The 144,179-nt window shown below is 32.9% G+C and overlaps 6 protein-coding genes, 2 long non-coding RNA genes, 1 other non-coding gene and 2 pseudogenes across 12 annotated transcripts; 5 read left to right on the top strand and 6 right to left on the bottom strand.

Moving 5' to 3' along the window:
- Positions 1 to 9,580: 9,580 nt before the first annotated feature.
- On the bottom strand, positions 9,581 to 11,948 carry LOC107896274 (mitochondrial succinate-fumarate transporter 1). The gene is made up of 2 exons (XM_016821394.2): positions 11,098 to 11,948; positions 9,581 to 10,362 (listed from the first exon to the last, which is right to left on the bottom strand). Exons 1-2 carry the CDS (start codon positions 11,509 to 11,511, stop codon positions 9,826 to 9,828), a joined length of 951 nt encoding a protein of 316 aa, XP_016676883.1. The 5' UTR covers positions 11,512 to 11,948; the 3' UTR covers positions 9,581 to 9,825.
- Positions 11,949 to 24,891: 12,943 nt separating this feature from the next.
- Positions 24,892 to 28,900, bottom strand: LOC107896273 (fasciclin-like arabinogalactan protein 17). Of its 2 annotated transcripts, XM_016821393.2 has the most exons (3): positions 27,459 to 28,900; positions 25,685 to 25,815; positions 24,892 to 25,222 (listed from the first exon to the last, which is right to left on the bottom strand). In XM_016821393.2, exons 1-2 carry the CDS (start codon positions 28,762 to 28,764, stop codon positions 25,739 to 25,741), a joined length of 1,383 nt encoding a protein of 460 aa, XP_016676882.1. In that variant the 5' UTR covers positions 28,765 to 28,900; the 3' UTR covers positions 24,892 to 25,222; positions 25,685 to 25,738. The 2 variants fall into 2 exon arrangements, with proteins under 2 accessions (XP_016676882.1, NP_001313767.1); NM_001326838.1 differs by lacking the exon at positions 24,892 to 25,222 and having other exon boundaries at positions 25,739 to 25,815; positions 27,459 to 28,764.
- A 12,608-nt stretch (positions 28,901 to 41,508) lies between these two features.
- On the top strand, positions 41,509 to 43,884 carry LOC107896272 (MATH domain and coiled-coil domain-containing protein At3g58270). The gene is made up of 5 exons (XM_016821392.2): positions 41,509 to 41,647; positions 41,722 to 41,851; positions 41,946 to 42,103; positions 42,702 to 43,009; positions 43,093 to 43,884. Exons 1-5 carry the CDS (start codon positions 41,641 to 41,643, stop codon positions 43,762 to 43,764), a joined length of 1,275 nt encoding a protein of 424 aa, XP_016676881.1. The 5' UTR covers positions 41,509 to 41,640; the 3' UTR covers positions 43,765 to 43,884.
- Positions 43,885 to 45,748: 1,864 nt separating this feature from the next.
- LOC107896271 (probable transcription factor At1g61730) lies at positions 45,749 to 47,319 on the bottom strand. Its single transcript, XM_016821390.2, has one exon. It carries the CDS (start codon positions 47,033 to 47,035, stop codon positions 45,932 to 45,934), a length of 1,104 nt encoding a protein of 367 aa, XP_016676879.1. The 5' UTR covers positions 47,036 to 47,319; the 3' UTR covers positions 45,749 to 45,931.
- A 12,934-nt stretch (positions 47,320 to 60,253) lies between these two features.
- Positions 60,254 to 60,325, bottom strand: TRNAE-UUC (transfer RNA glutamic acid (anticodon UUC)). The gene has a single exon. It is a non-coding gene; the product is annotated as a tRNA-Glu (tRNA).
- Positions 60,326 to 60,512: 187 nt separating this feature from the next.
- On the top strand, positions 60,513 to 61,562 carry LOC107895918 (probable transcription factor At1g61730; annotated as a pseudogene).
- A 5,042-nt stretch (positions 61,563 to 66,604) lies between these two features.
- LOC107896270 (uncharacterized) lies at positions 66,605 to 69,420 on the top strand. 2 transcript variants are annotated; one of them, XR_001683666.2, is made up of 5 exons: positions 66,605 to 67,048; positions 67,507 to 67,629; positions 67,927 to 67,998; positions 68,096 to 68,618; positions 69,145 to 69,420. It is a non-coding gene; the product is annotated as an uncharacterized lncRNA (long non-coding RNA). The 2 variants fall into 2 exon arrangements; XR_001683665.2 differs by lacking the exon at positions 66,605 to 67,048 and adding an exon at positions 67,121 to 67,178.
- A 286-nt stretch (positions 69,421 to 69,706) lies between these two features.
- LOC107896269 (syntaxin-61) lies at positions 69,707 to 72,206 on the top strand. The gene is made up of 8 exons (XM_041078028.1): positions 69,707 to 70,280; positions 70,372 to 70,436; positions 70,560 to 70,673; positions 70,832 to 70,945; positions 71,120 to 71,301; positions 71,397 to 71,487; positions 71,632 to 71,697; positions 71,880 to 72,206. Exons 2-8 carry the CDS (start codon positions 70,383 to 70,385, stop codon positions 71,988 to 71,990), a joined length of 732 nt encoding a protein of 243 aa, XP_040933962.1. The 5' UTR covers positions 69,707 to 70,280; positions 70,372 to 70,382; the 3' UTR covers positions 71,991 to 72,206.
- Positions 72,207 to 106,055: 33,849 nt separating this feature from the next.
- LOC121208881 (uncharacterized) lies at positions 106,056 to 106,154 on the bottom strand (annotated as a pseudogene).
- A 23,833-nt stretch (positions 106,155 to 129,987) lies between these two features.
- On the bottom strand, positions 129,988 to 134,054 carry LOC121207665 (uncharacterized). Its single transcript, XR_005902788.1, has 2 exons — positions 130,847 to 134,054; positions 129,988 to 130,501 (listed from the first exon to the last, which is right to left on the bottom strand). It is a non-coding gene; the product is annotated as an uncharacterized lncRNA (long non-coding RNA).
- A 6,849-nt stretch (positions 134,055 to 140,903) lies between these two features.
- Positions 140,904 to 142,833, top strand: LOC107896267 (MATH domain and coiled-coil domain-containing protein At3g58270-like). Of its 2 annotated transcripts, XM_041078027.1 has the most exons (5): positions 140,904 to 141,008; positions 141,101 to 141,285; positions 141,374 to 141,531; positions 141,839 to 141,984; positions 142,069 to 142,833. In XM_041078027.1, exons 2-5 carry the CDS (start codon positions 141,125 to 141,127, stop codon positions 142,678 to 142,680), a joined length of 1,077 nt encoding a protein of 358 aa, XP_040933961.1. In that variant the 5' UTR covers positions 140,904 to 141,008; positions 141,101 to 141,124; the 3' UTR covers positions 142,681 to 142,833. The 2 variants fall into 2 exon arrangements, with proteins under 2 accessions (XP_040933961.1, XP_016676877.1); XM_016821388.2 differs by lacking the exon at positions 140,904 to 141,008 and having other exon boundaries at positions 141,037 to 141,285.
- Positions 142,834 to 144,179: the final 1,346 nt, after the last annotated feature.

Genomic DNA, 144,179 nt, shown 5'->3' with positions numbered 1-144,179 from the left:
ATTGGAAAAAAAAGTGGTGCATGTTTTAAGTGTGGATCTATGGAACATTGCATGAGTACTTGTTCCTAGAGAATTAGTGCCACCCCGACACAAACTCAGGGTTCTGCACCAGTGCTACCAATAGGAGCAGGTCAGGGTAAGGCAGTTGTTACTGGGGCTACTTTTGGTAACACTAGCCATGGACAGCGCGCTCAGGGACAGGGTTCTACTCGAGCAGAAGTTAGGTAGCCGGTGCTGGCCTATACAACAAGGCAACGTGAGGATAAAGATTCGGCTGATGTGATTGCAGGTACATTTGAGATTTTGTTGTTACATTTCTATGCAATAATTGATCATGTTTCTACTCATTCCTACATTTCTAGTCTTGTGTCAGGTAAATTGGTTATAGAGGTAGAAAAAATTGAGTATGCTATTACTGTTATCAGTCCGCTGGGATAGAGTTTAGTTATTGATAAAGTGTATAGGAGATACTCGTTAGTGATTCAATATGTGGAATTTTCGGTTGACCTTGTGGAGCTGCCATTTGGTGAGCTTGATTTGATATTGGGTATGAATTGGTTGACTGAGAACTGGGTGATACTTAATTGCGACTTGAAGAGGGTAATGCTGAGGACACTCAAGGGAAATGAGATCGTGATGGTAGGAGAATAGTCAGACTACCTCTATAATGTGATTTCAACAATGGTAGCCGAGAAAATGATTTGGAAAGGATGTGAGACATTTTTAGCCTATGTGATGGATAAGAAGGCAGATGACCCTAGTGTTTGTAATATTCGTACAATAAAGAATTTTCTTGATGTTGAGTTCGGGGTAAAGGTTTTCCCTAGAATCACAACTATGTCCATTGCATCTTATCGTATGACACATAAGGAGTTAAAAGAGTTGAAAGTCCAATTGAAAGAGCTTTTAGATCGAGGCTTCATATGACCTAATGTGTCACCTTGGGGAGCTTAGGTTTTCTTTGTGAAAAAAAAAGATGGGACATGTAACACCCCTAACCCGTATCCGTCGCCGGAACAGGGTTACAAAATGTTACTGAAGTTTATAATTACACATAATTTCAAAAATTTTCTTATGTTTATAACAAAACTGTCCACTCAGTTGCTCTTAATTTCACAAATTCACCTATCCAAAACCTAATTAACCACACAACTAACTTCATAAATATTTATTAAAAATATTTACGAATCCGGTTTACTGGAACGGAGTCCCGAAAATGTATTTTTTTCAATTAACTACAAAATAAATAAAATTTTCTTATCAAAATTTTCACGCAACCTTTCTATCATAATATAGACCATGCCATAATTTTAAAATAAAATTTTCTTTTTAGCTTGGATTTGTGGTCACGAAACCACTGTTCCAATTTCACTGAAAATAGGCTATTACAACTCTCCCCCCATTTTAAGGATTTTCGTCCTCAAAAATCTTACCAGTAAAGAGGTTTGGCTATTGTTTCCTCATTGTCTCCTCCGGTTCCCATGTCGCTTCCTCAATCCCGTACTTTTGCCACAACACTTTCACTAATTTTTTTTTCTAAGCTCTTTTGTTTCCCGTGCCAATATCTTGACCGGTTCTTCATTGTAAGTCATATCCGGTTGAATCTCCACTTCTGTCGAAGAAATAACATGTGAAGGATCTGACCGATATCGTTGCAGCATAGACACATGAAAAAAATTATGGATTCTATCAAGTTCGAGTGGTAATGCCAATTGATAAGCGACCGGTCTAATTCTTTCTATGATCTCGTATGACCCGATAAATCTTGGACTCAATTTACCCTTTCGACCAAATCGGAGAACTTTTTTCTAAGGAGACACTTTCAGAAATACCTTGACACCGACCTGAAATTCAATCTCTTTTCGTTTAAGATCAGCATATGATTTTTGACTATCGGAAGCTACTTTTAAACTATCCCGAATAACCTTTACTTTTTCTTCTGTTTCCCGGATCAAATTAACCCCATGTATCTTCTTTTCACTGAGCTCTGTCCAATATAATAGTGTTATACATTTTCTACCATACAAATCTTCATACGGAGCCATTTTAATACTGGACTGATAACTGTTATTGTAAGCAAATTCAATCAAAGGTAGATACCTCTCCCAATTACCTTCAAACTCTAATATACAACATCGGAGTATATCTTCCAATACTTGAATTATACGCTCAGATTGGCCATCTGTCTAAGGATGAAATGCAGTGCTGAAATACAACTGAGTACCTAAGGCTTCTTACAATTTTTCCCAGAAATGAGACGTAAATCGGGGATCTCTATCCGATATAATGGAGACCGGCACTCCACGTAGCCTGACAATCTTAGATATGTACAGTTCTGCCAGTTTATCTAAAGAGTAATCCATACGTACAGGAATAAAGTGCACTGGCTTTGTCAATCGATCACCCAAATAGCATCTTTTTTCCTCGAAGACAACGGTAACCTCGATACAAAATCCATAGTGATTCTTTCCCATTTCTATTCCAATATAGTAATTGGCTAAAGTAACCCCGAAGGTACCTGATGTTCAGCTTTAACTTGCTGACATATTAAACACCTTGATACAAACTCAGAGATATCACGTTTCATTCCCGACCATCAGTATATCTTTTTCAGATCATTATACATTTTATTACTCCCCGGATGTATAGACATAGTACCGCTGTGAGCCTCGTGTAGAATCTTCTGTATGAGCTCTGAATTCTGAAGTTCAGAAATTCAGAATCAGTACGTGACTCACACTATGTCCATTTAACCTGTAACTTCTCATCATTCTTCTGAGCTTCACATATTTGTTGTAGAAATGTCGAGTTAGCTCTTAATTTAGCTAGGATTGAACCATTATCAGTCAATGACAACTGGGTATTCATAGCTCGTAAAGCAAACAGAGATTTTCGGCTCAAAGCATCAGCTACAACATTAGCTTTACTTCGATGGTAATCAATAGTCAAATCATAGTCCTTTATCAGTTCAAGCCACCTGCGCTGTCTCAAATTCAAATCTTTCTGCGTCATCAAATATTTCAAGCTTTTATGATCAGTATAAATATAACATTTCTCACCGTACAAGTAATGTCGCCATATCTTCAGTGCAAATACAATAGTAGCTAATTCAAGATCATGTACTGGGTAATTTCTTTCATGTGGTTTAAGTTGTCTTGAAGCATAGGCTATTACTTTACCTTCTTGTATCAAGACACAACCTAAACCATTTAATGATGCATCACTGTAAATAACAAATTCCTTACCTGGTTCAGGCTACACTAATACAGGTGCTTTCGTTAGTAGATCTTTCAATCGGTTGAAACTCTGCTGACATTCATCAGTCCACTCGAACTTTACATCTTTTTGCAATAATCGAGTCATCGGAGAAGTATCATAGAGAATCCCTGTACAAATCTCCGATAATAACCAGCTAAAAGAAACTTTTAACTTCAAATACATTCTTCAGCGAACTCCAATTGACAATAGCTGAGATTTTACTTAGATCTACCCTGATGCCTTCGGCGGATACAATATGTCCAAGAAAATCCACTTCTCGAAGCCAAAATTCACATTTTCTGAATTTATCATATAACTGCTTCTCTCACAGAATTTGCAACACAATTCTCAAATATTCTGCGTGTTCTTCTTCATCCCGAGAATAAACCAAAATATCATCAATGAATACTACCACAAATCTGTCTAAGTACGGTCTGAATATTTGGTTCATCAAATCCATGAATACTGCGGGTGCATTAGTTAACCCAAATGGCATAACCAGAAACTCATAATGCCCGTACCTGGTTCTGAAGGCTGTTTTTATCACATCTGACTCCTTTACACGTAACTGATAATAACCTGATCGGAGATCAATCTTTGAAAACACTGTAGCACCTTTCAGCTGATCAAACAAGTCATCAATCCAAGGCAACGGGTACTTATTCTTTACTGTGACTTTGTTGAGCTGCCTGTAATCGATACACAGTCTCAAAGATCTATCTTTTTTTTTTACAAATAAAACTGGAGCACCCTAAGGTGATTGGCTAGGTCGAGTAAAACCTCTGTCTGTCAATTCTTGCAACTGTGCTTTTAACTTTTTCAACTTAGTTGGAGCCATCCGGTAAGGTACAATAGATATTGGAGTTGTTCCAGGAACCAAATCTATAGAAAATTCTACTTCTCTTTCCGGTGGTAAACCAGGTAACTCTTCTGGGAATACATCAAGAAATTCACAGACAATAGGCACTGACTAAATCTTCGAGTTAGATACTTTTGTATCAAGTATATATGCCAGATAAGCACCATATCCCTTTCTAATATATTTTTGTACCTTTAATGCTGAAATCATATTTGACAACCTGTCTGAATTATCAGATTGAATATAGAGCAATTCACTATTTTGACATTTTAACACAATATATTTCTGTTTGCAATTCACTACTGCATCATGTTGGGTTAACCAATCCATACCCAAGATTGCATCAAATTCATCAAAAGGTAATAACATTAAATCAGCCAGAAAGCAATAACCATTTACCATCAGTGGAAAATTTTTGCAAATTTTATCCACCATCACATTTTGACCTAAGGCATTCAAGACTTTTACCCCAATTTCAGTGAATTCCACAGGTAAGTTTTTATCAAATACTAATTTCATGCATATATATGAGTGTGTAGAACCAGGATCAATCAATGTAATAATATTAGTGTCAAGTAAAGAAAATATACCGATAATAACATTTGGTGCGGATGCCTCCTCTCTAGCACGTATAGCATATTTCCAGGCAGGAGCTCGTGCCTCTGATTTTGCTGTTGAATCTTTTGTAGCGCTACGGCTACCGCTAACATTTCTGGATTGTCTGGGTGGTTTTCCCCTCGAGACTGGATTATTCAGCTTTGGAGTCTGATCAATATCTTTTTCAACTCTTTCTGGACAATCTTTGATAAAATGATTAAATGAACGGCATCTATAACATGCTCCACCTTTAAAACGACATTCTCCAAAATGAAATTTATTGCAATGTTTACATTTTGGTTTCGAATTACCAACACTGCCAACACTAGTTATTGAAGGAGATGAAAATCTCAGGTTGGAGCGTTGAGAGCCCTGCTCTCTATCAGAATATCCCTCAGAAGTAGTGAAATGATCCTGATATTTCTTGGATTTCTTTAATACAGATGACTGTGCCTTACCAATAAATCTCTTCCCAGAAACCCGAGCTTCTTTTTTAGCTTGTTTCTTTTCTTTATTTAATTCTTCTGCTTTCTTGGCCCGGTCAGCTAATACAGCAAATTCTCTCAATTCAAGAATTCCAATCAACAGTTTAATATATTCGTTCAACCCCTCTTCAAAGCATTTGCACATCTCAGCCTCGGTTTGAGCTCATTCTTTTGCATATTGACTTAATCGAACAAATTCTCGTTCATACTCTGATACAGTCTTATTCCCCTGTTTAAGCTCCAAAAATTCTTTTCTTTTCTGGTCCAGAAATCTTTGGCTGACATATTTTTTCCTGAATTCTATTTGGAAAAACTCCCAAGTAATATTTTCTTTTGGAACAACTGATGTTATAGTTTTCCACCAATGATAGGTTGTATCTTTCAATAAAGAAACTGCACATTTCAGGCACTCGGCTGGTGTATAAGATAATTCATCAAATATTCGGATAGTATTCTTCAGCCAAAACTTAGCTTTTTCCGCATTATCATCTGTAGTAGCTCTGAATTCTTCAGCCCCATATTTCTTAATTTTATCAACCGAAGCTTTACCAATTCTGACAGACTCAGTACCCTGTGGCATATCAGGAACATGTCGAAAAATAGGTGGGGGAGGTTGCTGAATAGCAGGATTTAGATTTGTTCTTATGTACTGTGGAAACCATTCATTCATCATTTCAAAGAAATCTACTTTAGCTTCATCACCTCGACCTTCAAACTCAGGTCTTCTACTACTAGATTCAGCTCGATATTCGGAAGCTTAAGATGTACTCTCAGCTTCCTCAGGTTCAATTCTTTTTCGGTTGGAAGACATTTACTATAAGAAAAACACATTTTAAATAGTCAGGAGATATCACACTATCAAATATAAATAATGGCATTTATAGCTAATCCCATATTTGCTACGTTAGTCCGAGAACCGGCTAAACCGTAGCTCTGATACCAATAAATGTAACACCCTTAACCCGTATCCGTCGCCAGAACAGGGTTACAAGATGTTACCGAAGTTTATAATTACATATAATTTCAAAAATTTTCCTATGTTCATAACAAAACTGTCCACTCAATTGCTCCTAATTTAACAAATTCACCTATCCAAAACCTAATTAACCACACAACTTACTTCGTAAATATTTATTAAAAATATTTATGAATCTGATTTACTGGAACGGAGTCTCAAAAATGCATTTTTTTCAATTAACTACAAAATCAATAAAATTTTCTTATCAAAATTTTCGTGCAACCTTTCTATCATAATATAGACCATGCCATAATTTTAAAATAAAATTTTCTTTTTAGCTCGGATTTGTGGTCACGAAACCACTATTCCGATTTCACTGAAAATAGGTTGTTACAGGACATTGAGATTTTATATTGATTACCAGCAGTTGAACAAGTTGACTATTAAAAACAAGTACCCTTTACCAATGATTGACGACTTGTTCGACCAATTTAGGGGAGCTATAATGTTTTCTCAGATTGACTTGAGATCGGGTTATTATTAGATGAAAGTGAAGGAGGCAGATGTCTCTAAAATGACTTGTAGGACTCAGTATGGCCACTACGAGTTCCTATTAATGTCATTTGGTTTGACGAATGCCCCTGTTGTATTCATGGATTTGATGAATCGAGTATTCCAACTATACTTAGATTAGTTTGTGGTGGTGTTCATAGATGACATTCTCGTGTACTCTAAAATCGAAGACGATCACGGTGCTCACTTGAGAATTGTTGTGATATGGTTGGCATGCCATAGGACATTCAGAAGTGTCTTAGAAGTGAAGTTTTGAGCACGATATGCTAGATTGGTTCACCAACCATTTTGCGGTTCATCGCTTGAGTATTAACTCGCCTTTTTTGTGGAACTTTGGTTCATTACTTGGTGCGTTCAGGGTGAAGACCTACGACTCAACATTTTGGTGTGTTCAGGTTAGGGTTCGGGTATTGGATGTGTCTTATTTTAGACTTGGGCAAAAATCTGAAAGATCATCTTTTGGTGTGTGCAATGATATAAGAGTGGTGTTACTTTGTTGTGTATTAAAAAGCATGTTTTAAATTTTTAGCTATGTAACTAAGCACGATGTGATGTCGAATTGAGTAGAATATGTCTAATTTAGGTTGTGCATAAGTAATGAGTATGTTACCGACTAATGTGATTGTGTGTGCATAGTGTGCACCTTGAGGCCACACTAAGCTTAGTAAGCTTATTGTTTGAGTTTTATTTATTTTTAGAAGATAATTGATATCAGAGAGGGGGCATCAACATTGGAGGATTACCGAAAGTCTTGCAAGTCAAAATTGTAATAAAATTGGATTTTTGGAACTTTCTTTCTTTTATGGTGGATGGGACCACTCATTTGAGTATTATGTTGATAACATTTTTGGTTTGATATTTTCATATATTTGGTTTGTATTGAATGATCGAGATTGTATGAAATTGGTTTCAAAAACTAGTTTGAATGATTCATAATGTGAATTGATTAAATATTTGAGTGTAAGTGTATCGTTTCTAGTCTATGTCACTTCGGTGACTAATGTGATCTCGAGACTTGGTTGAAACTCCTGAGCAGGGTTTAAGGTGTCACAATAACTTATTTCAAGTTTTTAATGAAAATAAAATTGACTTAATATTTTCAACATTTGAGTGATAAATAGCTATCTACCTACTTATATTATTTACAACTCTTTTTTGTTGAAAATTTTATATTAAGTAGACAATTAAAATAATTATCAAATATAAAATATTAAAAGTTGAAAATTTTCAATTTCAATAAAATAAAAAATTTCAATGATTTATTTACCACATCTTAGCTAAATATAAAGAACTATAAGCTTAATTAAACTCTTAATAAAATATTTTTATAAATAAATAAAATAAAATAATTATTAATAAAATATTCCTAAAATATAAAAATTTTGTACGCCAATTTTTCATCTAATGTCAAATCTCTCTAGTAATTTCGCATTTAAGCTTGTATCCTAATATTTTGGTCATGTGTTGCACTTAAATAAACAAATAATCATCAGAATTAGTAGCATCATATTCAAATTTAATTATAATAAATTATAATTACATATCAATTAACCAGATCATCGTCATTAAAATTCTAATATATCATTTGGTACTTACGTTTGACAATTTTTGTTAATGTGGTATCTCTGTTATTTTCTGGTCCAATTTGATATTTATATTTGAAAAAAGTTAAATATTTTAGTATCCCAAACGTAAAGATATTAACTTTTTTGTGTTTAATCTGGGTTTTATGGTTGATTTGATAAAAGTTAATTGTTAATATTATTATGTTTGAATTTTTTATAATTTTTTAATAGAATAAATTTAGTGTTAATTATAAATTTGTTTAAGTTTACGTTTAATTTGTCAAATACAATCCAATGCATGTGTTTTGATTTGGGTTTTAGGGGTTAATTTGATGAAAGTTAATTGATAATAGTATTAGCTAATTATGAATTTTCATTAAATCAACTCTTAAACCCGAATTAAACTCTAAAAAGCTAACATTGTTATCTTTAGGTATCAAAATGTATTACCAAATACATGTACCGCATTGGACACAAAAATAACACAAATGTCACATTAAAAGAACTTTTAAACTTAGATACCAAATTATACATTAAACCATCATTAAAATAAAAAGTCTATTACCCAAACTTTTTCTCTTTTTCTTCCTACCATGCAAATAAAAAAGAATATAAAAAAAATTGTATCACTTTATTTCATTCCATGCAACCAAACAACTGAATTATTTATTATAGTTTTATTCTATTACAACTCTATTTTATTACAGTCAACCAAACGTAATGTAAAAGTACAAAGAAAACTTCCAATTTTAACCTGTTTTTAGGAAAATGATTTTAATTGTACTATATAGATTATTATATAATATTTTTTTTAATTCCTTGAAGTTCTGTGAAGTATTAATCTCTTAATATTTGATTTTATATACTTCCTATTTCCATATTCTTATAATCAATTTTTTAAATAAAATATTTAAAAATGTATACAATTATTTAAAAAAACACACACACACATCCATGTGCATCTATGTAAAGCACAAATGTGACACCTTTATCAGTTTACACGTATCCGAGATATACATACATAAAAATTTCTTACTTGACAAAGCCCCTACTCAATAGAAATAAAAAGTCAAAACTGAGCATTTTATCTTTCTATTATTGGTGATTCAACAGTACCACATGCTCATTGAAGGCCAGAATGCTACTTGACACTGTCTTATTCAGACAAAACCATAAACACATAATGTAACAGAGGTGACTTTATGTTAGATCTGTCTCAACTAACAATCTTTACCGTGTTGATTGAAACATAGCATGCATGAAACTCAGCTGAGACTCAAATTGGTTAATGAAGTGACACCAGCAATGTATTATTATTGAGATATAGAGAAACAAATACCTGCATTGCTATTCATAAACTTTTTTTTTTTTTGGATTCAACTACCATTTCCTAATTTATAGCTGAAGTTAAAATGTGGCTCTTTCTTACCAGGTGTTAAGTCCGACCACTGAAAAAATTGGTGTCCAAGATTTTCAAGATTTGCGTTTGCTATGGTAATCAAAACCAGAACAAGCAAAAAAAGTGCAAGCTTATAGAGCTGCACTATGAAAGTATCTCCTCTCATAAAGACCAATTATTTGGTCAGCAACAGCCCACATTATGGCCTGGCCAGGTGGTATCCTCATGAGCCGAGGCAGCAGTCCTTTCCACAAAGCACGAAGTCCTTCCTCGGCATATATTGTTCGGATAGCATGGACCATGCCCTTATACTTCACCTCACCTCCATCTCGACTTTGAGCCATCAACCTAGTTTTGACGACATCGAAGGGACCAGTACATACTGGACCAGCTGTTCCCGCAAGGAAACCTGATATCATAGACTGCCATGGTTGGAGGACTTTCCCGTCGCCTTCATGTTTCTTCCATAATACTACATCAAAAGCATTTTTGGCTGTAAACATTGCAGCTTGGTTTGTCCCATTACGCATAACGGTTGGGGCAGCTCCTGCCCACAGCCCAAAAAGGCCTTCTTCTCGGATGATTGTATGAGCACAATGTATGGGACCTTTGTACTTTAGAAGCTCTCGACTTAGTCCTCTCTGTTGCTGCAGTCTAATTTTCACCACCTGCACGATAAAAGACCAAACCAAACCTTTTCAGTACATTAGGATTAAAAGGCCATCATAATCCTAACCTCAGCATAATAATATGAACCACTGCAAATCACATTCTAAAACCATGAGTAAGCAATCACCAATCCCGGGTGTTTAATCAAAAGCACTACAAGCAATTAATGAAGTCTCATGAAGCATCGTTCCACGTTACATTCTCCAAAGATATATGAATCATTCTCACTTTGAAATGGAACAAAACTTACATTCAGTGTGGGAAATGTATTCCTCAGTTTCAAATTTATACATGTGTCCTGATTTAGCCAAATTAATAGTTATCATCTTCTTTACTTGCTTGTGACAGAACAATAGCATCAATATCCAATTCTAATTCGGATATTGAAACGAGATCAATCCAACTGTTTCTTTCATTTTGTATAGCCTTATTAAAAGTAAACAGCAAGCTTAATGGCCTCACAATCCGATTTACCTTCGGATGAACCAACAAAGTGTACAAGGAACGTTCCTAGATTCATCAGAGAGACCATTAAACTCCAATAGATAGCACAAGGAACGTTTCTAATCTTAAGCTTAGACACACAATTGAGACACCCCTTAGCAATATTATGGTAAAAAAAAAAACACAGAAAACACCCAGTTTCAAATTCAACATAATGTAAGATCTACTAGCACATCATCAATTATTGGTCAATATTAACTGGGATTGTATTGAGAAGGAGGGTAGATAACCTCAAAGGGAGTAACGATAACAAGCGCCTCAAGAACCCCAGCACCGAACCCAGATAAAAACCTCGCTTTGTTACTCAAGGTGCCAGTATCCGAGTCTTTGAACGCGCTCTGCAACATGGCGTTGGATCCCATCCGGAGCGCGTACTTAAGCGTGAGGTGAGTAGCGAAGGGCGTTAATCCTTTCCAAAGAGCCCGCACCCCTTCGGTGCTAGACACGGTGGCGCCGCAGTGAACGATCCCTTTGTAATTCCCCATCCTGTCCAATTGCAACCTGGTTTTGATGACATCGATGGGTTGCAAACAACAGGCTTCTACGATACCGCCGAAGGAGCCTGAAATGGCTTTCATGTAAGGCGGTATCGTCGTCTTCTTGGATTCCGCTTGGGGATTTTTGTTTGCTTGGAAATCTTTCATGGCGACGGGAATCGAAGTCTTTTGAGTGGCGCAAATGATGTAATAAAAGCTAGTGTTGTTTGAGTACAGGAAAGGCAAAGGACAAGGTCAATACCAGACATGACAGCACATTTGGTGACTTGGTATGAAGTTGTGAACGGCCCAAAAGTGACAATAAAAATTAAAAAAAAAAACCCTGGAAAGCTTTTCGATGTGCAGGATGAATTAAGAAGAAATAATTATAGGGTTAATATTTGATAAACCCTATAATAATAATAATAAACATTTAAAATATTTGTATATGGAAAGTTTTGTGTGCATAAGAGTCCTGGAATTGCCTGGATTTTCTTTCTGACGAGGTCAGGAGAATTTGTTTGTTTTCCCAATGTGTCACGAGAAATTTTTTACTCATTGCGCCACCACACCTTTCGTTGTGGACCATTACCTCCTAAACATGTGGTATACTTTTCATCTAACTCGTGAAAGTTTAAGTATTGAGTATATTAATCCCATCGCCATTTATTTAAAGGATTATCAAGTCAATTAATACAAGATTGAGTTTGGATAGGTGATTGAATTTGATACGATGTATTTAGTTTATTTTTATCTCAAGTTATAGTATTGTTATAGTATTTAATCTCATCGTCATCACTATTTTACACTAACCATAATTAAATATACTGTTAATCCAAACCCATCCTTAGAGATAGCTAACACCATCTATAAATATGAATCTTAGCTTTAGGAGATCTACCTTTTCCTTGTTGTGTGAATCATCATCTCTTTTTGTCTACTTTTATTGGTCATCAACATTAACTATTGTTTTTAAGAATTAGTATTTTAAGTTCTATTTATATGTTTCAACATCTACCTTGATTGTTGGATTAGTTTCAGGAAAAGATGAGATGGTGGAGCTCTTTTGGTCATCAATAAACGGCTTGGAAGATGAGTTATGGTACGCATGTATTTGAATGTGATGGAATTGTTTGGTTACTCCTTCAAAGGTTCTTAAATAGTGTGAATATGACTTGTTTCTTGAGTGCTTATAGAGGATGCAAAAGACAAGTGTAGAGTAAGGAATCAAGATTTGGTCAAGTGGTGAGGTCACCTTAGATTACTTCTTGCCTGACATCTTGGGCGAGGTTTTTATTGTCTTCTACTAGTCATGGGGTTTGACTAAGCGATATCCTTCAAGCAATGAGGATAGATACAAAAATTGTCCCCCTAGATTGAAGGGTAAGTTATCAAGTGACCTACCCTAAGACTAGAAGTTGTGAGTGATGTGATTAACCAATGACTCACTAAGACTTAAGGTAACTTAGAATAGTTGAACTCAAGAAACAAGTCACCATGAACTTGAGAAAAATTGAGCCATTAATGACTCGAAGGATTTTTATTATTCCGAAAAAGATTTCTTTAAGCAAGAAAAATGGGTGGATCAAACAAAGTGGAATGGTTAAGGATTGCCACCATAGATAGGGGAGGAGAAACGAAATGTGAGAAAGGAAGAGGAAAGCACAAAAAAAAGAGGGAGCAAGGGAAATGAAAGGGCTATCAATCATCCCCGATCATCAATCTCAAGCGATCATAAAATGATAGGAAAGAAAGAAATGAATAAAAGGAATGGAAGAAAAAGAAAAAGAGGGAGCAAGGGAGGATAACGGAAGAAAAGAGAACAATGATAGGGTGGTTATCAGCTGCCAAAGGTCACCGAAAATGGAGTTTTGATGATAATTAGAATTTGAAATATTTCTCTAATGTTTTCTCTTTAAATATTTTATTGACAACTATCAAAGAATGTTTCGAACTTAATTCCAACACCTTCGTAGCTTCTTTACTTTTGTATATAACCATTTGACAAAGCACAAGCCAATCCACCAAAAACACCATCAATAAGATGAAATTGTTATGATTGATCACTGCACAAGCATTTCGTTTAGACTATTCTAAAAAGATAAATTTTGAAATTGCAATGTGATACATGAACTTTATTTTGTTCTTATATGAAACTTTTTTTGTTGAAACAAAGGTTAGACATCTTTATTAAAGAAATACCGTAACGTTGTACAAATGAGAATAAAAAATTAAAAAAATAGTCAAATAAAATACAAACCCTAGGACTTAAAAAGAAAACATCAAAAGAAAAGTATAGATGCCAACCACACTTATGCTTTTTTCATCTAAAAACCAGAATACCAAGAAACTGAAAAGCTCTCAAATTCACTATTGTCTATATCTGTTGTTAGTCACAAACGGTGGTAGAAGTATATAGCAGTAAACAATCTGATGGTAAGCACCTTGACCGTTGAGACCCATTCCAATTATTCGTCTCTCGCCACCATTACCCTTAAACCTGACCTGTAACACCCTAAACCCGGTCTAGACATCCAGACCAAGTACGAATAGTCACATCACCAATACTAAAATTAATACTATAATAACGCAATCGAAATGAACCATTCATCACATAATATCCTCTACAACAAATAATTAAACACATAATCTTCACAAATATCATAACATCATAGAATACCAAAATCCTTAATAGTAATGCTTAAAAGAAAAATAAAAGCTTGATCGAGCTCTCGCGGCACTGACTTGATCAAGACTAGGAACCACCTGAAATCCAATCAATAACAAAATGAGTTGTGAACTCAGTGCGAAAAAGGAAATTTATTCAATTAATACTCGCTTATAAAACAATTCCAAATTTAGAGATTCGATTTGATGTAACAGTAATTTCGGTTCAGATTCAGAGTAGACAAGTTATATATATATATGCAATTTCAGTTCATATATGGTACATACCAGATTCAGATGCAACATTTCTATTTCCGTCCACTACACACTATTTTTGGCCATCCCAGTACACCTTTATGGACATTGAATGCCCAACCAACCCTGCACACCTTTAGAGTGTTCATTGACACTTTCACAGTGACGCAGCTTAGCTGTTAGATTAATATGCGACAAGCGCCAGAATCAGAGTAATACTCATTGTGGCGTAGCTACGATTTCAGAACAGACTTCTTCCCCCTTCACAATATCCCAATACATGCCAATGCAGAACAAAAATGCCCGTAACATGTATTCAGTCATTCCAACCCATTACACAATTAAACAAGATAGTTTAATATTAGAGTAAATATTATAGTGCACATATAATTATGTTGCTCACAGATCAGTCTCAGAGTATCAGACAGTTCTCATATAATCAAATTCAATTATTCATACATTAAGGAAGCCAATGTCAAGATTAAGTAACATTCACGACCTTGAAATCAGCTTTCGGGCCTAATAACCTGCCACACGGCCAGGTCACACTCTCGTGTGCCTTGTCCGTGTGGTTCTGAAGCATAAACAGTGAGTTACAAGGCCTGGACACATGCCCGTGTCTCTACCCGTGTGAATCACAGAGCCTGGACACATGCCTTGTGACTCACACGGCTGGACACATGCTCGTGTCCTTGCCTGTGTGACTCATACGGCCTGGGTACACGCTCGTGTCCCTGACCATGTGGTTTTATACCACAAACAATGAGTTACACGGCCCAAACACACGCCCGTGTCTGTTGCCCGTGTGAACCCTGCACCACTATGGCCACACACGGCCTAAACACACACCCGTATGACCCCAAATAAGTCAATAGTGAGTTACACAACCAAATCACACGACCTTCCACGCGACCGTGTGGCTCAAACAGCCTGGATCCACTCCCGTGTTCTTGGCCATGTGGCGTCAATAGCCACTATTTTCAGCGATCGAAACTTGTAAAAACTAAGATTTTTGGTACGTACCTAGTTTCGTTTGACAGAAAAACAATGCAGAGACTACCCGAAACCTAATTAACCATTTAATAATCAATTACACTATCGTTTTCAATCATTTTTCTAAAATCACCTACCGTCAAGATCATGTTGAAAGCTTCGATGCAACCCGAACTCAAATTGCTTACTTACCTTGCACGAAACATAAAGAATCAGACTAACATGGCGGAATAACGTTTCTTGCAATATCCTCACCTAAAAAGTAACCAATTGAGTGTTTAACAGAACGTCAATCAAACGAGCAAAACCTCGTTTCGACCAAAAAGTGTTAACACAATGGAAATCACGAAACAAAAGAAAATAACAACAAAACTTACACAATATCAACCTCACAGGCAATGAAGACTTTCCAATGCACGCAGAAATCAATTACAGTAAGAAGAAAAAATAAAAGAAAGAAAGAACATGAATATAATGAACTAAAAATTTAGAAAAAATAAAAGAAGGATAGAATTTCTTAGAATGTTTTAAATTAACCACCATCCCACCTTCCAGCATTTGCAAAGAAAAATATTTCTTAACGTATACAATAGGACTTGAACTCAAAGCTAGACAGAATACAGACAGATGCTTAACCAGTGAACCAAGAGGCTCATTCTTGACACCAATTTACCCAGAATTGCACTTAACCACCTAACACATGGATAAATGTTGTTTTAAAAAATAACAAAACTTTTAATGATGCCACTCAAACCCGAGACCTTAAACACAGAAGCAGAGCACAAAACTAGAGATACATAAATTAATTATTGTAGATTCTCACAATTAAACTCTTAAATTTTTGGGGCGTTACATGACCTATCCACCACACCACATTCGTTGACACTTTCCGTCTTTCGTCTTCTATAAGATGATAACGACCAGGGTTCCCTTCGCTGACTAGCATCTTGTCAAAGGAAAGATCTATGCGTATCCAACCGTTGTTTGAACTGCCCTTCGTGCAAACTGACATTTTCACATTGATACATACAAAGCTCTCTTGATACCACATGTCTCTCGTGACAAATGAATAATGAAATACCCCAACTCCGGTAAGATCCACCACCATTTGTTCACCCCTAATCTACCCTAGTTCTGCTCCAAGACAATCGTGTCCACTCCTCGATCCAGTGGCAAATCTTCGGCGATTGGAAGTCCACCCGACCTAACACGACGCTTAACAACAAGGCTTCTACTATAACCCATTCCCCTGTCGTCTGGCGTTGCCTCTCACTTGCCTGTCCTTCGCCAGAATTGATATGTCACTCTCTTCCTTACTCTCTATGGAAAGCACCGTCAAAACCGCCACCATAACCACTCAATAAATCGCCAAACCGCAAGTTTACCCTATTTCTCTCAGATGCTTGAAAAACCAAAAAAACTAAATAGAAACCCAAACTACTGTACTATAAAAGCAGACAAAATCGTCATAAGAAAACTTTAATGGAAAAACGTTTCTTCCATGGAAAAAAAAGTTCATGAAAGCCTAAAAACATAAACGGAATGAACATATTCTTCATTTGAAAACGCATAAAGGAACTATAAGCAAAAGGCAGTTAACGACACCGACACAGATGCTTATGCTCGCCTCTACAATGGTTAACTCCCTTACTTGCCTATAAGGGTGTTTCTTTTTTCAAAATCAGTATATGAAAATTGAGTGAAAAGAAAACATATATATATTTTAAATTTTCAAATTTTTTATATGAAACTTTACTGTTAAATAAATATAATTATTTGTATATACAATATATAAACCTAAAATGACTGCTAAGGTGATTACGATGAGAATGTTTGTCAACTTCTAGTAATAGTGATTAATCTTTTCGCCACAAAAACTTATTTAAATATACTCAATTCCTATAAATGGAGATTGAACTCTTAACCGCATGATTAAAAAAAAAATGAGCTACTACTATATCACACCCGTAATTAATATAACAATTTTAGTAAATTCAATTAGAAGTTGTATTTTAAAATACCAAATGGACTATTTTTTTTCATAAACCCTCGGAAGGTCTGAAAACAGATCATCACTAAACGGTTCAATCAATTTTATTAATTGAAATCAGGATATCAATTAGTCATTATTTAAAAGTAGAAGAGAAAAACTTTAGGGCAAAAACACTAGAAAAGTTTATTATTTAAATCTAAAAAAATGAATCACGTGATTGATGGTGTATTAGTTAAGACACAGTGTTAAATTATTTTATCAAAAGATGTATTAAAATTACGTGGATTGAGTTTTGACTTGATTAGTATGAGTATTATTGTCAATGTAGAAAAACGTGGGTTCAAGTATGTTGAAGCACATTATCCTCTTATTTATGGGTTGGAGAGGGGTTATAGATAGTTTTAGGCATTGTGTCAAAAAAGAAGAAGATATGATCAGAACTTATAATAAGATTATTCAAAAAAAATTACTACAATTGTAAATATTTTTTATTGCTATAATAACAAACTTAGGCCTCAAAGTTACACATTATATTTATGTAGTCTTGATTTTGACAAATTTAACTCATAACATTTACACGTTCTATCAATTTTATCCCGATTTAATAAATTTAATCCGTAACATTTATTTGTCAACATTTACATAGAATATATAAACATTAAGAGTTATATTTATTATTATACAAATCAAATTTATATACAACTGACGAAAAGCATTAATATCATGATTTATTATTCATAGTTGTTATCACCTTTAAAATTGATAAAGATTAAATTGCTTCAATTTTTTTCAAAAAAAACTAATTTATTCAATTTCGACAACAAATACTTTTATGGAAAATAAGTAAATTTAATTTGAGAAACATATTTAAGATAATACTGTATTTAAGGCTAACAGCTTTAAGCATGTATCAAGAACTATAGAACAAGTTTTTTGACGAAGACTGGACTTGAAGGGAAAGAATATGCCAACACCCTTTTTGAGCAAAGGTGTTTATGGTTATATTTTTCGATCCGAGTTATCTTGGGTTCAGCTTATTTTACTGTTTAGAAATAATAAAAATATAAAAATATTTTTATATTTAATAATTAAATTTTAATAAAATATTTTTATTATTTTTTAAATAATAAGACAAGTTATTTAGATAGATTTAAATAAATTAAACTCGGTCTTAAAATGTTTTTTAGAATGAATATTAGATCTAATGTATCCATGTTACCATTAGTAAACTAACATGCAAAATAACATAATAGAATAAAATATTTTTTAATTACATGTACTGCTTTTAAAAAATTTATAAATTATGAAAATATTTTTGCTCCCTCAAATTTTGTTATTAGTTATTTAGTTTCTATTCTACGCATGAGATGTATATTTATTCTTTATATTTTGATTTAATCAATTTTAATTCTTGATTTTTTTTAATTTTAATTTCTTAGTCATCACCTAAATCGTAACAATTGAATTTGGTAGCTTAAATCTTGTTGTTAATCTCATACTATACGTAAGTTATGCATTTTAGTCTCAGTTTCCCTATTCAATCATTTTTAGTCCATTTTGAATTTGAAAGTTTAATCTCAACTAGGGGTGAGCATTCGATTAATTCAAATTGAATCGAGTAAAAAAAATTTTAAGTTAATCGAGTTGAATTTTTTTTTCAAATTGAGTCAAGTGAAATGAAATTCAATTCAAGTCAAGTTGAATAGAGTGAAATTGTTCGATTTAAATTAAAAAATCAAACATGTCAAATTAAATTCTTGTTACATTATAACTAATTCCATGTTAGAACACATAAATTTGAAACCATATATATTTGAAAACTTTTTCAAAGCAAAATAAGAAATTAAAAAAAAGGTACTTTAGTATTATAAAATTAAATTATTGATTAATTTATTTAAGTCCCAAATTTTTTATTTCAGAAAATTTTTAAAAGTTTTACTTTCTTATATATTCTTTAAATTTTTTTAAATTTTTTATAATTTTTTGAAAATATAAATTTCTGGAATTTTTATAAATATTTTAAAATTTTAAAATTATTTTAAATTTTTGAAAATTATTTTTTAACATTTTTATTGAGAAAGAGCAATTTGCTCATTTTCAAAATTAACAAGGATCAAAGAGACTATTCAAATTATTCAAGTTATTTGAATTGTAAATTTCAACTCGACTCAAACTCAAATTACTTATTCGAGTTGACTCGAAAAAATTGAGCAACTCAAATAACTTGAAATTCAAACTTTTTTCGATTTTTTAGAATCGAATCAAGTTTTGCACACTCCTAATCTCAACTCAAAACAATAGTTGTTAAATCCATTAACGAAAAATAGTATAATTTTTTGTAAATATAATATAGAGATAATAAGCCAGCATGATATTACATATATAATAATATAGTTATCATATAAAATTTTGAAAATGATATAATTAAATAACTACCCTTTCAATTATAACTTCATTCAATTTTTAGAATTTTAAATTAAAAATAACTAAATTAAAATATAAAAACTAAAAATTTAATTTATGCAGGTATACAAATCAAGGATGAGTAAAATTTGATTCAACTAAAAAAATTAAAAAAATTTGAATTTCAAATTATTTGAATCAAATTAATCGAATTGACTCAATTTTTTTTGAATTTTAAATTCAAATCGAGTTAATTTCGAATAACTCCAATTTTTCAAATAAACAAAATATTAAATACTTTTACATTCCTTCCCCCACCCTCTCAAATCCTTTTACTTTCCCAAAAAAAAAATTATTTCCCCCCTAAAACTTTTTTCCTTTTATTTTCTTCCAAAATTTTTACTTTCCTCTAAACTCATTTTTTTTTCTTTTTATTTCCTCCCTACAATTTTCACTTCCTCCAAGCCCTCAAAAAAAAATTTCCTTTTACTTTCTCTCAAAACTTTTACTTCTCTCAAACTCCAAAAACTTTTTTTCCGTATTTATATCTACTATTTATATTATTAAATTAAATTTTATAATTTGTACTATTTATATTATTAGATTATTTAATCATATTGATTTTTTATCAATTTCTGTTAAACTTGAATTATTGATAATGCCATAAAATATTTGTATTAAAATTTTTTGCTGGTATTAATTTCACATTTTATCTTTAAAATAACTTTTATTAAAAAATCACATTTTTTACATTTAATACATTTTTTTAATTTCAAAATACATTGTGATAAGAATCAAAAGATAATTGAAGCAACTAAGCACGCAAAGAAGTTAACATGTATATAAAAGATTAATAAATAAATTATGAGGGGATGAAAGTTAATAACAAATTTGATTACGGTAGATGGCAGTACTATAAGGACCCAAAGTCATTTTCTTAATTTAACTCGAATAAATATATTTGATTCGATTTTATTCAAATTCTATCTTACTCGATTCGATTCGAGAAAATTTCAAATCGAATTAAGATGATAAAATATAATTCGTTAACTCAAAAAACTCGAAATTTTTTATTTGATTCGATTCAATCGAACGCTTGCCTTTAATATAAATTGATAACATAATTTGTTTTTGATAAATAATATTTCATAATCCACAAGTGTGATTTTGATATATAGTAACAAAAAGAACAATAATAATAATAATGAATTGCAGCAATTACGATTTCATGTGAAGACGAAAGGAATATATTTTTATTATTATTGGCACACCACACACACATTTTATATATATAATAATTTAATTTTAATGCCTTTCTGTTTTTCATATGTTAATGAGTGGGATTGGCCACATGGTCGGCTCTTCACTCTCATCTACATCTCACAAAATTGCACGCATAAATTTTACAATAAATTTAATAATTTTAACTACTTCATACTATAGCCGATTGAATCTTAACTCGATTAATATAAACATTGCTGTCAATATAAAAAAACATGAGTTTAAGTACGCTAGCGCATTATACTCCTATTTAAAGAGTAGAAAAAGACTATAAATAATTCTAAGCATTATATAAAAAAATTATTCCATACTATAACTCATATATTTTACTAAATTGAAATGTTAATTTCTCAATTTTAATTTGTAAAAGATTAATAATGTAAACAAAATTGAATTATGACAACTATTATTTCATAAAATAATGAAAAAAAAATTGAATGAATATATATGTTGGGACATAGAATAGAATAGGTTAGAGTGGTTGAAGATGATTGACATAGTGATTGTGTTAAAAACCATATAAGATTGTACATAGATTATGAGGTAAGAGGCACGAGTTATATTGCGAGCTTTCTACGCGTGCATTTGAATGTGATGAAATGGTTAAATGTCTTCTTTTAAGGGTTTTCAAAAAACGATCAAATGACGAAGTCATTTTAAAGAGATATTGTCAAGTTACTTATTTGAAGAACAGGATTTGTGAGTAGAATGTCTGGAAACAAATAAATGATTGGTGGATACAATTTATTTTACTAATTGAAATCAGAATACTTTATTAAGATTCATCAATTAAAGTCATTATTTAAATATAAATGATTAAAAAAATTTAAAAAAAGTAATAAAAAAATTATTTTATATTAAAAAATTAATTAATTACCAACATAGCATATATGTGGATGTCATGTTAGTAAAGTTAACAAATATTAATTTTTTCATCTATTTTTGGGTGATCTGACAAATAATGTAACTAAAAACAAGTATAAATTGACAATTTTTGTATATTATTTTAGTTTCTACCGTTTTTTCACTTAACCTTTAATTTTTTTACTCTAATCAATAATTTTAAAAATATAATTTTTGGGTGACTAAAATGAAATTATAAATGTGATGTGACATGTATAGTTTACTTCCATTAAAGATTTAATGCTTGAGTAACTAAAATGAAAATACTCTAAAATTTGGGTGACTAAATTGCAACAATTTCATTTTAAGTGATCAAAATAAAAGCGCCTTAACTAAATAATTTATCCATAAATTAAATTTGAGAAAAAGATGTCATTGAATAAGTTTTTTTTTTTTTAATGAAGACTCAATTTGAAGGGAAAGAATATGCCAACACCCCTTCTTTTAGAGCAAAGGTGTTTATAGTTATATTTTTCAGTAGGGCTTATTTGCCTATTTTACTATTTAAAAAATAATAAAATATAAATATAAATAAATTTATTATTTAAATAGTAAAGCAAATTATTTTTTAATTTTTTTTAAAATTAGACTTAATCTAATCTAATCCGACTTATAAACATCTCAATGTTAGAGTAATAATTAAAAAGCTTTTCCATTCTCACACCATAATTTAGGGTCATTCCCTCCCTCAAACTATAATTTTACCAAAATAAATATTATGTAATGCCATTAGTAGATTAACATGCAAAATGAACATGTTAGAATAAAATATTTTAAAATAATTACTTCAAAAATTTTATAAACTATGAGCATATTTTTTATAGGTCAAATTTTGTTATTAATTTCTTTACTAATGTGTAAGATGCATATTTAGTTATTGTATTATGATTTGATTAATTTTAGTCATTGTATGTTTCTTGATTTTAACTTTTAATTATGACCTAAATGGGAACAATTAAATACGTTAGGTTAAATTTTGCTATTAGTTTCATACATACGTAAGTTATGGATTTTAGTTTTAGTTCTTTTATTTGATCATTTTTAGTCTTTATATTTTTTTTTACTTTAAAATTTCAATCCTAACTCAAACATTAGTCGTTAAATCTATTAACTAAAATAACGCAGCTTTTGTGAGTATGATATAGAAATAGCAAGCTAACTTCTCATTACCTATGTGATAATATATATATTTTAGGGTTATGTGATAATATGTTTGTGATATAAAATTTTGAAAATAATAGAATTTAATAGCTACCATTTCTACTAGGACTGAAATTTTAATTTTAAAATACAAGATTATAAACCACAAGGTTGATTCCGATGTATCTGAATGAAAAGAAGAAGAAGCAATAATAATAAAAGGAATTATATAATTTTTGACCTTTGAATTTGGCAATTAGATCTACTTTGGTATATTTACTTTTTTGTCCACTTTGGTATATGAATTTGGCAACTTGATCTATTTTAGTCCCTGAACTTGGATTCTGTTAAGATTTAATGATGTGGCTAGTGTTATTGGAACAAGACCAACCAGTGAATCAGTTGATTGGATTGATTAGACCAAAAATCAATCGGTATAACAATTTGAACAAAGGGGTTGAATTGATTGAATTAAAAATTGCTTGAAATTGATAAAAATAAATAATTATATATAACTAGAAAAAATTGGTAGTTAAAACATGTTCAATCAATTTTATAAGCTCTTAATGATCAAAGCGAACCCTTTCATTCTGACATTTTGAATTCTTTGGAATGAATCAAATCTCCTCAAGTAGGATTCGAACCTACAACTAGCCAATTAACAGTCGACTGCTCTACCGCTGAGCTACTGAGGAACGATGGGAGATTAGATCTCAAAGAGTTCAATTCCCGTTCTCAACACATGACCAATATGAACTAGAAGTTTCCTTCGTAACCCCGGAAACTTCTTCGTAGTGGCTCCGTTCCATGTCTCATTTCATAGGGAACCTCGAAGTGGCTCTATTTCATTATATTCCATCTAGATCCCAATTCCATTTTTACATTGTCATTGACATGACATAAGAGATATTGGTTCTAGTCTATCTTTTTCTATTTCTATATATGTATATGGAAAGTTCAAAAATTATCATATAATAATCCAGAAATAGAAAAGAAAAAAAAAAGGGAGGTTAACGATGATTTTAAAATCTTTTATACCAAGGAATCTAATATCCTTATGCATGACGATAATCAATTCTGTCATTATGATCGGACTCTATTATGGGTTTCTGACCACACTATCCATAGGGCCCTCTTATATCTTCCTTCTACGAGCTCAAGTAATGGAAGAAGGAGAAGAAAGAACCGAGAAAAGAGTATCAGTAACAATTGGGTTTATTGTTAATCTAGTGGTAGACTCAATTAAAGTGATTAAATCAGAAAGCAATAGTCTAATAAGTTTAACCACAGGTCCCTTTATTAAAACAATAAATGTGACACTTTAATTTGTATCACATTATCACCTAAAAACTTATCTAATTTTTTAAAATTTCAAGTAATAATACAATAAAGTATCACGTCATTAAACTTTTATATTTTTGAAGAATGATAAAAAAAAAACACCCAAATAAACCTAACTATTCATAAAGGCAAAAAAAATTATATTATCCTAAAAAAGAAATGAATATTGCAGCAAAAGAAAAGAAAAGTAGAATTTCAGTTTTTGTTGAATGGTGAAGAGAAGAGGAATATATTTATTTTATTATTCCCACACCAAACACACGTAATTTTATTTTTCATCTTATTAAGTGGGATTGCCGACATGGTCGGCTCTTCACTGTCATCTTATACATTTAAAACTCCTTCACTAATAATATTATTTATTTATTTATTTTATTCATATTTATATTTAATTAGTTTTATCTAAAAATAATATATATTTAATGATTTTTTTTTATTTGTGAACATTTTCCCTTAATATTTGTGAACATTTTGTTTATCCTTCACAACAAATACATTTAATTTAAAAACTAACAGATATGTACACATATAATTTCAAATAAACAAACACAAATAATTTTAAAATTTGTAGCGAACACGAACGAACAAGCTTAAAATAAACAAACGAACATAAACAGGAATCAGTTCGTTCAAGCTCGATTCATTTACAACCCTAGCAATCACCTCCCTTCCTCCACCACCACTATCACCAGATTATTACACACATAATTTGACAGAATAGAAAAGAAAAGAAAGAAAAAATCTTGTAGACTTGAGGATCAGCAATCAACCAGGGTGACCTTTTTGCTGCCTTATGAACGATAGAATATAGAACAAAAAAGGGGAAAGAAGAAAAAAAGAAAACTAAAATCCTAATGCAGAGAGCAAAACATCATTCCAGGACTTTATACTATGCTGGTTCACCTGCATTGGATCAGTAATTGAATAAATTAGTAAAAGCATTCACTGTGGCAGTCCTTTTCTTTTTCTTTTTTTTTTTGGAAAATGAGATACTTGACTTGGACAAAAAGTTAAATAAAAGAGAAAAAAAGAAGAAGGAAAAATAATAAATTTTTTGAGGCCAAAAAGGAAAAAGAGAGAAAAAAATCTGCAGGGGCCATAAAAGATGGACCAATTCTGTTGTTGACCTTTAATTTAGAATCATATACTAAAGGCAGAAATGTATTAAATAATGTGACAATTATGCATGTTTCACAAGGGTGTGTAGGCAGCTGGACTGAGCTGTAAGAGTTTTGTCTTTTATTTACTGCAGACTAGAGTAAAAATGGAGCAAATTCTGATGCAGAATGACATGGTGAGTGGATGAAAATGACATGGTGAATGGATGAACACATAGAGCTAAACATGAGGATTCATTTCTTTTACCTTTTTTTGTTGTTTGAAGATTTGTTTATGATATGGGGGAAGTAATTGTTGTGTTCATAGTCGGCAAGAGGTGAAACGTGAATCTTGTCCAATAGCCACAAGCATTCGGCATGCAGCCTCAAGCAACTTCCCTGCCATACATTTTAGGCAAATTAAGTATTAGGCCCCCCAATCCTATTTAAATAAGGAAGATCAACTGAAAGCTACTTATTAACTTGGTGAAAACAACTTCCCATCTTAAGAAATTCTTAAATTAAAACAAATGTGATATTATAAGTATACGAGTTCGGTACTATCGATCATATCTATGTCGGACATATATCTGTATTTGACACTCACCCGAAGTCCAAGTAATAGAATGATAATTTTATAGGAAGGAAACAAATATGTGAGTAGACACATGGTGTGATGGAATTTATTTTCTACAAGGGAAAACAATGGGCAGTCAAGATTCCTCTAAAGTCCAAACAAAAAATTATTGTTGTTAAGCTGGAACTTTCATATTCTTTTATTTTGATAAACCCAACTAATTCCAAAACAACAACAACTTCATACATACATATATTCTGCTACCCACCATTAATCTTCATATAAAATTTTAGCATGTTTTATTTGCCATGACTTGGCTCATCACAACTCTTAATACAACTAGAATCTACCGATGTCGAATACATAATCGTATCCAACACTCGCCCTTGAAGCTGGTAAAATAAATTGCAACTACTCCGAAAACAAAGGATATATATATATTGCATGACACTCAAACCAGCTATGGTAGATGAAACTTTAATTCAAAACAAAGTTCATGCAAACAAAGGTCAGGGAGAAAGGTGGTAAACAGTCAATGTCATTCAGGAAACTATAAATTTCCCTCACAACAACCAGGTTGATGTAAAGCTACAAATCAATATCAAGTCACATTCACATGAAATTGTAATAAAAATAAGAGAATATATATATTATTTCCCACAGAAAGCTGCAGTTCATCTTTCTAAGACAGAATGAACCCACCAAACTTATTATCAAATTCTTGATTAAGTTAAAGAAATGAGTTTCATTGTTTTTCGATGCCTATGCTATTTGTCACAAGTTCAAATCTTGGAGACGGCACTGTTAGAAGGGGCAGCCATGAACCCCAAACATGGATTGCAAAACAGACATGAAGAATACCAAAGAAAAGAAATGAATTTCATTATCAATCTCTTACCAAAAGCTAAAATGTCCTAAACTTTAGGTCCAAGGCACCACCTCAACTTTAGGTGTTTGATAATAAACTATAAGCTTTCCTTTTCTTAGTTCCAGAGTTGATAAATATTTATATTTTTAACCTATATTACATTAATTAATCATATAAAAACATATTTTTTAATTTATAAATAAAAAATTTAATTTTATGTTAGTTAGCTTTATAACATCATTTCAGTTAGAACTACTAAAAACTTGTTAAAATTTATATCTTGAATTAAATCTTTTAATTGAATAATATTTTTCATAAAAAAAGTAGTTTAGCAAATATTAAATAATATAAGTAGACCAAATTGTATACAGGAAATTCTGAGGAAGACAACAAAAGCAAACAAAGGAATAGACAATTCTACCCTCCAAAATGATTCTAACGCACCGACACTTTCCATTTACCCACCAAAAATTCCCCGGCAACAGCGTCGCCGCCGCCACTATTCCTAAACGCCCAAATCAAGGACTTATATGAAAAGAAATCTAATTTTATAAACAATGAATCAACGATCGATGTAAAGTAATAATGAAAATTTACCTCTTCTGGGTTTCACAGTGGCAACTTTGATGGTTTTCTTTTCTTCCTTAGCTTTCTCTTCCAGCGGGAAAAGGACGCCGTCAATACCCTGAACGGAGATCCTTCCGTCGGTATAAATGTCGGGATCGAACAAATACGCAGATCCATCGCTGTGCCCAAATCTAACAGACCCATCAGCTTCTTGAGCCAACACTTTATGCGGCAACCTCAATGTATCGTACGACACTTTCCCAAATCTCCTCACCGCATTGTACATACTTTCCTCCGTCTGGTACTCTGGGATTATATGGTAATATATGATTTGCTCCGGCGCGCCTGGTTCGCTCAACTGGTCCGTCGTTAGCTTCGCCATTGCCTCGTCGTTGGGTGCTAAAACGGTTAAAACATAACCTTCGGAAACCAGACGTCCCATTTCGGTGGCTAACGATGTTAAGTTCACTAAAATGTCCGCCATTTCATTGTACCCTCCGTATTGTATCAGAGTTTGGATGAAATCTTTGACTTGCCTCATTCCGTTGAAATGATGGTGAGGTCCGCCGGGTCCGGGAGCTGGTGCCGGAGCTAGCGATGGGCCTGGAGCCATTGCGTCGTAGATTGGGAGGACGGGTGGAGCTCCGGGCTTGACCGGGGGTGCTGGTTTTTTCAAGCGGTGGGTTCTGGGGTCAACTTCCGGAGCTCCTTCTGGTTTGACGGCGGAGATTGAGCGGAGGCTTCTACGATTGTTGAAATCTTGTTGCACCGATCGAGGGATCAATAGTTGTTCGATGCCGTGGATGACACCATCGGGACGGTCAACAGCGTTGGAGGAAATTACTTTGGCCGAACCAATGAACTTTTCACCTGAGGAATCGTCGCCGGAGAGTTCAACTCGTTCATTTGATAAAGTAAAATGATGGGTTAACGCCGAAGTCGATTTGGGCCATGAATGACGATCGATCCTAGCAGGCACAATGTGGTAAAGCAAGAGAGTTTGGAGGGACTTGAGATTACCAGGTTCAAGCAAAAACCGCTTGAACTCAGGGTCGAGATCCCGCTCAAGAGCTTCATTTTTAGGAGCGAAAATGGTGATATTGTGTTTTCCGACAGTTTCCTCAAGGGTCTGCAACAACAAAGCTTTCTCCACCAACTCGGCAAGCTCAGTGTAATGCGAGTCTAACAAAGCCACCAGGACTGAGTTGGAATTGATCTGACCCGAGCGGACCGTGGCTGATGAGTTCTCTTGCAATGCCAATGAGAATCTAGAACATGAGATTTGAAGAAGAAGAAGAAGAAGAAGAAGAAGAGAGTTGAAGAACATGAAAGCCATTACTGAAGAATAAAAATCTAATATCTAATTGACAAAATGGGGGATATTATAAACCAGGAAGAGAGAAGAATTCTTTTTTCTCTCTCTGGAGAAAGTCTTTGAGTTACCGATTTAAAGAATTGTTGTAATTATATGTTTGCTAAATTAGCCTTATATGCCCTTCTTATTTTATTTGGCTTTTTAGGTTTTTTTTGGTTTTTTTTTTTAATTTAAAAAATATGTCGTTTTTTAATAGATTGTGTGAAAATACGTCAACAATTGATAAAAAAGTTGGACACGCATTTCACCAACAGTCATTTTTTTAACATCGACAATGGCAAAATTTTTTAAGGACTTCAACAATAATTTTATTTTTCTTATAAATAGGAGGTCATTTTTCATTCTTTTCACTCAAATGAAATTTTCTCAATTCTTTCTAAATTCTCAACTCTCTCAATTTTTTAAATTTTGTTCTAAATTTTTCGATATACTTGTTTAAAAATATTGTAGATTTATTTAATTATTTCATATATTATTCATTTCGATTAAGTTTTCACGAATGGCAACCTCTCTGATTCGATATGGAACCATTACATCCAAAATCTATCCCGTAAAAGTCGGGATTTGAGATTATTTTAGTTTGTACAGTCACTGGTGGAAGTCTACATAAAGGTCTCAATCAACAGCAGTTATGCAATCATGGATCGGAGTATAACACGAGAGCTAGTTGACGGTCGTTACACAATCACAAGCTCAAACTTTTCGAATACTCGAAAATGTTGCATTATAAATACATACAAAAGTTTGAGGGCATAATAATAAAGAAAATTTGTGGGGGCTTCTCGCTATAATTGGCGTGATTTTTTTCTTCATTTCCACACAACCGTTAACTTTAACCTTCCTTCTTATCCGGAGGTCGACACTATCATGGACGCGGTAGGATTCTCAAGTGGATAGCGATTGTTGCGGTGCAATAAAGGTGATACTCCTTTTGGGGTGACAACGATTACTGTTATTAAACAAACCATTAATAACTACAACCGTTGTCATGTTAACCTAATTTTAACCTCTACTATGTCGAAACATCTACTTTTTGTCTGATAGCTATCTTATGTTCACCTTGATGTTAGTCTTCGAATAAGAATGAAAGGTTAAAAGATACCAGCTACCTGGAAATAAAGAAAAAAATTAAGTTGATTACACCGGAAATCCTTCTGTTTTTCCATATGATTATGGTCTCAATCTTATGTATGGTATATATAAGGCATCTTTGCGGGTATCTAAAAAGCTTGAACTCGTGACCGTATAATGACCGTCAATTGGCCCTCGGTTATACTCAAACCGGTGACCGCATTACAACCACCGACTAAGACCTCCACTTAGTCTTTGACCCGTAACCATATCAAGCATTATCATACCCACAACCTGACTTCCATAGGATGGGTTTCTGAGGTAATAGTCCTATCCCGGCATGACATATGAAATGTATGTGTTTTGAGGCGCGTTATCACATTCCTTGCCACTCAAATCTACCTATAAACTTTCACGGTTTAAACCCTAAAAGCCTAACCCTAACAAAATAAAAAATCTCTATCCTTAGGAAAGAGAGTGTGAAAGCATCTAGTTGGGTGTGCTTTCATATACTCTATCTAAAATTGACTTATTTTCCTAATTTAAAAAAAAAATCTAAAATGCCAAATAAAATTTTTTACATATAAGGCTAATTTAGCTAATATGTTGTTGGTTTGATAATTATTTTATACTTTTAATTTTTACCGCTGTTCATATTTATTATAACTAATCTTATAATTTATTTATTGTATTTGCAAATTTTTTATCATTATAAATTTAAAGAGGGAAGGGATGACCTTTAACTCGAATCATGGTCAACACAAAAAAAAAAATTATAAGGTAAAAATAGTATATTAATAAATTTATATAAATTGTTTAATTTTATTTTTGAAAAACCCTAAAAATATTTTTCCTCTAAGTCGTTTATTTTTTTCATTAGCAGTATTAATTCTCAGGTTGGTTATTGTCCGCTTTTTTCTCTCTCACCAATCATCATTTTTTTCCTCCTCATTCACTCGTAGTGTTGTCTCTTATTTCAGTTTGCAGATTTATTTTGTAAGTATCTTTGCTCTCTTCATAAGTTATGATGGATAGATGACAGTTTCTGTCGTTGCTAAAACTTCATCGGCTACCAGGAGTTTTTCTTTGAAAATGGGTGGCTCTTTATCAGCTTCTTAACATATTTATGTTTCGAGAATATTTTAAAATAATAAATGATTTCACAAGTCGATTTGGACTCGTGTTGTCTTAAGTTATATATATATTTTTGTTTATCTTCCATTGTTTAATAACTCTTTACTTTTAGACGTTTTTGTCTACTCTTGTAACATGTTTTTAGTCTTATTTATACATATAGTCTTGTTATTACAAGTAATTTTAGAAATGATTTTATCATCATCCTCTTGAGTTTAGATGCTCGATCTCAAATATGTTAAAATTATGATAGCTAATTCAAAGATAGGCAATTATATTTTCAGAATGAATTTAATTTTAAAATAATATGGAAAATATGGAAACAGCGCAACCAATACATCTTTGATGGTATTCCATGTAATGTCATTAACACTATTTCATGCTGCGTGAGCCGGGCGAAAGCGGTCAAGAAGAGTGGGAATGATCGTGCCTCCCATGGTCAGTACAGGAGGAGGACGGTATGTTGGGAAGCGCCGGAGATAGACCAAGTGAAACTTAATACAGTCGATGCTTGGAAATCTCATAACTAATTGGCCTCGGTTGGGGGGTTGGTACGAGACAACTGCGGGCAGTGGTTATGGGGCTATACTCGAAGCTTGGGGAGGTGCTCTGTGCTGGAAGTAGAGTGATGGTCGATACTGGATGGTTTGCAGCTGTTGTGGGTAGATTGGGGTCTTCCCATGTTGGTTTGCATGAGATTGCAAATGAAGACCCGATTGACTTTAGATGGCTCGATAGGCCACCAGAGACTTCAGAACAGATTATTCAGATGTATAGATTAGGGTCTTCTTCCCATGTTGCATAATTTATTTTATTTGTTTGAAATGTGGCAACAATCTATTGGGACGCATGATTTTACTCTATCTATGCAATATCGGCAATAAATTATTTATGAACTTTTTGTATTTTTTTAATTTTGATTTTGATTTATATTTTATATAATTTTTGAATTATTTGTTGATATAACATATAAAAAAATAGTGTTATGTTAGCATAATATACACATGAATTGACATATATGTTATCATGCTAATAATGTTAAAAATTGATATTTTAGTTAATATTTCTATTAAAAAAATAATTTGACTTTTTCTTTAAAAGATTAAAGACTAAATTTAACTAAAAAAAGAATAAGGGTCAAATTGACAGATAACGTAAATATATTGAAGGCCAAATTTATCATTATGACAAAAATAAATTAAGAAAGAAAAGTTTTGCCAATATTAGAATAAAAAATTCCCATAATTAATATAGATTTATTTTGAACATGTGTCATCTAGGTACCAAAGGAGAGCCCTAATAACGTCTTGATAATTGTAATTTTATTTATTTCACTTATTAAGCTATTATCCTTAAATTTAAGTGATATCAAACATGAGAAATTATTTTATGGTCCCTTACCATCACATTATTCATGGTCTATTTCTAATTATTTGATGACATTTTAATAATTTTATTCATGTCATTGACACATAATTTTGATAATTTTTTTACCTTGAACCCTAAACCTTGAAACTTGAACTTTAAATTCCAAACCTCGAATATAAACTCAAATCTTAACACTAAACCTTAAATCTTAAACTCAAATCAAATTTAAGTTTAAGATTTGGATTTAGGATTTGAGATCTAGGATTTAAGATTTAAAGTTTATAATTCAGAATTTAGGGTTCGAGATGCAGGTTAAAAAAAATAAAATTATGTGTCAATGACATAAAAAAATTGTTAAAATTTCATTGAGTAATTAAAAATATACCATGAATAATATGGTAGAAAAAGTGTCTAAAATAATTTTTCCCAAACACAATCATGACAGCAATTATTTTATGTGGAAAGAAAGTTAATATTTGTAAACTAACTTTTATTTAAAAAATTTATAAAATCAATCTATTCTTATTAAATAATAATTTCCTTAAAAATTAAAAATTCTTTCTTTAAAGAAAACTAACCAATTTAAGAGTGAAAATTTTAGACGTAATAAACACAAAAATGAAAATGAAAAAATTGGGGGTTGATATGAGCAGCTGATGCTGTAGTTTTGCTTTCTCTATCGGCGGGTTTGGTGAATGTTTTCTATGGGTTTTGTTTACTACCGAAACTGGTTATTGTGAGTGAAGTGATTAATAAAAGTGAAAAATGTAACCACAAAAAGGGAAAAAGTGGAGGGTGGAAGGTTAAAATAGCGTCGGTTGCGGGTAAAGCTGACAGCGATAACACGTGGTACTAAGGAAGGAACCAAAAGGTTACCGGTTCCTTACGGCTTTCTTTGCTCTTTTCCCTTTATTTTCTGTTGAGAGAAGAGAGAGCTGTGTCTAGTTCAAGCCTTCCTATTTACAAATGACATTTGCATAGTTGGAGTGAAGGTTGGAGGGTCCATTTCTGGAACACATTCAATAACGTATATCATACAAATGTGGTCGATTATTTATATTCTAGTCCTTGTCTTCTTTCTATTTTTTTTTTCCATTTTAAAAACTTTTTATTAAAATCCGATTGAATTTTAGCTTGATTGGTATGAGCATTGTTTCCATTCTAAACATAGTGTCAAAAAGAATAGATTTGATTAAAACCTATAATGAGATTGATAATTTTTTTTATTTAAAAAGCAGCTAATAAAATATTTATTTTTATCTATAATATTTCTTCAATCCTTTATTTAATCGTTAATTTAGAAGAAAAACATGTTCAAACTCACGCTTTTTTTATTGCTATAATAGCAATGGTACAATAAATCAAAAACTTCACATCTTCCTTTCAAAGCATTGAGTGAAGATTATCCACTGATGGGTTAAAGGCATGTGATCGATGTGTTGGTTTTATTGTTTAATCTAAAGGTTGTGTTCATATTAATCTTATTAGGTTTGGATTCTGATCTCACCATGCATTGCTTTCTAGTAGTCCAACAAATGCTTGCCACCAACCCTAGAACATTCAGTTAAACAACTTGGGTATACTGTTCCACCACTCAAGACACCAACCAAATCGTATATGCAAAGAGTTATAGCTGAATTTTGAAGCTCTTTAGATAGGTAGGGCAAAGGGGCATAAGAACAGGGTGTGTTATGTTCTGTTGATAAACATTTTAAGTTTAGGAATTGTGTTGAGATTCCATAGGCCAGTATGATTTCTGGCCTGGTCCCAATGACCCAATCTCAACTTCGCTGCATATCATTTACTTAGCAACCAGTAGTCATATCTAAACTATATATGTCCCATCATCTTTGGTAAAGTGCCAAAATGAGAGAGTCCTCAGTACCTATATGGATTAAGCCGATGGCTTCTGCAACTTATGGGGTAAAAAATTAATTGAAAACATTCAATATAATCTATCTATTTAATTGTTAGATTTTTTTATATATAGAAAGAATAGAACTGAATTATAATAAAAAGGTAATATATTCTAAAATGGTTATTCAAGAGAGACCTAAGAAGTTTTTCTACACAATTTTTGTTAGGTTCGTTCTTGATATCTTTGGAGTTTTAGGTGAAATAATAAATTGGATCTTTTTTAAAAATACATAAAATAAAAAACATATACTAGTAATAAAATTAAAAAAATTGGGGCCACTTTTTTTTTTTCCTATCTGCTAAAGATTTTATTTTTCATGTTAAAAGTTGAAAAAAAAAAATTTGAACCCCTTCCAACTCTTGTCCCTAGATGACTGTACTTCCAAACTACCTGAGGGCCAGGCCTGATTTTTGTTAACAATTTGCCACCAAATATCTAATGGAGATAATTAAAGGATGTTTTCCAAGTAAAGCATTAGACGTTTGTATACCAAAAAAAAAAAATGAAATTAGCTGGCATAATTTCGACTTTGTCAAATTCTCTAACATAGGGAGACAAGTTACATTGCAAACAAGTTGAATAGTTTTTGGCTTTCCAATCTTCATATTCGAGCCAATATTTTATGGTTTAATTCTTGCTTTAAATTAGATTAAAATGGAACATGGAATCAACATAAACATGATTGTTTCGAAACCCCTAAAGGACATTTATACTTTGTTAATGGTCGATCGGCTCCTTCAAGAGAAGTTTTTGAAGCGTCGTCCTTCGAGCACCCGATTGGACCCCTAACAAAAGAAGATATTGTCCTCATATTGAGGTTTTGTCCTTAACTTCTGCGAGAGCTGTGTATGGTTCAAGAAGGGTGTGCCTTAGTTGATGGAAGCAGGTACTTGCAACACTTGAGAAAGATGTCAGTATAGGGCGTGTGAATAATGATGAGGTGGGCACAAGACGACCTAAACTACCAACACTAACTTGTGGCTTATATGGTCCTTACCTGCAACCATGATACCACTTGAGCTACATAGCCCAACCGATACGCGCCTTCCATGAAGTATACACGACTCTCCGTAGAGGTTGGAGATAAAACCTCAACACGAGGACAATACCTTTGGTTGTTGGAGACTCGGTCAATTGCCAGAAGGACAACACTTCAAAGACTTCTCCCGAAGGAGCCAATACTCAAATTTTTAGAGGTGAGGAGAAAAAGATTATATGTGTATGTCAAAAGAACAAAAAATTTGTTACTTGTTTTTATATAGATTTGGACACTTTTTTAATGCATGACATATTTATGTTATAATTTTTTTATATGCTATCATAGCGACTTAATTTAGAGAATAATTTATGTGTTCATGTTATGTTGTGTTTAAATTTATCTCATATTTTTTAACAATGATTCAATTTAAAGAAAAATATATTCAAATTATGTTTGTATTTTTCATGTATTTAAAATATTCTGATATTTTTATAAAATTTTACATGTTAATAATTCATTAAATGTAAATACAACACATTTTTGTATTTGTACTTTTTTCATGGTATGTCATGTTTTAATTATTTCACATTGTCTTATATAATTTTTAATTCATCTTATATTTTGCATAATTTATTATAATAATTTTAATTTAATTCTAAATTTTTTTCCCCTTAGTTTTCATGAAATTGAAGCTTCCAAAATTCAAATTCTGACTTTTCATTGAATGAGTGATAATTTTAATAGTAGATCATGAAATAAAAGTAATGCACGCCTAAGAGAGGGAAAAAAAAGTTAGTGAATGCTTTGGCTAGGGGTTAAATTATTATTTAGTTCAGAATTTGGTAATTTTTTTATACTGGGTTTGAGTTTTTTATTTAAGTCCTGAATTTGATAATTATTCTTATATTGGGGTTTGAACTTGACAACTTTTTTCATATTGTGGTTTGAATTTTTTTTAGTCCAAGTTAGGCCCTAAACTTGGCAATTATTTTCATACTGGGGTCTGAACTTTAGGGTTTTTAAGGACTAACTTGAATAAAAAAAGTTCAGGTTCTAATGTGAGAACAATTGCCAAGCTCAAGGCCAAACTTGGACCAAAAAAAATTTCAGGCCCCAATGTGGAAACAATTGTCAAGTTTAAGCCCTAACTTGGACAAATAAAGGATTTAATGTGGGAACAATTGTCAAGTTCATGACCTAATTTGGACAAAAAAAAAGTTCAGGCCTCAACGTGAAAAGAATTACCAAGTACCAGCCCCTGAATGTAATTTAACCCTTCGGCTAATTATGCCTATACCTGATCACGGACTAAGCCACTCGCCCAGGCTCGAAGGCCCGCCCGAAAGTTGGAGAGTTTGGGCAAAAATATAGACTCAAAAAAATAGGCTTAGAAAAAAAATGAGACTCATTTTCTAAACGGGTTAGACTTCGAGTTCGATTTTTTTGGCCAAAACATGGGCTGGATTTGCCTAATTTTTTTCACTATTGTTTTGCTGCTATTTTGTTGTTGTTTGTTACAATTTTGATGTTATTTTGCTGCCATTTTGCTATTATATTGTTACTATTTTATTATTTTTTGGATATTATATAACTCTTATTTTATTATTAATTTTGTTATTATTTTAAAGGCAATTTGCTTGCTAAGTTTCAACTATCTTAGTGTTATTTAAGTATAAATATTTTTTTAATGTATTTTCAAATTATTAGCAAACATTTATTCTAATATTTTTAGTGTACTTGATGTATTATACATTTTTTATTTGTTTATAAAAATAATATTAAAAAATTAATACAGTCGGATGGAGCTCGTGTTTAGTATTTTTTTTATCTAGTTCGGACTTAAACAAAATTTAAGGCCCATTTTTTAGGTCAAATTGAGTTAAAACTTAAAAAACAGGCCTAAAATTTTGTATTGGCCCTAGACTGACCCATGATCAAGTCTAATTATACCCCACTTGAGCTCCATTGTTTTTTGCAACTGTCGGATGAAGTCCCGCATGGTGATATGAGCAGTCCTAGCTAACCAAAACAGGCGACTATGTCGTTAAAGCTATGTTGTCACTTTTTTTTTTTAAATGTATCAATTTATTTAGTTGTTAAGTTTAAAAATTTAAAATAAAAAAATCCGTTTATTAGGATTATTTGATAAATCATTGAAAATTTTAAAATATTTGATAATAATAATAAATTTTTACTTCCTTCAAGGTTTCGTCTAATTTATTCAGTGCTTCCATTGCTTCTTCTTGAGAATAAACAATGTTGGAGCTCGAAAGCTAGTGAAGAATGTGTTCATATCTTCTTCAGTAGGCTCCTCAAGTTCAATGGCCTGAAATGGCGGCAAAGAAAGCAATAATATAGATACATAAATGCATTAATATCAACAACTAATTTAGCTGACTTACCACAATCTGGGAAGAAGGCTGAGTTGGTGAAAGAGTTGTGATTCCTATTGGTTCGGTTTCTTTAGTTTCCTGGTTGTGTATGACTGCCTTAACACAATCAGCTTCCTCCGTCTTAAGTTTATCTGAATCGGTTTTGAGTATCAATTCATGTGAAATCAAAGCTCTAGTCCTATCAGTGGGCATGCATCATTGACAAGATAGCCTCTTTCAGGGTCATCTAATTCAATAAGAGGTAAGAATGAACGAAAGCCCCAAGCAACATTCATATCGAACTCACGCGTACCCACTGCTAAAAGAAAGAGAGTGTATCGTCAACAACCATTCAAGTAAACAAGCTAATGACACATTCTAAGAAGAAAGAATGGCATGGAGAACATATTTGGCTTCAAACAAGCTGAGCTAATCGATGGGAGGTCAGATTTCATAGAGTTCAATCCTATTTCTGAACCTATGACCAATATGAAAAAGTTTCCTTTGTGGTAATGGCTCTATTTCATGCCTCGTTCAATTTTATGTTGACATTCTAGTATATATTTTCTATTTCTATGTACGCATAGGTAAAGCTCAAACATTCACCATTGAGCCACGGCCCCAAGTGTACATACAAAATAAATGCCAATATCACCAAAAAGAATTGAATTACACAATTGGTTCACACACTGACCTTTAACAACTAGCATTAGCTTAACCCCAACATAACTAACCATTCCACTATTCCCATAATATGGTCAAATTTGTATGAAGATAAATAAAACAAATTCAGCAAGGGGGAAAAAGCAATAACCATGTGTCCACATAAGTGTACCCCATTGTTTAGAATCAAATAACTATACCCCCATTAAATAAAGTAAAAAAGTGATAGCTGCAACAACATAACGTTTAGTAATGGAAGTTGTACGATTAAATTGGTCAATGATAGTTACTTCGAATTGACAAATGATCTACATTGTTTCCTTTGGGAAAGATAATAATTCGCCTACCATCAACCAGTTCAAACAATTAAAACATAAGCAACAAGAAAAGAATATCAAAGTTACCATTTGTTGCCATCAACCACAAAATTTTCAGAGTAGATCTTGGATGCTAGAAAAATTCTCAATCCTCCCTTGCTATCCACTGCACTCAAAATTTTAAATATTAAAAAGATTTAAAAAAAAAACAGGGTTTTGGAGTATTTAGGGGAAGGATTATAAGAAGTATTTGTGGTAGCAATAGATGCTTACTGCTCAACCTCAACGTCCATTGTTGGAAAATTCAGGGTTTCCTAGCAAGTGTTGCCAATTTGATTAAAATATGATAAACAATTAACCCAAATTTATTTATTTGAAGTCCGTCATATTATTATTTTTAATTTAACATTTAATTGTTATAAATAATAAATTATTGTAAATATCCATATAATAGGAGATAAATTATTTCTTTCTATCTAAGATAATATATATATATTTACATTATTTTTAATTTAATATTTATAAATATTTATAAATAATAAATTATTGTGGATATTCATATAATAGGAGATAAATTACTTCTTTTTATCTAAGATAAATCATTTATTTATCTTTATGTATTAATTTATCTCCTTTATTTATCTTTAATTTTGTAAAGTTTATCATTGTTTTTTTACCCCAACACATAGGTGAGTCAAGTGAATGAAAACACATAAAGTAGAATTATATTCTCTATTATGGCCTTTTATAGCATTCTTTTTTTTCTTTATATTTCTAGCTAAATTTCTTTTATTTTATAACACTGATGTTGGGATTTGTTTAAAAACGAAGATTTGAATTCCACAATAGAGAAAGGATTTTATGAAATAGGGATATTATCCATTTTCAATAGTTTAATGTCACGTTAATAATTATTGGTCTAGCAACTAAACTGATCAAACCAATTGAATCGAGAACAAAAAGTTTGACTGATTGAATTATTGGTTCGACTATTAAAATCTATATGCGACTCTCTAAGGTTATACCATATTATCACCTAAAATTATATATATATATATTAATTTTCAAGTAATGATGTGACATAATCTCAAAATTGAACCTAATAACCAAGTTTAAGGGCCAAAAAACTTATATTGTCCCAAACAATAACAAAAGATGTTCCAACACCAACGCTATAAAATACCAACACTATAAATATTTTTCAATAGAAACTTATTGGTATCAAGAATTGGCTCGGAAAACAACTTGTTAGTTGAGAGAATTTTTTTTTCTTTTTTGGGGTTCACACTTTTATAAAAGTTGAAAACTTTGATTAGTAAGTTTGATAATCAAATTGATAGAATTTGTAAACGTAAAGGGTTAAATTTATTGAATTATTTATAATTAAGATCAAATCGCTAGAATATGTAAGTATTGAGGATTAAATGTGTTATTATACCGTTACCAATTTAATGGTGGCTGATCAAAACAGGAACAAATTCAAATGTCAGTGTTTAAATTAAAAATTTTTAAAGTTTAGTGACCAAAATAGGAACACGTGCATAGTTGTGTGACCATTTGTATGGTTTACCCAAAAATCAAATGAATTTCAAGTAAAAATCCTTTTGGGTTTTGAGATCCTTTTGGGCTTGATATTAAGGCTAAGACCCAATTTAATTGTTTTTCAAAACCCAATCTTATTTTCTTTAAATTTGCTACTCAAAACCTAAATTCATTTGGAATTTTGTTTTGAAAATTTTGTTGTCAAATCTGTTTTTAAAAAAGTCCTAATTGATTTGCTTTAGAAACTCAAATAGATTTTTTAGAAGCAAATTAATTTTTAAAAAATCCAAATAAAATTTAAAATTAGCCCAAATTAAGAGTCTAAATTTGTTTTAAGCCTAATAGGTTTTGAGTCAATTTGAATTGTTTTTAATTTTCCAATGTCTTTTAAAAATGTCCTATCTAATTTTAATTTAACAAGGTCCAATTTTAAATTTATAAAAATTATAAAAAAAATCATAAAAATTTAAATTGGACTGGATCAATTGGTTGGACTGATTAGACCGAAATCGGAAGGGTATCAATCTGGAGAAAGCTATTAGATCGGTTGATCTGAAAACCAGATGGTTGATCAAATTTTTTATTATATGTTTTTATATTTAATGTTTTATTTAATTAAACTAGATGAACTAGTCGAACTATAAAATCAAGGGCTTGACAGATTCGACTAGCTGTTCAATTGTTGAAACCTTGGTCAAAATATTTCATTATGACACATGATAATAGTTGGATAATAAAATTTTGGTTTGATAAAAACTATTAAAAATAAAATAAAAATCGATTCAATCGTCTAGTTCCTAGATCAACCAATCTAATGATTTTTCTCTTATTGGTAAACTTGCGATTTTGGGCTAATTGGTCTAATTCAAGTTTTTATGATTGTTTTATAATTTTTATAAGTTTATATAATTTTAATAATTTTTTAAAGAATTCTAATATATATTTTGTTTTAAATAGGTTTCATTAATTTTTTATATTTTTATAATATTTATAAGTTTATATAAATTTTAATATCTTTTTATAATTTTTTATTTTTTTATGATTTTTAAGGGAAAATATTAGTTTAAACTAAAAGTTGTCACGAGTCACTATTTAATTGGTCTATCAATTTATTTTAACAATCAACGCAGTCAACATTGATTATTTAATTAATTTTTTGTTTGCATTTTTTTAAGGGTTTTTTTATATATAAGGAAAAAAAATCAACATTGATAATTTTGGTGATAGAATTGCAATTCATTTTTTATTTTTTAAGTAAATATAAAATTATTTACTTAACTTTCTATTAATTTTTATAAATAGTAAAAGAAAAAAAATAAACGATAGCTTAAAGGCTAAGTAGTTTAAGTCAACTAGACTTTTGACAAAAGAAAAGGACTTATCAATATTTAATCAAACTTGGAACTCTAAGGAACCCTGAATCTTCTTCCCCTCCAGGTTTCTGCACTGCAGGTAGCACCACATTCTCTCGTCATGGCAGGTATATAGCTTCTACTTATAATCCTTTCTTCTATTATTATGTATGTTTTGTAATGTTTAAGATTTTGAGTGCAGTGGATAGTAAGTTTCAATCTATGGATATTGATGTAAAAATAAAGAAGTTCACATGGAGGATTCAGAATTTCTCCAGTCTTGAAGTTAAAAAGCTCTACTCTGAAGTTTTTACTGTTGATGGCTACAAATGGTAACTTTGATCTTCTTCTACTTGTTGTTGCTTTATGTTTTTATTTCCATTTTTTTATCTCCCCATGACTCTGATTTACAAACTTATTTGGCAGGCGAATTCTTATCTTCCCCAAGGGGAACCATGTGGATCATTTGTCAATTTATTTAGATGTTGCAGATTCAGCTACTTTGCCTTACGGATGGAGTAAATATGCCCAAGTCGGATTCGGAGTCATCGATCAATTTGATCGTGAAACTTCCAGTACAAGAGGTATATTGTTATTTTTTGCAGCAATCACAATTTTGTCGTACAAACAAGGGATCTTATTTAATGGGTTTAAAGAACCTATATAAGATAGCCATAATATAGGAATAAGGGAAGGGTCACTGATATGCTGAATGCTAGATTTTAAGAGTGACTGCGTGATCCAATTGTGTAATTCGACTCTTTTTGTTATTTACTCGGTTACGTGTCATTTGTCAAAGCTTTAGGAAAACAATGGCTATTTCTTCCTCTTGTTCTGTTTTGCATTTATTTTGTATGTTCAGCTGGGGCTCTGTCTCATTGGGGAATGCTTGAGCTTTCCACGTACAAGCATACATAGAAATAGAAATGACAGACTAGAACCAAATGACAATATAAAATGTAATGAAGCATGGAAGAGCCATTACGAAGAAGTTTCGGGGTTTATACAGGAAGCTTTGAATTCATATTACCTAAAAGCTCAGCTTGTTTGAGGCGTTGGTATGGTCAAAACTGTTGAAGTCCAGATGCCAACTATGTTATCTATGACATCCTTTCTTCGTAGAGTCTGTCAGCTTCTGTACTGAACTGGTTGTTGATGATAAGGCACTGTTGTTTTTGGCAGTCACTCAGCATTGTTTCAACGCGAGGGAGGCTGATTGGGGCTTCACTACATTCTTATGTCTTACTGAATTACACAACCCTAAAAGAGGCTATCTCCTTAATGATGAATGCTTGGTTGAAGTATACGTTTGTACTGATAAGACTCTAGATTTTATTTCCCGTGAATTTATAGTCGAAACTGATTGGGATGAACTTAAGGCCAAGGAAGCTGATTGTGTTAAGGCAGTCATGGACAACCAGAAAACTCCTACAACCAAACCAGTAGAAATCACACTTCCTTCACCAACTCAGTCTTCTAGCCAGACTGTGGTACGTTAGCTAAATCAGTTAATATTAATGCATATATATATATATTTATATCTTATTATTGCTTTTCTTTTCCACCATTTCAGGCCACTGAACCTGAAGAGCCTGCTGAGGAAGATATGAACACATTCTTCACTAGCTTAGAGTCCGAGCTTTCAAGCTCTAGAATGCTTTATTCTAAAGAAGAAGCAAAGGAAGCACTGGCTAAAATAAAAGAAGCCTTGAATACAACCCCCGTTAATCTTAACGATTCAGGGAAGTTTTCTCCACTTAAGCAGGCCATCATGATCCTAGCTAGGTTTGATGGTTCCTCCACCACCCTTACAATTGAGCAAAAGAATGAGTTGTTGGACTTGGAGGAAAGATTGAAAGAACTAGCTAACCGAGCAGCGAAAGCTGTGCAGGACAAGGATCAACTTACCGCCAAGGAATCTATCAAGCAGACGATGACTTGTAATTTGGAGAGTAGCCTAATCAGATATAAGGAGGTCGAAACAGAGGTGAAACAGGTGGATCAAATACTTGCTGCCCTCCGTGAGGAAGTTGAGGAAGCACAAAAGAGAAAGGAGAAGATGTTGGCTGAACGAAAGGGGATATACAGAAGTTGCAAGGAAATGAAAATGGAGTTGGATGCATTGGGAAAAGAATTGGCAGAGTGTGAGGCTACTGCCAAGGTTGGTGAGGAAGAAGAGAAGAGTGTTGAGGCTGAATGGGGAAGAATCAAAGATTTCATCTCTTCCATTGAAGCTAAGATTTAAGTATTGGTGTTTTGAACTAGACTTTATATTATACAAATTTTATATAAATTATATGTAGTAGGTATATATGGTATTCTTGTTATTGTCATGCTTAAATTATTTATTCGGTTTTTCTTTTAACATTAATCTTATTATAGATTTTTATAATATAAGTTTTTTTTTTAATATATAATGTATGGAACTATCTATTGCTTATCCTAAACTTTAAATAGGTGAATAATGCATTTCAGCGCATTTAAAACTCACATCCTCCTACACTAACAAGAATGTCGATAATAATCAAGTTAAGATTCAATCACTACCAATTCACTACGATATATAGTAATGTATGCATAATTTAATGTTTATACTTGGGTCAATTGCACCAAATGTCCCTAATTTATTGTTTAAATTTTAAATTGGCCCCTAACTTTAAAATATTTTTAGTGAATTTCAAAATATTTATATATATCAATTAAGTCCTTTAGTTTGGCTATCAATTTAGGTATTAAATGTTTATTCAAGTTTGATGTAAAATATATTTAAAATATATAGATTAAATTGTAAATATGTATGTACTTATTGCATAAATAGTTATTTTTTAATACCGCCAAATCTAAGCCATAGTGTAACTATATGCACCACAACTTATATTTGCCAAGAATTGTAGTAAAATTTGAGAGTAGTTGGAATGGGATTAGGGTTTGTAGAATGAGGGAAAATAATGAGTTTTAGAGAATTTTGAGATAATTTTTTTTAGTTAGTCATTGTCGTTTAATTTAATCAATTTTAATTTTTATATTTTTTTAATTTTAAAACTTTAATATGAATTTAAACAACATTTATTATTTTATGAGTCATATATCCAAATAGTAACTTGACATGTCAATAGAGGTGAACATTTAATTGAATCAAATCGAATAAAAATATTTTGAGTTAACGAATTTTATTTTATTATCAGTGATGAGATTTGAATTGAGTTAAAGATAATTATGGGAAAAAGAAAAAAAGAAGCTTTTTAAAAAAAATTCAGATTCCTAGACACCTGCAGTCAGAAAAAGTAGGAACGGGATTTGGGGTGCAATGACGAATAAGGAAATGGGACATGGAAGAATAGGGAACGTAGGTTGGACATTTTTTATTAAAAAAAGAAAACGTTATAGTTGGATTAGATAGATTGGAAGTGTAAGAGAAACCTTTGAGTGGATACAGATAAATTTATTTATTTATTTATTTCTTGTTTTGTTGGAATTTAGAAAGAGGGAGAGCTGGTTTTTTCATAAATGAGGTGAGGGTGTTGTAGTTTCCATGGCGGCGATGCAGGGGCTTTATGTACCTACCTAAGCCTAAATCTAAATCTTCACTTTAATTACGTTTGCATGGTCATGATCCCACTATTACAACAATTAATTGGTACACAACTTGTAGCCATTGGTGTTTCTGCTAAGGCTGTTGTACTGGCTCATTTTGGAGCAGTAGTGATTTGGAGAGCCAACTGAAGGTTAATGATGAAAGCAAATAACTGCTGGTCGGCAAGCACACAGTAACCAATTGAAAAGCAAAAAAGCAGTACCTTGTGCCAAGAATTTCGGTTGGTGCAACAATGGCCTCAATCGATTCAATCCAGCTATGGAAGCAAGCCTTGAAGGAAGAATCACCCATTATTTTTGGATTTTTGAGGCAAACGATGAAGCAATTAGCAGCATGTGCAATGACAATTCAAAACAATTTGAATGGAAACAATGGGTGAACAATGAGATGGTAAAGCGGCATTAAATTAAGCCAAATAGCAGCAGATGTTTGAACATGTTCAGTACCTGATTTGTACAACAAGGTGTAGCAATTTTGGAACCAAAAAAAGATTGATTTACAAGTGAGGAATTTTTGGAAAATGGCAGAAAAATAGCAATACCTTGGAGGTGAAGCAATTTAAAAAGTAAATTAGGAGAGATGGCAGCAGCAGTTTAAGAAGTAAAGTAAGCACCGAATCAGGGTCAATAGAGGGTTGCAGCAGACCAACAAACAAAATATATTACCATAACATAAAACAAAAGGATTAAGCACTTCCAAATATGCTGAACAGCATAAGTTAATCTCTGTGCAAGACAAAAATACCATCCTAAAGTTACCAAAGGCATCTTACTTACCTAATAATCACAAAAGTTAAAAAATTTTATTGCTTGCCAATCTATTCGTCTTCGGACTTGTAATATTTCAGCGCCAACTTAGCTTGCTCAGTCACAAATTCAGTTCGCTCAACAAACAAGTCCAACTGCGCCATTTGCAATTTCCTCCATTTTGCCTCCAAAGCAGCCTTCTTTTCACCATCAACCATATCCAACCCGACCTTTACAACTCCTACTTCCGTGTCAGAGACACTAAATTTCATATCAAGCAAACTACTGGAACTCTTAGACACCACATTATCGACCTCTATTGGCACCGCATTGTCTGTTTTCTTATCGGATGAAGAAGGCAACTCAGCTTTCAATGCTGCCACTGCCTTGTTATTCCCCTTGGCTTTCCCGTTCGACTTGGCAGTTGAAGACTCAACTTTTCCACTAACTCCCCAAATCTTTTTCGACAACTCAAAAGCTTTTTGTTCATGGGCTTTAGAGAAAGTTGGATCCTCACCCTTCTTATTTTTACCAACATTGTTTTTGAATTTTTTCTTTAGTCTTCTAACCTTATCCATCAATTGTACTTTGCTAACATTAGTATGAATCGATTTCTTAACGAAGTCATAAAACCCATTCATATCAGCATGAGGGTCAGCCCCTGTTTTAGCAGAATAATCCAACATACCTTTCAACAAAGCAATCTCATCATCTTCACTGAACAACCGCTGGAACAGCAGCTTCTTTGCATCTTCACCAGTCCTATTCACCTCCTCCACAACAGGTGCAGTAGCCATCCCTTCTCCCCCAACCTTCTTCTTGGGTCGTTTCCCTTCTTTGGCATCCAACCCAGACTCCCCAGGCCGTTTAGATGAAGAAGCCAAGGGCTTATTCGATCCGGGTTTCGTCGCAATAGCAACCGGTAGAGCGGTGTCGGATTCAGATTCGGAATCAGAACCGGATTCATCAGATTCATCATTAGCTGTTTCAAGCTTTCTGGGTGGTGGGGTATTGTGGATCAATGGAGTAGACTTGGTTTTGGAGTCTTCCTCACCTTCTTCCTCAGTTGAAGACCCTTCTTCTTCTACTTCCTCAGAAGAAGTCACCTCTTCATCTTCTTCAGATGAAAAAGCGGGTGCTGGGACTTCAACAGGGTTTGAACGCTTTGGTGCCATTAAGAGAGAGAGAGAGAGTGGGAGGGGATGCTACTTGTTTGTTTGTTTGATGGTTTTATAGGGAAAGAAGGGGGGGGTGAAGGACTGATTTCAGAAGGTTTTCTTTTCAAATGGGCTGTAAAATTGATAGAAACGAAGAGTCAAAGTTTTAATGTGGGAAATAAACAGTTTTCCCCCCTAACCAAGCGTCGGAAATCTAATTCTAGCTCCATCAAATCATAATTTCAAATCCAAAGTAACTTTTTTAAATTAATCATTTTTTAAACCGAAAATTTTAAATTATTTTTAACTTTTACTTTTATAATTTTTTTTTGGGAAAAAATGATATCTTAAAAGTGAAAAATTCAAAAAATTACACTAGTGACTTAAAGTAAGAACATAATATGCCTTAATTAAACTTTTAACTGATTGCGGGGGGTTTTTCAAACCAATGAATTTTTGTAGAATTAGTCGTCATATACTTGGCCATATGATCAGCTACTATAGTTTGCGACATCAGAATATGACGAACAAGGACTTTCTAATTTCGACTCAATAAATGATGGATAAGGTACATTTCAGTCAAATGACTATCTGCAACTCCGCCAGCTAAAATCAATTCAACTAAGAGAGCATTATCACATTCCACTTCCAATTGTTGATAACTTTTCCTCCATGATATAAGTAGGCCTTCAAGTAAAGCTTTTGCCTCAATCTTAAAAATTGAATCCTTTCCTAACTTCATCGAAAAACCACCTAACCACTTGCTGTCGACACTTCTAAACACTCCCCCAATGCTTGCAAATGAGCTATTTCTCGATACAGCTCCATCCTTATTAAGTTTAATCCATCCTCTAGTCAAACATGCCCACTGATTGGTTGTCACCTTGAACTATCATGCAATCGTGCTCTGTTCAACCACTTATAATTTCTTGCCCAACTTATGCCTGTATCCACAATTTCCTGACCACAACTATGGCCTGTCGAAAATAAATACGTGTTCTTATTTTCCCATAATAGCCAAAAAATTATTGGGAAGAACATTTTCCATTCAATATCATGATAATTATAAATACCTATATCTTGCAAATTCCACAGCAACCAGTCTTGAAGCGAAAAGGAGAAAAATTGTACTTGATTATTTTTCGGCACAATCGACAATCACACCGCTTTAGCGAAACTACAATCACGTAAAGCATGGATACCTGATTCATCAACATGGCTACACCTCCCACAACTTCTATCATTTGTCATTTGTCTCATTACCCTTTCATTATTAGTCAAAATTCTCTCATGCCATAGAGTTCACATGAACATTCTAACTTTTTAAGGCACTTTTGCTTCCCAGATCATTTTCCAACTACGTACATTGACACCCAAATCAAACTGATGGAGTTCCTAAAAGTTTTAGATACAAAGAACATTCCTCCAGTCACCCATTTCTATACAAGACAATCTGGCCTAGCATCCAACGAAGATGGGACTATTGTGCCTATTTGCAAAATAATATTATCAAGAAGTAAATTTCTTAGATATCTCCAATCCCAATTACCATTATCATCCACCAAATCACTGACTTGAAGAGTATCATCCAATCTTGACCCTCCAGTATGTTATGTTTTCAAAATGCCCACCTAAAGGACCCAAAGGTCATTCTAAAAATTCATCAGACACCCATCCTCTATTGCCCAATAAACATTTTCAAGTACCTTTGGCCAAAATTTTATGAGCGACCTTCAAAAGAATGAACAATTATTTCTTGAGATATCAGTTGGTAAAACTCTATACAAACTATACTTGTTTTTCACAACTTGTACCCATAAGGCTTTTGTCTTCATAAACAACTGGAATCCTAATTTCAATAAAAAAAATTTATTTTGGTCCATTAAGCTACGTATACCAAGCCTACCCACAACCATAGGAGTACAACAAACATCCCAACAAATTAGTGTCGGTTTTCTCATCTCAACTGTAGATCCTCAAATGAAATTCTGAGCCAATATTTCAATTTCTCTACAGGTTAAAACCGACAACTGGGCCGTTGCCATGAAATAGTTTAAAATAGACAGGAGTACTACTTTTGCTAGCGTAACCCGACCGGCCAACAAAAGCCTCTTTGCAACCCAGTCATTCAAATTGTCACAGACCTTCTTCACAACAAACTCAAATGACTGAATACCAACTCTTCCATGTAAAATCGGCATGCCAAGGTACTTCCTTATATCATCAGTGCACACAAACTCCATTTTCCTACAAATAGCCGAAGATAATTCATCTAGAACATTAGGTGAAAAAAGATTTAGAATTTAGCTTTTTTCACCTTCTGTCCCGAGTAGTAGCAAAATTTATTTAGAATATCAGTAACAATATCAGCTTTTCCCAAATTAGCCTCGTAGTATAACAAGAAGTCGTCTGCAAAAAACAAATAAGAAAGATTCTACCCCTTCTTAGACAAGCTCAACGGAACCCATCTTTTTTTATTAACCTCTTTATTGATTAGATGCCTCATCAACTTTATACACAGAACAAATAAATAAGGCGATAGGGGATTTGCTTGTCGGATACCACGAGAAGGGTTTGAAAGCCTCAGCCATCATTTCATTCCAAAGAACTTAAAAATATGATGATGACACACAATTAAGGATAACAGAAATTAGAGTAGTCGAAAAACTAACAGTAGACAACATTTCTTTTAGGAAATCCCACCTTAATTTGTCATAAGCCTTTTCTAAATCGATTTTGAAGATCATCTCAAACTTCTTTCCTTTAAAGTTTTTCATAGAATGAACAACTTCCTGAGTGACAATAATATTGTCCGAAATATTTCCTCCCATCACAAAGCTGGCTTGATTTTGACTAACCAGTTTCATCATTAACAGTCTTAATCTATTAACAATAGCTTTCGTGATAATTTTGTAAACTGTACATAGACTAATAGGTCTAAACTGCGAAACCCTCTCAGATCCTTGAACTTTTAGAATAAGAACAAGTAATGCTTTATTCAATCTTTGATCCAAAAGATGCCCCTCTATAACCCGCTAAACCATTCTATACGCTATCGGCCCTACAATAGCCTATTGTGATTAGAAGAATTTTGTATAAAATCCATCAATTTCAGGTACTTTAAGTGGCGTCATATCAAACACTGCCTTACGAATCTCTATATTCGAGACCACTATACTAAGGTTCTTTTTATCTATTTGCAATAATACCGGGAAATGCCCTCTACACAAAAGACCACTATGGACAATGTAATCTATAAAATAAGGATTTTTGAAAAACTCTACAACATGTTTCTTAAGCTCCGTCGACTGAAAACGCCACTCATCACCATCAATTTTGAGACCCATAATTCTGTTATTATGTCCCTAGCTAATGTATGACTATGAAAAAATTTTGGTATTCTTCTCTCCCTTCACAATCCAATTAGATTTTGATTTTTGGAACCATAATAATACCTCATAATGCAAAATTTCCTCCACTTCTTATCTCGTTTCCAACTCTCTATTACAAAGGTACTGAGAGTATCTTAATTCTAAAATATGCTGCACCCATTTAAGTTTTGAAATTAACTGGCGCTTTTTTTGAAAGATATTACCGTAAACTGGCTTATTCTAGTATTGAACATTTACTTGAAACTAATTTAAATTGTCTATTATGGAAACATCATTCCTCTAATTCTGAGAAAACAACCCTTTAAAATTTGCATGTAACATCCAACTCTCCAAACAACGAGAAGAGAATATTTTGCTTCTATCTTGATGTTCATGAGTTCTTCTTGATTCTACCTTAACTCTTGAAGCATATTTTGGTTTTTGTTTGTGTTATGAGCATTTGGTCATGAATTAAAATGAAGGAAATAGTTGTTATTTTATGTTCTTTTGATGAAAAATGAAAGATAGGTGAAGTTGAGCCAAACAAATGAACATGCATGTGCCTTAGATGCTAAAGGGAAAAATCGGCTAACATGTTGTGCTTTAAAATGATGAAATGGAGATTATAATTAAGTAAAATCATAGATATGTGATGATTGATTGGTGATATACATGTTTAAATAACATGCATGCAAGTTATGTGTGAAAGAGTGAATTTGGTAATAAATCTGCTTGGGACAGCAGCAGTAACGTGACTTTGAATTATCACCATAAATTGTGGGAGATGAATTAGAAGCTGAATAAATTATGTAATTAAAGCTTGTTGAGTCTAGTTTCAAATGAAATAAATGAGAACATATTTTGAATTCTGTACAATGAGAAATTTGATTCGTAATGAAGAGTGATTAGATTAGTCAAACAGTGAAACATATGAAACTTTGAGAAAAATCTGGTATTGATTGGTCGAACCAAAAATTCTGAAAAATTTATGGATAGAAGATATATGAGTCTATTTTTAGGGAAAATTAACAGCACTTGATTTGGAGTTTCGTAGCTCCAGTTATAAATGATTTAGTGCCTGTTGCTTAGGAAGATAGCTTGCAGTGAAATTATGATTATGTGGTAAACATTGACAAAAATTTGTTATTGAGTTGCTTATTGATTTCTTATAAACTTACTATGATCTGTAGGTGTGGTTGGTCGAATATTGTAAGGGGTTAATACGTAGTTTGTATTTGAATAGTTAGATTAACGTGTTAGTAATCCAATTGTAGGCGGTTCGTGTGTGGATCTCGTCAGCATATCGTCGCAAACAGGTGTGTAACTAACACCCTCTTTCTTAGTCTGGATCGGCAAAAGTCGAAAAGTCGAAATGCCAAAAATTGGTATTTTGTAGATTTGCGAGTGTGCGAATGCTCGTGAGGTAAATCGATTAATGTTTTTAGTAAGCTGCAAAATTTGGACTGCAAAGTGCATGATTTCTGTGCCCTCGATATTTTTGGGCTTAATGGGCCAAAATTGGAATGATGGGCCAACGGGCCCAATTCGGTAAGAACCCTCGGTACGTGATTCTGTTAGTACGTGAAAAGTAGAAATATGCATGAAAAAGCCTAAAATAGATAAATTACTGAAATACCTTTAAAAGTGGAAAATTTACAGTTTTACCCCTAGTAGATAAATTACCGAAATACCCTTAGGTTTAAATTGACCTAAATGCATGTTTGACTGTTGTTATTTACTGCATGCCATGTTGTTATTATATGATGCATGGGATTGGGATATTGACGGAGGAAGTACTGAAAGTGGCTTGTCCACGTACTGGAGGCTTTGCCTCAATTTACTGTTAACTGAGCAGCAAGGCTGCAACTGTGGAGTGTTGGGCTGGGTGGGTTGAGCTATTCCCCACATGGAGTGTAGGGCTGGTACGGGTGGAGTGTAGTGGTTGGTGGGTTGAGTAGTCTCCCCAAATGGGCTTGCATATGTTATTGATGTTGCATGTATTTTGAAATGAGCCTATGGGCCATACTGTTATCTGAATAAGGGGCTAAGGCCCAGTTTATTGTAATCTGAAAAAGGCTCTGGTCCAGTACCACTGTTACCTGAATGGGCTTAGGCCCAATAGGCTTGAGCTGACTTGGACTTTGAATGGGTTTTCCTTACACACTGAGTTTCCCCAAACTCACCCCTTTTATTTTCATCCACGCAGGAAATCCCCAACCATAGTGGGCTTGGAACTGTGAGGGAATTCGAAGTGGCCACCCGTTCTGAAAGTTTGGTTTTCTTCTGGTGAACTGGACATCCTATTATTTACATTGAAGTTTTGGTTTTTTAAATGTAATAAGGCCGCTTAATTATTTTTGATGGTTTTAATATGTATTACTAAGATAGATATTACTTATTTTAACTGTTGAAATTGGATAACTTTAGGGTGCGTTTTCAAAAAAAAAAAAACAATTGATTTCAAAATAACACGACAACAAGCAAAGCTTCCGCAATGAAAGTATTTTCCAAAATTAATCACTTTTCCTAAAAATGACTTAATCAAATTGGTTTCCTAAAAATATACATGACGTTAAAGTGTGGCAATGGCGGTGTGCATGTTTAGGATTGGATCCGAAAGGTGCTTGGTACTTAAGTAGTCCGATAGACTTACCTCCTCTTTTCCGATTTCCTACCTGGATCACAGCTTCCATTCACTTTAACCTATAATGAAATTATCTTTTAAAACACTAAGTAGGTTTTTCTGGATCAACAATATAAAATGTTTCGAACGCTTCGATGTGGCATGTCAGATCCGGCCATAACGTCTGGGCCGGGTTTGGGGTGCTACACATCCGTACATCATCTAACCTTCTTTGTTGCCCTACCCACACCACTATTTAAACCCGCAGAGTTCGTTCCAATCACAAAGTCAACCGGAGAGAGAGTTTCTTCCATTAACTTTTAAAAAATGTAATATTTATGCTAAAATTTATTTTAAAAAATTGTGACAATTATATTTGTATGTGATTTTAATATATAAAATATATTTAAGCTAAAATTTTTATCTTTCACTTCTGTCGATCCATACATATTCCCGTTAGTGATGAGGTAAACATCGTAATTTGTACAGTAAATGTTTTTATTTTGGGTTAAATATAAGATTGGTACCTGAATTTTTTCACTTATCCCAGATTGGTACTTATGGTTTTTTTGTCCTTGATTAATATCCGAACTTTTTTTCGTCCACTAGTTTGGTATCTATAACTAACGCCGTTACTTTTTTGCTGATGTGGCAGTGCTAACTAATCGTGCGCTGCCACGTGTCATCCTATTTGACAATTGAAACTCTCAAATTTCTTTCTTACGTTTCTTTCCCCTGTTATTTTCCTTCTTTCTCTCTTTCTTTTCTATGTTTCTCATTTCTTCTCTTTTCTTTTTCATGATTTTTTTTCCTTTCACCAAAATTTCCTATTACGATAGAATTAGATGGGATTTTTTGAAGGATACTATTCTCGAACCACAGTTGTTAATTATTGTTATTTTAAATTTTATGTCATAATCATCTTTATAGGTTCTTTGGAATGGTATAGTGACGAATGCGTTTAGATCGACGTGCGGCATTCAACAATGAGATCCTTTATCTCCATATCTTTTTGTTCTTTATATGGAACGACTAGACCATTGTATTGATAATGCAATGGAACAAAAATCTTGGTCCCTATTAAGATTATCAATGAGTGGTCCTGATTTGTCACATCTATTTTTTGTCGATGATCTCATGTTGTTTTGTGAGGTGGATAGGAGGCAGATTACTTTGATTAATGGAATCTTGAATGATTTTTGTTACTTTTTTAGTCAAAATGTAAATAGAAGCAAATCAAAAGTTTTTTTTTCTTATAACACTTCAGATACTTTAGTAGCAACAATTTACAATGAGATAGGGTTTGTATGAGTTGATGATCTGGGAAGTTATCTTGGAATACCACTACTTTAGAAAAATATTGTAATGAATACAATCAAGTTTGTGGTTGATAAGGTAAGGAACAGAATCAATGGTTGAAAAGCAAAAAAATTGTCACTGGCAGAAAGAATAACATTAGCCAAATCTATTCTACTAGCAATTTTCAACTACTTCATGAGTACGATACGTATACCAATTTCGATTTGTAAGGAGAATGAGAGATTAGCACATAACTTTGTTTGGAGTATTAGCTCTGAAGCTAGGAGATCGGCGTTTGTTTCTTAGCAAGACTACTGCAAACCTCTTGCATTTGGAGGGCTTGGAATACGAAATTTGGTGGATCAAAACAAAGTTTTTCTATTGAAATTAGGTTTTCAATTACTTACGAAGACAGATGCACTGTAGGTTCAAGTGTTAAGAAATAAGTATAGTGTTCAAGGGCTAGTTCCAACCTTAATTGCGAGGAGTAACTATTTTTTTGTTTGGCGATCGTTGAATGCAGTTTGGCTGGAGGTAATTGACAACATTTTTTGGTCTATTGGTGATGGTCGACTCTCTAATTTTTGGAATGATGTATGACTTCGACAGATTGGTCCGCTCAGAGCTTTCTTTAGAGGGATTGGTTAGCCAGATGACATGCTTCATATTTGTGATTTCTTTTATTCTATTGGAGATTATGATTAGCCCCGATTGAGAAGTTTGATTCCTGACAACGTAGTTAACCAAATAACAACAGTGTTACCACCCACTCCTGATGCAAGCCTGGATCAGCTAGCATGGAAATGGATGTCGAAAGAGAACTTCTCTAATTCTGAGACATATAAGAATTCTATGTAGTGAGTCATAAGGCTTCCCTTATGTGGAAATTGATATGGAAAACTAAGACACCTTAAAGGGTTTGGGTATTCTTTTGGCAAAATATATTGTTAACGAATGGGGAACGATTGATGAAGCATATATCAAATGGTGGGAATTATCCCAAATGTGCTACTTTATGCGAATCTGGGATTCATGCTATGCGAGATTGCTCATTTTCAAGGGTGGTTTGGATGTTAGTTGTGTCGATTCACGCTCACATTGTTTCCTTTTCATTACAACTGAAGGATTGGTTAGTTTGGAATATTCAGGATAAGGGGCATAGTGGGAGTTAGGATTTTGAATGACAGACTATTTTCTCTATAATATATTGGTTGTTATAGAAGAATATGAATCATTTTATCTTTTCTAATGGACATAATTGCGTTCAAAATCTTGTGGATACAGGTCTCATATGGGCAAAGAGTTATGCAACTTCCAGTTCTAATCTATTCCAGCCAAATCCAATGGTCACTAACTATCATTAGGCACCACCAAATGATGGATGGATTAAAGTAAATACGGATGGGGCTGTGTCTTCTAATAATGCAAATGCATCAATTGGAGGTGTGTTGAGGGACTTGAATGCAATGTGGTGATGTGGCTATATTATGTTATTGGGTAAGGAATCGATTTTTAAAATTGGAGGTAGATCTATTTTATAAGGACTACACATAGCTTGGGATAAGGGTTTTAGACAAATAGAACATGAATGTGACAATACGTTGTTGGTTGAATCTCTTTTGGCTGGTAGTGCTACTAGTAGTAAAATGGCGGAATTACGATTATGAAATGATGCCCCAAGAATGGAAAATCCGATTATGACATGTGCCGAGATCTCAGAATGAAGCTGCGGATTGTTTGGCCAAAATAGTCATTTGTCTTGCTAGTTTACAATTATTTGTTGCTCTTCCAAATATAGTGAAAGACATTTTGTTAAAGGATCGTAATAAAGCCTTGGTATTGTAATGAAACCAGTGATTGTAATTGCAAAAGTTGTTGTTTCTTTTCTACAAAAAAAAAATTCGTACAAATAATTAATATAGGTTGTTGTTTAAAATGAATTTCACTATTGTGAAAAATGATAGGTTTATTAGTTTTTGTTCAAAGTTTCAGGCTTTTTTACTTTAATAATACAAAAATAAACAAAGAATATCAAAATGGTGTCCCACCCACATTATTTACCAAAATGGTATGTTGTGGGTGGTTGAAGGTGGTGTAGAGGCGATACCAACCTTGTATTTTAAAAATAAATCATTAGCCTATTTAAAAAAATAAATAAAACTACAAGATCAAACAAATATTCAATACTAAAAAGAATTAATTACAAAAAATATGAACAAATAACTACAAAAATAAATTTACTTTTAAATAACAATTTAGGTGTTGCTTCCTCCCCTCCTTAAAAAAATTAAAAAATAATAATAAACACTACACTAAAAAATAAAATAATTAAAAAATATTACCTTTAAAACTAAAAGAATTTGGAAACCCCAAACTAAACCCAAAACACTTCTTTATCTTTTTTTTTCCCTTTCAAACCGTCATTTTCCTTTTAAACCCTAAAACCTCTTCTTCTTTTTTCTTATTTACTACTAAGTTGATGTTGTTTCTTTCTCTTTTTTTTTTAAAAAAAACTCTATTCTTTCTTTTCTATTTCTCTACTAATCTAAGCCCTCTTCTATATTCTCTTATCTTCTTTTTTTTTTGAATCAGCACAATTTTTTTCTAACACCCTAAATAGTTTATAAACCCCTAAATCCCATTTCCTAGTGAATCCTTTAGTCAATGCCTAAGCCCGTGAAACCCTAAAATGCAACGTTGATGGGCTTAATCAATCTGGTGCCGCCTGTTAGGAATGCACCACCAAATCCCCAAAATAACATACTCGTATCCCATATTACTGACCGTATAAAGCAGTGTCACCTCTACAACACCCTCAACTGTTGGACAAAACACGTTAGCGAACAAAATAAATTAATTATAAATAAACACATATAAAATAAAATATGAACAAAAATATTTATAGTTAATTTATCAAATATGAAAATCAAATAAAACCATAATAAATAATTGAAATAAATGAGAACTGAGATTTTACGAAATGTTGAGGCCCGTGAAACACAGTTTCCTTAAGACAGATTCGGATGGTCCTACGATACTTGGAGTAGCGTTGGTCGAAAGTCTCCTAGGATACAACAGTAGCAGTGATCAAAGTAGTAACACCTTTACCACGATCAATCGAATGAACAATGTCTTTTTTCTATCACCAGAATATTTATAAAACACGAAGGATGGAAATAAGAGATTTTTTTAGAACAACAGAGTTTTGGCAAGAGAAATTCTTAGATAGTACGAAAGTGTACAAAAACCCTTCAGAATCATGGCCTTTTATAGTCATGGAGAGTGTTGGAATTTTTGAAAAAAATATCCCCAAAATTTGCCATTAAATAAAAAATTCATGTTGGGCTAAAATAAATGTCCAACCGATCTAGACATTTCGTGTCACCCACGTCGTGTGGGTGTGCCCCAACCCCGTTAAGTTTGGACTTGCACCCCCTGCACATGAGACAAGGTTATAAGCTTAGTCATTCAATTACCCTTCAAGAGAGTTCACATATATAAACACATCTCACACTTTGTATTTAACCAATATGGGACCTAAGCCTTTTATTTTTCCTCAACAATATTTCCAAGTAACTTACTTTGAGCATCAATTTCTCATTTACCACTCAACCATTTTAAGCATATGATATGCCGTTGTAAAGGTCTCATGGATTAGAATATAAAAGCATAAAATTATGATTCAACTCTCCACCTTTACATATTGAGAATATGCCTCAAAGATTCCATAAAATGCATTTTTTCCAACAATCCCCCACATGAATGAAAATTGATAGTTTTATCGAAAAATATTGACTCGATGTGGTGATAGAATCTACGATCCATAATTGCATAGGATAGGTAGGTATCCACCCTTGAACCTTCCCTTGTGATAGTATATTTACTTTACTAGCTGACCAGTAGACGTGATGTCCTTGAATTGTTCTGCCTTTTGTGTAAACGATGATATACCTCACACAACTACCTTCCTGGCAAGGTTTTAGTTCTCATGGGCATGTTCATATAGCCGTGAACATCTCCTAGTCTTGCAAAAGTTTGAGAGAACTATGCCCCAATAGCCTCCTTGAAGCGGCCCCACTTCTGTTTCACATAGGTGACTTATGTTGTTCGGCTCACCAAGACACACAATGGTTATTAAAAGCATTACTTAACCTATCCCGTTTTTAGTCACTATTTACATCATAGAAATGAACTTGGGATAAGTACCCCCACAGTGACCTTACAAGGTCTATACAATTAGGTTGTCCCTTTGAACCTAGATCTTGGGATCTTCAGTCAACTAGGTAGGGTTTTCCTACACATAGCGCTTTTTATTTTCATGGGCTTTAGTCACATTCCTTTCGATGTTTTAACAACATGATCTTGTTTTAAACTATTAGTTAGCAGATCTGCAATGTTATCTTTTCATTTTTCAAAATCAATATAGATAACTCCATTTGAGATAATTTGTTTAACGGTATTATGTTGATGTTGCATATGTCTCAACTTACCATTATATGTTACGCTAGCAAGACACCCCCCACACTTTCAAGTGGTTGTAGGATGGTTTTCTACCTTTCCATAACTCATGTGGTGTCTTGTCCTTTTTCTTGTGGGGTACCTTATTTAAAAGGTAATTTACTCATAGAAACGTTCCCCCCACATATTATGTGACAACCCAGAGCTTTTTAGCCATGCGTTCATCTTTTCTTTTAGAATCTGATTTTCTTATCGGTTACTCTATTTTAGGAAAGTATGGTGGTGTTATTGAAATGATTCAATATATCCACCATCATGATTACTTAATTTTTTATTAAGTTGGTTTTCAACTTCTTGCTTATAGAGAATAAATTCTCTTTGTTATAGCTCGTGGTAATGAAGGTAATAAACATTTTTATTCCTTCCTCTCATTTAACCAAGCTTTACAAGCATTGCTATGTATTAGATCAACTGATTTTTGACCTTTATTAATTTTCCTCAACACATGTTTCACATTTATAATTATAATTATAATTATAATTATTGCAAAATGAAGGAATGTGCCCTAAGTTAATTTATGTACATAAAGTACCATAATTAATATATCCGAGCCTACTATGCCATTAATTAAATGACCCAAAACATATCATTTTGGTAAATATTGTGGGTGGGATACCATTTTGATATTTTTTTGTTTATTTTTATATTATTAAAGTAAAAAAGCCAAAGTTTCATATCAAATGATATTAGATAGAATTAGCTTGTAATAATATATCAAACTATTTCGCTATCTTAGCCCTAACAAAAGAAAAAAATATACGAATAACAAAGGTTTACATAGAAAAGTTGTGTTCATATATTGGATTTATATACATGTTTAAAAATTACTAATTAAAAAAAAACATAACTTTGTATATTAATATTTTAAAAAAATAATGTAGAATTAAATTTATATAAAAATAATCTTTATCAATGAAATGTTCGAAGCATGATTTAAGTTTAACCTAAAATTCAAGTCTTTAGTTTACACTTAATTCCAAATTCAGACATATAAACTACACTTTAAAAAAATCTGTTTTCTGTTTGGAAAAGAATTTAAAATGTTGTTTTAAATATAGACTTCCTATATTTATAATTTAGTTCTTTAATAATATTTATTTTGAAGAATTTAATCTCTCTACCTTATAGTTTTTAAATTATATGTAACCACATTTAATTAAAAATTTAACGATATAAATTATTTAAAATAATTATAAAAATATAAAGACCAAATGGTGTTAAAAGATTAAAGTATAAAAATTAAATGTCAAATTTAAATATATTAAGATTAAAATTGAAATAGAAGTATAAAAATTAAATCTCAAATTTAAGTATATTAAAAACATTAAACTTCAAAATTAACTGATTTATAAAATGAATAAAAGCTGGTGGGTGTGTGCCACGTGTCAGTAAGAGAAAAGGAGAGCGATAAAAATTAAAAATACTTTCCATTGCCGGGAATTGAACCCGGGTCTCCTGGGTGAAAGCCAGATATCCTAACCACTGGACGACAATGGATTGGTGTTTACTTGGTACAGTAAATTTATAAATAGTATTTCTTTGACAAAATCGACAGAAATCAAGTATGAAAGCATCCATAGAAGTTAGTATTGTTGTGGAGATGTTAACCTTGAATTAGATTTCCATTAGTGAATAAAAACTCTTCGTTTCTGTCAACTTTACAGCCCATTTGACTGATGCAACCTTTTGAATACAAAAACTTTTATCCCCCACTGCCTCTTTCCCTATAAAACAAACAAACAAACAAGTAGCATCCCCCCTCTCGGCTCTCTCTCTCTCTTTCTCAATGGCACCAAAGCGTTCTACCCCTGTTGAAGTCCCACCAGCCGTTCTTTCCTCTGAAGAAGAAGATGAAGAGGTGACTTCTTCTGAGGAAGAAGATGAGGAAGACCCCAAAACCCACAAGACCCCACCACCCAGAAAGCTTGAAACCGCTAACGATGAATCTGATGAATCCAGTTCTGATTCCGGATCCGAATCCGACACCGCTGCACCGGTTGCTAACTTTCTCTAAGAAGGGTGAGAATCGAACTTTCTCTAAAGCCCATGAACAGAAAGCTTTTGAGTTGTCGAAAACGATATGGGGCAAAGAGGGGGTTAGTGGAAAACTTGAGTCTTCAACTGCCAAGTCAAATGGGAAAGCCAAGGGGAATAAGAAGGCAGTGGCTGCATTGAAAGCTGGGTTGCCTTCTTCATCTGATAAGAAAAGAGACAATGCGGTGCCAATAGAGGTCGATAAGGTGGTGTCTAAGAGTTCCAGTAGTTTGCTTGATATGAAATTTTGTCTCTGACGTGGACGTGGGAGTTGTAAAGGTCGGGTTGGATATGGTTGATGGTGAAAAGAAGGCTGCTGTGGAGGCAAAATGGAGGAAATTGCAAATGGCGCAGTTGGAGCTGTTTGCGGAGCGAACTGAATTTGTGGCTGTGCAAGCGAAGTTGGCGCTGATATATTACAAGTCCGAAGACGAATAGAGTGGCAAGCAATGATATTTTTTAACTTTTGTGCTTAGATAAGTAGCTTTAGGATAATATTTATGGTTTGCATAGAAAGTAACTTATGCTGTTAAGTATATTTTTAAGTGCTTAATCCTTTTGTTTCATGTTATGGTAAAATATTATGTTTGTTGGTCTGCCGCAACCCTCTAGTGGCCTTGATTCTGTGCTTACTTTACTTTTGTTTCATGCTAAGGTAGTATATTAAAGTTATGTGATCAAGTTTCTTTTTTTCTCTTAATTTCTCCTTCAATTAGTTTGCTTCACCTCCAAGGTATTGCTATTTTGCTGCCATTTACCAAAATTTCCTCACTTGTAAATCAAGCTGCTATTGGTTCCAAAATTCCTGCACTTTGTTGTACAAATCAGTTACTGAAAATGTCCAAAAATCTGCTGCTATTTGGCTTAATTTAATGCCGCATTACCATCTCATTGTTCCCCCATTCTACATGCTGCTAATTGCTCCAAAATCCAAAAGTAGTGGGTGATTGCTGCTTCAAGACTTGCTTCCCTAGCTGGACTAAATTGAACCGATTAAGGCCATTGTTGCACCAACCAAAATTCTTGGCACAAGCTGCTGCGTTTTTGCTTTTCAATTGGCTACTGTGTGCTTGCCGACCAGCAGTAGCCTTCAGTTGGCTCTCCAAATCTCTACTGCTACAAATAAATAATTAATTTCGTATATTGGATGCATTGGGAAAGGAATGGGCAGTATATGAGGCCACTGCCAGGGTTGGTGAGGAAGAAGAGAAGAGAGTTGAGGCTGAATGGGGAATAATCAAAGATTTCATCTCTTCCATTAACGAAAAGATTTAAAAACTGTTGAAGGAATTTTATAGGATTGGTGTTTAGAGGTAGATATGCATCTTAATTTGTCTAATTGTTTTGCTTTTGTCTAATATCGTGTTTAATTTTTTTTCTAAATTATACTTAATTCTCTTAAATTATTAACTAATCATACTTACAAGGGTACAATGTTGTCTGTTAGAACCCAAAATATCCAAGAGCTAAAAATTATTTAGTCTTTGTCAAAGTAAATAAAACAATTTTGCTCTTGTTAATAATTTAATGGAGGAATAACTAAAATATTAAATGTTGATAATGTTAATGGCTAAATTGAATAATTTTAGAGTTGAGTGATCAGAATAGAAATATGTTAATAGTTAGGTAATTACTAGTGTAATTTGTCCTATAAATTATATAAATATAAAAAGGAAAAATAATATACAATCTAATATTCTATACAATAACAGTCCGTTATAACAACATTTAGTTATAATAATCAAGATTCTAAAAAAGTTTATTTTTATATTTTATTTTAACCCACTATAAAAACATTACACGAAGCTTGATTGTTTTATTAAATTTGTTCTTTATAACAACATATGATCTAAATTTTTAAGTAAAATATAGCTACTTCGTATAAACAAGCCTATTAATTAATATTTATTAAATGAAAATTATCTTAATGAAAATATTATTTCAATTAAATTATTAGATTTCACTTGAAGAAATCTATTAATCATATTTTATTAAATGAAAATAATCTTCAATGAGTGAAATTAAAAATATCAATTCCCTAATTAAATGTTCTTCTATGAATTTGGAACATCATAAACTTAGATTATTTAAAATTAGCAACTCATGATAAATAAATTAATTTAATTTAATAACCCATATTGATTAATTAAACTTTTCAGATATAAAACAAAAGATGCATAAAAAGGATGATAAATGCACCTAGTAAGCTTATAATTATTATCTCTCAATAATAATAATTCATGCAATGATCAAACAAGACGGATTTAGGAGTTGGTAAGGGCTTCAACCCCCTTAAAATAAAAAATTTATCATTTTGGCCCTTTAATTTTAAAAAAAATTAAATTAGTAGAGGTAAAATTATACTTTAATCTCTTTTAAAAATAATAAATATTTTATATAATCCTTTAAAAATTATAAAAATATAGATAATTTAATTTCAATCCTATAAAATTTTTTCTAACTTCGCGGATGTTATAGTAATGTTGGTCAATTCATCGCGTTTAAGATAAGACGAAAAGCCAATGGCAGAGATCAAATAAAGCGAGAAGAGGGGAAAGACTGGAGAGGAAGCCCCTCTCCAATTTTCCTTATTATTATTTTTATTTTATCTCTAAACCCATGGTCATGATAACAATTTTGCTTAGGTTGTCATAAGTAAGGTTGTAGGGAGATGTGGATCTCTTGATAAGATTTGATAATATTATAATAATGTTATATAAAAAAGATCCCTTTTCAGATGAAATTTTAAAAAAATAAAAATAATAAATAACCTATATTTTAATAAAATTGTCACTATGATATCTTTATTTTTAATTTATTCGACGTAGTGCCTGAGCTTTAATTCCGTTTATCAATATAGTACTGGCCTCTAATGGAGTTAAATACTAACCTAGTCTAACACGTGGTCTAATCAAGAACTAACATGTGGTAAAAGTACCTAGCAATTAGTCCAAAACTTTTTTCTTTTAAATTTAATTTACAAACAAAGCTTATTATTATTATTATTATTATCTTTTCTCTCCCTTTTTTTTATTTCATTTTTCTTTCGTTCTATTTCTTTTAAATTTATTATTTTCCTTTTTCCTTTTCTATCTTCTAATTTTACATAAAAACTTGTTTTTCTTTTTCTTCTTCTAAATTTAATTAGATAATCCCACCAATATCATCCCAAAATATAAACAGAAACATATAATTGAATCAATGATTAGGTTTTTTTTTCCAAAAATAAAAATTGAAAAAAAATTGAAATTAAAGAAAAATATAAAGTAAAATTTTTTTATAGAGCCAGAAGAAATTTACAACGAATTTCCAAAAGAGATTTAGGGTGAATTTGGATGTATAGTGAGATGGGATGCATTTAGCTTACTTTTTATCTCATATTAAGGTATTGTTATAGTATCTAATCTCACTATCATTGCTGTTTTTACACTAGACGCAAGTAAACTACCGTCCATCTAAACCCACCTTTAATCATGGAAGAACTTGAAAAGAATCAATTAATTCTTTGGAAGAAGTCTTAGACAAAAGTGTGAATTTGTTTAGGTCGTGCACTAATATTGTTTGTCAAACTTTTCCATCTATAACAATCTAGGTATATATCATGTTAGCAATTAATTAATTTTTTAAAAATTAAAAATATTTATTTTTTATAAATGTTACACTTTTTTTACTAATTTTAAAATTTTAAAATAATTCTTATATTTGTTTAAAATTTTTTAAAAAATTAATTAGTTGATTACGTGGCATCCATTTGTGTGTCATGCTAGTAAAATTAACAAATATTAACTTTTCCATTCAATTTTGAGTGATTTAACAAACAATACAAATTGTAAGGCTAAAAGTGTTGAAAAATTGAATGGAGAGTTAATATATATATATTCATAAAATTGAAAGCGAAAACAATCTTTATGCCTTGTTAATATTAATGCATATATGTCTCTCTATTATTGCTTTTCTTTTCCACTATTTTAGGCCACTGAACTTGAAAGAGCCTATTGAGGAAGACATGAACACATTTTTTTTTGTTTTTGAAACTAAAGTGTTTAATAAAGTGGTTAATTCCTTTGTTATGAGTGTTTTTCAAAAAAATAAACAATTAATCATGAAATGTACTTCATTTATATGGATTGGATCAAATCTTCGACCTTATAATTAAGGAATCAGGTGAGTAACTACTGTACTACATCTTGTGATTAACATGAATACATTCTTCATTAGCTTAAGCTTCCAAGCTCTAAAATTGTTTATTCCAAAGAAGCAAAGGAAGACACGAAGCCTTGAAGCCTTGTATATGACCTTGTTAATCTTAAGATTCAGGGAAGTTTTCTCCGCTTATACAGGCACTCATGATCCTAGCTAGTTTTGATTGTTCCTCCAACACCCTTTCAATTGAGCAAAAAAAAGAGTTGTTGAGCACGGAGGAAAGATTGAAAGAACTAGCTGGCCCAGCAGCGAAAGCAGTGCGGGACAAGAAGTGAAGGAATCTATCAAGCGGACTATTGCTCGTAATTTGGAGTGTACCCTAATCAGATATAAAGAGATCAAATGAGAGGTGAAACAGGTAGAGCACACACATGCTGCCCCCCATGAGGAAGTTGAAGAAGCACAAAAGGAAAGGGAGAATATATTGGATGAACGAAAGGGGATATACAGAAGTTGCAACTTGCAAGGAAATGAAAATGGAGATGGAAGCATTGGGAAAGGAATGGGCAGAGTATGAGGCCAATGCCAAGGTTGGTGAGGTTGAATGGGGTAGAATCAAGGATTTCATCTTATAGAATTTATATGCAAGTATATATGGTGTTCTTGTTATCGTCATGCTTAAATTATTTATTTATGTAGTCATGTGGTATACAAAACTGGCGTTTGTTTTCATTATAATGTTGTTATAATGTATTTAAATGAAAAAAAATGCATGAAACAATACAATTGGCAATAAACAGATATAAATGGAGCAGGCAAAGTTGAATTGAATTAGACAACAGCATATAATTCTGCAAAAACAAACTATCGAGATTCAATTCTGCAGTGAAGAGTAGTTTACTATAGCATTCAGTAGAATAATTTTCATGCAATTCCCCCACTTGCATATGGTGAACATGCTAATTGCCACGTTTCAAATTTCCAAACTGAGCCTAACCAAAGTCTACCAACTGTGTGGAATGAAGAATGGAATCGCCAATTGTATTTTGACTCGATTGATAAGAGTATTATTGTCAATGTTGGAAGATATGAGTTTGAGTGTTGAAGTACATTACTTTCTTATTTATAGGTTCGCATAAAAAAAAACTCAAATTCAACCTTCTTAGCGTTTATGGGGGATTGCTTTTAATGTAAGGTATAGATATATGCATAATTTAATGGTTATATTTGGGTCAATAACACCAAACGTCCTTAATTTATTGTTTAAATTCTAAATTGACCTTTTCACTTTAAAATATTTTAATTGAATCTTCTAAGTATTTGTATGTATCAATGTCCTTCCTTAGTTTAGCTATTAATTTAGGTGTGAAATGTTAATTCAAATTTGATGTAAAATATTTAAAACACGTTGATCAAATTATAAAAATATTTGTATCTATTACATGAACAACTTAGATTAATTGTGTTAAAAAACAAACAATATTAATAAAATGAAGCGTAAACTATACAAATAATTACCTAACTATGCCTGTATTCCTGTTTTAGTCACCCTACTTTAAATTTTTTCAATTTAGATCCGTTTGGTAACATGTAAAAAGCTTTTCCGTAAAAGCTTTTCAAGCTTTTCTGATGTTTGGTTGCTTGAAAATCATTTTCCAGGATAAAATGTTCTACAAAACACGGGAAAATGAGAGCTTTTTTAGAGTGCGTTTGTTTACTAGGAAAATATTTTCTTGGTTTTACAGTGTTTGGAAGCCAGAAAATATTTTCCATTTGGAAAATGATTTCCAAGACACGGGTAAATTGACCTTCAATTTGGGGAAAATGTCTTACCCTTTTGAATTAGGTAAGACATTTTCCGGAAAAATAAGGCCTTCTTCTCCCTTCCCCCTTCCCCTCCCCTTCCCCTTCTCCTTGGGTTGCAAATCAGTGCCATTGCCAGGTACCCTACCCCCACCCTAATTCTTCAAGAGCTGCGCTATTTCGAAGAATGACGACGAGAAAGTTTGGTCAAGGACCTTTTCCAGTTCTTCCTCCATCCAGGTAAGGCTCCTTCTCCTTCTTTCGTTCTTCATTCCTTTTCCTTCTTTCGTTCTTCATATTCTCTCCTTTGTTGACTGGCTTGTTTACTAGAAATTTTGTGATTTAATTTCGTTCTTCCTCTGAAGGCCAGGTAAGGATGTTCTTTGCCTTTAATACTCTCATATTGCCTTTCTGTGGCAATTTTGTTGTTTAAATGTGTTTACTTTCTGGCACTGGTGCATTTGCTTTTATTTACTGTTTCTTATAGTTTTGAGGCTATGCATTTAAAGAACATGTGAGCACACACTTCTATACATGATTTTATGTATTGTTTCTGCTGTGGTTCATGCATTTCTAGCATCACTGGTCATGATATACTGTTATTTGCTTTATGAAAAATTTGGTATCTAATAGCAAAGTTGATGTAATAATCTCTGTTGAATGTATTTGCTCGTTAATTCTTAGATTATGTGGAACAGGTGGTTGAGGCATTTAAGATTTTGACTTCTGATGATAAAGTGAAAGCCATTTTGGTGAATATATTTGGAGGAATAATGAAATGTGATGTGATTGCAAGTGGGATCGTCAATGCTGCCAAACAGGTGACAGTTCTTTGGAGTGACTTCTCTGTTTACATTGGTGACCAAGTCTTGTGTGTCACACTAGCATTTTATCTTACTGTATGTGGGTGAATCATCATTTTAACATTGATGCAGGGAAACCAAACTGTTTGTTAGAAGTTTATGAAGCCCAAAGTAGGAGTGCCTTTTTAGAATATATATATATATATAGGTAGATAGATAGATGGATATGGATATAAAAGAATGTAGACAATTTGTTTTTTATTGCTTCCATAAGGATGTTAAAGGCATTGACTTATGTTTGATCTTGTGTTACAGGTGGCCGTAAAAGTTCCTGTGGTAGTCCGTCTTGAACGTACCAATGTTGACCAAGGAAAGCGAATTTTGAAGGTAATAAAGTGGAAATGCGATGGATGTAATTTTATAATATCTTGACAAGTCTTGATGTCTTTTTTGGTTTACTTGGCGATTGTCAATGGTCCTGTAGGAAAGTGGAATGACACTAATTACAGCAGAAGATTTGGATGCTGCTGCAAAGAAAGCAGTAAAGGCTGCCAGCAAATGAGAAATTTAAGATACGAGTCCTTTGTTCTTATTGTTTCTCATCTTTCATAGCATTGATGAGTTTTTGCTTTATTTTTCTTTTCATCAAGGCCATAGAATCTTGTTAATGATAAAGCAGCAGGGGGTTACTGTCCTGCAAAATTGATATATTTGCCACATTTGCTCCGGACAGTTGGCATATAATTCAAAGTTGATATAACATCATTCTTTGATTTGAGAAAATATAGTTTGGAAATTTTATGTTAAATATTGCAAGGGTTATGTGCGTGGGCTGATGGAAACGATCACTTTTAAGTTACAACAGTATTTTTCTTTTCATCAGGCTCAGTTCCTCTGCCAGGCAAGCAAAGGGAGGTTGAAGGAAGATGAAGCTAGAAAGTATTTTCAGCATCTTATTAATGCTGTGGATTACTTCCATAACAGGGGTGTTTACCATCGAGACCAAGGTACGGTATATATTTTGTGTTGATTAGCTTCTTGCCTATAAACGTTAAATATTTTAACAGTTTGTATCATTGGTGCATCCATCAATTAGTGTTGATTGTTCGATACTACGTGATTGCTATGAATCATTTGCACTGTATTGCTTTGGAAGATACCTTGTTTCTTGCTTGGGTATATTCATTTCGAAGACCTTGAACTTCAAATAAAGATTTTATTTTTTATCTCTGGATCGCCTTGCACGATATTTCATTTAGTTTACGGTTTTTGTGGTGACATTGTCTTTGTTATTTGCTTTGCTTATGCCCTTGAATCTGAATTTTGGACACCTAGATATTATTTTCAATGTCATTGAATAGTCATTTCAACACTCTGCTTTTTCATATCTTTACTTTTTAAGAATATATAGGTTCTTTTGATGTCTAACCTACCATAATCATAATTCCCCTTAATGCACTAAAAGGAATATGCACTACTTTGTTAGTAAGCAAGGTACAGTATGTTGTTGAACTTTGGCCTGCAATGCAACAGGAAACCAACAGCAAACCAACAGGCAGACCAGCATCCAAGCTGAACCAGAGAAGAAGGAGCATTTTGTTTATTTTGTTCATTTGTAACTTGATTTAGTTCCTTTGTAATTTATGTTTAATGTTATAGCTGGTATGTCAGCCACATTTTGTGTGCAATTCTAGCTAAGCTTTAGTAATGTATTAGTGGGAGCAGTTATACATTAGAGAACTGCCATATTTCATTGTAACATAAATGCTTCTCAAGTCAATGAAAAAGATCTGATTTTTGGAGATCAAATTCAGTTTTCTTCTTATTCTAACTACTTTGCATTCGTTTTTCTTTTTCTCCTTTAGTTTTCTGCTAAAAAACCAACAAATGTAATCCAGACTACTTATGTATATGGCATAAAAATTTATTAATATATGTAAAAATAGCTTTTCCAGAAAATATTTTCAGGAAATCTGCCAAACAACAAAAAATATTTTACACAGATTCATCCAAACACCAGAAAAGTAAATCATTTCCAGAAAAGTAAATTATTTTCCAGAAATCATTTTTCAGAAACCATTTTACTGGAAAACAAACGGAGCCTTAAAAGGAAAATGTCTTACCATCTTGAAATCGGTAAGACATTTTCCAGAAATTGACTCTTCTTCTCCCCTTTCCCCTTCCCCTTGGGTTGCAAATCAATTTGGTAAAGGAGAACCGAAGCCATTTTCAATGTTGAAGAAGCCATTTTCAATGTTGAAGAAGCCATTTTCAAAGTTGGCTTATCTTAGGCCACTGACTGAGATGATGGCTTGAAACTCGGGTAGAAATAAGACCAATCGAAAACCTTGGAAACAACAAATCACAGGGGTGTAAGCTGTTGAATAAGCTGTGGGTCTTGAGGCAGATGTGGCATCTTCTGAACCACCGGGGAAAAAGCTCATTATTTTTCAATGCAACCAGAGGGCTCTTAGGACGCTAACGCTACTAGCAGCCCTCAAGTTTAAACTAAAACACGACATGTCTATGATTATCAATCCATTGCACTCTGTTTTTGGGATTTCACATCATTTCAGAGAACTGAAAGCTCCCCCCTTTTTTTCGATCCTTCCGAACTGTGGAAAACCACTGATCTTCACCACTTGGTTTTCTTCAGATTGGCGGCAGAGGTGAGAAACCATGTTACAACTTTATGCTTCTTTTTGTTTAATCTGAATTATTGCTAAATAATTGTTCCTTGCATGTTTACGTGATATATAGTTACTTCCAAGATGTCTAAAGCTCGAGATCCATTTTACATCGTCAAAGAAGAGATTCAAGAATCTGTAAGTTAGGCTTTTATTTATTTTTTGAACCCTGTTAGAGAGAGAGAGAGAGATTGCTTGATCGTCTTTGTTTCGGATTTTCAGTTAGATAATGTTTTGGGTGTTTCTTTTTTGTTGGTACAAATTGATAAGTTGCAATCAAGTTTTCATCAATGGGAAAGAATTCTCCCCGACACTGGAGAACAAGTACATCTCACGAAAGAGCTACTTGCTAATTGTGAGATCATCGAATGGCAGGTACTCAAATTAAGTATTCCTCCTTAATTGAACTGGATCCTTGAGATGGGGGAAAAGACTATGTTGTGATGCTGTGTCTTACTTCATCTTTGTTGGGTTAATTGAACAATTTTAATCCAATTGCTACTGCTGAAAAAGATACATTTCTTGATAGGAAGGTAGATGAGTTGAACAAAACAATAGATGTGGCAGCAATAGATCCTTCTTGGTATGGCATTGATAATAGAGAACTTGAAAGCCGGAGAAGATGGACCATCACTGCTCGTACTCAGGTATATCGTCTTTATAGTTGCTACATTTTTTAATTAAGGACTGGAGATATATTAATAATATTTATTTGTTTATTGGGGCATTGCAGGCATTGTCCTGTTAATATAATTGTAACTTATTGTGATTCTTAGTCTTAATGTCATGGACCTTTTTTAAGGATTGTTTTGTTGAATTAGGTAGGAGATGTGAAGAAATCTGTAGTAGCCCGAAAAGAAAATGGTAATTCTGCAAGTGCAATGCGCCGTGAATTAATGAAACTGCTAATTTCGCATCAATCGGACAGATCATATCAGTATAGTGCAGAAGATAATGATGACTTTATCGCATCAAAATTAGATAGACAAATGCTTCTTATAGAGTGTCCTTGACTACACTGCCTTGAGTTTGTTTCACTAACATACTCCGTTATCCAATTTTAATAGTTTTCGGTTGCTTATTAATTAGTGGTTCTAGGCAGCAGGATGAGGAGTTGGATGAACTTAGTGCAAGTGTTGAGAGAATTGGAGGTGTTGGCCTTACAATACATGAAGAACTTCTTGCACAGGTGAGTGTGTAACGGTATAATCTCTATGGTACTTTCTCTTTTTAATCTTTACTTAGTCATGCATGAATTATTTAATATGTTCTGATCAATTTCAGTGTAGGATCAATATCTACGATTTCATATGCTAATACTTTGGTGTTTCAGGAGAAAATAATAGATGACTTGGGTACTGAAATGGATAGTACAACAAACCGACTGGATTTTGTTCAGGTAATTCCCTTTAATGGTAGTTTCGTAGATGCAAAACAATCCTATCTGCAATCTGAGAGTGAATTGTTTGGCCTTTTGTGCTTACATTTTAACTTGAGCTGAGTTTGCTGCCCATTAATTACATAATAGCTTGTCTTGAATGATTACTTTGTTTTGAAAATTCATGTTTTTGTCCATTGCAGAAAAAAGTGGCTATCGTTATGAAGAACGCAAGTGCTAAGGGCCAGATTATGATGATATTATTTTTGCTAGTCTTGTTCATTATTCTATTCATTCTGATCTTCCTCACTTAGTCTTCTGATTGTTATACACAAGTCTGAAATTTGGATATAACCATCGGAGTTGCGGAACATAGAGGAGTTGGTTGGTATGATATCAAAGTGTTGAATAAATGATGATCAGAACATGCTGAATGAAGAAAGCATTTTTCTTCTGTGCATGTGAAATTGTTGAACTTGATTTAGGATTATGTAAGACAGGGATATATGTATATGTATACTTCTAGTAAAAACAATTTAAATAAATGAGTATTATTATATATTTAAATAAATCATTATAATATATGTAAAAATAATTTAAAATATAAATTTATTAATATATGTAAAAATAGCTTTTCTGGAAAATATTTTCAGGTAAATCAATAGAAAATATTTTACACAGATTCATCCAAACACTAGAAAAGTAAATCATTTGCCAGCAGGTAATTTGCCAAACAACAGAAAATATTTTACACAGATTCATCCAAACACTAGAAAAGTAAATCATTTTCCAGAAATCATTTTCCAGAAAATATTTTACTGGCAAACAAACGGAGCCTTAGACACAAATGTTTGAATTTGTTCCTGTTTTGGTCACCCATCGTTAAATTAATAATGGAAAACCTTTTTCTCACTGGTACAATAATACATTTAGTTTTCAATACTTACATATTTCATCAATTTGATCCTAATTCTAAATAAGTTAATAAATTTAACCCTTCACATTTACCAATTCTATTAATTTGATTCTTAAACATCCTAACCAAAGCTTTTAGCTTTTGAAACAGAGTCATTTCACATCTATAAATTTGTAAAATCCAAAAAAAGAAAAAAAAAAACTTCCCTCAACTAATGAGCCATTTTCTGAGCCAATTCCTGATGCCAATGAGATTATCTTGAAACTTTAATCCCTTTTTTTCATTAGTTTTCTTCTAAATATTATATTTTATAATCCTTTGATTGACAAAATTTTGGCTAAAGAAAATGGGAAAACCTTTAAAAAAATACTTTAGATTTACTCTTATAGATAACCGTATGATATTTCCTTCAAGGTACACAAAAATAGTCCTCAAAGTTGGTTCTTGAAATTGGAAATTAAATTTAGAGTTAAAAAATATGGCTTTGAAAAATCCAATTGTTCAATGAATAATTATATAAGAAAAAAATCATGAACATCTAATTTTTCATAAGAAAAAAAAAGGTGAAAGAATTAATTGAATTTCCTTTTGTTACATTGATAATGATTTTTTTTTAAATTTTATAAATTGATTAAGAGATTATTATACCTTCTGTAACACCCCAATCATGTGAATAAAAAATATTATATTTGACAATACTCTTAAAAATATTATATTTGACAATACTCTTACATGTTATGCAGAAAAACACACGAGCATAATTTATTTATTTTATAGAAAAACACTTAATTTGATACTTAATTTTTAGCTGAAATTTTAGAGTTGATAAGTTGAAAACCGTGACTTTGATAAGTGAAAATGTATAATTTTGCCGACTGAGCATATTCTGAAACTCTTGTTATTAACCTTCGTAAAACTCTTTTCAAATTTGCAGTGGAAAATCCTTAGCTCGTTTAAACTTTTAAAATCAAACATTAATTTTAATTGGCAGAAGTCATGTAGAAAACTTTAACTAAATAAAAAAAAACCAAAATTAAATCTGAAAATTTATCCAGAAATCAAAAGTCCAGAAAAGTTCAATTATTAGTAAATCAAATCATCTTATGCGAGAAAACCAGTCCGAGTTTCCAAACGCCGCCCACTCCTAATTTTGCCAATTACCTGAAAAGTTGAAAAATTGGGCGAGCTTACAAGCTTAGTGTGTAACTCAACCCAAACAAACAGAACAACATCAAATACAATAACATTTGCAGAAACATATGCAATTCATATATAAAATCAGATGCAGACATAGATACAAATGCAAATACAGACACATAAACAGATCCTACCCCCATCCGCTACACACCATCTTCGTTCCACCAATTACACTAGATAGGGTAACAAGTACCCATCCAAGCCCACACACCTAAAAGTGAGCGTATGTCACTTTTTAGAATAGCACAGTCAAGTTGCCAGAAATAATGCGGTAATCCTTTAGAATCAAATAGTGTGGTCAAGCCACCAAATCAAATATGTGGTTATACCATAAATTAAGTCATCCCAGGTTGCCCGACAACAATGACCGGCTACCCTGGGTTGCCCGCCAATGATGGTTTACTAATATCAATATGTAGTTAAATTTCCAAAACATGTAACACCTCTAACCCGTATCTATCGCCGGAATAGGGTTACAAGACATTACCAGACTTATACACTAGCATTTGATCAAAATCGAGTCATAAATTTGCATTCCAAACTATAACTTTTCCAATTTCACCATAAAGCCCCTAATATGGGCCTATGGGGCCCCATACATGCTTAGGAAGTGATTTGGGACTAAACCGGGAACTTTGGAAACTTTCTCTTGAGAATAGGGGCACACGCTTGTGTGGCCTGGGACATGCTCGTGTGGCCTGCCCGTAGAGCTCCAATGGCCGTGGGGCCTGTAATATCCTGAATTAGGGCTTAATCGGAATAGTAGTTTTGTGACCACAAATCCGAGATAGAAATAATTATTTTATAATCATTTTGATGATTATGATATGATTGCATGATTGTGTGAAAATTTCATGATGAAATTCTATGGCTAAAGTGCTTAAATTGAAAGTAGGGACTAAATCGAATAAGTTGCAAAATTTGCATTCTAGAAGTTTTTAGTATGAAATTGCTTTGAAATATTAATTAGGAGGTCTTAAATAGTAATTTTACCAATTTTAAGTTCATGGAAAAAATTAGGACATGGAAGGAATTTTTGAAAGTTTAGTAAGGAGGGGCATTTTGGCCATTTGGATATTAAATGAAATAAAATGGGAAAAATAACACAAAATTGGTCATCATCCTCCTTAGTTGCTGCCGAATTCTCCCTCTCTCCATAGCTAGGGTTTCTTCAACTTTCAAGCTCCATAGTAAGTGATTCCAAGCCCCGTTTTTAATGTTCTTTACGTTTTTGGAATCCCGAAAACTCGATTAAGCTTATGCTAGCAATAATTTAACCTAGGGTTTATATTTGGAAAAATACCCATAGGTGAAATTTGTGTATTTTGATGTTTTATGATAGAATATGGGGTTTTAAATTATGTTAGACAACTTGTGCTACTCGGTTTTGAGTGAAAACGAGTAAAAGGGCTTAATCGGCAAAAATACCTAATAGTCACAAGTATATGTTAGAGTGAGAATTTGATGTTGCCATAGAAGGGAAAAGTGATCAGCATGTTATAAAACATAAGAATCAGGAATAAAGTTTAATTCCCGAGCCTAGGGGCAAAAGTGTAATTATGCAAAAGTTTAGGGTCAAAAGTGTAATTTTTCCAAAATTCGTATTAAATGCTGTTTTGATGAATGTATGTATTAAATAAGATTAATTTGGCATTATAGATCAAGAGAAAGGAGATTCAAGTCGCGATCGAGGAAAAGAAAAGATTGTGGACTAAATTGCAAAATCTTTATATTTTGGTACCAAGGTAAGTTCATGTGTAAATAATGTAGCATAATTGTTATTTTTAAGTTATTGATGTTAATTTTATAATATGCTGATTTTTAATCGTGAAATATTATGCTTTGTGGTTATTGTTGAGTAATATGCAAATTATGTTTATACTTGATAAATATGAATTGCTACCGAGTATCGGTTCCGATATTCCATGGAAGACGGCAAATGTGAGATCGAGGGAAAAAGCCCGTTTGAACCTTAGGAATAGATTAGGATACAAGTGACATGTCACTAGGATGGTTGAGCATCCGAACTCGTTGAGTTGAGTCCGAGTTCACTTATGGATGCGAATGTCCGAACTCGTTGAGTTGAGTCCGAGTTCACTTATGGATGCGAACGCCCGAGCTCGTTGAGTTGAGTCTAAGTTCGCTTATGGGCGGGTTACATGATTTCTTGATTACATATGTGGCACTTATGTGCAAATTATCCGTGTATCCAAGTTGTATTCCGATGTGTTCAACGGGTGAAATTTCTAGTGAAATGGAAGAACACTTAAGATGCAAGTGACATTTTAGGTAAGTGTTGTGAAATGGACACTTTGGACAGGTATGTTCTTAACCCTCAGGTTGAAAGTAGATACAACAACGATAAGGTGGTAAGATGATGAATGATGTTTAAAAATGTGATATATGTTTTGGTGGTACCATGCTAAAGTTGTTTGGTATATTTGTATTGTTATGTTACTTGTTATTTACATATGAACTTACTAAGCATTTATGCTTACTCCCTCCTTTTTATTTACTGTAGTTTTGAACAAGCCAGCTTGGGAATCGGGACGGGTCGAAGATTCGATGACACTATCCAAAGGACTTTCATCTGGGTAAATGGCTTGTAAAACTTAAGTATGGCATGTATAGCAATATACCTATTTTGTGTAAATAGTTTTATGATATGGCTATGATTGGTTGAGAAAATACTTGATATTGATAAGTCATGGTGATGGCTAAATTTAGATCATGTTTGATATCATGGAAGTTTAATAGGTTATCTAGTTCATAACAACTCATGAAAAGATGAAAATTGCCTTAAAACAGAATATTGCTGCAGCAATGACATGAATTTGAAAAATCACTAAAAATAGTATAAATGGAATTAAATGATGAGTAGTTATGAAATTGAAGCTTAATGAGTCTATTTTCATATGGATTGAACAAAACAGGCATATAAATTATACTTTATGAGATATTGAACCTTTGTGAAACAGGGCCAGAGTGATTTCTGGATCCCTTGTTCTGACTTTAAAAATTCATAATAAATTGTAAAACAATAATTAGAAGTCATCCTTTATATTTACAGATTCCTTATTGAGTCTAGTTTTAAGAGAAACAAACCTCATAGTCATTGAAATTCTGTATAGAGAGATATCTTATTCGTAATACATAGAAGGCAGAGCAGTCGAACCCTGAAACAGGGGAGACTTTAACTAATAAACTGTACTACTTGGCCCAACCAAAAATTCTAGAAAAAAATTAGTAAATAGATATATGAGTATATATTTAGGGAAAATTGATGGATCTTGATTTCGAGTTTCGTAACTCGAGATATGATTTTTCTTGTAACTGTGATGCGGGTAGCTAGAAAGCTATGAATGTAGAAACAAATGATTTGAAGTTCTTAATTTGATAAATTATGTTCAGTAACCCCTCAAGCTCGACTCTGGCGACGGTCTCGGGCGTGGGGGTGTTACATTTAGTGGTATCAGAGCAGGTTTAGTCGGTTCTCGGACTACGTGTTGTATGTACGAATTTTGCTATACATGCCATATGTATGAATTGTGATAGTGTGACGACTTCTAACCTTTTTAAATGATTTTTATATAGTAAATGGATCCCGATCCAGCTGTGGCAGATGAAGTAGAGAGTAATGCGCCAGTTCCGGCTGAAGGGGCAGCGCCGACTGAAAACCCACCTCCTACTGTTGGTCAGGGAGGAGGAGAAAGTGATCGAGAAGTCTTTCTCCAAATGATGAGTGCACGATACACTGAGTTCGTTCGTACGAACCCAAATGTACGACCTCCCCCACCTCCCCCAATTCCTCAACCTATGCCTCCGATGCCTGAGGGAGTGGATATGATAAAATTTCACAGAACCCCCGTTGACAGAATTCGTAAACAAGGGGCTGAAGAATTTAGAGCAAATATTGATGATGATGCAGAGAAAGCAGAGTTCTGGCTTGAAAATTCTATCCGGGTATTTGATGAATTATCTTGTACACCTGAAGAATGTTTGAAGTGTGCTACATCTTTGTTGAGAGATTCAGCCTATAATTGGTGGAAGACTTTGATTTCAGTGGTACCGAAAGAGAGGGTAACCTGGGAATTCTTTCAAGAAGAGTTTCGGAAGAAATATATTAGTGAAAGATTTATTGATCAGAAATGTAAAGAGTTTCTTGAGCTGAAGCAAGTTAATATGACAGTCTCAGAATATGAAAGAGAGTTTGTTCGATTGAGTAAGTATGCCAGGGAATATGTTCCTACAGAAGCCAAGATGTGCCGACGATTTGAAGACGGGCTCAACAAAGACATTAAGGTATTTGTTGGGATCCTTGAACTAAAAGAAATGGTGGTACTTGTCGATCGAGCTTGCAAGGCTGAAGAACTACTGAAGGAAAAGAAAAAGGTAGAATCTAAAACACGAAATTGGAAGAAAAGACCAATGAGTAATGCACCCTCAAAGCAAACCGGAAAGTCAAGAAATATGAATCCTCGTTCCCAAGTTTCAGCTGGGCAATCATATGGAAATTTTAAGAAGCGAAATGTGGGTCCTAAATCTTAAACTACTTCCGCGGCTACTGTAGGAAATACGAGATTTGTTAAACCCGAGTGCCAGCGGTGTGGTAGAAATCATTTTGGTCCGTGCAGAGCAAATGAATGTTTTCGATGTGGTTTTCCGGATCATTTTATTAGAGACTGCCCAGAGAGAGCTGAGAAAGAAAAATTTCAGAGTGTAAAAGCTAGTGGTGCAGACTCGAGGGGAAGGTATCCGAGAAAAGCTGGAAGTGAAACAAGCAGTAAGAATGTAGCCAGAGATGCAGCAGTTAGATCTGAAGGAAGAGCTCCGGCTAGAACTTATGCTATTAAAGAGCGTGAAGATGCTTCCTCACCCGATGTGATTATCGGTACATTTTCTCTTTATGATATTAATGTTATTGCTTTGATTGATCCTGGTTCTACTCATTCATATGTATGCATGAAACTGGTGTCTAGTATGAATATACATGTTGAGAACACAGAATTTATGATTAGAGTGTCGAACCCGTTAGGCAAATGCGTGATAGTTGATAAAGTAAGCAAGAAATGCCCTTTAATGATTCGGGGTCATTACTTTCCGGCTGACTTAATGTTGTTGCCGTTTGATGAATTTGATGTTATTTTGGGTATGGATTGGTTGACATTGCATGATGCTATAGTAAATTGCAAATAAAAGGTTATAGAATTAGAATGTGAAAGTGGTAAAATCCTGCGGGTTGAACCAGACAAATCAGAGGCAATATCTAGTATGATTTCTTCGATGTCGGCTCAGAGATATTTGAGAAAGGGTTATGAAGCTTATTTGGCGTATGTAATTAATACAAAAGAAGTTGAAAAGAAAGTTGAATTAGTGCCGGTTGTGTGTGAATTTGCGGATGTATTTCCAGAAGAATTGCCGGGTTTGCCTCCAGTCAAGGAAGTAGAATTTGGTATTGATTTGATACCGGGAACAGCTCCGATCTCGATTACTCCATATAGAATGGCACCAACAGAGTTGAAAGAATTAAAGTCGCAGTTGCAAGAGTTGACTGATAAAGGCTTTGTGAGACCGAGTTTTTCATCTTGGGGTGTTCCCGTATTATTTGTTGAAAAAGAAGGATGGTTCTATGAGATTATGTGTTGATTATCGGCAGTTAAACAAGGTGACAATCAAAAACAAGTATCCATTGCTGAGAATTGATGATTTGTTTGATCAGCTAAAAGGAGCGACATGGTTTTCAAAGATTGACTTGAGATCTGGGTATTATCAGCTGCGAGTAAAAGAGTCAGATGTGCCTAAAACTGCTTTTAGAACAAGGTACGAGCATTATGAATTTTTAGTTATGCCATTCGGGTTGAAAAATGCTCCTGCTGTGTTTATGGATTTAATGAATCGCATATTTTGGCCATACTTAGACAGATTTGTTGTGGTGTTTATAGATGATATTTTAATTTATTCAAAAGATGAGACAGAGCATGCTGAGCATTTGAGGATAGTTTTACAAACTTTAAGAGATAAGCAGCTGTATGCTAAGTTTAGTAAAAGTGAATTTTGGCTCCGGGAAGTTTGATTTTTGGGTCATATTGTTTCAGGTGATGGTATACGGGTTGATCCTAGTAAAATTTTAGCCATTGTTGATTGGAAACCACCGAAAAATGTAACTGAAGTTAGGAGTTTCTTGGGGCTAGCTGGGTATTATCGGCAGTTTGTAAATGGATTTTCTATAATTGCTGCTCCTATGACTAGAATACTCCGAAAGGATGTTAAATTTGAATGGACGGAAGAATGTCAACAGGGTTTCGAAGAATTGAAAAAGTTATTAACTGAAGCACCAGTGTTGATACAACCCAAATCAGGTAAAGAATTTTGGTGAATAGTGATGCTTCTCTAAATGGTTTGGGGTGTGTACTCATGCAAGAAGGAAAAGTGGTGGCTTATGCTTCGAGACAGTTAAAACCTCATGAGAGGAGTTATCCTACTCACGATTTGGAATTGGCTGCAGTGGTGTTTGCTTTGAAGATTTGGCGACATTATTTGTATGGTGAAAAGTGCCGAGTATATACCGATCACAAAAGTCTTAAATACTTGATGTCACAAAAAGATTTGAATTTGAGACAGCGAAGATGGTTAGAGTTATTGAAAGATTACGAGCTTGTTATTGATTATTATCCGGGAAAAGCGAATGTGGTTGCCGATGCTTTAAGCAGAAAGTTGTTGTTTGCTTTGAGAGTTATGAACACTCAGTTGAAAATGTCAGATGACGGTTCAATTCTAGCAGAGTTAAGAGCAAGACCGATGTTTTTACAAGAGATTTCTGAAGCTCAGAAAAATGCTCAAGATTTGCTAGCCAAGAGAAAACAGTGTGAAGCTGATACGGGATCAAATTTCAGAATCGGTTCTGATGGTTGTTTGATGTTTAAAAATCGGATTTGTGTATCGAAAAATGATGAGTTGATTCAAAAGATTTTGCATGAAGCACATAATGGTTGTTTGGCGGTTCATCCGGGCAGTACGAAGATGTATAATGACTTAAAGAAAATGTACCGGTGGAGTGGAATGAAAAGAGATATTTCCGAGTTTGTATCAAAGTGCTTAGCTTGTCAACAAGTGAAAGCTGAACACCAAGTACCTTCGGGATTACTCCAGCCTATTATGGTTCCTAAATGGAAATAGGATCGGATTACTATGGATTTTATATCAGGGTTGCCGTTAACTCCAAGGAAGAAAAATGCCATCTGGGCAATAGTTGACAGACTGACTAAATCGGCTCATTTTATTCCGGTACGTACAGATTATTCTCTTAATAAGTTGGCTGAATTGTATATCCGAGAGATTGTTAGACTTCATGGGATACCTTTGTCAATCATTTCGGATAGAGATCCAAGGTTTACCTCTTGGTTTTGGCAAAAGTTGCAAGAGGCATTAGGTACAAAGTTAAATTTCAGCACTGCCTTTCATCCACAAACTGATGGACAACCAGAGAGAGTAATTCAGATTCTTGAAGATATGCTCAGATGTTGTGTATTGGAATTTCAAGGTAGTTGGGAAAAGTATTTACCGTTGGTAGAATTTGCTTATAATAATAGTTATCTGACAAGTTTGAAGATGGCACTTTATGAAGTATTATATGGTCGTAAATGTCGGACGCCATTGTATTGGACTGAACTCAAGGAAAATCAGATTTATGGAGTTGATTTAATAAAAGAAACCGAAGAAAAGGTGAAAGTGATTTGAGATTGTTTGAAAGCTGCTTCAGATAGACAAAAATCTTATGCGGATTTGAAACGAAAGGAAATGGAGTTTCAAGTTGGTGATAAGGTATTTTTGAAAGTGTCTCCATGGAAGAAAGTCTTTAGATTTGGACGAAAGGGCAAGTTAAGTCCGCGTTTTATTGGACCGTATGAAATAATTGAAAAAGTTGGACTGGTAGCATATCGGCTAGTGTTACCACCTGAATTAGAGAAGATTCATGATGTGTTTCACATATCTATGTTACGTCGGTATCGTTCGGATCCTTTACATATAATTTCACCGACAGAAATTGAACTACGACCGAGTATGACTTATGAAGAAGAACCGATTAAGATTTTAGCTCGAGAAGTCAAACAACTAAGAAATAAAAGTGTTGCACTTGTGAAAGTGTTGTGGCAAAAGCATGGGGTAGAAGAGACTACATGGGAACCTGAAGAAACTATGAGAAACCAATACCGACACCTGTTTACCGGTAAGATTTTTGAGGTCGAAAATCCTTAAAAGGGGGGAGAGTTGTAATATCCTGAATTAGGGCTTAATCGGAATAGTGGTTTCGTGACCACAAATCTGAGATAGAAATAATTATTTTATAATTATTTTGATGATTATGATATGATTTCATGATTGTGTGAAAATTTCGTGATGAAATTCTATGCCTAAAGTGCTTAAATTGAAAGTAGGGACTAAATCGAATAAGTTGCAAAATTTGCATTCTAGAAGTTTTTAGTATGAAATTGCTTTGAAATATTATTTAGGAGGTCTTAAATAGAAATTTGACCAATTTTAAGTTCATGGACAAAATTAGGACATTGAAGGAATTTTTGAAAGTTTAGTAAGGAGGGGCATTTTGGTCATTTGGATATTAAATGAAATAAAATGGGAAAAATAACACAAAATTGGTCATCATCCTCCTTAGTTGCTGCCGAATTCTCCCTCTCTCCATAGCTAGGATTTCTTCAACTTTCAAGCTCCATAGTAAGTGATTCCAAACCCCATTTTTAATGTTCTTTACGTTTTTGGAATCCCGGAAACTCGATTAAGCTTATGCTAGCAATAATTTAACCTAGGGTTTATATTTGGAAAAATACCCATAGGTGAAATTTGTATATTTTGATGTTTTATGATAGAATATGGAGTTTTAAACTATGTTAGACAACTTGTGCTACTCGGTTTTGAGTGAAAACGAGTAAAATGGCTTAATCGGCAAAAATACCTAATAGTATCAAGTATATGTTAGAGTGAGAATTTGATGTTGCCATAGAAGGGAAAAGTGATCAGCATGTTATAAAACATAAGAATAAGGAATAAAGTTTAATTCCCGAGCCTAATGGCAAAAGTGTAATTATGCAAAAGTTTAGGGTCAAAAGTGTAAATTTTCCAAAGTTCGTATTAAATGCTGTTTTGATGAATGTATGTATTAAATAAGATTAATTTGGCATTATAGATCAAGAGAAACGAGATTCAAATCGCGATCGAGGAAAAGAAAAGATTGCGGACTAAATTGCAAAATCTTTATATTTTGGTACCAAGGTAAGTTCATGTGTAAATAATGTAGCATAATTGTTATTTTTAAGTTATTGATGTTAATTATATAATATGCTGATTTTTAATCGTGAAATATTATGCTTTGTGGTTATTGTTGAGTAATATGCAAATTATGTTTACTACTTGATAAATATGAATTGCTACTGAGTATCGGTTCCGATATTCCATGGAAGACGACAAATGTGAGATCGAGGGAAAAAGCCCGTTTGAACCTTAGGAATAGATTAGGATACAAGTGACATGTCACTAGGATGGTTGAGCATCCGAACTCGTTGAGTTGAGTCCGAGTTCGTGAGATGTAACTAGGAATCCGAACTCGTTGAGTTGAGTCCGAGTTCACTTATGGATGCGAACGCTCGAGCTCGTTGAGTTGAGTCCGAGTTCGTTTATGGGCGGGTTACATGATTTCTTGATTACATATGTGGCACTTATGTGCAAATTATCCGTGTATCCGAGTTGTATTCCGATGTGTTCAACGGGTGAAATTTCTAGTGAAATGGAAGAACACTTAAAATGCAAGTGACATTTTAGGTAAGTGTCGTGAAATGGACACTTTGGACAGGTATGTTCTTAACCCTCGGGTTGAAAATAGATACAACAACGATAAGGTGGTAAGATGATGAATGATGTTTAAAAATGTGATATATGTTTTGGTGGTACCATGCTAAAGTTGTTTGGTATATTTGTATTGTTATGTTACTTGTTATTTACATATGAACTTACTAAGCATTTATGCTTACTCCCTCCTTTTTATTTACTGTAGTTTTGAACAAGCCAGCTCGGGAATCGGGACGGGTCGAAGATTCGATGACACTATCCAAAGGACTTTCATCTGGGTAAATGGCTTGTAAAACTTAAGTATGGCATGTATAGCAATATACCTATTTTGTGTAAATAATTTTATGATATGGCCATGATTGGTTGAGAAAATGCTTGATATTGATAAGTCATGGTGATGGCTAAATTTAGATCATGTTTGATATCATGGAAGTTTAATAGGTTATCTAGTTCATAACAACTCATGAAAAGATAAAAATTGCCTTAAAACAGAATATTGCTGTAGCAATGACATGAATTTGAAAAATCACTAAAAATAGTATAAATGGAATTAAATGATGAGTAAGTTATTAAATTTAAGCTTAATGAGTCTATTTTCATATAGATTGAACAAAACAGGCATATAAATTATACTTTATGAGATATTTGAACCTTTGTGAAACAGGGCCAGAGTGATTTCTGGATCCCATGTTCTAAATTTAAAAATTCATAATAAATTGTAAAAAAAATAATTAGAAGACATCATTTATATGTAAAGATTCCTTATTGAGTCTAGTTTTAAGAGAAACAAACCTCATAGTCATTGAAATTCTTTATAGAGAGATATCTTATTCGTAATACACAGAAGCAGAGTAGTCGAACCCTGAAATAGGGGAGATTTTAACTAATAAACTGTACTAATTGGCCCAACCAAAAATTCTAGAAAATAAATTAGTAAATAGATATATGAGTCTATATTTAGGGAAAATTTATGGATCTTGATTTCAAGTTTCGTAACTCGAGATATGATTTTTCTTGTAACTGTGACGTTGGTAGCTAGAAAGCTGTGAATGTAGAAACAAATGATTTGAAGTTCTTAATTTGATAAATTATGTTCGGTAACCCCTCAAGCTCGACTCCTGCGACGGTCTCGGGCGTGGGGGTGTTACAGGGCCAGCCCGTGGGCAGATCTGTTTTGCTCACACGGTCGTGGGACTAGCCTGTGGGCGATTCTGACTTTGCCACACGGCCTGGGCACATGCCCATGTGACTTGGCCTGTGAAAACCTCATTTTTCACCATTTTAAAGCTATTTTCACATATCAAACACACTTAGTTCATGCCCAAAACATTGACTTATAAATCTTGATCAAATAACATTCATTTATCCATTTCCTATACTTAAACACAATTATACACTAATAGAATCCAACCAATCAATTATTTCAAGCCAAAACATGTATATTTCATTTTCAAACAAAAAACATCACATTCAATATACTTTGCATACTTAATCATTCATACAATTACATTACCAAATCAACTCCTATACATGCCATATAAATAAAAAAATTGTTTAACAAAATCTACCGGAGTAAATCTGGATAGTGTGATCCTAGATGTAGATCCGATCCTCCGTATGCATATAAGTCAATCTACAAAACAAATATCATACACAAGTAAGCTTATAAAAGCTTAGTAAGCTCATAGGCATAAAAACACAAATATTACGTAACACTGTACACAATCATATATCTATTAGTTAAACTAATTCATCCTAAAAATCACAATTTCATTAATAAACTCATTTGAATAATTTTCATGTTGCTATTCACGAACTTAATTCTTTTGGGCCCATTTCTCATTTACTTTCATTGTTAAATTTGGGAACAATAATGGAATTGAGTGCTTCATTGTCACATTGCCATAGTAAACTATGGACTTGCACATTGTCACATATCATACACCAAAGCCATAGCCCTGCTATGGTCTTACACAGATCACATATCATACCGATGCCATATCCCAGATATGGTCTTATACAGAATCACATTATCACATCACACTGAAGCTATAGCCCAACTATGGTCTTATACGAGAACATGCATCACATTGCACCGATACCATAGCCCAGCTATGGTCTTATATGGAAACACATATCACATCTTTTCCGTCAATTCATTATGGTCATAAATGAAAGCACTCAACACCATTGTTCGCTCTAATTTGTACTTTTAGTTACACATTATTTAGTAATGAATACAATTTGATAGTATTCATCTACAATAAAATACTTTAACAATCATAAGATTTTCATATCAAACATTGAATTTTTCCATATGAACTTACCTGGGCTAATTTGCAAAAGTCGTAGAAATTTAAGGACTATTCTTGAATTTTCTCCTTTCCACGATTCACTTCGTTTTCTTGATCTATAATTATAAAATCATTCCTTCATCAGTATCTATTTCAATTCTATTCTATTTCACAATTTATGCCCTTAAATTTTCAAAATTACACTTTACCCTAAACTTTTTAATTTTTACAATTTAGTCCCTATTCAATTTATTCATCAATTGAACTAATTCCTCTCAAATAACACTTTATTAAGACATTATATACTATTTCAAAGTCTTTGACATTCCAAGATTCAACATAAAACCCTAATTACAACAACTTCCACAATTTGATCCCAACAATCAATTTCTATAAAAATCTCTTCATAAAATCATTATATAATGAAATTAAAACCTTAATTCCATGATAAATCATCATAAAATTTCAGAACTTATTCATGGTAACTTTCAAAATTACCCATGAAATCAAAAACTAATGAATTAAACAAGTGGGCCTAGTTGTAAAAGTCTCGAAAACACAAAATTTACAAGAAATAATCAAGAATTGAGCTTACATGTAGTAAAAATATGAGAGACCAGCTTAAAAGAACCCTTCAATGGTGTTTTTGCTAGAAAGGATGAAGAAAAATGAAGAAAACTCTAGATTTTACCTAATATATCATATTTTACAATTTAATTTTTACCCTCTTTCCAATTTTGCCCCTTGTTCACACTTGATTTTTATTTTTCCTGAACACTCATGCCGTCCAGCCCAATAATAGGTGTTTAATTTCCTATTTAGATCTCCTTTAATTATTACTAGAGTTATTTAATCACATTTCACAATTTTCCACTTAATTCAGTTTAGTCCTTTTTATCCGATTGACTATCGAAACCTTTAAATTTCTTGACAAAAATTTAATATTAACTTACTAACACTCCATAAATATTTCTAAAAAAATTTATGGCTCAGTTCAGGAATTTGAGGTCTCGATACCTCCTTTTTATCTCATTTAATCTACAATTTTCTTTTAATCATAATTTCACTAATTCAAAATTATTTCTAAAACCACACTTAACTTTTACTTACTAATATCTAAACTCACATGTCGGATTTAGTGATATCAAATCACTGTTTCGATATCACTGAAATTTGGGCCGTTACAACTCTCTCCCCTTAGGAAATTTCGTCCTCGAAATTTCGTACCTGAAAACAATTCTGGATATTGTGATCTTATTAATTCCTCCGTTTCCCAGGTTGCCTCCTCCAATCCATGTCGATGCCATAACACTTTTACTAATGGTACTCGTTTATTCCGTAGCTCTTTAACTTCCCGAGCTAGAATTTTCACTAGTTCCTCTGAATAAGTCATATTTGATTGTAGCTCTATCTCAGTATGAGGAATCACATGTGAAGGGTCTGATCTATACCGTCTCAACATAGATACATGAAATACATTATGGATTTTCTCAAGTTTCGGAGGCAAGGCCAATCTATAAGCTACTGGACCAATTCTCTCAATGACCTCATACGGCCTGATAAATTGTGGACTAAGCTTCTCCTTCTACCAAACCATAGAACTTTCTTCCACGAAGAAACTTTCAAGAACACACGATCACCTACATTAAACTCTATATCTTTTCTTTTCAAATCCGTATAGGACATCTGATGATTGGAAGCAGCTTTCAAACTTTCTCGAATAATCTGAACTTTTTCTTCAGTTTTCTGAATTAAATCCACTCCCACTAATTTCGATTCACTTAATTCTGACCAATACAACGGGGTTTTACACTTCCTTCCATACAGAGCTTCAAACGGTGCCATTTTGATACTAGCTTGATAACTATTGTTATAAGCAAATTCAACTAAAGGTAAATACCTTTCCCAGCTACCACTGAACTCAAGTATACAACACCTCAACATATCTTCCAAAATCTGAATCACTTGTTCTGATTGCCCGTCAGTCTGAGGATGAAAAACTGTACTAAATCTTAATTTGGTACCTAAAGCTTCTTGTAGTTTACTCTAAAATCTCGAAGTAAACCTCGGATCTCGATCAGAAATAATTGATGTCGGCACCCCAAGTAATCTCACAATTTCTGAGACATATAGTTCTGCTAATTTTTCAAGCGAAAAATCCGTTCTAACTGGAATAAAATGCGCCGACTTAGTTAATCTGTCTACTATCACCCAAATTGAATCTTTCTTCTTCGGAGTCACAGACAATCCAGATACAAAATCCATAGTCACATGTTCCCACTTCTATTCTGGAATCATTTGTGGGTACTTGATGTTCTGCTTTTACCTGTTGACAAATCAAGCATTTCGCTACAAATTCACAAAATTTCTCGCTTCATACCTGGCCACCAATACATTTTCTTCAAATCACAGTACATCTTCGTACTGCCCAGATGAATCGAGTACATCCTACTATGAGCCTCTGATAAGATATCATTTTTCAATTCTAGATTATTCGGGGTAAAAATTCTATTACGATAGTATAACATACCACTATTATCAACAGAGTACTCTATGTTCAAGTTGTCTTGAACCATTTGTCGTTTCAGCACCAACTTCGGATCTTCATCTTGCAACTCCCAAATTCGTTGAAAGAATACTGGTTTTGCCTTTAATTTGACTAACACAGAACCATCTTCATTAATAGACAAATGAGCATTTAACGCTCGAAGAGCAAATAATGACAATTTCCGACTAAGTGCATCTACCACTACATTTGCCTTACCTGGATGATAATCAATGACAAGATCGTAATCTTTCAATAGCTCTAACCATCGCCTTTGTCTCAAGTTCAGCTCTTTCTGGAACATTAAATATTTCAAACTTTTATGGTCTGTATACACATAACATTTCTTCCCATATAAGTAGTTTCTCCAAATTTTTAGAGCAAATACTATAGCAGCTAACTCAAGATCATGAGTAGGGTAGTTCCTCTCATGTGGTTTCAACTGCCGAAAAGCATATGCTATAACTTTTCCTGACTGCATCAGTACACAACCTAAACTATTCAGAGACGCATCATTATATACTACATATGGCACACCTGATTCAGGCTGAGTCAACACTGGGGCCTTTGTCAACCTTTTATTTAACTGATCAAAACTTCATTGGCATTCTTCCGACCATGCAAATTCAACATTCTTTTATAGTAACTGGGTCATCGGTGAAGAAATTATTGAAAAATCCTTCACAAATCGACTGTAGTACCAGCTAATCCAAGAAAACTTCGCACTTCCGTAACATTATTTGGAGTTTTCCAATTAATCACCACTGACACTTTGCTCGGATCTACTCGTATACCATTAGCCGACACAATGTGACCCAAGAATCCCACTTCATGAAGCTAAAATTCACATTTGCTGACATATAACTGTTTTTCCTTCAAAATCTGTAGTACAACTCTCAAGTGCTGAGCATGCTCGGATTCTGTCTTTGAATAGATTAGTATATCGTCAATAAACACAACTAAAAATCTATCCAGGTAAGATTGAAAAATTCGATTCATTAAATCCATAAAAGTAGCAGGAGCATTTGTCAAACCAAATGGCATAACTAAGAACTCATAGTGACCATACCGAGTTCTAAAAGCTGTTTTCGGTACATCACATTCCTTTACCTTTAACTGATAATACCTAGATCTGAGATCTATCTTTGAATCATCAATATAAGGCTGAGGATATTTATTTTTAATCATTACCTTATTCAACTGTCTGTAATCTACACACATCTTCAATGAACTGTCATTCTTTTTCACAAATAAGATAGGTGTACCCCATGGCGACATACTCAGTCTGATAAACCCTTTGTCCAACAACTCTTGCAACTGTGTCTTTAATTCTTTTAATTCTGCTGGAGCAATTCTATACAGTGTCACTGATATGGGAGCTATTCCTGGAAGCACATCTATCACAAACTTAACCTCTCTATCGGGTGGTAAACCTGGTAATTCTTCAGGAAATACATCCATGAATTCATTCACAACAAATAATTGCTCTAATCTTGATTCAGAACTCCGAGTATCAAGAATATAGGCTAAATAAGCCTCATTTCCTTTACTCAACAATTTCTGAGCAGAAATAGATGAAATCATTCTAACAGTATCACCCAAATTTCCAGACTCAACCAAAATAATATCTCTTGTCTAACATTTCAAACTAATTCGTTTTTCTTGATAATTCACTACCACATCATGTTTCATTAACCAGTCCATGCCCAAGATAATATCAAATTCCCGAAAGGGTAGCAGCATCAAATCAGTGGAGAAATCATAGCCCTTAACTTTCAGTGGACAGTTATGACATATTAAATTAACTACCACATTTTGACCTAACAGATTTGTAACTTGTACATCATAATCAGTAGGCTCAACAATTAAATTCTTTTCAGATACTAACATAGTACAAATATATGAATGAGTAGACCCAGGATCTATTGAAGTATACACAGGAACATCATAAAGATAGAAAGTACCAGCAATTACATCCGGAGCTGTCGCTTCTTCTCTTGCTCGAATGGCATAAGTATGAGCAGGGGCCCTAATTTTTGATCGACTAGCAGTATCTTTCATACCCGAACGAGAAGCCTCTGTAGCATTGCTCTGACCAGAGCGTCTTCCTTTTTGAAGAGGAGTTTTCTGTTTCTCCTTCTGTTCCACTTCTTCTACTTGTAGTTGGGGACAATCACGAATAAAGTGATCAGTGGCCTACATTTATAACAAGCCCCCAATTTACTTCTACATTCACTGGGGTGACTTCTTCCACAATGTTGGCACTTAGGCCTTTGGGTATTTTGTACACTACCCACGCTAACAGCAGGTCTGTCAGATGCCTTATAATCAGATTGTCTTGGTCTACTCTTTCCCGATCTTTCCGGTGCTGAAGTGGCTCGACTAAATTCCTCTTTAGATTTTTTCATTGGTAAAGCTGAAAATGACTTAGATGCATTTCTTTTAAAATATTCTTTACTTCTTCTATCTCTTTGCACGTTTTTATTATATACTTCTTGAAGTTTCTGTGCACGATATGATAAAACAAGAAATTCTCGTATCTTAGTGCCCCCTATCATCATTCTAATCTCATCATTAAGCCCTTCTTTGAATCTAATACACATTTCTTATTCAGTGGGTACGATATCTCGAGCATATTTGCTCAGATAAACAAATTCTCTCTCATATTCAGCCACTGACTTGTTTCCCTATTGCAAGTCGAGAAATTCTCTTTTCTTCTTATCCAAATATCTTCTACCAACATATTTCTTCTTAAATTCATTTTGAAAAAATTCCCAAGTGATTTTCTCAGCCGGTACCATAGCTTCTATTGTTTCCCACCAGTTGTAAGCTTCTTCTTTCAATAATGACACAACACATATTAAGTAATTGTTTGGTGAGCACGCCATTTGCTTAAAAACCCTTATTATACTTTGCAACCAATACTTAGCTTTAACAGGATCATCATCTATTTTTCCCTGAAATTCTTCAGCCCCATATTTTCTGAGCTTTTCAAATGAAGAACGTTTACCAGATTCAGTTATCGGAGTAGGTGGAGGAGCAACCAGGGGTACTACTGATGTTGAAATAGGGGGAGGAGGTTGCTGAGTCTGATTTCTTTCTCGCACATTCTCATTATACCACTGATTCATAAATCCATAAATCATATTTTTGAGTTCTTGTTCTCGCATCAATGAAATTGGAACTTCACTACTTGTTCCATGGTCAGAGTTTTGTACTCTACTGTTAACTTCTTCTTGCTTAGTTTGTTCTGGTCTATCTGACATCTTTTCAAATTGAAGATAATCTGTAATAAAAACAAGAATTAGATCAGATCATATACATCACACTATCACAGATTTATATGGCATGTAATTCTAGACACTTTTCACATCATATATATTACAAGAATCGAATTAGCCAGAGCTCTGATACCATTAAATGTAACACCTCTAACCCGTATCCGTCGTCGAAATAGGGTTACGAGGCATTACCAGACTTATACACTAGCATTTGATCAAAACCGAGTCATAAATTTGCATTCCAAACTATAACTTTTCCAATTTCACCATAAAGTCCCTAATAGGCCCTATACATACTTAGGAAGTGATTTGAAACTAAACCAGGAACTTTAGAAACTTTTCCTTGAGAATAGGGGCATACGCCCATGTAGCCTAGGACATGCCAGTGTAGCCTGCCCATGGGGCTCCTATGGCTGTGGGGCCAGTCCATGGGCAGATCTGTTTTGCTCACACGAGACTAGCTTGTGGGCGATTCTGACTTTGCCACACAACCTGGGCACATGCCCATGTGACTTGGCCTGTGAAAACCTCATTTTTCACCATTTTTAAGCTATTTTCATATATCAAACACACCTAGTTCATACCCAAAACATTGACTTATGAATCTTGATCAAATAACATTCATTTATCCATTTCCTGTACTTAGACACAATTATACACTAATAGAATCCAACCAATCAATTATTTCAAGCCAAAACATGTATATTTCATTTTTCAAACACAAAACATCACATTCAACATACTTTGCATACTTAATCATTCATACAATTACATTACCAAATCAACTCTTATACATGCCATATAAATAAAAAAATTATTTAACAAAATCTACCGGAGTAAATCTGGATAGTGTGATCCTTGATGTAGATCCGATCCTCCGTATGTATATAAGTCAATCTACAAAACAAATATCATACACAAGTAAGCTTATAAAAGCTTAGTAAGCTCATAGGCATAAAAACACAAATCTTACCAAACACTATACACAATCATATATCTATTAGTTAAACTAATTCATCCTAAAGATCACAATTTCATTGATAAACTCATTTGAATAGTTTTCATGTTGCGATTCACGAACTTAATTCTTTTGGGCCCATTTCTCATTTACTTCCATTGTCAAATTAAGGAACAATAATGGAATTGAGTACTTCATTATCACATTGCCATAGTAAACTATGGACTTGCACATTGTCACATATCATACACCGAAGTCATAGCCCTGCCATGGTTTTACAGAGATCACATATCATACCGATGCCATATCCCAGATATGGTCTTATACAGAATCACATTATCACATCACACTAAAGCCATAGCCCAGCTATGGTCTTATACGGGAATATGTATCACATTGCACCGATGCCATAGCCCAGTTATGGTCTTACATGGAAGCACATATCACATCTTTTCCGTCAATTCATTATGGTCAGAAAATGAAAGCACTCAAAACTATTGTCCCAACTAATTTGTACTTTTAGTTACACATTATTTAGTAATTAATAAAATTTGATAGTATTCATCTACAATAAAATACTTTAACAATCATAAGATTTTCATATCAGACATTGAATTTTTCCATATGAACTTACCTGGGCTAATTTGCAAAAGTCGTAGAAATTCAATGACTATTCTTGAATTTTCTCCTTTTCACGATTCACTTCGTTTTCTTGATCTATAATTATAAAATCATTCCTTCATTAGTATCTATTTCAATTCTATTCTATTTCACAATTTATGCCCTTAAATTTTCAAAATTACACTTTACCCCAAACTTTTTAGTTTTTACAATTTAGTCCCTGCTCAATTTATTCATCAATTGAACTAATTCCTCTCAAATAACACTTTATTAAGACATTATATACTACTTCAAAGCCTTCAAAATTCCAAGATTCAACATAAAACCCTAATTACAACAACTTCCACAATTTGATCCTAAAAATCGATTTCTATAAAAATCTCTTCATAAAATCATCATATAATGAAATTAAAACCTTAATTCCATGATAAATCATCATAAAATTTTAGAACTTATTCATGGTAACTTTCAAAATTACCCATGAAATCAAAAACTAATGAATTAAACAAGTGGACCTAGTTGTAAAAGTCTCGAAAACACAAATTTTACAAGAAATAATCAAGAATTGAGCTTACATGTAGTAAAAATATGAGAGACCAGCTTAAAAGAACCCTTCAATGGTGTTTTTTCTGGAGAGGATGATGAAAAATGAAGAAAACTCTAGTATTTACCTAATATATTATATTTTACAATTTAATTTTTACCCTATTTCCAATTTTGCCCCTTGTTCACTCCTGATTTTTATTTTTCCTGCACACTCATGTCGTCCAGCCCAATAATAGGTGTTTAATTGCCTATTTAGTCCTCCTTTAATTATTAGTAGAGCTATTTAATCACATTTCACAATTTTGCACTTAATTCAATTTAGTCATTTTTACCCAATTGACTACCGAAACCTTAAAATTTCTTGACAAAGCTTTAATACTAACTTACTAACACTCCATAAATATTTCTAAAAATATTTATGGCTCAGTTCATGAATTTGAGGTCTCGATACCTCGTTTTTATCTCATTTAATCTACAAATTTCTTTTAATCATAATTTCACTAATTCAAAATTATTTCTAAAACCACACTTAACTTTTACTTACTAATATCTAAACTCATATGTCGAATTAAGTGATCTCAAATCACTGTTCCGATATCACTGAAATTTGGGCCGTTACAAAACACTTCCCCCGTCACATCATTATTTCACCCATATGCACATATCCAAACAAATACCATACTCAAATGCACATAAATGAATCATGCTTATACATATTTCACAAATTACAGATCAGAAGTAGAGATTATACCATAACCAAGCTTTCGAATATTACACATGTAATATTAGTATTTCATATCTCGGGTTTCACTTTCAAAGAGTAGTCAAATAACAAATGTATTTATATTTCATACGTACCATACATATTAGAACAAACTATCACACTTTCAGAAATCACATTAACAAAGGAAAAATATCAAATTTCATGTCCATAATACCTACATAACACATTTTGGAACCTACAAAGTGACAAATTTTCTAATTGCACTTTAAATACGACCCTAACAAAGTTTTACGAAAAAATGGCCCCACACGGCCCTATTTGCCCAACCTGTGTGGCCCACATGGCCTAACATACACTCGTGTGCATGGCCCAAATAACCTAGCCCATGTGACCTACACGGTCTGGCACACAGTTGTGTGACGTCGACAGTAAGCTTTTTGACATCATGTCGTTCGCTGTTTTCGAGGTTTCCGCTACACATCTGATCAATTCTAAAACACTATGATATAACACACTTTCAAACCCTAAAACGCCACAAAACCACACCAATTAACAATCACACATCAAACCCAAATCGTAATACGACCACAATTGCTAAGATATTCGACCCTTATCTCGAGAGAAACCGATTCCTAAGATACTTCACTCGTCGGAGAAAAGTTAGGTTCCTCATGATCTTCCCCCTAATAGATTCCTACAAAAGAACACCAAAACGAAATCAACACCCACAAACTTTCTCGAATAACACTACTCAAGAACATCTTTCTTAACAACAATATTATGGAAAACGAACACTATATTTACACGAAACTTATCTCAACTCTAGAACTCCAATTCCCATACACCAAATCAACAAAATCATATACTAAAACAACAAAAGAAAAGAGGAAGGATTGAAATTGCAAGATTAACGATTGGAAGTTATGTTGAAAACAAAGAAAGAAAAGAAAAGAAAATTGAAGGTAACAAAGAGAAAAAAAATAAGAAAAAGAGTAAGAAGGAAAAGAAATTGGGAAAATGGGAAGAAAGAACGTCAACTCAGAGAGAGAGAGAAGCGTGGAAGAGAAATTAGGAGATAATCTCTCTCATTTTTTTTTCAAAAAGCCACCCATTCATTTTCACTTTACACACAAAAAAGTCAAACACGAGACCTCTAGATAAGCTAAAACTTTAACACTAAACCAACAAGCTCATTCTTATCATTAATTGAGCAAAAATAATAAATAAGCTTGGCCTACAAGGATAGGGTTAGGACAAAAATAATAAAAATTCAATGAAAAAAATCTGAACCTAGAACCTTACACACACAACACAACACTTAACCATTGAACTAGATCACTTCAATTGACGAAATTCCTACAACCTTAATTCAAAAACAGGACGTGACCACTCTTGGTTTCACTAACCCAATTTCTACTAACCCGGTTTTTGAAATGTGACACATTCTATTTATTTTTAATTTTTAAACTAACAATAAACAATACATATCACTAATAATCTGATTTAGTGTCAAATTATTTACCAAATTAATTACAAACTAAAATTATACTAGTCAGAGTTAAAAAGAAAGTATTTTACAAATATTAAATTATTTGTATAATTTTATTATATATTATATTTTTAAATTTGTATTTTCTATTATTTTTTAAGGTGTTTGGTTAATTTTTAACTCTAACTTCTTAAAAATATAAACAAAAAGAGTCATGTACTGAATTAGATAATTTCAACCATAAATAAAATAATTAATAAATGTGGAATGCCTCTATTTTAAAAGATGAAAGCTTTGGTTAGTAAGTTTGAGGATAAATTTGATAGAATTTGTAAATGTGAAAGGTTAAATTTATTGAAGTGTTTAGAATTAGAATCAAATTGATAGAGTATGTAAGTATTGATAAGTAAATGTTTTATTCTATGTAACGCCCCTCAGCTAGGTTAAATCGATAAACTGAGCAACATATGTCACATTTGGCACTAAGTCACTTAAATACAAATATTTTTCTTTCACTTAATTTTAATATTATAAAGCTCAATTTAGACTTCTTGAATCTTTTTCAAACATTTACTAACATATTTAACCCTCAAAATGTATTAGATTAAAAAACAATCATATTTTCATTTTCATTACCAAATACCATGTAATTCCCCAAAATTATTGTTAAATATGACTCCTATTTTCAGTCAAATTTGAAAAATAGTCTTTCAGTTAAACTCTGTTTACTTGTTTCAATCAAACACTTATTAGTTTAGATTATTTTATTATTATTTGATCTATGAATTTAGCCTATAAATAGGCTCTTTTACATCCTTAGAAAACACAACCATTAGAGATTAGAACTCATAACACATTTAGAGAATTTTGTGTTTACGTTTTGTGGGTTCTTTGCTTTCGGGTTTTCGGGGTTTAGTTTTTATCTCCATCTTTTGTACTCTTCGTTCTTTTGCCATTATAGTAAAATTATCTTTGCCCGTGGTTTTTTATCCTCTTTGGAGGGGTTTTTCCACATTAAATTTGTGTGTTCAATTTCTCAATTTATTCTGCTATTTTCTTGTTCGTTGCTTAATCGGGTTAAAATCCTAACAAGTGGTATCAAGAGCTAGTTCAATTTTCATAGATCAGCCCGTTCAGAGATGGCAACGACAAGGTTTGAAATTGAGAAGTTCAATGGTGAGACAAATTTCAATCTGTGGCAAGTTCGGATGATGGCAATTCTAGTTCAATCAGGCTTGAAAAAGGTTGTTATCGGGAAAAAGCCTAAGCATCTAAATAAAACAGAATGGGAAGAGCTTGATGAAAAAGCTTTATCTGCAATCCAATTGTGCCTTACGAATACGGTATTGCAGGAGGTATTGATGGAGAAGACCTCATCTGCCTTATGGAAAAGGTTAGAAACTTTTTATGGGACCAAGTCTCTAGCTAACCGTTTAGTGTTGAAACAACATCTATTTACGTTTCGCATGAACGAAGGTGAGCTTCTTAGAGATCACATCAGTCAATTCATTACTCTTTTAAATGATTTAAAGAATGTTGAGGTTCATATTGACGATGAAGATCAGGCTATGCTATTATTGTGCTCTTTACCCCCTTCATACAAGTCTTTCAGGGAGACCCTGATTTATGGCAGAGACAAACTCTCGTTCGAAGATGTGAAGGGTCATTTGTTGAGTAGAGGCAAATTCGACAATGAGCTTCATTTGGATAGCAAGACAGATAGGCAAGCTTCCGTTTGGTAGCATCAAAGAAACGAGATAAAAGGTGTCGCTATTGTAAAAAGTTAGGTCACGTCAAAGCAGATTGTTATAAACTGCGAAATAAAAAAGCTGCTGAGAGTAACGAGGAAGATGTAGCTGGTGCTAATTTGGCCGATGAAAATGGGGATGATTTCTTGTTAGTGTCAACAAGTGATAACACCAAGCTCACGTCCGAGTGGATCCTAGATTCAGGATGTTCTTTCCACATGTGTCCCAATAGAAAATGTTTTTCCACATACAGTTCGATTGAAGGTGGAGTTGTGCGCATGAGAAATGATTCATCTAGTAAGGTAATTGGTATTGGTACTGTTAAAATTAAGATGCACGATGGGACGATTAGGACACTCTCAGATGTCAGATATGTACCTGATTTACGAAAGAATCTCATCTCCTTAAGTATTTTAGATTTGAAAGGATGCAAAATCAACATCAAGTCGAGTGCTATTAAAGTATCTCGTGGAGCTCTCGTTTTGTTAAAAGGTAAAAGAACCGGCAGTCTTTATATTCTGGAAGGTTATACAGTGACCGGTGAAATCGGACGTCCCTCGTCTGTTACGGAGTTGAAGTCAACTTGTTTGGAGCGGAGGCAACTTGGTCATAGGAGGGAAAAAGGTATGACTGTTTCGTTGAAGAGAGGTTCTCTTTTAGATGCAGGTTTTGAAAAGTTAGGGCACTGTGTTCGTGAAAATCAGACCCGGGTTAGTTTTGATTTGGCAGTGTACAAGTCGAAGGCTAGAAGTCTTCTAGTTTCTAAGCACAAATTCGACTTAGTTACTTCCCTGCATAGTTCAAGATAGGCTCGTGGCGGTCTTTGGCAAAGATGGCGTTGTGGAAATATGAGTCAAGGTGGAGATTTGTTAAATATGACTCCTATTTTCAGTCAAATTTGAAAAATAGTCTTTCAGTTAAACTCTGTTTACTTGTTTCAATCAAACACTGATTAGTTTAGATTATTTTATTATTATTTGATCTATAAATTTAGCCTATAAATAGGCTCTTTTACAACCTTAGAAAACACACCCATTAGAGATTAGAACTCATAACACATTTAGAGAATTTTGTGTTTACGTTTTGTGGGTTCTTTGCTTTCGGGTTTTCGGGGTTTAGTTTTTATCTTCATCTTTTGTACTCTTCGTTCTTTTGCCATTATAGTAAAATTATCTTTGCCCGTGGTTTTTTATCCTCTTTGGAGGGGTTTTTTCACGTTAAATTTGTGTGTTCAATTTCTCAATTTATTCTGCTATTTTCTTGTTCGTTGCTTAATCGGGTTAAAATCCTAACAATTATCATTTAAGTACTACTTAAACATAACATAAACACCTAATGTACATGTCATTTCTATGTCCAAAATCATATACTAGCAGAGTCTTGAAACTTTGAGAGTTGATGTAATTCTCGTGAAGAAGTATTTTTTGTATCTTCAATCTACTTTCTTTCACCTATGCGTTAAACAAACGCATTATGTGAATAGCTTAGTAAATATTCAAGTGATTTCAGTCTTACTATTTAAACATACATACATACAATTTAATTAATTTTAATATTCACACAATTTCTTTCATTGATATACTTATATAACCTATTAATTTATTTCCAAAACATAAAATCATTTAAATTAACTTTATAACTTGTAGTTTTCACTTTTAACATATACTATCACTAATTAATTAACATTCACATATAAAAATCTTTCTCTCATTTCACAAACATAACATAAACACTTAATTCACATATATCATTGAACACTTAATTCACATGTTCACTTTATCTTTATTTTCACATATTATTACACATACATTTTCATATCACTTTTGCAGTCTTTAGTAAGTCTCAAAAAAGCTTCAATCAATTAGAACGTGCAATATTTCAAATCATACTTTATTTCAATAAATCCCAGAGCTCTAGGATAAAACAAAACTCCTGGCCTTTAACGGAACTCTAATAACAGGACTCTAAAAAATACACAGAACTCCATTAAACACATTACATGACCCATTTCTCCTTTCCTAATCCCTTTTGAAGTCTGAAACCTTGCAACACCAACCCAGCTCCCATCCAAAACCCCAATCCCTCTCAACTCCAATATCATTTCATTATCACATAGCATATATCCTCTGAGGTCACTAAGACATTTATTCACATAACTTTTTTTTTTTGGTACAAGAAAAATAAATAAACCATAACTACACTAAGTGAGGCCAAGCCATTCCAGAGTAGTCATCATGCAATAATTTGATCACTTCATCTTGCGATTGCATGAAATATATCTACCCAATGATCTTAAGAACACCATTGAAGCCAAACCATCAACAACCCTATTACCATCTCTAAAGATATGTTCAATCTTAACCATCCAAGAATGTTGGAGGAGAGTCTTGATGGCTTGACTTACAACAGAATATTGTTGATCCACTTCAGTTGCTTGAACCACTTGGATGTACTATCCATATCAAGAATTACTCATTTGAGCCCAAGATTCAAGGCTAATTGGAGACCTTCCAATGAACCGCAAAGTTCAGCGGTGATGTCCGAACAACAACCAACATTTCTTGAAAAACCAACAATCAATCTCCCATGCTTTTGACGGATTAGTCACCTGCTGAACGAATTCAAATATTAGTGCCTAGATTGAAAATTTTTAAAGTTGAGTTACCAAAACAGAAACATATACTGAGTGACCATTTGTATAATTTATCCAAAAATCAAATAAATTTCTAGTGAAAGTCCTTTCAGGCTTGATATTGAGGAAGTGCATAAACTAAGGCCCAATTTAATTGTTTTCAAAACCCAATCTGATTTTCTTTAAATTTGCTACTCAAAACCTAAATTTGTTTGGAATTTTGTTTTGAAAATTTTGTTGTCAAATCTGTTTTCAAAGAAGTCCAAATTGATTTTTTTAGAGCGGAATTGATTTTTCAAAAATACAAATAAATTTTAAAATTAGCCCAAATTAAGAGTCTAAATTTGTTTTAAGCCTAATGGGTTTTGAGTCAATTGGAATTGTTTTTAACTTACCAAAGTCTTTTAAAAATGCCCCATCTAAATTTAATTTAACAAAGTCCCCATCTAAATGGGTGGGTGGTGGTACACAGTGGTGCCACGGCCCCATCAATCACAACATTCTTTTAAATCACACCTTTTTCTTTTTTCTTTTTTAGAATTTTATATTATTGGAATCAAAAGGCCCAAAATATTTAATCAATAAGGTCTTTAAAAAAAAGAATTGTTAAAGAAAGACTTGAATTGTCAATAACTAATCAAAGTAGCGTGGCTGGCTCACTAGGAAAGGAAACCTTGAATCGTCCTCTTCAAGATGTGCAGATAGCATAATGGAAGGCATTAATATATCTATATACCTTGTATTTTTAATCATAAACCCTCTATTGTCTAAAGCAAAGAAATTTTGAGTGTAGTGGATAGCAAGTACTCTATGCCTATGGATGTTAATGGACTAACAACGAAGGCGACATGGAAGATTGAAGTTTTGAGTGGTGTTAATGGACAAGTAACGAAGGTCACATGGAGGATTGAGAACTTCTCCAGTATTAATGTCTACAAGCTCTGCTCTGAAAATTTCACTGTTGATGGAAACAAATGGTAACTTGGATTTTTCTTCTTTTTGGTCATCTTTTAATTTGCTTTTTAACTCCCATGCATGACATGGATATGCAATTTTTTTCGGCAGGTGACTTAGTATCTACCCAAAGGAGAATAATGTGGAATTTTTTGACAATTTGTTTAGTTGCAATAAACTATTAAATAAACATTAATTTATTATTTAACAAAAATATCATTTAAAAGTCATTACGAATAATTTAGCTTCCTCAAGAAAATTTTCTTTTTCTTTTTATAAAAAATAAATTTTTAATATTATTTTTAATCTTATAAAAATATTGGAGGGGCCTACTTATATTTTTAGGAAGGCTTTAATATATTTACAAATGAAAAAATTATAAAAAATTTAAACTTTGGGGGCTACTTATATTTTTGGGAGGGCCATAATGTAAATTTACAAAGGATTAAATTGAAAAAAATTTAAACTTTGGAGAGTCCATGGTCCCCTGGCCCTCAACGTGGCTCTGCCACTGGATAGGAGTGTAGATTTTATTTCACATGAATTTATAATCAAAACTGATTCGGATAAACTTAAGGCCAGGGAAACTGATTGTGTTAAGGCAGTCATAGACAACCAGAAAACTCCTGCAACCAAACCAGTTGAAATCACACCTCCTTCACCAACTCAGTCTTCTAGCCAGATTGTGGTAAGTCAACCAAATTAGTTGGTAATATTAATGCATTTATGCATGTATCACAATGATTGCTTTTCCGCCATTCCAGGCCATTGAACCTGAAGAGCCTGTCGAGTGCCGAGGAAGACGTGAACACATTCTTCACTGGCTTAGAGTCCGAGCTTTCAAGCTCTAGAATTGTTTATTCTAAAGAAGAAGCAAAGAAAGCAATGGCTAAAATAAACGAAGCCTTGAATATGACCCCAGTTAATCTTAACGATTCAGGGAAGTTTTCTCCACTTAAGCAGGCATTCATGATCCTAGCAAGTTTTGATTATTCCTCCACCACCCTTACAATTGAGCAAAAGAATGAGTTGTTGGGCTTGGAGGAAAGATTGAAAGAACTAGCTAACCGAGCAGCGAAAGTAGTGCAGGACAAGGATCAACTTACTGCGAAGGAATCAATCAAGTGGACAATGACTTGTAATCTGGAAAGTAGCCTAATCAGATATAAGGAGGTCGAAACAGAGGTGAAACAGGTGGATCAAATACTTGCTGCCCTCCATGTACAAGTTGAAAAAGCACAAAAGAAAAGGAAGAATATGTTGGGTAAACGAAACGAGATATTTAAAAGTTGCAAGGAAATGAAAATGGAGTTGGAAGCATTGGAAAAGCAATGGGCAGAGTATGAGGTGAAGGCCAAGGTTGGTGAGGAGGAGGAGAAGCGTGTTGAGGCTGAATGGGGAAGAATAAAAAATTTCATCTCTGATTTAAAAACTGTTGAGGAAAATTTATAGTATCGGTGTTTTAAGCTACACTTCATATATATGCAATTTTATCAACTCATATTAAAGTTGAATTCAATCCGATGACATTAAAGTTTATTTCTTAACTCATTGTTATAGCAAATCATATTTTATTTGAAAAGATAAAACTCACTTTGAGAAGGGCATCCCATTTTTTTTATTACATTAGAATGTTGCCTTATTCACAAAGAAAATACTAAAAATAATTCATGAATGCATGTATTCCTCACATATAATTGTGATTATATATATAAGCAAGCAATAATAAAGATACTATCAACAATATTTACACAAAATTCTAAGGACTATAAAAGCAAAAAAACTAAAAACTTAACCTAAAGCTAAATATTTCCTTTTTATTATTCTTTTTCCTTTGCCGTGAAATTCATCTCCATTTCTATGTTATTCAACCTAAAGCTAAATATTTACACATGTTTGGTACTATTGAAAGTGTATTAATATACTTATCGAACCTTATCTATTTTGAGGTGTCTGCTTTGTAACTTTGAAAATTTTAACTAAGTGCCTTAAGAGGCTAGAAGTGGTTCTTCTATTAAACTTAGCGAGCCTAAAAGGCGGTATGAAGCCTGAAAAGGCGGTGAGCTCTCATTGGAGTGTGCTTAGGAAGGTTAGAATTAGCTCACTCATTTATCAAAGAGGTACATTGTAAGCTCGAAATTATATAGGGTTTTTCTATATATTTTTACCACCTTTTGACTTAATAAATATGTTAATCTTGAGTAATTGTTATTAAAATAAATGAATTTTACTTAATTATTAATATTAGACATGAATTTATAAAATATGTGAAATTATGCTTAATTACATGATTTTTGTACATAATTTATATTATTTTCATGTTAAATATTAATATGTGAATTTTCACTATGCAGGTGGACCATGGAAGATGTGATTAACATAAATGATGCATAGACATGCACAAATCCACTGCATTTGGATGGCAAGACCATGCAAAACTGGGTTTTAAAGGTGTTAATTTGACCCAGTAGAAGAATGTGTTAAAAGATGGACATGTCTAATTACTTATTGGACTAAGAAACTGTTCAACAAGGAGTCAAGCCCAATTTTTGGCACAAGCAAATGGTTGCCAAAAAATAAGCTTTGGGATATTTTTTTAGAGGTCCCCGTAGTTGGAAAGACATAAAAAATTAGCACACAAGTTCACCCTTTGAAACCGTCCACCTTATGGCTATTAATATCATTGTTTTGAATTCAAAAACAAGCAACCAAGTCATCCTCTTTTCCAAAATTTGTGGCTGGCCATATATGAGAGAAAAGAGAGGGATTTTGAATTCTATTTTTAGCAAACTCTACCATTACCTTCACCTATAAATACCATATACCTTTCCATTTCTCAAATCATCCTTCATCCCTCAACACTTATCTTTCATTCATTCTCTCTTCCATTTCCTTATTCTTTTCCCTTGCATAGCCATCCAATAGCCATCCATCTCCCTTCCATTCTTTAGCCAACAATGACTTTGTCAAGATCTTTTTTTGGTTGGCCACATTAGGAAACCCTTAGCAAAAGGAGCATCGAGCAGAACAGAGGAACACATCAGTCAGAAAAGATCCGAAAGGCTACTGAACTGAATTAGAGTTTACTCTTTCCTCTTGTTTTTTAATTTACTTATGTTTTCTATGTGTTTATTGTTTTTAACATCAACGATGATATTTTAAATCCTATTTTCTAGGATGATTATGTTAATTCAATAAGATTTATTTGATTCATGTTTAACATGTTTGTGCCTCAGTCGATCATGTTTTCAATTAAAATCCAAATGTTTTTCATTCATACGTGATTGGTTGCATTAAGATTAGTTGAGTGATCCTAACCAGATGACGGCTAGTAGACGCATAATCGAAAAGTGCAATGCTCAATTTAGATAATGAAACCTGACTAAATTAGACGTTCATAATATCTTTAGTTAGCTCTATTATCTTACACAGTTTTTAAGTTTATGTGATTAAACTATTGCAAACGTAAATGTCCCTGTGGCCTCCCAAAAATACTAAGAAACCCTTAGTTTAATATGATTAGTAAAATGCATATTTCACTAAGTAAAATATTCCGATAGGACTTAATTTGGTTTCCAAACTCATGAAAGATTGAGTTACCATGGAATGTTTTCCGAATATTGTTAAGCATGATGAAAATGAATTGAGTTGATTAATATAATTATCCTAGCCTATTTTATGTTGATTGTTTTTGTTGATAAAGCCATTCATTCATACATTTAGATTATTTGCATACTTAGTTAAAAATTGCATTGGGGGTCACTTTTTGCATTTAGTTAATTTAATCATCACTATCCAAAATTATTGAGTTTTTATATCAAATTGTGATTTATAATTTTGCAATTAGTCGATTAACATACACAGTCTCTATGGAGATGATAACTCATTTTACTTATTACTTGAACGACTATGTACACTTGTGCATATAATTTGTTACAACTTTTTGGAGTTGTTGCCGGGGACTGTTGCCTTAATCATTCTTTGTGAAATTATTTTTGTAGTTTGGTTATTTTTCTAACATTACTAATTTATACTTTATTTGTGATTTATTTATTAGGTGTTTGTGAGCATAGATCGAGTCATCGATTTATTACCTATAAACCCTGAAATCGAGCAAATATTTAGACAAAGAAGACACAAGAGATTTGTTCAAGAACAAGTTGAGATGGACCTTGGAAATCAAAATGATGGACAAGGTAATGGAGTCAATCATGTGCACAATCCAATCTTTATTGTTGATGATAGGGATCGTGCCATAAGACAACATGCTGTGCCACTCTTCAATGAAATAAATCTGGGAATCAGGAGGTCGAATATTGAGGCACCCCAATTCAAATTGAAATCAGTGATGTTTCAAATGCTCCAAATGGTGGGCCAGTTCAGTCGTATGCCCACGAAAGATCCACATATTCACCTTCAATTATTCATGAAGGTGGGTGATTTGTTTAAGATAGCTGGTGTGACTGAATATGCTTTAAGGTTGAAGTTGTTTCCATACTCATTGTGAGATCAATCATGAGCGTGGCTAAATTCATTGCCACCAAGTTTAATATCTAACTTGGCAAAAGTTAGCAGAAAGGTTTTTGGTAAAGTATTTTCCATCGAGCAAGAATGAAAAGTTGCGAAATGAGATAACTAGTTTCTAACAATTGGATGATGAATCCTTATATGAGGCATGAGAATGATTCAAGGAATGGTGCGATTAATGAAGACGTTTTATAACGGTCTCAATGCACATACAAGATTAATGGTAGATGCTTCTACGAATGGTGCGATTTTGTTTAAGTCTTATAATGGGGCTTACAAGATCATCGAAAGGATCACTAGCAACAATTACCAATGGCCGACAAATCGAGCAGTTTCTGAAAGATGAGTAGTTGGAGTGCTTGAAGTGGACCTACTGACTTCACTCTTTACTCAGGTATCTTCTATTTCCTCAATGTTGAAACACTTTACCACAAATGGTTTGAATAATTTTACAACTCAATCATCAAGTCAATATGATGTTTTTTCCTGTATGTATTGTGGGGATGATCATTCTTTCAAGAATTACCCTTCAAACCTTGAGTCTGTTTGTTATGTAAGGAATCAGTATCAAAATAGAAGTGAATAAGGGCCACGGTCCAACTTTTACAATCCTTCGTGGTGGAATCATCCGAACTTTTCCTAAAGTAACCAAGGAAATTAACCAAACAACCATATGCAACATAGACCCAATAAATCCCAAGGGTTTAACCAACAAGCTCTAAAACCACCTCAAGTTGAGTCATCAAATAGTTTAGAGGGCTTGTTGAAAGCGTACATGGCGAAAAATGAAGCTTTGATCCAAAGTCAAACATCAACACTGAAAAATCTGGAGAACCAGATGGGTTAGTTAGCTACTAAGCTTCGTAATATACCTCAAGGAGCCTTGCCGAGCGATACAAAAAATCTAAAAATTTTGGGTAAGGAACATTGCAAGGTAGTTGTATTACGAAGTGGTAAGATTTTGAAACCCAATGAGGATTTAATTTCGTTTCTAAACTCATGAACAATCGAGTTTCCATGGGATGTTTTCCGAACATTATTAAGCATGATGAAAATGAATTGAGTTGATTAATATAATTATCCTAGCCTATTTTATGTTGATTTTTTTTTTGCTAAATCCATTCATTCATACATTTAGATCATTTGCATACTTAGTTAAAAATTGCATTAGGGATCACTTTTTGCATTTAGTTAATTTAATCATCAATATCCAAAATTATTGAGTTTTTATATCAAATTGTAATTTATAATTTTGCAATTAATTGATTAACATACACAGTCCCTAAGGAGACGATAACTCATTTTACTTATTTATTACTTGAACGATTGTGTACACGTGCGCATATAATTTGTTACAAACATATGGCACGTTGTTAATTCTTGTGTGACTTAGAAAACTATCAATATTTTTTATAATAATATATATTTTACTTCTCATTGGAGTGTGCTTGAAAAGGTTAGGATGTGCTCGCTCATTTATCTGTGAGGTACACATGGCACGATGTTTATTCTTGCGCGACTTGGAAAAATATCAAAAAAATTTTTTTATAAAAAATGACCCCAATTTCAGTGTCACAAATTTAACCATTGTAATAAATAACGACTCTATTTTGTCTACTCATCTTCAACCAAACAATTTGTTTCACATGTTTAAAATCAAAACATTATAAGCATTATCCAAATTCAAACAAAGACACTTACTTGAACTAATTTACTTTGTTGGATCGATTTTTGAAACTCAAATTTTTAACATAAATAATTTACTTCTTATGCAAATCTCCTTATGAAAATAATCTGCTCAAAATTTCAGTATAGAACCTCTACACAGAATGTATTTATTTTATTTGAAATACTACCCCTAGATATCAAACATAACTTCAAAATGTTGGAAAATATTGGACATGACAAGTCTAAAAAACACTTCTAACAAGAAGCGTTTTCTTGAAACGTTTGATTAGTTTTTAAAAAACGCTTCTTGTTAGAAGTGTTTTTTGAAAAAAAAAATTCAGAAGTGATGTTTGAATTTTATTCAAGATTTTTTGGCCCAAGAATGTAATGGCCCAAATTATTAAGTCAACGTTTGAGTGTTGACTCGAATTGGTGATGGATAAATTTATTCAAGGATCGGGTTTTGTTGGAATTAATTTGGGTGAATTTTGGACCTTTTTAGAAGAAATTAAGATTGTTGAGAAGCTTGTGTGAAGTGGAGGGAAGATGGATGACTAATATGGTGATTTTACTGTTTTTGAATAAAAATCTTCTCCCAATTAATGGGAAAAGATTGTTCGGCAGATTGAGGTGAGGGATAAAGTTGATTTGTCCCCATTTTCCCTATATTATAATTATTCTATTTTTTTTCTTTTTTTTCCTTCATTTTCATAGCTTTTACACACTTCTTTCTAGATTTCTTCCCCCCTTTTTTTTTCTTCCATCTATTTTCCTTAGCAAGTCGTGTAGAGGGAGAGAGATTTGAGTGAGTTTTCTCACCATTTTCATCCTCCAAATTTCAAACAAGGTAAAAGTCTTGATCTAATATTTTAAAGTTTCATGGAAAAAATCTATGCTTTTTAAGGAAGAGGGTGGAGGTTATTAAGTGTTTGAGAGGGTTTGAGTTTGAGGGAAGTCTATACCCATCTTCTCATATTTTTATTTAAAGTATATGTTTTTGTATCATATAAACCCTTATTTATGTGGGAAATCTTGTGTGGTGCATGGTTATTAGTTAAAGAGGGCAGTGAATATTGTAAAGCTAAGGGTAAAGGCAAAGTGGTGAAGAGCTAGACAAGAATCTTTGTTGGTGTTCTTCCATCAAGGTAGTACCCTCTAACACTCCTATGCTTCTTGATAAGTCATAAATATGATGCTTGTGTGATAATGTATGCATGTTGTATGTCTTTGGGTGGAAATCATGTTTGGATTATTAAAATGAAGCTAAAAACTTACTTGTGAAATCTTCCAGAAACAAATTATTACATTATCAGTAAGTTTGAAAATTTGTCATAAATTTCGTAAAAATAATTAGGAAGTGATCTATACATAGTTGTAAATATGAGACGGTCTAGTTTTTCTTTAGAATAAACAAAGATTGATTTTGATTTGTATTTTAAAAGATATGAATTTTTGAGTGTTGAAAGGTTATAAAAATTTGGCAGCAAAATTCTTATAAAACAGATTTAGTAGTAGCTTTGAAAAAAAAATCACAAAAAATTTTCATAAGATAAAATAGGAAGTGAGCTTTATACAGAAGTCTAGTTTCGTTTAAAGCTCGATTTAGAGTTATATATTAAGAGTTGTTAATTTTTAAATGAGCAAAGGTCAGAATGTCAAAGCAACAGACTGTCATATTTCATTAGTTAATATTTTAGCTAGAATGATAAACAAGTTGAAATGAGTATGAGACTCGAATGTTATGGTTGTATGTTTGTGATTATATGTTTGATGCTTTATTTGTGCTCAACCTTCGGGTTCTAACCTAACTAGCGGCCATGAATGGCGCTCGGGATAACCCTATGGACACTCGGGATTATTTGACTAGTAGCCATGAGTGGCGTAGGACTATTTGGATACCTAATTATTTGAACACATGTCCAACCTAACAAGTTTACAAGTTTGATATGCAAGTGATTTGGTTATATAGATTGAATGACTTATGATTTGATTATTCGATACTCATGTCATGCTTCTATGTATACATTTGATTTGCATGCTTATATTTATGACTTGCTTGAAGTATGGTAGATTAGTTGTGTACCACTGAGCCTATAAAGCTCAACCTTCAAATTGTCTTCATGTTCAAATTAGTATACTTTTGTTTGTGTATGAGGAACATCATCGACGAGGGACTTCCAGCATCATGTATACAGAGTACAGTACCTTATCTATTAGTAAGCATTGCATTCCTAAGGCTTTACTTGTATTTTGTAGGTCTGTAACTCATTTATCATTTTGGTTATTTTTTCTATTTTGATACACGATGACATTGGAGCTCCACATATTTTGTATAACTACTTTTATTACTATTTTTAGTACAACTATATATAGTATTTTCTCTTATATAAAATGTATTTCAATGTTTTAAATTATTTGAAACTTTTATTGGGTTGTTTCGGTAACTCGATGTAGCGCCTTAGTCTTTGGGTACTCTGTATTTGGGATTAGGGTGTTACAAAGAATCTCTAGTTTAGGGTTAGGGTTCAGGGAGTTAAAAATGTGAGGAAAGAAAATGCCTCCTACATGAGGCGTTTTTAGCTGAGTTGGTAGTAGAGATGTTGATAGCGCACATTGTAGGACGCACTTTTAGGCTGTCTGGTAACCACCTCAACTAAAAACGATTCTACATGGTGTGCTTTCAGCGTCCCTACTACCACCTCAATTGAAAACGCTTCCTATAGGAGACGTTTCCTTCCCTCACATTTCCAACCCTAACCCGTGAAAAAAAATTTAGCATCCAAGAAGCTCGGGATATTTTCAAACATCCTATCTTAGGAATCTCGAACAATCATGGGTTCTATATAATTTATTTTTTCTTTTAATTTCTTGTAACGCCCTGAATAATTTAGTTTTGATTTTGTAACTATCTGTCACAATTGTGAATCTGATTCAATGATTAAATGTTCTGGGAGTGTGTGAGAGGTCTTGTGTTCAAGTCTCACTTTTGTCAATTTTGTTATTTTTGGATCCAAGCCTTAGTCTTGTTCAGTGGGCTTTTATTAAATTGTTTGTTAACTCATATTAGAATAAGCCTATTGGTTTGAGTGGTAAGGGGGTTGGTATACTAATGGTGTCATGTTCGAATATTTATGTGAGTAAGGGAGTTTATTTTTGCTACAGTAGACTGAGAGTGGTTGGATTGAGATTGAATTCTGTACTGGTTGAGATTGAGGGGTTAGTGGGAGAGATATGAGGGATTTGAAAGTTAATCTGATATTATCTTTTATTTTTATTTTTTATTTTCTTTTTTGCAAATTTTTTCCTCTTCCCAGAAAAATTGAGTTCAGTTCTTCTCCCATTTGTTTTCTAAATTTTGTTCTTTTTCCAATTCTACAAAACTGTTGTTGAATTCTTGCGTTTTAAGAATTTTTTCATTCTTCGTTTGATTGGTAAGTGTAGTTTTGGGTATTCTGTAAGTTTTTTTTCCTAACGAAGGTTTAGGTATATCTGTTGTTTAGCAGAATCGTGAGTAGTTAAGGATTGACTTCTGCCAATTTATGTGTAGGAGAAGGCAGTAGTGAAGGAGAGTCACTCTGACGGTTTGAATCGTGTTGTTACTTGTTTTTCAGTTAACGGTAAGTTTCTTGAGTTATTTTAGGATTAAGAGTTGATTCGTTAATTGATTGATAAGTGGTCAATTAATTACTGTTTCTTACGTTTCAGAGTGATTCGTGTTTACTGTAGAATGAAATTGATACCAGGTGTGTACCCGAAACGCAGAAAATGAGGCTTTGACAGAAGCCAAAAAATGATTCTGTCGATGGCACATAGGCTTGTGGTCGCCCGTGTGGATCACCATGTGCGAGACATGACCATGTGGTCGACGAAGGCATGGCCGTGCGCAGCACATGACCATGTAGTGGCATGAGTGTGACCGTGTAGGCCACACGAGCTAAGCCAAGTTGGGCGTGTGGGCCCACATAGCCTGTCACACGGGCGTGTAGAATTTGGGCCAGATCATGTGGGCCACATGAGCAAAGCCAATCTGGGCGTATGGGCCCACATGAGTAAACCACACGGGCATGTAGGCCAATTTTTATGAAATTTTCCCTAGGGTCGTACAGGTAACTCCGATTGACTGTGGACCTACCGTAGGGTCAGTAAGGGCTAACCAAACCTTAAAACTGTAGATCTGATAGTCTGATATTCTGTTCTGGGTATGATAATGCTATGCATGTTTGTTTATTCCGTTATCTATATATAAGCATGTTGAGCATGTTTAATTTGTTATTTTGTATCTGTTATTGGGGTGGGATTTATATATATGGAGAAAGTATTCTGTTCGGTGTTAATCGCCTATATTCTAGTAGCTTGGCTGCATATATTCTGATATGTTTCTTAATGGCACAATATGGTCTGTAGGGATGGGTGGGTGTTTTGAACCCCATATTGTAATGGCGTAAATTCAATGTTATCGGAACAGTGGTTTCGTAACCACAAATCCGATTTAAAGAGAAATTTATTTCAATATTTTTGCTTGAAAATTTATATGATAGGAAAATCGTATGAAAATATTGATAGGAAAATTTTATCAATTTAGTGATTAGTTAGAAAAAGAAATTATTGAAGAAATTGGGTAAAATAAAGTATCGGGACCTCTATCTCGTAAAACCGAGTCAAAATAATTTTATAAATATTTATGAAATGTTATTAATGTGGTATTAAAATTTCGTTAGGAAATTTTAATGTTTGGGTAGTCAATTAAATGAAAAGGACTGAATTGTAATAGGTGTAAAAGTTGCTAGAGTGATTAAATAGCTTATTAGTCTAATGAGAAAGGATATAAAAGGCAATTAGACCCAAAAGTTATTTGGGCTGGACGGCAAGAGTATGAAATCAGCAGAAAAATTGATAAATTAAGGGTAAAATTGGAATATTACAAAATTAACTAAATAAAACTAGGACTAAATAGGAAATATCTAGATTTGTCTTCATTTCTCTTCAATTCCAGCAGCTAAAAACGCCATAGGAGGGTTCTCTAAGCTGGTATTTCATAATTTTTGCACCAAGTGAGTTAATCCTTGCCTTTTTTCTTGTAATTTTTGTGTTTCTAAGACTTTTACAACTAGATCCTACTATTAAATTCATTAGTTTTTGATTTCATGGATGAAATTTAAAGTCACCATGGTTTAGTGCTGTAAGTTTATGATGAAATAGAATGAAATTAAAGCTTTAATTTGTTTATGAGATGATTTTATTAGGCAATTTCAATGGAAATTGATTTTTGGGACCTAATTGTGAAAATGTTTGGAATTAAAGTCTATTGCTGAAATTCTGATTCCTAAAGGTTGTAAACTAGTTTAAGGTGATAGAATAAAATGTTAATTGAGAAAAATCAGCTCAATTGAGAGGCTAATTGAGTAGGGACTTAAATTTATATGTCTAGAATTCTGAATGAGTCTATTTTTAATAGAAACAAACAAGAACATCATTTGAATTCTGTATAAAGAGATAATTTATTTTTAGTGAAGAAGGGTCAGAACTGTTAGACAATAGAACAGGGGTGACTTTGAAGAATAAACTGTACTGATTGGCTAAACCAAAAATTCTGAAAATTTTATGGTAAAAATATATATGAGTCTAGTTTCAGGAAAAATTAACGGATCTTAATTTGGAGTTCCGTAGCTCAAGTTATAAATAATTTAGTGACTATGACTCAAGTAGACAGCTTTGAATGAACTATAAATAATAGTTGAATTATAGAGAATGTTGCATATGAACATGAAATGTATTAAATTGATAATTAAATTTATTTATTTAGATCCAGAAGATTCAAATACGAAGCTAGATTGAGGAAAGGAAAAAGTTCGGGATTAATAGATTTTTACTGTTTACAAACAAGTATCAAGGTAAGTTCGTGTAACTTGAATTATATTCTTAAATGCTTGAAATGCATGTTTTTGATATGAATATGATTTGAATGTTCATTATATGGAAATTTATGAAACATTGATATATTTGATAAAATGGGAAGAAATCCCGTTTGAATGAAAGGAAAATTCGATGGATCTCTGAAAAGGAATTGACGGTAAAAAGGATCTAGCCTGGACGGGTGATCCTATCTTGATATAGCCCTCCCGAAGAATATGTGTAAAATGGATTTAGCCTGGACGGGTAATCCGAATTAGGGTCTGAATTTAGCCTGGACTGGTAATTCAGATCCAAGCTCATTAGAGTAATTGTCGTTGCAGGGGATTTAGCCTGGACTGGTAATCCCGACAATACTCTATGAGTTTATATTGCAGGGGATTTAGCCTGGACTGGTAATCCCGCTGCAAGGTTGAGGTTCGCGGGAGTGTGCTCTCTGAAATGGAAATGTGCGCACATGAATATGAATTGACAGACCCGGAATTGTACACTAAAAGTGTACCTCTGAAAATTCATCGAAATTCCAATAAATTCAACGGGATAAATATGAAAAATAATAAGGGAATGAAAATCATGGTATTGATGAGTACATCAATCATGGTATATATATTATTGATACATGGAAATTATTGTACTAGCTTGAATGTTGAGTTTGTGCATGTTAGGGTAATAATGCATTGAATGGATATATGAATGTTTATTATATTGTATTGAAAATATTAGGTAAGTATAATTCTTGTTACATGAGCTTACTAAGCACAAAGTGCATACCCCGTTTCCTTTTTCCCTGTTTTGTAGTGTTAAGAGCTCGGAGGTCGGATTTGGTCGGAGACACATCACACTGTCAACCTCAGGATTTGGTATATAAAGAAACTTTATTTTGGAAATCAATGGCATGTATAAGCTAACAAAGTAAATGTTAACGTGAAATGAATGTAAAGTTAGCCATTAGTATGGTTAACGAACCTGGTTATAGATATGTGATGACGTTATCTTATATAAATGCATGAATCTATCATGAAAATATGTTGAATTGATTTGGTTGATGTGGATTGGTCTCGATTTAATATTACAGGGAAGGTTAGATATTTATAAAAGGGCTATATTGAATATAAAAAAAATTAATTCGTAAACTCCGGTAATACCTCGTACCCTATTCCGGCAATGAATACGGGTAGGGGTATTACACATATGGTATGATGGGATGGTCGGAGATGGTGTGTAAAGGATGGGGGTAAGATTTATGCATATTTGTATTTGTAATCTGAATCCGGATCTGGATTGATTCTGAATCTGGAACTATATGTGTTTTTGGCTGTGTATATACTGTATGCTTGTATCCTTAATTCTGATGGGTTACACACTAAGTTTTCATAAACTCACATCTATTGTATGTTTTGTCAGGTAATCCACAGACTTAGGCAGATCGGTGTGGTAGAGACTCAACGGTGACCACACGACTGTAAATTATTTAAACTTAGTAACTTATGGTTTTATTTATGTTTTTGGTATTCATTTAGAGAGTTTGTAATTTTTGGGACTCTCCGGAGTTTATGGTCGTATAACTGTTAGTTTTGGTTATATATGTTTGATGAATTGCATGCTTCAGCAAAACATTTTTATTTAAAAGTAAAAATTTATATGTAAACAAAGGTTTTTCTAAAACACGACTATATTTTCAAAATATAATTGTTTTAAGGCTTCCATTGTAATAAGTTTTTGTCAAATGAGATAATTAAATGGTGTTTTTGATTAAAAATGTGAACGTCCTGACAAGACAACTCCGTTTTCAAAACCCCTACCTTGTGACACCTTCGGATTCGGCCATAACGTCTAGGCCGGATTTGGGGTGTTACATTTCTTCCCCCTAGTTTCCTATATATATAAAGGGGGTTTACCCTCTACTCTATCAACTCTCTTGCCCATTGTCCCTCAGAAAAAAAAATATCTTTTAAGTTATTATTTTGGTTAAGTGTTGAAATTTTGAGATGGAAAGATTTATTTGTATTTGTGTTTGAGGGAGACATTGTGATAATTTTAAGATGTGTTTGAGTTCACAATGATGTGGTGGTGCTCGGAGACTCACACATTTCATCTATCGTGTGGGGATTGAACCATCACCTTAGAAGCCCATCGCATTGCAACTTGGGCTCCAAGTTCACAGTGGTTATACGGTCATGGGTTAAAGTATAACTAGGGCTCCCAATTGGCAGTGGTTATTGTTGGAAAAATCTCGGTTTGAAAACAGTTTTCTTGTACAGCAAAAAATTAAAATTTTGAAAATCGACCCAGTTTGTGATATTTATGCAATAAATCTTAATTGAATTCATACCTATGTTTTTGGCTTAGCGGACATTCGTTGTTCCTTGATTTCAATCAAACGATCTTCTCCGCTGTTCTCATACCATGAACTAATTCTAGTGTGGCTCGGACCAATTGAATCGAAACACAGAACTATAAAAAAAATTATCGAATTTTGGGATGAAAACAAAAATTTTATCTTCTTAATAGAAAGTGGTAAAATTGATATTCTGGAAAAATATATTTAAAAGTTGAGAATAAACTCTCTCTCTATTTTTCGACAGAATAACAATCTCTCAAAAGTTCTATGAATAACTCTACTAGTGCCATTTTTTATAGGGAGAGAAGGTAGAACCCTTGTAGAGTTGTATAGGTTTATTTTAAATAGAAAAATAACATCCAACTTAGTGTAGGGGAGGGGTGAACATTTAAAAAAAAATTTATTTATTTATTTTTATAAATTTTATACTTCTTTACTAATTTTAAAATTTTAAAATAATTTTTATTTTTCTTTAAAATTAAAAAAAAATTAATTAGTTGATTATGTAGCATCCACTTGTGTGTCACATTAGCAAAGCTAGCAAACATTAATTTTTTCGTTTAGTTTGAGGTGATTTAACAAATAATGCAAATTTTAGAGCTAAGAGTAATAAAAAAATTAAATGGAAGGCTAAAGTAATTTTTTTTTAAGAAAATTGAAGGGTCAAATAAATCATTATGCCTTGTTAAAATTAATATATATATATCTATTATTGCTTTTCCTTTCCACCATTTTAGGCTATTAAACTTGAAAAGCTTGTCAAGGAAGACATGAACACATTCTTTTTATTTTTTGGTTGAAACCAAAGTGTTCACCGTAGTAATTAATTCATTCGCTATAAGTGACCTAGTCTACAAGCTCGCCTTACTCGAAGACCTCGCTAGTTGTGACTTATGGCAGTCCACCCTCAATCAAGTTTCCTGAATCCGTTCCCTTGACCTCTTAACCAACCCCCACAACCACCTTGTCTATCGTACCTACAACATTCTCGTCCTCTCGAAACTACGTTGTTTCATGAATTCTTCAAATGAGCTCTATACTCTCAATGACTTAAACGACCACCATAAGAAACCTAGCCTCAACTTTACCCAAACCAATTTGGTTCCATTCTCCCTTTCTCTCTTCAGTTCATCCATGTTCGACTTCCAATCAAGCTTGCTTGGGAATATCCAAGAAGGTTTATATCAATTTTATTGTTTGTGTAATTTTATTCGTCATAAAATAAAATAAAAGGAAATGAATAATCTATACGATTCTGTAAAAGTCTGGAAATGGAAAAAAAATATTTTGAATATAAAGAATTCAATTTATGTTTAGATTTGATTAAAGATATGATTTTTTATATTGATTAGTTAGATCCAAATTTAGTTTCAATTTTTATATTTGATTAAGAATGATTGATATTTGGTTTTGTATGAAATTCAATTTAGGAATCATGTGAAAGAAATAATGACTTAGTTTATTTGGTGGGCAAGGATTATGTTTTTGCTGTGAAGAATATAAGAAGAGAAAAATAAAGGGGAAGAAGAAAAGGAAAATAAATAAAGAAATAAAAAGAAAAAATTAAATTATTCAAAAGAAAAAAGTATAGAGACTAGTTTTAACAAATGGAAAAGATAGAAAAACTACGTCAAAAGAAATGGAGAAGGAGAAAAACAAATAGAGAAAGAGAAGAGAATGTAAAATAAAGAAAAAAATGAAAGTTTAAAGAACATAAAAGGAACAAATTAAATTGTTCAAAATGAAAAAAAAGGGGGACTAATTGTATAATTTAACTTAAAATTTTCGTTTGAAATGATGATTTAATGTGCCACGCCAGCTTGCCGTTACACCGTTAACGACAATTAACGCTCAGTGACTAAAATGTTGCAACACGATAACGTAAGTGACTAAAGCATAAATTTTCAAACATAAGTGACTAAAATGTAACCTAAGACAAACAAAAGTAATTATTTTGACAGCTTACCCATTATGAAATCAAATTTATCAACAAAATTTCAATACGGTGAATTTTATTTTCTTAATTTAACCCAAATAAATTTATTTGACTTCACTTGATTTGAATTTTATTCCTCTCGACTCGATACGAAAAATATTTCAAATTTAATTATGATAATGTTAGGATTTCGACCCGATTAAGCAACGAACAAGAAAATAGCAGAATAAATTGAGAAATTGAACACACAAATTTAACGTGGAAAAACCACTCCAAAGAGGATAAAAAACCACGGGCAAAGATAATTTTACTATAATGGCAAAAGAACGAAGAGTACAAAAGATGGAGATAAAAATTAAACCCCGAAAACCCGAAAATAAAGAACCCACAAAACGTAAACACAAAATTCTCTAAATGTGTTATGAGTTCTAATCTCTAATGGGTGTATTTTTCTAAGGTTGTAAAAGAGCCTATTTATAGGCTAAGTTCATAAGTCAAATAATAGTAAAATAATCTAAACTAATCAGTGTTTGATTGAAACAAGTAAACAGAGTTTAACTGAAAGACTATTTTTCAAATTTGACTGAAAATAGGAGTCATATTTAACAAATCTCCACCTTGACTCATATTTCCACAATGCCATCTTTGCCAAAGCCCGCCATGAGCCTATCTTGAACTATGCAGAGAATTAACTGAGTCGAATTTGTGCTTAGAAACTGGAAGACTTCTAGCCTTTGACTTGTACACTGCCAAATCAAAACTAACCCGAGTCTGATTTTCACGAACACAGTGTCCTAAATTTTCAAAACCTGCATCTAAAAGAGAACCTCTCTTCAACGAAACAGTCATACCTTTTTCCCTCCTATGACCAAGCTGCCTCCGCTCCAAACAAGTTGACTTCAACTCCGTAACGGACGAAGGACGTCCGATTTCACTGGTCACTGTATAACCTTCCAGAATATAAAGACTGCCGGTTCTTTTACCTTTTAACAAAACGAGAGCTCCACGAGATACTTTAATACCGCTCGACTCAATGTTGATTTTGCATCCTTTCAAGTCTAAAATACTTAAGGAGATGAGATTCTTTCGTAAATCAGGTACATATCTTACATCTGAAAGTGTCCTAATCATCCTATCGTGCATCTTAATTTTAACAGTACTAATACCAATTACCTTACTAGATGAATCATTTCCTATGCGCACAACTCCACCTTCAATCGAACTGTATGTGGAGAACCATTCTCTATTGGGACACATGTGGAAAGAACATCCTGAATCTAGGATCCACTCGGACGTGAGCTTGGTGTTATCACTTGTTGACACTAACAAGAAATCATCCCCATTTTCATTGGCCAAATTAGCACCAGCTACATCTTCCTCGTTACTCTCAGCAGCTTTTTTATTTCGCAGTTTATAACAATCTGCTTTGACGTGACCTAACTTTTTACAATAGCGGCACCTTTTATCTCGTTTCTTTGATGCTACCAAAACGGAAGCTTGCCTATCTGTCTTGCTATCCAAATGAAGCTCATTGTCGAGTTTGTCTCTATTCAACAAATGCCCCTTCACATCTTCGAACGAGAGTTTGTCTCTGCCATAAATCAGGGTCTCCCTGAAAGACTTGTATGAAGGGGGTAAAAAGCACAATAATAGCATAGCCTGATCTTCATCGTCAATATGAACCTCAACATTCTTTAAATCATTTAAAAGAGTAATGAATTGACTGATGTGATCTCTAAGAAGCTCACATTCGTTCATGCGAAACGTAAATAGACGTTGTTTCAACACTAAACGGTTAGCCAGAGACTTAGTCGCATAAAGAGTTTCTAACCTTTTCCACAAGGCAGATGAGGTCTTCTCCATCAATACCTCCTGTAATACTGTATTCGCGAGGCACAACTAGATTGCAGATAAAGCCTTTTCATCAAGCTCTTCCCATTCTGTTTTATTTAGATTCTCAGGCTTTTTCCCGATAACAACCTTTTTCAAGCCTGATTGAACTAGAATTGCCATCATCCGAACTTGCCACAGATTGAAACTTGTCTCACCATCGAACTTCTCAATTTCAAACCTTGTTGTTGCCATCTCTGAACGGGCTGATCTATGAAAATTGAACTAGCTCTGATACCACTTGTTAGGATTTCGACCCGATTAAGCAACGAATAAGAAAATAGCAAAATAAACTGAGAAATTGAACACACAAATTTAACGTGGAAAAACCACTCCAAAGAGGATAAAAAACCACGGGCAAAGATAATTTTACTATAATGGCAAAAGAACGAAGAGTACAAAAGATGGAGATAAAAACTAAACTCTGAAAACCCGAAAACAAAGAACCCACAAAACATAAACACAAAATTCTCTAAATGTGTTATGAGTTCTAATCTCTAATGGGTGTATTTTTCTAAGGTTGTAAAAGAGCCTATTTATAGGCTAAGTTCATAAGTCAAATAATAGTAAAATAATCTAAACTAATCAGTGTTTAATTAAAACAAGTAAACAGAGTTTAACTGAAAGACTATTTTTCAAATTTGACTGAAAATAGGAGTCATATTTAACAGATAAAATAAGACTTGTCAACATGGCTAACTCGGACTTGTTTAAATCGTTTCAATCGAATGCTCAATCTCTTTTTAGTGAATGAAACAACTTTTTATTGTTTTCTAATTTGCACATATCTTTATTTTACAAAAAAGTATTTTTATAATTTTCAACCAAATATGTTTGTTATCAAATTTCTAAAAGAATATGATAACTAAAACTATCTCTATTTCTTTAAACCAAACAGAGCCTAATATTGTTGGTGATTTAATTATTTTTAAACAATTTCATTATAGGTTCTGATCATATTTGTTTTTTTTAATAGAATGTTTAGAACTACCCATAGCTTCTCCTCAACCTATAAATAGGAGGATAATGCAATTTAGTGCACTCAAACCCACGTTCTCTTGTATTGGCAATAATGCTTATGTCAATTGAGCTAAGACTCAATTGACAGTAATTTAATATTTTTTTAAATGCTTTTGATAATATATAATAAAAATCACCTTATAGAAATTCTTTTCTTAGAAAAGAAAGGAAAATGATAAGAAAATAAGTATCTACTTATCACTTAATAGTGAATCTTTTTAATAATTATAGTATTCTTTAGAACTTCACATTTAAATTTGACTTTATTTAAAATAACTACAAGTTTTTTAAAAAATAAAGGTAAAAATGTTAAATAAAAAAATTTCATAATTTATATTTATTAAACAATCTAATTATATTCTATTTTAATTTTAATTAATATTCAAAATGAATTTATAACTTAAATTTAAAACTTAATTGGGATAAATCTCAAAATTACACATGAATATTAATTTAACGTGCAATTGTATACATGAATTTTAATTTGGTGCAGTTATACACGTGAAACTTTAATTGTGGTTCAAATGTATACTTAAAATTTTAATTTTGATTTAATCATACACATTTAAGGAAATAAATATATCAATTTATTTTTATATTTAATAAATATAATTATTTAGGTATGCAATATATAAACATAAAATGATGTTATGTCAATAATTGTGTTAATAATTTACAAGAATTGAATCAAATCAAAATTTCATGTATAAAATTGCACAAAACAAAAGTTCATGTACACAATTGCACGTTAAACCATAGTTTATGTATAGTTAGACTTGTTCATGGGTTAGGCTATTCGCCTATACTCGAAGGGCCGTCCGAAATTTGGGTAAAAATATTAGGTCCGAAAAATGAGCTTAGGCAAAAAAAATAGGCCAATTTAAAATATGGGTCAGGCTCGGGTTTGAATATTCAAGGCTTGATTTCAAGCCCAAGCCTGGTTTGACCTAACCCGTTTTTAAGGTTACAATACTTTATATTATGTTACTTTTATATATTATGTAATTTAGAACACATTAAAAATGTAAAGGCCTGAATAATTTATTTCTATTTTTGTAAATATTTGACATAAAGGTGTATATACTTCAGTGGTTAAGTGTTTTAGGTATGCGTGTGAGGTCTTGGGTTCAAGTCTCACCTTTGCCAAATTTTGTTATTTTTCTAATCCTAGCCTTACCTTTGTTGAGTGGGCTTATATAAAATTATCTGTTAATTCATATATGGATGAGATAGGGAGTCCGTGTAAGTAGGTGGTTGTGGATGAGAGAATAGTGGGGAATTATCATTTTTTATTTTTATTTTGTCTTTGTTTTTTTCAAAAATTTGTTTTTCTCTCTCAAAAAAATTTGACATCAAAATTTCTTCTTTTTTTTTCTTTTCTGATATTTTCTTTTCTTCTTCTTTGCAAACATTTGCTTTATTCTTCTTCGATTCGGCTTATCAATCTATTGTTCAATCGTGTTGCTGGAATTGTCGGGCTTTCCTTCTGATTCGGTAAGTAGAACTTTGTTTATTACTACGGTTGGTTATGAGATGATAACGATGTTTTTGGCAACTATTATTTGGTGTTTAATCGATAAAATCTGCGTTTAAGTAAAGGTTGTGAGGCGAAAGATTACACTGTAACGACTTAATTTGAGGTCGTAGTTATTTTTGTTAGCAGTGAGTCAGTTTTTGTGTTTTTGGTTAATCGTGTTAGACTAGTAAATTGGTTGTTGAAGGATTTGGGTATTTTGTTTTTAGGTGTGGGTGGTCTTGGAAGTGGTTTCACGTCGAAAAGTATCAGGTGTGTACCTATTACATAGAAAATTGAGCTTTAACGAAAGCCAAAAAACCACACTATCGACGCCACACAGGAGTGTGCCTGGCTGTGTGATTGGCCGTGTGCGAGACATAGCCGTGTGTTTGACGAAGGTGTGGCCGTGCCCTAGACACGGCCGTGTGGTGGTGCTAGTATGGTCCTGTGAGCCACACGGGCTAGGCTAGGTTGGATGTGTGAGCCACACATGCATGTCACACGGGCGTGTGGGTTTTGGGCCAGGCCGTGTGGGCCACACGAGTAAGGCCAATCCGGGCATATGGGTCCATATTTTTGAAATTTTTCCTAGGGTCACACGGCTCGTTCTAATCGACTGTGGGCCTACCGTAGGGTCGGTAAGGGCTAATCAAACCCTAAAACTATGTGATTTGATAGTCTGATATTTTGTTATGAGTATGACACTGTTGTGCATGTCTGGTTATTCTATTATAATTATATATTTGATATTTGTATATGTGCATGTTAAACATGAAATTTTTGTACTTGTAATCTCTAATTATGTATGGGGTGGGATTTGTATATGTGGAGGAAGTGATCATATTTATGTTTTAATTTAATGTTTTAATTTCCCACTCGTCCATCCAAACTTCTCTCGAGCATTGCTCGACACACCATCTCACATAACACATAACAATAACTAACCATCTCGGATTTGATTTTTGATGATGGTCGTTCACTGGTCATCTATGACGATGACTATTACTACCACCATAGTTTGATCTAGTTTTGATGGTGTTTTAAAACGACCATCCCGTCCTATCCGGTTTAGATGGCTTTACACATAAAGTATCATCCTAGTTGGTCTAGTTTGGTGGCTTTTTAGCCTACATCCCACCTTATCCGTTTTGGATGAGATTGCCGCCTACTTCGTGTAGTACTGACTTTCGATGTGGACTTAAATTGCCATTGTCTCTAAAGGAACTCCTCCGTCCTCCATTCCCAATCATATCATACTTATTATAAAAATTTGATACTATGCTTCTTTAACATATTTACTGTCACAACTTATCATGAAATGACATTTAATCATGCATTCAATCAATCTCACATACACACACATATATTTGATGCGTGTAAAAAGAATAACAGTAACGCATATACAAGGGTTCGCATAAAACATACATAGAGATCACACATAGCATGTATAGGGTTCGCATAACTAAATATGTATAATTCACCTATTAAGTAATTAAATATCGCATATAATTTCTAAGGGTTCACATATAATCTCTACGTACTCACGTTACAATGCCTATAGTGTTCGCATGATATTTATATCTCCTCTAGGTTCTCTTATTATACAGTTCACGTAACAACTCTTTTAATTTCCTAACACTACAATTAATCACACTAGATCCCACACTTGATTTGAATACTTAAAAACCTTAGCTTTGGAGAGACGGATGATCTACTCGAGAAAAGAGGGATGATTTTGAAGATTTTGAATTCCTTGATTGAAAACTAATTTAACAATAGAAGAGAAAAAGGAAGAACCCAAGAATTTGAAAGAACTTTGCAATATGAGTTTTGAAGGAAAAATAAAGAATAAATAGAGGGAAGGAGGATAAAATCTATTAGGATTAGAAGATAAAAAAAAAGGATTTCTATTTCTATTTGAATTTATTTAAAAAAAAGATTAATTTCAAATTAGAATAAAAAAGATTTAAAAAAATGGAATTTTAATTCTATTTGGGGCATTACTATAAATTTTTTAAAGTTTGAGGCGTGACTACAATTTTTCAAAGCTTGGCTGAATTAAAAGCAGAGCAAAAAGGAAGATACAACTCAAACACAAGTTTGATGAACAAGAAGGTTAGTGCCTTAACCAATGGGCTATTGCCCAATTTTTATTTTATTTTTATGCTTAATTATTCTTATTCCTTCTTGCTGGAGGATTGTCAATTTTTCAAAATTAAAGGAAAATATAAGATTTGAACCTAAGACTACTAGGTATAGAAGATAGTATTTTATCACTTAAACTATATCTTATTTCTTATTTATTTTAGTCATTTAATTCTACGTATCTATTTGGGGTTCAACTTAAATATTCTCTATTAGTTTATATAATTACTCAATTTTTTTTCTAGTTTATTTAACTATCATAGTTTTTTTTATACTCTCCTATTTTAGTTCATGTATAATTATTAATACACATAGTCAATACTTACTATTAATATTTTATTTTACCTCTTTTCCAATTAGGTCCTAACTCAATTAAAGCTCATTATATCTAAATTAAATCTCGTAATCAGATTTTGTTCTAATAAAACCTTATTATATTATCTTAATAATTTAATTAATTAATTTTTTCCTAATTTTAGTATTAGTTTCAACCCCATAATTTTGTAACCCAATTAATCTAACTCTCTATATTTTGGGTGTGACAGTTTTGACCATTAATTATGCTAATGTGATTTATAGAAGCTACTGCAAGATGACATATGGCATACTATGTTAATAATTTATTTTAAAAAATATTTTTTAAAATTTCATCTACAATAAACTTGGACATATGGTTGTCCAAGTTCATTTGAATCTGGATAATCATTTATCAATATTCATTCTGAATGTGTGCAACATATAAAATATTAAAAATTATAAAAATATTTAAAAAATAATTTTTTCACATGTGACCTTTTGGTGACTCATCATTCACGTATGTAACTACTGTTATGTTATAGTAAAGGCTTTTTTCCACGAAAAGAAGGCCTCAACTCTTCTCCATTTCTGCAAAATTTAGATTCATGCACGTAAGTTGAAAAGAATAAGCAATGGTCCCTACCCAATAATTAATTTTCAATTTCCTCATAATTTACAGTAAGATAGGGATCAGTTTAGACTAAGTGCGGATGGATTTTTATAAGTTATAAATATTTTTATTTTAAACGTAGAAATTAATTTTATTTTTACGGTGATGATAATATAATACAAGCTCGTTTCATTTAAAGTAAAAATTTGATATAATATGTTTTATTTTGATAGAAATATTAATATATATAGATAGATAGATAGCTTCTACTTATAATTTAGTCCTTTTTAATCTCTATGCGATACAACTTTGACCCTTATTACAATTTAGTCTCTACCTCTAGATTAATCACTAATTTAATACAATTATTTATCCAAAATTCGATTCACTTCTAATATAACTCTAAAATCTGTTTTTAGAAACATAGTCCTGAAATCGAACTTTCTGACAACCCGAGAAAATTTTATAAAATACTAAAATTTTAAAAACTGAAAAAGTACAAAAATTAAAGCATAGGACTAAATTAGTAATATAGGGGCTAATTGCTTAAAGGTTAAGTAGAGTAAAAGAAGACTTGTTAGTCAACAAGCCTGAATATATGAATCAAAGGAGAGGAGAAGAAACCTTGAATCTTCCCAGATAGCATCATCTACCTCCACATTATCTCATAGTGGAAGGTATTTATATATCTTCCTAGGCAGAAGCGATTCTAGAGAGAGAAGGGAGGCATGGGCTCCGGCCCCCTAGAATGAAAAATTATCATTTAGGCCCTCTAAATTTTTTTAAAATTTTAAATTAGTAAAGTTAAAATTGTACTTTGGCCCCTTAAAATTATAAAAATTTAATTTAATCCTTTAAACATTATAAAGATATAGACTATAAAAAATTAAAATTTCATTCGGCCTTCCCTAAAAATTGTTCTGGCTTCGCCTTGTTCCCAGGTATTCATAATGGAGGATTTAAAATTTTAAAATTTGAAAAAGTAGAAAAGCAAAGCATAGGGATTAAATTAGTAATATAGGGGCTAACTCCTTAAAGGTTAAGCAGCATAAGCAATGACGTGTTTAAAAAAGAAGGAACAAGACTTTAAGTCAACAAGCCTGAATATATGAATCAAAGAAGGAGAGGAGAAGAAATCTTGAATCTTCCTAGATAGCATCTTCTACCTCCACATTATCTCATAATGGAAGGTATTTGTATATCTCTATAGCTTCTTTTTTTTTATCATAAACCTTGCATTGTCTAAAGCCCTTTTTTTAAACTGATAGTTTGAGTGTAGTGGATAGCAAGTCTAAGCAAGCCTATGGAGGTGACATGGTAGAAAAAAGTTTGGAGTGATGTTCGTAGTAAGCGTTTAGGTGTCAATGGACAAGTAGTGAAGGTGACATGGAGGATTGAGAATTTCTCCAGTATGAAAGATAGAAAGCACTGCTTTGAAATTTTCACGGTTGATGGCAACAATTGGTACTTTGGGTTTCCAAATTCTACAATCGTGTTGTTGGAATTGTAGGTTTTCCTTCTGATTTGGTAAGTAGAACTCTGTTTATTACTACGGTTGGTTCTGAGATGATAGCGGTGGTTTTGGCAACCATTATTTGGTGTTTAATAGATAAAATCTGTGTTTAAGTGAAGGTTGTGAGGCTGAAGATTACACTGTAGTGGCTTAATTCGAGGTCGTGGTTGTTTTTGTTAGCGGTGAGTTAGTTTGTGTTTTTGGTTAATTGTGTTAGACTAGTAAATTGGTTGCTGAAGGATTTGGGTACTCTATTTTTAGGTGTTGGTGGTCTTGGAAGTGGTTTCGCGTCGAAAATGTACCATGTGTGTACCCCTTACGTAGAAAATCGAGCTTCGACGAAAGCCAAAAAACCACACTGTCGATGCCACACGAGCATGTGGCTGGTCATGTGGTTGGCCGTGTGCGAGACATGGTCATGTGTTTGACGAATGTGCGGTCATGCTCTAGACACGGCCGTGTGGTGGTGCTGGTGTGGTCGTGTAAGCCACATGGTCTAGGCCAGGTTGGGCATGTGGGCCCACACGAGTATGTCACATATGTGTGTGGGTTTTGGGCCAGGCCATGTGGGCCACACGGGTAAGGTCAATCTAGGCAAGTGGGCCCATATTTCTAATTTTTTTCCTAGAGTCGCACGGGTCGTTCTAATCGACTGTAGGCCTACTGTAGGGTCAGTAAGGGCTAACCAAATCGTAAAACTATGTGATCTGATAGTCTGATATTTTGCTCTGAGTATGACACTATTGTGCATGTCTGGTTATTTTATTATAAATATATAATTGATATTTGTATATGAGCATGGTAAACATGAAATTTTTGTATCTGTAATCTGTAATTATGTGTGGGGTGGGATTTGTATATGTAGAGTAAGTGATCTGTATGGCGACATTCCGCCTATATTCTGGCAGCTTGACTGCATATTATTTGAATGTGTCGCATTGACATTATATGGTGTGTAGGGGTGAGTGGGTGTTTTTAACCCCACATTGTATGATGGGAAAGTCGGAGATGGTGTGTAGAGGATGGAGGTAGGACTCACTATATCTGGTTCTGTTTATCTGTATCTATATTTGTATCTATAAAGGATTGTAGTCCGAGTCCGAATCTAAATTTGACCGTGTATGTGATATCTGTTTGTAAAGCATGCCTATTTTTGCTAGGTTACACATTGAGTTTACATAAACTCACATCTGTTTGTCTGTTCTGTTCAGGTAATCCACAAACTTAGGTAGATCGGTGCGGTGGAGACCCAGTGGTGACCACTCTGTGGACTGTATGGTTTTTAACTGTTGGTTTTGGTTTCATTTGACAAAACGTTTTAGGAAAAACGATAGTTTTACTCAAACAAGGGTTTTCTGAAAATACGAACTAGACTTTCAAAATATAATGATTTCATTAGTCTTCCTCTGTAATTAGTGCTTTGGCAAAATAAATTAATTAATAAAACGTTTTCAATAAAAGTTGTATAAACGGAATGGGTTACCAGGCTTCAATGAATTTGCACTATTTTCAAAACCCTTTTATTGTAACATTACCATATTTGGACATAACATATAGTCCGGGTTTGGGGTGTTACAAAAAAAATAAACTTATATTAAATATATAATACTACTCTAATATAAACATTAAAACAATGTTAAGATGATTATATAAAAAATTTCAATAAATAAAAAATATATAAAATGTATAAAGTTATTAAATATTAAAGTAATATAATATAAATATTTTTTAAAAAATTTTAAAAAAATTGGGCGGGGCCTAAAATGGGCTTGGATTAGTCTTTTATAAACACGGGCAAGTTTAGGTAAAATTTTAAGCCTATATTCAGGGTCGAGCTGGGATTGGGCAAGCATAAAATATGTTAATATCATACTTAGGCTCAGCCCAAAGCCAACTCAACCCGATCCATGAGCATCTCTATATCTAGTTTTGATATTTATCCCTACTTAATTTTTCATCATTTAATTTTTAACACTTAACATTTCAATTTGCAGAAAGCATATTTTATATAAATTTAAAAACACAACTCTAAAATTTTAAGTTTAAAAAATAAGATGTTAGGATGAAATTATGGGATATTATATATCTAAATATATTGTATATCTCTTTTAGGCAGGCACATATTGAGGGCATATGTTAGGATTTTGAGCGGGGATTAATAAATATATACGGCTTCAATTTAAAATCTTCACCCCTCCATTTTGTTTTGGTTTCCCAAATTCTCTAATCCTACGAGGAACAGTCTAACCCCTGTTTTTTTACCGAAAATTGAAGTCTGTGGATGTTAATGGACTAATAACGAAGGTCACATGGAGGGTTGAAATTTTGAGTGCAGTTCATAGTCAGTCCAAGTCTCCGGGTGTTAATGGACAAATAACGAAGATCACATGGAGGATCGAGAATTTCTCCAGTATTAAAGACGGAATGCTCTCTTCTGAAAATTTCACTGTTGATGGAAACAAATGGTAATTCTGATATTTTTCTTGTTGGGTATGTTTTTGTTTGCATTTTATATACCGAACTTAGATTTGCAAACTTATTTGGCAGGCGACTTAGCATCTACCCCAAGGGGAACAAAGTGGATTTTTGTCAATTTTATTAGAAGTTGCAGATTCAGCTACTTTGCCTTGTGGATGGAGTAGAAATGCCCAATTTGGACTTGCAGTCATCAATCAATTCGATCGTGAACCTTCCATTACGGATGGTATTTTTTGTTGAACCAATAACATTTCTACAAAACAAAGTATCAACCTTCTTATGGTTGTTCTTATTTAATGAGTTTACAAAACACAGCCAATCACTATGGGTAATAGTTATTCTTCAAAAATAAAAGTAAAGGAAATGAATAATCTACACAATTTTGAAAAAGTTTGGAAATAGAAAAAATTTGTTTTGAATATAAAGAATTCAATTTATGGTTAGATTTGATTAAGGGTATGATTTTTTTATATTGATTAGTTAGATCCAATTTTAGTTTCAAAATTAGGTTATATTCAAATCGAGATTTTGATATTTGATTTCAGTGAAATTTAATTTAAGAATCATGTAAATGAAACAACGACTTGGTTTGTTTGGTGAGTAAATATTATGTTTTTGTAGTGCAGAATATGAGAAAAGATAAAAATAAAGGGGAAAAATAAAAGGAAAATAAAGAAATAAAAAGAAAGAATTAAACTGTTCAAAAAAAAAGTATAAGGAATAGTTTTAACAAATGGAAAAGATAAAAAAATTTACATTAAGTTTGTCTATTGACATGGTTTCTCTGTCTGTCTATTGACACGGTTTTATCATATTTTTTCAGAAAAAAGAAAAAGAAAAAGAAACTACTTCTCATTCTTTAATCGTATTCTTGCTTTGGTTTCCCTTTTGTTTCTGGTTCCTAGAGAGTTCAGATGGAAGAAGAGATAGCCAATCTGCGATTAATTGATGAAGAGGAAGAAGCGTTCCAAGAGGAAGCAACAGTAGTAGAAAGGAGTTACCAGCTCTGTTTGGTGGGGAGATGTTTAACTGATAGTGTGGTCCATTTTCCCTCGCTACGTAACACAATGGCTGATTTGTGGCATCCTATAGGAGGGATATGTATCTTAGATCTTGGAGAAAAACGATACCTTTTCCAATTCTTTCATGATGTTGATATGCAAAGAGTGCTTGCGGGTACTCCTTGGTTTTTCAATAACCATTTGCTTATCCTGCAACAAGTCAAAAGTGAAGAAGATCCGTCAGCCATAGTTCTGAATTTTACAGAATTCTGGGTTCAAATACATGAGTTGCCCCTAGGAATGATGACTGAAATAATAGCCAGGCAATTTGGTGAATTTTTGGGAAAATTTTTAGAATATGATTCTTCTATTCCGACTCTGAGCTTAAAAAATTTTATGCGCATTCAGGTTTGTTTAGATGTATCTTCTCCGTTGAAAAGAAAGAAAAAAATCCAGATTGGAAAATCGAAGACGGTGTATGCTCACTTTCAATATGAAAAACTGAGCTTATTTTGTTTTATTTGTGGAAAGCTGGGGCATGGAGAAAGTTATTACCCTCTTCGACTTCATATTGAACCATCCAAAATTGTATTCGGCTGGGATATTTCATTGAGGGCAGTGGTGCGGCGACGTAACATGATGGTGAGCAGGTGGCTCCGTGTAGCTGATGGATCGCAATGGAATAATGGAAATATGGAAAGTATCAATCAGAGCAGTAATTGGGAGATTAACACTAGGCGCAATTTAAGGGGGGATTCGTGGAAAATTTTTTCAAATCCCAATTTAATTCATTTGAATTCCAATCAAAAGATTTTACCAAAAGGGATTGACAGTTGGCAGAATCTGGGCAGTGAAGAATTGCATGATAGTGGTTTTAAAAGTGGGCCCAATAATATGATATTGGAGGTGGAGAATGATCCTTTAATTATTTTGGAAAGAAAAAAATGGTAAATGGTAGTGGATGGTTCATTAATTACCGTGAGTAATAATGTTGAAGTAGGTTTTTCTGATTTAACGGCTAGCTCTAGTGAACAGAGCAGCTGAATGCAATGAAAATATTAAGTTGGAACGTTCGTGGTTTGGGGAGATCACGAACTATTAAGAGGCTAAAAAACAAGTTGAGAGCTATTAATCCCCAAATTTTGTTTCTTATAAAAACAAAATTAAGTTATAAAAGAATGGAAGTAGTTAGATTGAAATGCGAGTTTGAAAATGGAATTGATATTGGAGCGTTGGGCTCAAAAGGAGGACTATCTCTGGGTTGGAAGGAAATTCATTGATCCGACTCAAAAATTTTTCTTCTTTTCATATTGATGTTGAGGTGTGTGATAATGAATGTGATGCAGTTTGGAGATTAACGGGGTTTTATGGGAATCCGGATGAAAGGAGCAGAGTTGAATCTTGGGATTTACTTAGACGTCTGAGTCACGATCAAATGACACCTTGGGTTGTGTTGGGGGATTTTAATGAAATCACAAACTCTTTTGAAAAAAAGGGGGTCGACTGAGAGCTGAACATCAAATGAATGAATTCCAAATGACGCTGGAAGATTGTGGACTTAACGATCTAGGTTATATTGGAAGGTGGTTTACGTGGAAGTGTGGAAGGTTTTTGGCTACAAACATAAGGAAGAGGCTGGATCGGGAAGTTGTATCTTTGAATTGGGTGAATCTTTATCCAAGCTACCAGCTAGAACATTTGAGCCACTCTTTTTCAGATCATTGTCCTATACTACTGGATACTATAGGAAGACAAAGGAGTGAGTTATGCAATAAAGACAAAATTTTACGGTTTGAGGCCAAGTGGTGCTTTGAGAATTTATTTGAGCAGAAGGTTAAGAGATATTGGGCTGATTCTTCAAGAAGTGTTCCAGACAGGCTGGAGAGAATGCGACAGCAGATCCAGAGATGGGAAAAATCTAGAAGTAGAAAGCAAAAGAAGAACCACGCAGAATTAGAAGAGCGACTAAATAGTCTCTATACTCGGGATCCAACTAATGAAATACTAGCTGAAATTGTAGATGTCCAAATAGGTCTTAATTTAGAGGCTGATTGGAGGAAATTTTTTGGGAGCAACGAACTTGCGTCAATTGGTTGAAAAATGGAGATTGAAACACCAGTTATTTCCATAAAGTAGCTGTTCAACGACAAATTCGTGGACAAATTAAGGGCTTGGAAGGGAAGAACGGCACAAGGACTACCACGAATAATGAGATGCTGAAGCTTACTTTCGATTTTTTTGGTAATCTTTTTTCGGCTTTAGAAACGGGTACGGATGAACGCCTATTTGAGTTAGTTGAAAAAAGAATTACTGCAGATATGAATGAGAAGCTGCTACAGAATTTTACTAAGGAGGAGATTACTCAAGCTGTCAAATTGAAGGAGCCTTTGAAAGCCCCCGGAATTGATGGATTCCCAGTAATCTTTTTTCAAAGGTACTGGCATATTCTTGGTACTAACATTATTAGCTACTGTTTGTCTATTTTGAATGGAGAAACTGAAATAGGTGAGATTAATAAAACACGTATTATTTTGATTTCTAAAGTCGAAAATCCAAAAACCTTTCACAATTTAGACCCATAAGTCTGTGTAACATAGTTTACAAAATTATCGCGAAAGTCTTGGTGAATCGTATGAGTGCAATATTGGAAAATTGTATTAATGAAGCCCAATGCGATTTTATCCCAGGAAGACATATATCGGATAATGTGCTAATTGCTTATGAGGTCCTTCATTCATTGAAGATGAAAAAGAAAGGAAAAAAAGGACACTTTGTGCTTAAACTCGATATGAGTAAAACGTACGATCGAGTTGAATGGGATTTTTTGGTTGGAATGATGATGCATTTGGGTTTTCACGAGGACTGGATTGTTCTTATAATGCTATGTATTTGTTCTGTTTCCTATTTTGTGAGGCTTAATGGATCAGACAGTGAGTGGTTTTCACCTTCAAGAGGCTTATGACAAGGAGACCCTCTCAGCCCTTATCTCTTTTTGATTTGTGCGGAGGGTTTTTCTACGCTACTTAATGAAGCAAAAAATAAAGGCCTGATGAGGGGTGCCCCTATTGGAAGAGAAAGATTGTCGATTAAACATTTGTTCTTTGCGGATAATTGTATTCTATTTGGAGACGCATCAAACGAGGGAGCTATGGTGGTTCGAGATACTATTTAGGAGTATGAGATGGTTTCGGGTCAGAGGGTGAATTTTGATAAATCACTCATCTATTTTGGGGCTAATGTAGATACAAATGTCAAAGAATCTATTACTAATTTACTGGGTGTTCGGGTGGCTTCCAATCCGGAAAAGTATTTAGGGATACCTATGATGGTAGGACGGAAAAAGAAGCGGGCTTTTGCCAATTTTGTAAACTGGTTTAGAAAACGAATTGAAGGATGGAGTTTGCGTTACTTATCTATAGGAGGAAAGGAAGTTTTTGTTAAGTCAGTTTTACAAAGTATACCAGGTTACGTTATGCAATGTTTTGCTCTACCGAAAATGTTATGTCGAAAACTTAAAGGCGTAATGAATAAGTTTTGGTGGTCCAATAACAAATCGCTTAAGGGCATTCATTGGAGTAATTGGGATGCTTTGTGCAAACCGAAAAATGCTAATGGGCTGGGTTTTAAAAATCTAGTTTTGTTTAATAAAGCCTTATTAGCAAAACAGGTTTGGCGTCTTTTATCCCAGCCCAATTGTCTTTTAGCAAAAGTTTTAAAATCTCGTTATTACCCTTTTTCAATTATATTATCAGCAAAAATTGGCTCTTACCCATTGTTTACCTAGAAAAGCATTTGCAGTGTTCGGGACCTGATTGACGAAGGAATTCTGTGGAGAATTGGTAATGGTGCTAGCATAAAAATTTGGAATGACCCCTGGTTACCTAGAGCAGGAAATAACAGAATATCAGCTCAACAAATTAATCCAAACTGGACGACAGTAAATCAGTTGATTGAGTCTGAGACCAATACCTGGAACAAGGATCTGATTTATAATATTGTTGATGAAGATCATGCAGCTCGTATTTTTTCTATTCCGCTTTCTGAGGCTAACTCGGAGGATATGCTGGTCTGGAAACATGAAGGCACTGGGGAGTATTCTGTGAAGAGCAGGTATCGGGTCCTTGTTACAGAACTATTACATAACTCTACATACACTTCCTCTAATGTCGAGGCCTATAAGGATTTTTACATATCTTTTTGGTCTTTGAACATCCCAACAAAGATAAAAATACATTTATGGAGACTGTTAATAATTTTTTACCCCATTACTGTAATTTGCTTCAAAGAAGTTTAAAGGTTGAAGTCAACTGTCCCATTTGTAAGGTAGCTCCTGAAGATTCTGACCATCTGCTGTGGTCTTGTGGTATCTTACAGCAGATCTGGGCTTCTCTCAAAATCAAGATTGCTCCTGATGATGGCTTTTCGAGCTGCAAAAGTCGTTTTGTTAATTCTTTCTCTGTAGCTGATAATCATAACAGACAACTTATTGCAATTTCTATATGGGCCCTATGGTATAGACGGAACAAGTTGATTTATGAAGGAGTTAAATTTTCTTTGCAGGAACTACTTGGATTCATTCGAGGTTATGGTCATGAAATCTGCCTAAGCCAAGAGAATTTGAGAGTTTTTTATAGATCTCCGGAAACAGAACGATGGAACACCCCAGAAATTGGTTTTATTAAAATCAATTTTGACGCAACTTTTAAAGTTGACTCCAGAACTTCTACAACAGTAGTACTGGCTAGGGATTCAAAAGGAGAAGTGGTAGGGGCAGAAACTTATCTGTTCGAAGACGTTGTTGATGCTTTTGTGGCTGAAGCAAGGGCGTGTGAAAGGGCTATCCTCTTCGTGATCAAAATGGGTTTTTGACGGCTGCTTGTAGAGGGGGATTCACTATTAGTTATCAAAAAGCTCAAGATAAAGAGGGAGGATAGATCGATTATTGGAAATTTTTTTGGAAAAAAGTATTTTACCTTTTTGTTCCCCTGTTGGTGAATGGAGCAGCACATACTTTGGCTTTGGAAGGAAGAAGAAGACAAATCTCTTGATTTTGGGATGATGGAGTTCCGGAATCAGTCAGGATATTGGTGGAAAGGGATCGGACGGCCTGGATCCAGAGTTATCAAGTTTCTTGCTAGGTTTTTGTGGCTTTGAAGATGGAGAAGGTTCTTTGAATCTCTATGGTTTGTCTCAAAGTTGCTGGTTTTTCCTCATCTGCGCTATTCTCAGAAACGTTTCAGATACAAAATGTGAAGGAAATTTTTGGCTGGTATTTGGAAGTGAATCGCTTTGGTTTTGGTTGAAAGTGGTTTTATTTTCTATGCTTTTGTTGTTTTGTTTTCCTAGGTGCGGCTTCATTGTTTTTAGCCGTTAGTTTGCTGCTGCTTCTGTCTTTTCTATTTAATTTTGTTGTGACTTTTGCTTTATTTCACCTTGAGCCATGTGCTTCAATAAATGCTAGTCTATTCAAACAAAAAAAATTACATTAAAAGAAATGGAGAAGGGAGGAAAACAGAGGGAGAAAGAGAAGAGAATGAAAAAAACAAGTTTAAAAGAAAAATATTAAATTGCTCAAAACGAAAAAAAATATTGGGACCAGTTGTATAATTTAACCTAAAATTTTCATTTGAAATGATGATTTAACGTGCCATATCAGCTTATTGTTATACCATTAACAACAATTAACACTCAATGACTAAAATGTTAAAATACGATAACGTGACTAAAATGTAACGTTTCAAATGTAAGTGCCTAAAATATAATATTAGACAAATAAAAGTAGCTATTTTGATAGTTTATCCTAAAATTAAAGGGAGTTATTTTTTAACATAATCAAATCTAAGCTATCTATACCAACATATATTTGCCAAAATAAACACTTACACAATAACTGAATTGTAGTAAAATCTGAGAGTAGTTAGAATGGGATTAGGGTTTGTAGATTGAGGGGAAATAGTGACTTTGAGAGAATTTTGAGATTAATTTTGAAATTTCAGTAATAATTTAAACAACATTCACTAAATTTGTAAACTAAAATAACGTGACCATTTTATGAGTGTTATGCTGAAATAGTAACTTGAAATGTCAATACGAATGTAATAATATATTTATTGCACAAAAGTTTAGAAATAATAAAATTTAACTTAATAAATATAACAAGTTTAAAATTTCAAATTCTGAAAAAGTTCAAAAATTAAAATACAAGAGACTAAATTAATAATTTATGAACAATATGGGGCCTAATAATAATATTTAACCGCTTAAGCAATAAGTTGTTTAAAAAAAAAGCAGTAAACTCCACTAGTAGTAACCTAATCATTAGTAAATTTTATTTGGTCACTGGTCATTAAATTACTAATGAAAGATAACTCATTAGCTTTTAAGATTGGTATATAACAACTTTAACCCTCAACATTTATAATTGTGTCAATTTAAGCTTGATTCTAAAAAATTAACCCTCAACATTTACACATTAAGTAATTTGGTCATTTTTTTTAGTTTTACTTTTATTTGTGACATCGAGGGTTAAATTTATAAGAATGAGAAAAGATAAAAAAAAAATTATCTTAGACCTTTTGGAGTTCCCATTTTTGGTATATTTCCCATCAAATTTAGTTGATAGATTTTTTTTTTTAGCTTTTTAGGTTAAAGGATCACCAAGAAAAGTAAAATAAAAAAAAGTTAGAAAATTTATTTCTAATATATAATGCTATGAATACATTGGATACAAGAATTTCAATTATTTCTCTTGTTGGATCATTGTCTAAGGCGAAATTTTGTAACACATTTGGGCATCCCATTAGTAAGCCAACATGGGTTAATTCATCCGATTATGATATTATTGACTGATTTGTGCGTATATGCAGAAAATTTTCTCATTATTACGGTGGATCTTTAAAAAAACAAAAGAGTTTGTATTGAATAAAATATATACTTTGGTTTTTTAGTGTTAAAACTTTTGCTTGTAAGCACAAAAGTATTGTGCGTGCTATTTTTAAAAGATTAGGTTTGGAATTTTTGGAAGAAATTTGTACGAAAGTGAAAGAAGAACATGTTTTTTCTTTGATTTTTCCAAGAGGTTTTTTTTCTTTGCAAAAGTTCTATAGAGGAAGAATTTGGTATTTGGATATTATTTGTATCAATACTCAATATCAAATTATATAATGTGTAAACATTAAGGTTAATATTTTTAGAATCAAGACTAAATTGATATAATGCATAAATATTGAGAGTTAAAGTTGGAATTATGCCAATTTAAAAGCTACCATGTCATATTTTCATTAGTCATCTAATGGTCGGTGACAAAAAAGAAGAGGAAGATAAAATTGAATAATTGGGTAATTATTTTGTAACTTTCATAATTGGGTATCTGAAAAAGAAATTTATCAATAATTGGGTGACTATAAGTGTAGTTTACCAAACAAAAGGCTTGACCCTTAATAAAAAAAATTGTAAAAATTAATTGAACCTTTTAAAAAAAATGTGTACCTTATTGAGTCCTTAATGATAAAAAAATCAACTAAGTCATTTTTTTAATGATAAACATTAGTATATAGTTTATGTAACACCTCCGACCCGGCCTAGGAGTTTCGGCTAAGTCAAAGGCGTTACATTCGATCACCGAAGTGATCCCGTAAAACCATTCTTTTTACTTAGGTCCATTTGATTGAAAATCACTCTTTACTTTTTAGGAAAAACATTCTTTAGTTTGAATTGAACTTTTTAGAAATTCAATTACAATAATATTAATGTGAGGATTTAAATAAAATGATGAAAAGGCTTTTAAGAAAATTATTATGAGTACTTTATAAAGCAGTGGAAAACAAATAATAGTTTTTAAACTGAATGACATGCAAATACTAGTAGTAATATTTAAATGTCATGCATAAAATTAAAAACTAACAATTCCTAAAAATAATTGATTAAGGGAAATTTTAAGAAAACTTAATAGTAGAACTTAATTAAAAAAATGACTTGCTAATCCGAAGGTCCTCTGATGCTGATTTGAATCCTATCTTCTACATTACCTAATATGTAAGGAAAAGGGTGAATGAGCTTACAACGGCTCAGTGTGAGACTAATCTTAAATCGTTATATATAATCAACTGTACAGTAAAGTATTTAATTCATAGCATAATAATAATTAGGGCATAATAAGAGGAACATATAATAAATCAATACATATACATAATATAATTATGATGCACATTTATGTTTTAATTTCTCATCCGTCCATCCAAACCGCTCTAGAGCATTACTCGACACACCATCTCACATAACACATAACAACAACTAACCATCTCGGATTTGATTTTCAATGATGGTCGTTCACTGGTCATCTGTGATGATGGCTATTACTACCACCCTAGTTTGATCTAGTTTTGATGGTGTTTTAAAACGACCATCTCGTCTTATCCAGTTTAGATGGCTATACACATAAACTATCATCCCAGTTAGCCTAGTTTGATGGCTTTTTAGCCTATCATCCTACCTTATCCGTTTTGGATGACATTGTCTCCTACTTCGTGTAGTACTAACTTTCGGTGTGGACTTAAATTGCCATTGTCTCCAAAGGAACTCCTCCGTCCTCCATTCCCAATCATATCATACTTATTATAAAAAAATTGATACTATGCGTATTTAACACATTTACTGTCACAACTTATCATCAAATGACATGTAATCATGCATTCAATCAATCTCACATATACACACATATATTTGATGCGTGTAAAAAGAATAACAATAACGCATATACAAGGGTTCGCATACATCATATATAGAGGTCACACATAGCATGTATAGGGTTCGCATAACTAAATATGTATAATTCACCTATTAAGTAATTAAATATCGCATATAATTTTTAAGGGTTCACATATAATCTCTACATACTCACGTTACAATTCCTATAGTGTTCGCATGATATTTATATTTCCTCTAGGTTCGCATATTATACAGTTCACATAACAATCCTAACACTACAATTAATCACATTAGATCCCACACCTGGTTTGAAGACTTAAAAACCTTAGCTTTGGAGAGACGAATGATCTACTCGAGAAAAGAGGGATGATTTTGAAGATTTTGAATTCCTTGATTGAAAATCGATTTAACAATAGAAGAGAGAAAAAGGAACAACCCAAGAATTTGAAAGAATTTTGCAATATGAGTTTTGAAGGAAAAATAGAGAATAAATAGAGGGAAGGAGAATAAATTCTATCACGATTAGAAGATAAAAAAAATGGATTTCTATTTCTATTTGAATTTATTTAAAAAAAGATTAATTTCAAATTAGAATAAAAAGATTTAAAAAATGGAATTTTAATTCTATTTGGGGCATTACTATAATTTTTTTAAAGTTTAGGGCATGACTGTAATTTTTCAAAGCTTGGCTAAAGGAGAGTATTTTATCACTTAAATTATATCTTATTTCTTATTTATTTTAGTCAATTAATTGTGCATATCTATTTGGAGCTAAACTTAACTATTCTCTATTAGTTTATATAATTACTCAATTTTTTTCTAGTTTATTTAACTATTATAGTTTTTTTTTTATACTCTCCTATTTTAGTTCATATATAATTATTAATATACATAGTTAAGACTTACTATTAATATTTTATTTTACCTCTTTTCTAATTAGGTCCTAACTCAATTAAAATTTACTATTTTCAAATTAAATCTCGTAATCAAGTTTTGTTCTAATAAAACTTAATTATATTATCTTAATAATTTAATTAATTAATTTTTTACCTTAATTTTAATATTCGTTTCAATCCCATATTTTGTAACCCGATTAATCTAACTCCCTATATTTTGGGATGTGACAGTTTTGACCATTAATTGCACTAATATGATTTATAGAAACTACCGCGAAATGACATATGACATTCTATGTTAATAATTTATTTTAAAAAAATATTTTTTAAAATTTCATCTAGAATGAACTCGAACAGATAATTGTTTAAGTTTATTTGAATCTAGATAATCATTTATTAATATTCTCTCGAATGTGTGCAAAATATAAAACATTAAAATTATAAAAATATTTAAAAATAATTTTTTCACATGTGACCTTTTGGTGACTCATCATTCACGTATGTAACTACTGTTATGTTATAGTAAAGGCTTTTTTGCACGAAAAGAAGGCGCCGACTCCTCTCCATTTCTGCAAAATTTAGATTCATGCACTTAAGATAAAAAGAATAAGCAATAGTCCTTACCCAATAATTAATTTTCAATTTCCTCATAATTTACATTAAGATAGGGATCAGTTTAGTCCTTTTTCATCTCTAAGCCATATAACTTTGACCTTTATTATAATTTAGTCTCTACTTCTGCATTAATCATTAATTTAATACAATTATTTATTCAAAATTCGATTCACATCTATTATAACTCTAAAATATTTACTATATCTATTTATAGAAATATAGTCCTGAAACCGAACTTTTTGACAATCCGAGAAAATTTTATAAAATACTAAAATTTCAAAAATTAAAAAAGTATAAAAATTAAAGCATAGAAACTAAATTAGTAAAATAGGGGCTAATTGCTTAAAGGTTAAGTAGCGTAAGCAATGACGTGTTTAAAAAAGAACGAACAAGACTTTAAGTCAACAAGCCTGAATATATGAATCAAAGAAGGAGAGGAGAAGAAATCTTGAATCTTCCCAGGTAGCATCTTCTACCTCCACATTATCTCATAATGGAAGGTATTTATATATCTCTATAGCTTTTATTTTTTTTATCATAAACCCTGCATTGTCTAAAACCCTGTTTTTTTTAACTGATATTTTGAGTGTAGTGGATAGCAAGTCTAAGCAAGCCTATGGAGGTGACATGGAAGATAGAAGTTTTGAGTGATGTTCCTAGTAACCGTTTGGGTGTCAATGGACAAGTAGCGAAGGTGACATGGAGGATTGAGAATTTCTCTAGTATGAAAGACGGAAAGCACTGCTCTGAAATTTTCACGGTTGATGGCAACAACTGGTAACTTGGATTTTTGTTCTTTTTTGTTATGTTTTAATTTGCTGTTTTACTCCCATGCATGACTTGGATTTGCAAACTTATTTGGCAGGCAACTTTGGATCTACCCAAAGGGCGACACAGTTGGTTTTTTGTCAATTTATTTACATTTTGCAGGTTCAGCCAATTTGGCTTCCAAATGGACTAGACATGCCCATTTCAGAATTGCAGTCATCGACCGATTGGATCGTAAAAATTCCAAAACACGAGGTATGCTTTGGGGGCTGCGCATTTCACCTGGGCCCTCTCGCTCAGTGGTAAATGCTTGTGCTTTCCATAGAAATAGACTAGAGCTAACATCTCTTATGTTGTTTCAATGACAAAGTAAATTGGAACAGAGCCACTAGAGTTTTTTTTTTTGGGGGGGGGTTACAGAGGAAACTATGTTTGGTCTCGCTTTTTTGGCAGGTTTTGGCAGTCGAAGATCCAGATGTCAAATATGTTATCTATGCCCTCCTTTTTTCTTTGAACCAGTCATTTCCTTGTTTACTCAAGTGTTTGGTCTCGCTTTTGGCAGGCATTGCGTCAAAGTTCGAGGCAAAAAAGACTACATGGGGCTTCCGTTCATTGTTATCTCTTACTGAATTACGCAAACCTGAACGAGGCTATCTCCTCAATGATGTATGCTTGATTGAAGCTTACGTTGTCACTTATAAGACTGATGTAAGTCAACCAAATTAGCTGTTAATATTAATGCATTTATGTATGTATCAGTGTATCACTATAATTGCTTTTCCGCCATTTCAGGCTACTGTACCTAAGGAGGAAGATATCAACACATTCTTCACTAGCTTAGAGTCAAAGTTTTTGAGCTCCAACACTAATATTTCTCCAAAAGAAGTAAAGGAAGCACTGGCTGACGTAGAAAAGGCCTTGAATATGACCCCGGTTATTTTTTCCAATTCAGGGAAGCTTTCTTCCCTTACGCATGCATTCAAGATACTAGCTAGTTTTGGTGGTTCCTCTACCACCCTTACAGTTGAGCAAAAACAAAAGTTGTTGGCCATAGAGAAGAGCCTGAAAAAACTAGCTGACCGAGCAGCGAAAGTATCGCAGGACAAGAATTCCCTTACTGGGAAGGAATCTGATAACTTGATGGTTAAGAATAAATTGGATCGTAATCGAATCAAATATAAGGAGTTCGAATCAGAGGTAGAGAAAAAACTTGCTGCCCTCCGGGTACAAGTTAAAGAAGCAGAAAAGAAAAGGGATAACATGTTGGCTGAAGTAAAGGAAATGGAAAAGAAGATGGCTAAGTACGAGGCCGAAGCCAAGAATGTTGAGAAGGAGGAGAAGAGTGTTGAGGCTGAATGGGGAAGAATCAAAGCTTCCATCTCTTCCATTAAAGGAAAGATTTAAAAACAGTATGTTAAGGAATAAAAACTGTTATAGCAGTTAGCAGTTAGAGGTTGGTAGTTAAGGTTGTTATAATTAGTTATCAGTTGACAGATTGTGTTTAAATACCATGCCTTGGTATTCAGTTTTTATACAATAAAATTGAGCTTTTTCTAATTACTATGGATTGTGTTCTTATTCATTCGAGTTCTTTGTATGTTTCTCAGCAAATTAGAATTGTCACAACAATTTGACACTTGCAGATAAAAATAAGTGGAATAAATATTCAAAAGGTCCTTGTACTATAGGATTAAAAATAATTTAGTCTTTGTCAAAGTAAACAAAGTTCTGATTAAAATATTAAATGTTGATGATGTTAATAGTTAAATTAAATTTTTTTGGAGTTAGATGCTTAAAATAGAAATACATTAATAGTTAGGTAACTATTAGTGTAATTTATCCTATAAATTATATTAAAAAAAGCAAAATAATATACTGTTAACTCGCTATTATAGTCACATGCTATAACAAGATTTTGCTGTAACAACCAAGTTTATAGAAAAATCCATTTTTATATTTTATTTTAACAGCCATAGTTATGAGATTAAATTAGCTTTCTATATATCATTTAATAATTAAAATATTATTTCAATTTTATTATTCATATTTTACTAAACCAAATAATCTTTAATTAAAATATCAATTGTATATTATTATCCTACACGCATTAAATTTCTTTTTTGGTGGTATTTAATCGTTAAAGGTCTTATTAATGTGAACTCTACTATTTAACTTTTTTCTATTTTCCTAAGATTTTTTTTCTTTAACTTGCAGCATAATATTAGATTTTGTACCAACACTAAAATTATAAATAGTTAGTGAATGATATATATACTTTTAAGTTTTTTTTAAAAATTAATTATTGAAATAGTAATTTATCATAATTATATATGTTTTTTTTAAATATAATTAAAATTCTTATTTAGTTACATATATATGCATTAAATTTCTTTTTTCGGGGCATTACAAATTGTAAATATATTTGTTAAAGATAGAAATATTGTATATAAAGAAAAATATATTAAAAGAACTAGTTGATGTTTTTTTAAAAATAATTATATATTTATTATTTTATTTTATAAGCAAAAAAAATTATTGATTAGAAAAACTTAAAAAATTTATTAATTATAAACATTAAAAAAGCTTTAAAAAATGTATTCTGTTTCGTTAGGAATTTCTTTATTAATTTTGTTTCCATATCTGATTTGGTTCATAAGATTATCTTTGATTTTAAAAATTTACTGATAAGAATAAGTTTGTTGGTTTAGTTGTAACGCTTAGTTTACTTATATGTCCCAAATTTGAATCTTTTTTGCGTGCAAAAGTGAAAATATTTTTTCTCCCTATTTGTGCCGCTCACATTTTTAGAAATTGGGTTAAACTCAAACTTCGGTTAATCTGATAGGATAGTAGTTAATCTGGGTTGTTGGAATTTTATGTTTTTTTTTTTTTTTTTTTTAGAG

This window comes from Gossypium hirsutum, chromosome A10, assembly GCF_007990345.1.
Source record: "Gossypium hirsutum isolate 1008001.06 chromosome A10, Gossypium_hirsutum_v2.1, whole genome shotgun sequence".
Classification (NCBI taxonomy): domain Eukaryota; kingdom Viridiplantae; phylum Streptophyta; class Magnoliopsida; order Malvales; family Malvaceae; genus Gossypium; species Gossypium hirsutum.
The sequence above is the reverse complement of the archived record's forward strand: the minus strand, read 5'-3'. Positions and strand labels throughout refer to the sequence as shown.

What these genes read in the sequence shown, in the direction of transcription:
- LOC107896267 (XM_041078027.1), top strand. Translation starts at nt 141,125, where the DNA reads ATGGAGGTGACATGGAAGATAGAAGTTTTGAGTGATGTTCCTAGTAAC. An exon ending in TAAAAATTCCAAAACACGAG is followed by an intron (nt 141,532 to 141,838) that starts GTATGCTTTGGG and finishes CGCTTTTGGCAG; the next exon opens with GCATTGCGTCAAAGTTCGAG. An exon ending in TTGTCACTTATAAGACTGAT is followed by an intron (nt 141,985 to 142,068) that starts GTAAGTCAACCA and finishes CCGCCATTTCAG; the next exon opens with GCTACTGTACCTAAGGAGGA.
- LOC107896274 (XM_016821394.2), bottom strand. Translation starts at nt 11,511, where the DNA reads ATGAAAGATTTCCAAGCAAACAAAAATCCCCAAGCGGAATCCAAGAAG. An exon ending in TTATCGTTACTCCCTTTGAG is followed by an intron (nt 10,363 to 11,097) that starts GTTATCTACCCT and finishes TTTATCGTGCAG; the next exon opens with GTGGTGAAAATTAGACTGCA.
- LOC107896271 (XM_016821390.2), bottom strand. Translation starts at nt 47,035, where the DNA reads ATGGCACCAAAGCGTTCAAACCCTGTTGAAGTCCCAGCACCCGCTTTT.
- LOC107896269 (XM_041078028.1), top strand. Translation starts at nt 70,383, where the DNA reads ATGTCTAAAGCTCGAGATCCATTTTACATCGTCAAAGAAGAGATTCAA. An exon ending in CCATCACTGCTCGTACTCAG is followed by an intron (nt 70,946 to 71,119) that starts GTATATCGTCTT and finishes TTGTTGAATTAG; the next exon opens with GTAGGAGATGTGAAGAAATC. An exon ending in ATGAAGAACTTCTTGCACAG is followed by an intron (nt 71,488 to 71,631) that starts GTGAGTGTGTAA and finishes TTGGTGTTTCAG; the next exon opens with GAGAAAATAATAGATGACTT.
- LOC107896273 (XM_016821393.2), bottom strand. Translation starts at nt 28,764, where the DNA reads ATGGCTTTCATGTTCTTCAACTCTCTTCTTCTTCTTCTTCTTCTTCTT. An exon ending in CACTGTGAAACCCAGAAGAG is followed by an intron (nt 25,816 to 27,458) that starts GTAAATTTTCAT and finishes AATGTATGGCAG; the next exon opens with GGAAGTTGCTTGAGGCTGCA.
- LOC107896272 (XM_016821392.2), top strand. An exon ending in ACTGTTGATGGCTACAAATG is followed by an intron (nt 41,852 to 41,945) that starts GTAACTTTGATC and finishes CTTATTTGGCAG; the next exon opens with GCGAATTCTTATCTTCCCCA. An exon ending in AGTCTTCTAGCCAGACTGTG is followed by an intron (nt 43,010 to 43,092) that starts GTACGTTAGCTA and finishes CCACCATTTCAG; the next exon opens with GCCACTGAACCTGAAGAGCC.